We start from the raw sequence: 111,735 nt of genomic DNA on the forward strand, positions 1-111,735 counted from the left end.
CCTGCTGCCATCGAGCTTCTCTCCCCTGCAGTCAGCAGGGCTGTCCGCAGCCAGGGCAGTGTCCTCGGAGCCACAAACAGCCTGAGCTGCAGCGCCCCAGGAAGGGGGCGGCTGGGGTCTCACCACCCTTAGTGTGTAAAGCCACCGCCCTCAAACGCGGCCGTCCTGCTGCTCTCAGCAACCGAAGAGCAAACCTTCCGCTCCTGCGGGGCCGAGCCTCAGCCCCCGTCCCGTCCCGTCCCGGGCGGGGCGGCTCAGGGCGGCTCAGGACGCCCCCAGCTGAACCCCGGGCTCCAGGCCCAGGGCACGCCCCGCTCCCCCCCGCTCCCCCCCGCTCCCCTCCCGTGCGGCAGCCCAGGCTCAGGCCCCGCCCCCCCCGCTGCTGCCATGGCGACGCCGCAGCTCTCGCGAGGTTTGCCGCCGGAAGTGACGCGGGACGCGCGAGTCCCGGCTGCGGGTCACGTGGCACGGGCGCGGGGATTCCGAACGGCGGCGGCCGGGGGCCGGGGCTGGGAGCCCCCGGGGTGAGGCTCTGCCCCGGGGCGAGGAGGGGGCCGGGGGCTCAGCCGGGAGCGGGAGGCGCCGAGCAGCGGTCCCGCGAGTGAGGCCGGGGGGCGCTGGGGCTTGCGGAGCGGACGGAGAGTGCCGAGAAGGTGCAGCAGGCCGGGGCGAGGGCAGGGGCCCGGGAACGCGGGCCGCAGCGAGCCAGGGGGCTCGGGAACGCAACCCGCAGCAGGCTGGAAGTGCTGGGACCGCGTCCCAGTCTGCCCCGGAGCAGAGAGGGCTCCTGGGGCCCCGAGAGCCTTCTGCCGGGGCCGCGGTGCCGTCTGCTGCTGACGTCCTGTCCGGAACCTCGGGCGAGCCCCGAGCCTTGGGGCATTTGGTGGTGAAAGAGCTTTGCTCCTGTGCCTCTCTCCGTGTGATCCTGGCTGCCTCCTGGCAGGGCACATGACGGCTCCGTGCTTGGCTGCAGGTTCTTCAGGAGCAGCCATGCCCAGGCTGACGCTGAATGGCATCCCGGTGGACTTCCCCTTCGAGCCCTACCCCTGCCAGGAGGTCTACATGGAGAAGGTGCTGGAGTGCCTGCAGAAGGTCAGAGGGGCTCTTCCTGCACGTTATTTCATGCTAATTAAGGACTCTTAACGGGCTGCCAGCCTGGGCCCAGAGGGTGGGAGTCAAGAGTTGTCTCAGACTGGCAGCCAGTCACCAGTGGGGCTCCCCAGGGATCAATGTTGGCAGGGCTCTGGATGTTGGGATCACCCTGGTCTGTGTCAGGAATAGTGTGACCACCCAGATCAGGGAGGTGATTGTGCCCCTGAGCTCAGCACTGCTGAGGCTGCACCTTGAGTGTTTGGTTCAGCTTTGGGCCATCCACTCCCAGAAAGCCATGGAGGGGCTGGAGCAAGCCTGGGGAAGGGTCTGAAGAGCAGCTGGGGGAGTGGGGTTGTTTAGTGTGGAGAAGGGGAGGCTTGTGGGAGACCTTCTGGCTCTACAGCTCTCTGAAAGGAGGTTGGAGCCAAGTGGAGTCTTGAGGACTCTTGTCCCCAGGCTGCCCCAGGGGAGCTCAGGTTGGCCATGAGGAACAATTCTGCCCCTGGAGGGCTGCCCAGGGCAGTCCCCATCCCTGCAGGGGTTTCACAGCCCTGGAGCTGTGGTGCTGAGGCCATGGTTTGGTGGTGCCCTGGCAGGGCTGGGCTGGCTGCAATGACCTGCAGGAGTCTGTGAGCCTGCTGTGGGGTGAGGCTAACCAGAGCTGTGCAGCACTGCCCAGAGCCCTGCTGTGGAATCTCCCCAGTGCTCATTCAGTGTTCCCTTTCATCTCCTGTCCTCCCTCTGAAGAAGGTCAATGGCATCCTGGAGAGCCCCACAGGGACAGGCAAGACCCTCTGCCTGCTGTGCTCCACTCTGGCTTGGAGAGAGCACTTCAAGGACTCCATCACGGCCAGGAAGCTCGCTCAGCGCATGGCCGGGGGGGAGCTGTTCCCCGGCAGGCCCCTCTGCTCCTGGGGCACTGCTGCCTCTGAGGAGGAGGCCTCAAGTAAGCACCAAGGGGTTTGTACTCTGTGGGAGCTATACTGGGGTGTGTCACAGGCTGGGTTGGGGGGAGAGATCTTTCAGACCCACCCAGTCCAAGCCCTGCAGCCCCCAGGGACAGCCCCAACCCCAGCAGGCTGCTCCCAGCCCCAGCCAGCCTGAGCTGCAGTGGTGCCAGGCATGGGGCAGCTCCCAGCTCCCTGGGCAGCCTGGGCCAGGCTCTCCCCACCCTCAGCACCAAACATTTCTCTCTTCACTCTCAATCTCCCTCTTAGAGTTCAGACCATCTCCCCTTGCCCAGACCAAACAAGCCCTGCTCAGAACTCTGTCCCCAGCTTCCTGCTCAACCTCTTGAGCACTGCAAGGCCACCAGGAGCTCTCCCTGGAGCCTTCTCTCCTCCAGGCTGAGCAACCCCAACTCTCTCAGCCTGGCTCCCAGCAGAGGGCTCCCAGCATTGGTCCTGCTGCAGCAGGTCCCTGTCTGTGCTGCACTCCAGAGCTGCCCCAGCCCTGCAGGGAGGTCTCAGCAGGGTGGAGCAGCATCCCCTCCCTCAGTTACTACCCCTGTTTTATCCAGCTGTTGCAATATGCCTTGGGAATGCCCCAGGGCCATTTTGGGGCAGCTGAAGCAGCAGTTTCCCTTCTCTCAGTAGATTGTTAAAGTTACTTTAGTTGTTTTTGCTGGGAGCACTAAGCCCATGCAGCTCACTGAGCCTGCCAAGAACCAGGTGACAGAATGCCTTGCAGTCTCCCCAGGGCAATCTCATTTGGATGAGGAGGGAAATGACATCTCCACTTCTTTCCATGCTAATTGTGCTGTCCTGCCTCTTTTTTTCCCCCCACCCCTCCCTCCTTGGCAGCTTATTACACTGATGTGCCCAAAATAATTTATGCCTCCAGAACTCACTCCCAGCTCACCCAGGTCATCCAGGAGCTGAAGAACACAGCCTACAGGTAAGTGGGACTGAGGGGAGGGATCTGTTCAGAGAAAAGGTGCAGAAATCAGCCTGGAGGAGGCAGTGATGTGAGCAGCTACTGCCCAGTGCAGAGCTCTTCTCTTGCTGTGCTGATACTGAGCCTGGGTTTTGCTCATGCTCCACACAGGTTTATCTCCTTCAGTCATGCAGATTCTAGAATGGGTTGGGCTGGAAGGGAGCTCCAAAGGCCACCCAGTGCACCCCTGCCCTCAGCAGGGACATCCTGCCCTGCAGCAGCTTGCTCACAGCCTTCTCCAGCCTCCCCTTGCACAGCTCCAGCCATGAGGCCTCAGCTCCCTCCCTGGGCAACCTGCTGCAGGGTTCCAGCAGCCTCCTGGGGCACAACTTGCTCCTCACCTCCAATCTCAATCTGCTCTGCTCTCATTTCAAACCTCTGCCCCTGGTGCTGTCCCTGCAGGCCTTTGGGAGCAGTCCCTCTGCAGCCTGCTGGGAGCCCTTCAGCTGCTGGGAGCTGCTCTGAGCTCTGCCTGCAGCCTTCTCCTCCCCAGGCTGCACACCCCCAGCTCCTCAGCCTGTCCTTGTGGCAGAGGTGCTGCAGCCCCCTGGGGATCCTCCATGAGAGGCCTCAGCAGAGCAGAGGGCACAATCCTCTCTCATCTCTGAGTGCTTTTGATCCAGCCCAGGCTGCCATTGGCCTCCTGTGCTGCAGGCTCTCACTGCTGGCTTCTGTCCTCTCTTGCCTTGTGTTTGACATCAGCTTTGTGTGTTCTGTTTGAACAGGCCCAGAATCTGTGTTTTGGGTTCCAGAGAGCAGCTTTGCATCAACCCTGAGGTGAAGAAGCTGCAGAGCAACCACATGCAGGTGAGAAGAGAGGCTGGAGGCAGGCAGAGGTGGAATGAGGCTGGATGGCCTTTGGAGGTCCCTTCCAACCCAAACCCTCCTGTGCTGACTGCTTTGAGAAGCAGCTGTGGCAAAATGCAGTCTGACTTCTGAGCTGCATGAGAGAGAGCTGCCCTGGCCAGGGGGGCAGAGGGACTGTAGCACTGGGAGAGTGATTAGCATTCCTTCATCAGCTGGTGTGGCACAGCAGTGACACTCCAGCCCCTGGCACACCTTGCAGTGCCTGGCAGCTGTGCTGCTCTGGGCTCAGCTCTCCTCTCTGTTGCAGATCTACACCTGCAGGAGCAAGGTGCTGAATCGTGCCTGCCACTTCTACAACAATGTGGAAGGTGAGCTGGGCTGGGAGGGGCAGGCCCTGGCCCTGGCAGACAGAGCTGCCTGAGCCTGAGGGCAGGCTGTGGGGGTTGGGCTTGGTCAGCTCCAAGGGGACCTTGCAGCAGCCTTCCAGTACTTGAAGGAGGCTACAGCAGGGCTGGGGAGGAGCTTGTTGCAGAAGCATGGAATGAGAGCACAAGGGCTGGTGGCTTCAGAGCTGGCTTTAGGTGACACTGAAGGAGTTCTTCCCCCTGAGGGTGGTGAGGCACTGGGAGAGGTTGCCTGGGAAGTTGTGGAAGCTCCAAGCCTGGAAGCATTCAAAGCCAGGTTGAGTCAGGCCTTGGGCAAGCTGCTCTTGCCTGGGACAGGGGGTTGGAGCTAGATGACCTTTAAGGACCCTTCCAGCTCAAAGCTTTCTCTGAGTGTGCTCAGTGTTTGCAGCTGGGAAGAATGAGGTGTCCAGGAGTGGGCAGAGTAACCCCAAAGCCTTGTGCTGCCTCAGCCAAGGGCTGTGGTTGCAGTGTGCTTTTCTCCTCCCAGAGAAGAGTACAGACAAAGAGCTGATGAAGTCAATCATGGACATTGAGGACTTGGTTAAAAGTGGAAGCAAGCACAGGTCAGTGACCCCTGTGACCTTCCTGCCCCCTGCTTGTGAGGACAGTGCAGCCTGTTCCCCTGCTCACTTCTGATCATGTCTTGGTGTGGACTTGAGGTGCCCAAAAGCAGCAGAACAATGATGGGAGCAAAGCAGAGGAGCTAAAGATGTTGCAGAGACAGCTTCCAGCAGAGCCCTGTGTGCCCTGAAGCCTCTCCTCCTGCTCACCATACAGCAACAGCTTTCACTCCTTCCTGGTGTAAAGGCTGGATCAGGTCAGGGTCAGGCTCCCCAGTGCTGCTCTTGCTTGAGCAGAGCCTGTCAGTACCACCTGAGATGACCAAGGGCTGTTGCAGCTCTGTTGCAGCTCTGAGAGGGTGAAGTGGGTGATTTGCTGGGACAAAACAGCCTAGAGCAGCCTCCCCTTCCAGCCTGAGGGGCTGAGATGGTAACACAGCAAGCAAAGCCACTCTCTCTCCTCTGATTGCTCTGGGGGCTGCACAGCTGGCTGCTCTCTTCTGCTCTTCTCACTTCTGTTCTTGGCTTGCTGGCCAGGGGGAGGCAGGTGAGGAGAGCAGGTTAGCTTGGATGTGAGGAGCAAGTTCTGCACCATGAGGAGCAGAACACTGCAGCAGGCTGCCCAGGGAGGGAGCTGAGGTGAGATACTCAAGGTGAGGCTGTGAGCAAGCTGCTGCAGGGCAGGATGTCCCTGCTGAGGGCAGGGGTTGGGCTGGGTGGCCTCTGGAGCTCCCTCCCAACCCACTCTGATCCTCTGAGGATTAGTTAGCATCTACTGAAAGCAAAGATGCTAAGCTCAGCTCCTTGAGTTGTTGGGGAGCCCTCTGGAGGACAGCCCCAGGATGGGGATGTTGGCAGCACTCCAGGAGCCTCTGCAGCTGCCAGCTTGTAGCTTGTTCCTCCCCTTCCCACCCAGGGCCTGTCCCTACTACCTCTCTCGCAGCCTGAAGCAGCAGGCAGAAGTCATTTTCATGCCCTACAACTACCTGCTGGACTCAAAGGTAAGCTCTCTCCTGCCTGCACACACAGCTGCTCTTCTCTCTCTCCTCTGCTGGGTAAGCTGGGAGGAGCTGCTGGGGTGCAAGTGAAGGCCTTTGGGGCTGGTCTGCAGGACTGGGACCTGGAGGCAGGGGGGATCCCATTTTGTGTTTGCTTTCTGTCTTCTTGCCAGCACTAAACAAATTCTTTGTTCTTTGGTGGTTTTAACAGAGCCCTGGAATGGGTTGGGGTGGAAGGGAGCTCCAGAGGTTGCCCAGTGCAGCCCCCCTGCACTCAGCAGGGACATGCTCCACCAGAGCAGCTTGCTCAGGGCCTGGCCCCAGCTCTGCAGGATGTGCTGCTGCTCTCTGGTGACACTCAGCTGCAGAGCACCGACCTCCCCTGCCAAACTGCACTCCCCTTGCATGCACCCTGAGGCACCTTGGTTCCTGCAGCTAGCTGCCTGAGCTCTGGAGCATGGAGATGAGGCTGCTGGAGCACTGCAGCAGGCTGCCCAGAGAGGGGGTTGAGGCCTTGTCCCTGGGGCTCACAAGGCTCTGAGCAAGCTGCTCTGGTGGAGGATGTCCCTGAGTGCAGGGGGTGGGACTGGATGACCTTTGGAGGTCTCTTCCAGCTCTAACCATTCTGTGACTCTCCAGACCCAAGGCAAACCCCTCTGCTCCACCTCCATCTCCCCCCACATGCCAGAAGTCAAAGGCAGTGGCTGAAATCAGCTCTGATGTGCCTGTTGCATCCCAGTGTGGCACAGCTGCTGCTCTTCCCCCTCCCAGCACCAGCTGTAACCTCCTTCAGCCTTTCATGCTGCATTTTGGCACCTCCATGCCCAGCCAGAGGCAGCCTTGGACTGGAGACTGGGCAGCCCCAGCCATCCCCTCCAGGCCAAAGCTCTCCTGAGGCAGCTTCTCAGGCACTCAGATCTCCTTCCCTGTGGCTTTTTGTTTGTCCATCCCCTCAGTCTCCTTTCTCTCTCTCCAGAGCAGAAAATCCCACAGCTTGGACCTGAAGGGGACTGTGGTGATCCTGGATGAGGCTCACAATGTGGTGAGTTGTCCCTGCTCTGGGGCCAGCCCTCAGCCCAGGACAGGCACAGAGCCATGCCCTGCTGTGGACAGCCCTTGGGGTCTGTGCTCAGCTGCCTCAGCTCATGTCCCTCATCATGAGCAGTCCTTGCTGCTCTGTAGTTTCCTTGCCAGTGCTCTGACTCTGCTGGGATGGTTTCTGCCTGATGATTGCATCTCTGCAGTTACAGAAGCACTTTCCCTGAAGAATTGTTTGGGTTGGAAGAGTCCTTTGAGTCCAACCCTTAGCCCAGCACTGCCAGGTCACCACTGAGCTGTGGTCCTCAGCACCACATCCCCACAGCTTAAACTCCACAAACATCAGCCTGCTGTGCAGGGAGCCCTGCAGCTCCCCCAGGGCCCCCCTGCCAAAGCAGGGCCCCCCCAGAGCCTGCCCAGGGGCACAGTGCCCAGGGGGGGTTGGAAGCTCTGCACACCAGGAGACTCCACAACCTCTCTGGGCAGCCTGCTCCAGGGCTCTGCTCCCTCACACCAAACAACTTTCTCCTCATGGCACCTCCTGGCTGCCCCTCTGTGCCCATTGCTCCTTGTGCTGTCCCTGGGCACCACTGAGCAGAGCCTGGCCCCAGCCTCTTGCCCCCCACAGCTCCTTTAGCTCTTGCTGAGCATTGCTCAGCTCCCCTCTGGGGCTGCTCTGCTGCAGGCTCTCAGCCCCAGGGCTCTCAGCCTCTGCTCCCAGAGCTGCTCCAGGCCCCTCAGCAGCTTTGGAGCTTCTGTAGCCTGGGAGAGATGAAATCTTTCCCCAGTGCAGGCCCAGGGCTGCTCAGCAGTGAGGTCCAAGCCTTCAGGTGTTTCTGAAAGGCAGAGCAGAAGGTTATAGACCAGGTCTGAGCTGGAGAGCAGAAGTGACCTCAAGCTTGGTCTCTGGCCTTTGCCACCTTTCATTCCTTGGCTTAGGAGAGGCTGTGTGAGGAGTCAGCCTCTTTTGACCTGACCCCCTATGACCTGGCCTCAGCAATGGATGCTGTGAACGTGGTGCTGGAAGAGCAAGCCAAGATCCTGCAGCAGAATGAGATCAGTGCAGAGTTCAACATGGACTTGGCCACTTCAGGTGTGTTGGCAGCCACAAACCCTGCTGCTTCCCTGGCATGAGAGGCCAACAGCTGCCACCCAGCTTCTCCTTGCAGCCTCTGGAGAGTTTCCTCTCCTGAACAGATAAATTGAGTGACAATCCCTGCCAGAGATGTGGAAAGGATTTGGCCTCAGCTCTGTGTCCTGAGGGGGGAAGAGAGGGAGCAGGGAGGGGAGTGCAGAAGGCTTCCTGCTGTGTACACAGCTCCAGCCTCCACTTCTGGAGAGCCATCAAGGGAGGAGGAGTGAAACAGGCAGGAAAGCAATACCTGGAAGGGGCCTCCAAGAAGCTGGGAGAGGAGCTTCCTGCAAGGCTGCTTGTGGTAGGATGAGGGGAATGGGTCTGAGGTCAAGGAGGGGAGAGTTGGGCTGGAGATTAGGAGGAAATCCTTCAGAGTGAGGCTGGGGAGAGCCTGGCACAGGCTGCCCAGGGGGGCTGAGGCTGTCCCCTCCCTGGAGGTGCTCAGGGCCAGGCTGGATGAGGCCCTGAGCAGCCTGGGCTGGGGGGAGGGGTCCCTGCCCATGGCAGGGGGCTGGAGCTGGCTGAGCTCTGAGGTCCCTTCCAACCCAACCCACTCTGAGTGCCTGAATCATCCCTGTTGAAAGCTTTCCTTTCCTCAGCAGGGCTGAACATGGAACTGGAAGACATAGCCAAGATCAAGAGTGAGTTTCTTGTTCTGCTTCTTGGTATCCAAAGCTGTTGGTGAAACATCTTCCAAAGCTCAGCAGCTGTCAGTCACCTTCTGTAGCACTGCTGGGAGCTGAGAAGTCCAGGAGGAGCTGTGGAGTGTTTCATCTGCAGGGTTCCCCCAGGAGTGGAGAGGAGAGGAGAGGTTCCCCCTGCAATGCTGCAGTGGCAGATGAGTGCATCCCCTCCCTGCCTGGGGCTGCTCCCAGCCTCCAGTGCTGTCAGGCTGCTGGGGCTGCCCCTTGCATCACCTTGCTGCTGGAGCATGGTGCTACAGAGAGTTAATATCAAGAGCTTGAGCTGTCTGAGGGTTACAAAGCAGGTCCAGGAGCAACTGTCCTGTAGGGAAGAGCTCAACAGCTTCAGCCTTGCAAGTTGTTGCATGTGGGTGTTTGGAGATGGTGTCCAGGAAATGACAGCAAGGGCCTGGAGCTGATGGAGAGGCTCCAGAGGGGCCCAGGACAGTGCTCAGGGGGCTGGAGCAGAGCAGCTCTGCCACAGGGCCAGGCTGAGGAGCTGGGGTTCAGCCTGGAGAGGAGAAGGCTGCAGGCAGAGCTCAGAGCAGCTCCCAGCAGCTGAAGGGCTCCCAGCAGGCTGCAGAGGGACTGCTCCCAAAGGCCTGCAGGGGACAGCACCAGGGGCAGGGGTTTGAAATGAGAGCAGAGCAGATTGAGATTGGAGGTGAGGAGCAAGTTGTGCCCCAGGAGGCTGCTGGAACCCTGCAGCAGGTTGCCCAGGGAGGGAGCTGAGGCCTCATGGCTGGAGCTGTGCAAGGTGAGGCTGGAGAAGGCTGTGAGCAAGCTGCTGCAGGGCAGGATGTCCCTGCTGAGGGCAGGGGGTTGGGCTGGTGGCCTGTGGAGCTGCCTAGGTGGCCTGTGGAGCTGCCTGGGTGGCCTGTGGAGCTGCCTGGGTGGCCTGTGGAGCTGCCTGGGTGGCCTGTGCAGCTCCCTGCCAGCCTGGGTGGCCTGTGGAGCTGCCTGGGTGGCCTGTGGAGCTGCCTGGGTGGCCTGTGCAGCTCCCTGCCAGCCTGGGTGGCCTGTGGAGCTCCCTGGGTGGCCTGTGGAGCTCCCTGGGTGGCCTGTGGAGCTCCCTGGGTGGCCTGTGGAGCTCCCTGGGTGGCCTGTGGAGCTCCCTGGGTGGCCTGTGGAGCTCCCTGGGTGGCCTGTGGAGCTCCCTGCCAGCCTGGGTGGCCTGTGGAGCTGCCTGGGTGGCCTGTGCAGCTCCCTGCCAGCCTGGGTGTTCCTATGCAATGGGCTTTGATCATTTGGATCTGCTCCCAGGATGGAGCCAGCAGCAAGGTTCCTGCCTTTGCTGACAGCCTGTGTGTGAAGCTGCACCTGCAAAGGAGCCTCAGAGGTGTCCCAGGGGTGAGTTGTTGTCAGCTCCTAACTTTTTTCTTTTCCCCCTCTTGATTCTCCTGAAGAAATCCTCCTGCAGCTGGAAGGTGCCATTGATGCAGTGGAGCTGCCACCCAGTGCCACTGGGGTCACCAAGGAGGGAAGGTAAATCTCCTCTCAGACTGAGCTGGCAGCAGCACAGCCAGCTCCAGGGTGCTGGATCCTCTGAGTGGTGCCCAGGGCCAGGAGCAGTGGGCACAGAGTGGAGCTCAGGAGCTTCCACCTGGGGAATCTTTTGGTGTGAGGGAGCAGAGCCCTGGGGCAGGCTGCCAGAGAGGTTGTGGAGTCTCCTGGTGTGGAGAGCTTCCAACCCCCCCTGGGCACTGTGCCCCTGGGCAGGCTCTGTGGGTGCCCTGCTGGGGCAGGGGCTGGCCTGGGTGATCTCTTGGTCCCTTCCTGCCCCTCCAGTCTGGGAGTGGTGGCACAAAGCTGCTGCACAGCAGTGGTCTCTATTCCAGGGGTGGGGTTTCCTCAGCTCCCTTCTCTTCACTCATTTGGGTTTCTCCTGGAGCTTCCTTGGAGCCTGATGGCCAAGTGGCCACTCCTGGCTGGGGCTGTGCTCTGCAGCTGCTCTGCAGTGGAAGGAGCTGCTCCTGGGGCTGCCCTTGAGTGTGCACCACCACTTACAGAGACTCCTCAGCACTGCTCAGGTGTGGGGTGGCTCAGAGCTGTGTTCCTCAGCCAGGGCCTGGTGTGCTTGGGCAGGCAAGCCCCAGACTGCCTGCTGGCTGTGTTTCAGCTGGGCAGGTGTGGTGGTGTGGGGGAATGTGGACAAGGGAGGGCAGGCTCAGGACCCTTTGCCACCTCAGTCTTAACCTGATGCTTGAATGAACAAAACCCTTTTGATTCCTGGGGGCTTTTCTCTCCCCTGGAGCCAAGGTCTTGCTTTCTGCTAGCTGGTGAAATGGTTCCTGCAAGGGGAGGCTGCTGCCAGCTGCTTCCTCCTGGTGTCCACCCACCTCTGCCTTGCCTTGCAGTTACATCTTTGAGCTGTTTGCACAAGCCCAAATCACATTCCAGACCAAATCCTCCCTCCTGGAGTCTCTGGAGCAGATCCTGCAGTACCTCTCCAGCTGTGAGTGTCCAGGTTCAGTTGGTTGACTCCAAACTTCACTTAGAAGTTTTGTGGTGCTCAGGGGGAAGAGCAGAAAGGCTTCCTGGGGCAGGGAGACCTCAGAAAGCTCTTGGAAGATCAGAGACCCACAGAATGGGTTGGGCTGGAAGGGAGCCCCAAAGCTCACCCAGTGCACCCCCTGCCCTCAGCAGGGACATCCTGCCCTGCAGCAGCTTGCTCACAGCCTTCTCCAGCCTCACCCTGCACAGCTCCAGCCATGAGGCCTCAGCTCCTTCCCTGGGCAACCTGCTGCAGGGTTCCAGCAGCCTCCTGGGGCACAGCTTGCTCCTCACCTCCAGGCTCAGTCTCTTCTCTCATTTCAGTCCAGAGTCTCTCCTCCACTTCATTTCCTATGTTCTTAGCTCCTCCACTGCTGTGTGCCCTGCCCTGGGTGGCCCCAGGGCTGTTGGGCTGGATGATCTTCCAGGCTCCCTTCCAGCCTCTGCCATTCTGTGACTCTGTTTGTAACACAGAGGTGCCCTGGGGAGGTTGTCATTGCCTCAGGTGAGAGCTCCCCAGTGCAGCAGGGCCATGACCTGTCCTCTGGAGTGCAGGCTCTGGGGCCTCCAGGGTGATGCTGAGAAGCTTGAGAGATCTGTTGGATCTGGATCTGCTGGAGTCACTTTGAAGCTGTTGTGCTGGGAGTGCTGTGCAGCTGGGCTGCTGTTCTAATCCTCTCTTCCTCTCTCTAGGTCCTGGGATTTTTGTCAATACAGCTGGGTTGCACAAGCTCTCAGATATCATCCAGGTAAATCATTCCCACTGCTCCTACTGATGGCTTAGGGGTAGGAAAGTTGAGTTTAAAACCATGGGAGGAGACTGGATCCATTATTCCTGACTGTGTGTGCAGCTGTTGGAGCAGCTCTGCCACAGGGCCAGGCTGGGGGAGCTGGGGGTGTGCAGCCTGGGGAGGAGAAGGCTGCAGGCAGAGCTCAGAGCAGCTCCCAGCAGCTGGAGGGCTCCCAGCAGGCTGCAGAGGGACTGCTCCCAAAGGCCTGCAGGGACTGCACCAGGGGCAGAGGTTTGAAATGAGAGCAGAGCAGATTGAGATTGGAGGTGAGGAGCAAATTGTGCCCCAGGAGGCTGCTGGAACCCTGCAGCAGGTTGCCCAGGGAGGGAGCTGAGGCCCCAGGGCTGGAGCTGTGCAAGGTGAGGCTGGAGAAGGCTGTGAGCAAGCTGCTGCAGGGCAGGATGTCCCTGCTGAGGGCAGGGGGTGCACTGGGTGGCCTTTGGAGCTCCCTTCCAGCCCAACCCACTCTGTGGTTCTGTGCAGATGGAGGCATCTGGGGGGTTGAGGAGGAAGCTGTTGCCCCCTGGGCTGCTCTGCTCCCCTCTTCATCCTCAGGTGTTGGTCTGTTACAGTTCCAAGGCCCTCTTTTTGCAGAGGCTTAATTTCCACTGCTCTGTGCTCAGCCTCCACCAGGTGGAGCTGAGCTCCTGAGCTGTTCCCTCTCTGCCTAGCAGCTGTGTTTGGGGAATTTGAGATCTTCTGGGGAAGTGGAGGGAAAACAAACAGCCTAAGGAACACAAACAAACAAACCCTGGAGCCAAAGCAACCAACAAACAAGAGGCAAAGCCAAGGCCCAGCAAAGCCAAACCCAAACCAAGCCCAAAGCCAACCCAGTCAGAAACCAAAACCAAACCCCCCCCCCCCCAGTCAGAAACCCAACCCCAAGCCAGGCCAATCCCAACTCAAAACCAGGACCCCAAAGCCAACAGAACCCTCCCCCCCCCCATGGGACCCCAGAGCCCCCCACCTGGCTCCCTGCAGTGTGCTGTTGGTTGCTTTCCTTTGGTGCTGTAATTAGCTCTGAAGGCAAATGAATCTCTTCAGGGCCCCAGGAGCTGAATGTGACCCTGGGGGGGACCCAGCTGCTGCTCTCAGTCCTCTCCTTGTGCCCCCTGTGCCCTGGGAGCTGCCCCATGCCTGGCAGCGGTGCAGCTCAGGCTGTTTGGGGCTCTGGGCAGCCTGCTGTGGTTGCAGCTGGCCCTGCTGGCTGCAGGACTGGATGACCTTGGAAGGCCTCCTCCAGCCCAGAGCCTTCCATGGTGCAAAGCCCAAACCTGGGCACCAGCAAGCAAGGAGCAGCTGCAGCGAGCCAGGGGCCTGCAGTTCCACTTCCAGCTTCCCTCTGAAGCAGGCCCAAGCTCTGCTGGCCTTGAGTGATGCTCAAGGAGAATGTTTGGGCAGCTTGAAGGTTGAGACAAACCAAACAGCCTCTTGGCTGCTGTGTCACAGCTGGCCCAGGGCTGAGGCCTCTGCTCAGCTCACCTCTGCCCAGAATGTGGTCAGCACCAAGGCCTCACCAGCCTGGCTGCTTCCTGGGGCTCAGCTGCAGTCAGATCTCCTCCTGCCAGTGGAACAAGCCCTGGGGGGTTTGTTTTGGATCAAAAAGCTCTCTCCCCTCCCCCCCTGTCTGATGCTGATGGTTTGTGACCTGAGTGTGGCTGAAGGGTTGGTTAGTTTGTGTGCACAAGAAGGAGAATCCAGGCACTGGGGCAAGAAATTCCTGGGTCACAGAATCATGGACTGGGACTGGATCCATTATTCCTGACTCTGTGCAGCTGCTGGAGCAGCTCTGCCACAGGGCCAGGCTGAGGAGCTGGGGGTGTGCAGCCTGGGGAGGAGAAGGCTGCAGGCAGAGCTCAGAGCAGCTCCCAGGACCTGCAGGGGGCTACGAGCAGGCTGCAGAGGGACTGCTCCCAAAGGCCTGCAGGGACAGCACCAGGGGCAGGGGTTTGAAATGAGAGCAGAGCAGATTGAGATTGGAGGTGAGGAGCAAGTTGTGCCCCAGGAGGCTGCTGGAACCCTGCAGCAGGTTGCCCAGGGAAGGAGCTGAGGCCCCAGGGCTGGAGCTGTGCAAGGTGAGGCTGGAGAAGGCTGTGAGCAAGCTGCTGCAGGGCAGGATGTCCCTGCTGAGGGCAGGGGTTGGGCTGGGTGAGCTCTGGAGCTCCCTTCCAGCCCATTCTGGACTCTGAGTTTCAGCCCTGCCTTGCTTCTGCTCCGCTCAGGCCCCTGGAGAGCAGCAGCTGCCTGCCATGAACCTCTTTGTTGAAGTCTCTCTGTGCTTCAGTATCTCTCCTTGCTCCTCTTAGTGAGTTGATCTCAGCAGTGCCCTTAGTGCAGCTCCCTCCCAGTGCAGAGCTCCCTGAGGGCCTTTGCTGGGAGCAGTTGGTAAACCTTTCCCTTTGCTTGCATCCATTCTGCAGACAGTGTTCAGCAGTGAGCCCCCAGAAGGCACAGCTGCTCTCAGGCCTCAGCCCTTGACAGCCAAATACTACAAGGTAAGAGCTGCTGCCTCCTGCAGTCTTTGGGCTTCTTGGCTCTGGTGTTTAATCCCAGCAGGGAGGGGGTGGAAGGGACCTCTGGAGCTCCCCCAGGCCAAGCCCTGCTCCAGCAGGGCCCCCACAGCAGCCTGCCCAGGAGCACAGTGCCCAGGGGGGGTTGGAAGCTCTGCAGAGCTCTGCACAGCCTCTCTGGGCAGCCTGCCCCAGGCCTCTGGCACTCCCAAACTAAAGAAGTGTTTATTTCCCTTCCTATTTTCCTTTGTCAACCTTTTCTCATCCCTGTGGTGCCTCCTGGCTGCTCAGGAGCAGGGCAGTTCCACACAGCAGAGCCAATGAACCTGCCTGCCCCCCCGCCCAGAGTCCCTTGGTACTTAGGAGCTGTGTTGCCTCAGTGAACTTTAGGGACCAGATCTAAATGGAACCTGAAAGTTACCTTCTGTGACCTGAGGGGGAGGGAGCAGGGAGGGAGGAGGCAGGGAGGGGGAGAAGGGTGAGGGAGGAGGCAGGGAGGGAGGAGGCAGGGAGGGGGAGCAGGGAGGGAGGAGGCTGCAGAAGTGACCCTGACTCCATGGAGTAGCCCTGCCATGGGCTGCCTCTCCTGAGGGCTGAGGTGCAAGGTCATTCCTGTGGCCACCTCCAGAAGGGTTTCTTCCCCTCCAGGTCCACATTCACCTGGGCCCCAGCAGTGAGAAGAAGAGAGAGAGGACAGACCTCTGGACTTCCTCTGCCAGAAAAGAAGGTAACAGCTCTCTGTCTAGGGGAGGCTCCCACAGAGGCTGCCTGGGAAGCCACTCACCTGCTCCTTTCAGATCAGAGCAGACAGCTGCAGGCATCCCAAGGCTGTTCCACCTGTGACCAGGCAGGGCTGGGAGAGGGAACCAGCCTCTGCTATCCTAGATGGTACAGATGGCTCTGAGGAGCAGAGGGCTGACGATAACTCAGGGAGGCTCCTGCCTGTCAGCCCCCTGCCTGTCAGCCCCCTGCAGGCTCTGGCAGGCTGCTCCTGGCTCTGCCTGGGGCAGTCCCTTCACCAGGCTGACCCTACCCTGGGTCTGCTCGTGCAGACCTGCCTCAAGGCCCTCCCTGGGGCTCTCAGCCAGGGCTGCCTGGGGCTGGCGCTCGGGGCTGGCGCTCAGGGCTGCCTGGGGCTGGCGCTCAGGGCTGCCTGGGGCTGGCGCTCAGGGCTGCCTGGGGCTGGCACTCAGGGCTGCCTGGGGCTGGCACTCAGGGCTGCCTGGGGCTGGCGCTCAGGGCTGCCTGGGGCTGGCACTCAGGGCTGGCGCTCAGGGCTGCCTGGGGCTGGCGCTCAGGGCTGGCGCTCAGGGCTGCCTGGGGCTGGCGCTCAGGGCTGCCTGGGGCTGGCGCTCAGGGCTGCCTGGGGCTGGCGCTCAGGGCTGCCTGGGGCTGGCACTCAGGGCTGCCTGGGGCTGGCACTCAGGGCTGCCTGGGGCTGGCGCTCAGGGCTGCCTGGGGCTGGCACTCAGGGCTGGCGCTCAGGGCTGCCTGGGGCTGGCGCTCAGGGCTGCCTGGGGCTGGCACTCAGGGCTGGCGCTCAGGGCTGCCTGGGGCTGGCGCTCAGGGCTGGCGCTCGGGGCTGCCTGGGGCTGGCGCTCGGGGCTGGCGCTCAGGGCTGCCTGGGGCTGGCGCTCAGGGCTGCCTGGGGCTGGCGCTCAGGGCTGCCTGGGGCTGGCGCTCAGGGCTGGCGCTCAGGGCTGGCGCTCAGGGCTGCCTGGGGCTGGCGCTCAGGGCTGCCTGGGGCTGGCGCTCAGGGCTGGCGCTCAGGGCTGCCTGGGGCTGGCGCTCAGGGCTGGCGCTCAGGGCTGCCTGGGGCTGGCGCTCAGGGCTGCCTGGGGCTGGCGCTCAGGGCTGCCTGGGGCTGGCGCTCAGGGCTGGCGCTCAGGGCTGCCTGGGGCTGGCGCTCAGGGCTGCCTGGGGCTGGCGCTCAGGGCTGCCTGGGGCTGGCGCTCAGGGCTGCCTGGGGCTGGCGCTCAGGGCTGGCGCTCAGGGCTGCCTGGGGCTGGCGCTCAGGGCTGGCGCTCAGGGCTGCCTGGGGCTGGCGCTCAGGGCTGCCTGGGGCTGGCGCTCAGGGCTGCCTGGGGCTGGCGCTCGGGGCTGGCGCTCAGGGCTGCCTGGGGCTGGCGCTCAGGGCTGCCTGGGGCTGGCGCTCAGGGCTGCCTGGGGCTGGCGCTCAGGGCTGCCTGGGGCTGGCGCTCAGGGCTGCCTGGGGCTGGCGCTCAGGGCTGCCTGGGGCTGGCGCTCAGGGCTGGCGCTCAGGGCTGCCTGGGGCTGGCGCTCAGGGCTGGCGCTCAGGGCTGCCTGGGGCTGGCGCTCGGGGCTGGCGCTCAGGGCTGCCTGGGGCTGGCGCTCAGGGCTGGCGCTCAGGGCTGGCGCTCAGGGCTGCCTGGGGCTGGCGCTCAGGGCTGGCGCTCAGGGCTGGCGCTCAGGGCTGGCGCTCAGGGCTGGCGCTCAGGGCTGCCTGGGGCTGGCTCTTCTTGATAGTTTCAGCCTCAGTTGACCTCTTCAGTGCTTCTTGCTCAGCTGTGAGTTCCTCCTGCCATTCTCCCTCCTCCCACCTGCTTCTGCCTGCCTTGTGCTTTGCAGAACTTGGTGTCTGGAGCCAGCTCCATATAACCATGGCTCAGAAGGGCTTGGTGAGGTGAGAGGACACTTGCCCTGTGAATCAAAGGCCTCTAAAGCTGCTGCAAGGCAGCACCCTGCTGCTTTCCACCCTTAGGTGGAAACCAAAGCATTTGCTGACTGAGAGACAGATACAGATCTTGTTTCCTAAGCCCCCAGCACAGGAGGGACACAGACCTGTTGGAGAGGGTCCAGAGTAGGGCCACAAAGATGATCAGAGGGCTGGAGCACCTCAGCTGTGAAGGGAGGCTGAGAGAGTTGGGGCTGCTCAGCCTGGAGGAGAGAAGGCTCCAGGGAGAGCTCAGAGCTGCAGTTCAATACCTGCAGGGGAGCTGCAGGCAGCTGGGCAGGGACTGCCCAGAAGGGGCTGGGGGGGCAGGAGGAGAGGCAAGGGCTTGGAACTGGAGCAGGAGAGGTTAAGTTTGGACATCAGGAGGAAGTTCTGCACCATGAGGCTGGTGGAACATTGGAACAGGTTGCCCAGGGAGGAAGCTGGAGGCTTGCTCAGTCCTGTCTGCCCTCTGCCAGGCTTCCACGTGGTGCAAGTCCCAACAAATGCAAAGGATCACTGAACTGTTCTGCCTGGAAGAGTCCTTTGATGCCATCAAGTCCAATCACCAAGCCATGGCCCTCAGCACCACAGCTCCAAGGCTCTGAGACCCCTCCAGGCATGGGGACTGCACCACTGCCCTGGGCAGCCTGGGCCAGGCCTGGACAGCCCTCCAGGGGAAGAAATGGTTCCTCCTGGCCAGCCTAAGCCTCCCCTGGTTGGAGAGGAGTATTTCATCCTGAGCAGTGCAGGCAGCCCCTGAGTGGTTGGAGTTCTCTGCAGCTCCCTGAGAGGAGGTTGGAGGCAGGGGGAGCTTGGTCTCCTTCTGAGCAGCAAGTGACAGGGCAAGAGGAAAGGGCCTCAGTTGCCCCAGGGGAGGCTTAGGTTGGTCATGGGGAGCAATTTCTTCCTCTTGAGGGGTGTCAAGGCCTGGCCCAGGCTGCCCAGGGTCAAATCATCATCCCCAGAGGTATTTGAAGCCATGGAAAGGTGGTGCTGAGGGCCATGGCTTAGTGGTGGCCTGGCTGTGCTGGGGTAAGGCTTGGACCCAGAGGTCTTTCCCAGCCGAGCTGACTGCTGCAGGCCATCCACAGCAGCACAGGGGCTCCCATGCAGGCTCCTGCCACGAGTGACTTAGCCCTTGCCTGGAGAGCTCCCTGCTCCATCCCTGCCCAGGGCTGGGCTCTGCAGCCCCTCGGTGTGCAGGGGGCAGCTGCAGCTTCCTCACCCTGGGAGCGGCGTTCCTGCGGGCTCTGAGCATCACCTGGGTGCATTTGCCCAGGTGAGGTGGAAGGAGACAACTGCAGAGCAGCATTGCCATGCAGCTGTGAGCAGGGGGTGAGTCACTGGGCAGGGAGCTGTGGGGAGCTCCTGCAGGGAGCAGGGGCCGCAGGGGGCAGCTCCTGCAGGGAGCAGGGGCCGCAGGGGGCAGCTCCTGCAGGGGGCAGGGGCCGCAGGGGGCAGCTCCTGCAGGGGGCAGGGGCCGCAGGGAGCAGCGGCTGCAGGGGGCAGCTCCTGCAGGGGGCAGCTCCCGCAGGGGGCAGGGGCCGCAGGGGGCAGCTCCTGCAGGGGGCAGGGGCCGCAGGGGGCAGGGGCCGCAGGGGGCAGGGGCTGCAGGGAGCAGGGGCCGCAGGGGGCAGGGGCTGCAGGGAGCAGCGGCTGCAGGGGGCAGGGGCTGCAGGGGGCAGGGGCTGCAGGGGGCAGGGGCTGCAGGGGGCAGGGGCTGCAGGGGGCAGGGGCTGCAGGGGGCAGGGGCTGCAGGGAGCAGCTCCTGCAGGGAGCAGCTCCTGCAGGGGGCAGGGGCCGCAGGGGGCAGGGGCTGCAGGGGGCAGCGGCTGCAGGGGGCAGGGGCCGCAGGGGGCAGCTCCTGCAGGGGGCAGGGGCCGCAGGGAGCAGCTCCTGCAGGGGGCAGGGGCCGCAGGGAGCAGCTCCTGCAGGGGGCAGGGGCCGCAGGGAGCAGCTCCTGCAGGGGGCAGGGGCCGCAGGGGGCAGCTCCTGCAGGGGGCAGGGACCCCTCCCAGCTGCACTCAGCTGCTCAAGGCCTCAGCCTCAGCCTCCCTGTGCCTCCTGCTGAAGAGCTTCTTCGGCTCCAGCCCTGCCCTGCCTCAGGCTCCAGCCCTTCCCCTGGGCCTGGCTCTGCCACCCTCATGCAGAGTCCCTCTGCAGCCTCCCTGCAGGATGCCTTTGGGTCCTGGCAGCAGCTCGAAGGTCTGCCTGGAGCCTTTGCTTCTCCAGGCTGCACAGCCCCAGCTCCCTCAGCCTGTGCTCAGGGCAGAGCTGCTCCAGCCCTGGGAGCATCTCTGTTGGACTCTCCCCAGCAGCTCTGTGCCCTTCTCCTGCTGGGGCCAGCAGGGCTGGAGGCAGGCCTGGGGGGGCTCTCAGCAGAGTCAAGGGGCAGAGTGTTCTTTGGCAGCTGTTGTCTGACTGAGTGCCAAAGGAGCCAGAAGGAAAGCTCCTGGGGGAGCTGCCTGCTCTCCTGAAGCAGCTGACTGCTTCCCCCCTTGTTCCTTTGCCCCTGGTGGGCTCTCAGCAGGAGCAGTGGTGGCACACCTAGGAGTTGAGCAGGGGTTGCTGTGACTTATCCCTGCTCCTCCAGAGCCTTTCTGGGGCTAAGCTCTGCTTTGCCAGGGTTTCCACACACCTCAGGGAGCCACAGCCCACAGAAGCTGAAAGTTCTGGCAGCTGACTGCAGGGAAAGTGGAAAGTTTAGATGAGAGGTTTATAGCCCCTGGAAATCCCCAGGGAGCAGAGCTGCTGCTGCTTCCAAGCAGGGGCAGGGGGGGAGGTTGGGTTTCTCAGTAACTTCAGGCCTCTGTCTTTCATCTCACTGAGCTGCAGCCTGGTACCTTGCTCTTCCCTGGCCCCTGAGAGGGGCCTCCAGAGGTCACCCAGTCCAGCTGGAGGAGGGAGTTCTTCCCCATCAGAGTGGTGAAGCCCTGCAATGGGTTGTCCAGGGAGGTGGTTGGGGCCCTGGCCCTGGAGGTGTTTAAGGCCAGGCTGGATGAGGCTGTGGCCAGGCTGATCTAGTGTGGGGTGTCCCTGCCATGGCAGGGGGGTTGGAACTGGCTGAGCCTTGTGGTGCCTTCCAACCCTGACTGATACTAACCCCCTGCCCTCAGCAGGGACATCCTGCCCTGCAGCAGCTTGCTCACAGCCTTCTCCAGCCTCACCTTGCACAGCTCCAGCCATGAGGCCTCAGCTCCCTCCCTGGGCAACCTGCTGCAGGGTTCCAGCAGCCTCCTGGGGCACAACTTGCTCCTCACCTCCAATCTCAATCTGCTCTGCTCTCATTTCAAACCTCTGCCCCTGGTGCTGTCCCTGCAGGCCTTTGGGAGCAGTCCCTCTGCAGCCTGCTGGGAGCCCTTCAGCTGCTGGGAGCTGCTCTGAGCTCTGCCTGCAGCCTTCTCCTCCCCAGGCTGAACCCCAGCTCCCTCAGCCTGGCCCTGTGGCAGAGCTGCTCCAGGCCCTGAGCATTTTCCTGGCCTCCTCTGGAGCCTCTCCATCAGCTCCAGGTCCTCCCTGTGCTGGGGGCTCAGGAGCTGGGTGCAGAAGCTAAGCCTGGCGAGAACCAAAGCAGAAGCTGCCACACACCTGGGGGTTTAGCTTCAGCAGCTGGCCCGGGGGCTGGCCAGGAGGGGCTCAGGGGCTGGCCAGGGGGGGCTCAGGGGCTGGCCAGGGGGGGCTCAGGGGCTGGCCAGGGGGGGCTCAGGGGCTGGCCAGGGGGGGCTCAGGGGCTGTGTCTCAGTCCCATCCCAGTGTTGCCATCTGCAGCCTGCCTTCCTGGGGCTTTCTCTTCCTTTGCTCCAGGAAAGACCTTGAGCTATTGGTGCTTCAGCCCTGGGTACTGCATGCAGGAGCTGGTGGGCCAGGGGGTCAGGTCCATCATCCTCACCAGTGGGACTCTCTCCCCCCTCTCCTCATTCACCCTGGAGATGCAGATGTGAGTAGCCAGCTGTGTGCCCTCCCTGCCCTCTGATCTCTGGGGCCTGCCTTGGCACTTGCCTGCAGGGCTGTGGCCTGGCTGCCGGTGGAGGATGCCCTGGGGCTGCAGCTCCCTTCTCTGTTTCCTGTAGCCCTTTTCCTGTCTGCCTGGAGAATCCTCATGTCATCAGCAAGCACCAGCTCTGGGTTGGGATCATTCCTAAGGGGCCTGATGGAACTGAGCTCACTTCCAGCTATGAGAGGAGGTAGGAAACTTCCACCTGGGATTCTGCTTTGAACTCCTGGCTCTGTGTGTGGGGCTCTGCTTGCAGGAGGCTGGTGCTGACTTCAGTGGTCCCTGCACTTCTTCTCTTGGACAAAGTCTGTCCCAGTGTGGACATCCTGCTGGCTCACAGCACCCCTTGGTGCTGCTGTTGGCAGCTCTGAGCTGCAGGGCTGGAGCTACCAAATGTCACAGCACTGAGGGCACTAGGAGGGCCCTGAGCAGGCCAGATAGGATCTCCTCCCCCAGTCACCCAGGAGCTGCACTCAGGGTCTGGTAGAGGCCTTCTGGACCTGAACCTTCTGGAGTGAGTCCAGAGGAGGGCCACAGAATGCTCAGGGGCTGGAGCACCTTTGCATGAGGCCAGGCTGGGGGAGCTGGGGTTCAGCCTGGGGAGGGGAAGGCTGCAGGCAGAGCTCAGAGCAGCTCCCAGCACCTGGAGGGCTCTAAGCAGGCTGCAGAGGGACTGCTCCCAAAGGCCTGCAGGGACAGCACCAGGGGCAGAGGTTTGAAATGAGAGCAGAGCAGATTGAGATTGGAGGTGAGGAGCAAGTTGTGCCCCAGGAGGCTGCTGGAACCCTGCAGCAGGTTGCCCAGGGAGGGAGCTGAGGCCTCATGGCTGGAGCTGTGTAAGGTGAGGCTGGAGAAGGCTGTGAGCAGGCTGCTGCAGGGCAGGATGTCCCTGCAGAGGGCAGGGGTGCACTGGGTGAGCTCTGGAGCTCCCTTCCAGCCCATTCTGGGATTGCTCTCCAGCCCCACTGGGCTTTGGGGCAGTGCAGTGCTCAGAGCTAACATCTCCTCAGTGCAGTTGCTTTGGCTGCTCAGCCTGCAGCAAGCAGCTCATAAAACAGGGTTGGAAAAGGCCTCTGAGATTGAGTCCAACCTTCAGGCCAGCTCAGAGAGCACTGCCTGAAAGCAGGCAGGCAGCAGAGCAGGCAGAGGGGGAGCTGTGCCCTGCTCTGCAGCAGTGGAGTTTGACAGAGAAGCAGCCTGGAAACTCCTGAGCCTCTCTACACCTTGCAGCCCTCCCTCAGTGTGCAGGGCTGGTGGGCAGGCAGCTGTCCCATCACGGCAGAGGGCTTGGATCCACCCCTGCCTGAGGGCTGGAACATCTGGCAGGAAGGGAATTCCCAGCCTGGGCTTTGCTGTGGCAACACCCCGGGGTGTTTATAGTCCTCCCAGCAGAAATGCTTCCCCCCATTCTGTTCCTTCTCCTTAAGCTTCATATGTAAATTTCCTTGGAAAACAGAGGCCAAAGAGAGACAAAGGCCTGAGGAGAGCTGGCTTGGCAGTGAGGCTTGGTAGCAACCAGCAGAGCTTACTGTGGGCTGGGCTGCTGCCCCCAGGAAATAATAACCATGGCAACCAGCTTCATCCTCCTTGCCCCTGCAGCCTCAGCCCTCCTGCAGTCAGGAAGGGAGATGGTTGCTGGGTTAGTCAGGGCTTGGCAGCAGCTCTGCAGCCTCCTGGCACAGCTTGCAGCCTCCAGTTGTTGCATTGCTCATCAGGCTCCTGGGGCTGCCCATTTGCACTTGATCCTTTTTGGTGATAGGGAAGTTCAGGTCACCCTCAGGGCTGAAAACAAACACCAGCCCTGCTGGTGTCCTGGTGAAGGCACAGCTGGCTGCTGGGGCCAGCTCTGGGCTCCCCACTTGGAGAGACAGGGAACTGCTGGAGAGAGCCCAGGGGAGGCTGCAGAGCTGCTGAGGGGCCTGGAGCAGCTCTGGGAGCAGCAGAGGCTGAGAGCCCTGGGGCTGAGAGCCTGCAGCAGAGCAGCCCCAGAGGGGAGCTGAGCAATGCTCAGCAGGAGCTGAAGGAGCTGTGGGGGGCAAGAGGCTGGGGCCAGGCTCTGCTCAGTGGTGCCCAGGGACAGCACAAGGAGCAATGGGCACAGAGTGGCAGCCAGGAGGCTCCCTGAGGAGAAAGTTGTTTGGTGTGAGGGAGCAGAGCCCTGGAGCAGGCTGCCCAGAGAGGTTGTGGAGTCTCCTGGTGTGCAGAGCTTCCAACCCCCCCTGGGCACTGTGCTGCTGGGCAGGCTCTGTGGGGGCCCTGCTTTGGCAGGGGGTTGGGCTGGGTGAGCTCCTGAGGTCCTTTCCAGCCCTCCACGCTGGGATGCCGGGGGGCCGGGGTGCTGGGGGGCTGGGATGCTGGGGGCTGGGGGGCTGGGGTGCTGGGGGCTGGGGTGCTGGGGGGCTGGGCTGTGCACTGTCAAGTTATCAGTGACCTCTCTGCCTTGGGCTGGGTGGCTGCCCTGGCAGGGAGCAGCCAGCAGGGTGGATTGCTGCTTTCAGCTGGATGCCAGAGGAGGTCAGGGAGAGTGAAACCCAGCAGAGGGAACTCAGTGATGTTCTGGATTTGATTTCCTTGCAGGTTCTCAGAGGATTATTTATCTTCCCTGGGGAAAACAGTTGGTAAGTGAAGGGGGGAGGTCAGGACTGGGGACTGGAGGAGCACTCAGGAGGTCAGAGCAGAGGAAGCTGCAGGCTTGTTTTGCATATCTGAATGCTCTCTGCCTGCTCAAGCAGCTGCCTCCTGCTGCTGCATGCCAAAGGCACTTGGAGTCCTTGCTGTCACAGCTCCAGGCCTGGGCTTTCATTTGGGCTGCAGGTGTTTAGTTTGGGCCCAAACTGTGGCTCCCCTCAGAGGATCAGGAAGTGGCAGCAGCTGGGAGCTCAGTGCACAGGGGTGCTGCAGCCAAACACTTGCAGGGCAAGTGAGGATCTCAGGGCCTCAGTCCATCTGGTGCTGAAGGTTCTCAGGGCTCTGTGTGAAGCCTGCCAGAAGTCAGCAGCTTTAGTTCCAGTGGTGTTACACAGAATGCACAACCCTGCAGCAAGTGAGGGCAGCAGGCAGGAAGGAGATCTCTGATCTCTGTAGCTCAGGCAGGGTTGAAAGGAATCTGTTAGCTCTGGAAGCCTTTGGAGGAGAGCTCTGAGCTGGTCAGCTGGGCCTGGGAGGTGGAATCCAGAGACACAAAGGAGTGCTGTGCCCAGCTCTGGAGCCCCCAGCACAGGGAGCACCTGGAGCTGATGGAGAGGCTCCAGAGGAGGCCAGGAAAATGCTCAGGGGGCTGGAGCAGCTCTGCCACAAGGACAGCTGAGGGAGCTGGGGGAGTTCAGACCTCAGAGCAGCCTCCCAGCAGCTGAAGGGCTCCCAGCAGGCTGCAGAGGGACTGCTCCCAAAGGCCTCCAGGGACAGCACCAGGGGCAGTGGTTTGAAATGAGAGCAGAGCAGACTGAGATTGGAGGTGAGGAGCAAGTTGTGCCCCAGGAGGCTGCTGGAACCCTGCAGCAGGTTGCCCAGGGAGGGAGCTGAGGCCTCATGGCTGGAGCTGTGCAAGGTGAGGCTGGAGAAGGCTGTGAGCAAGCTGCTGCAGGGCAGGATGTCCCTGCTGAGGGCAGGGGATTGGGCTGGGTGAGCTCTGGAGCTCCCTTCCAGCCTGTTCTGTGTTTTGGGAGGGTCCCCTGCTGCTGCTCCTCTGCAGCCTGTGTGTCCCAGGCTGGGGTCTCCTCAGCCAGGCCTCTGCCTCTCTGCTTGCAGGGAACCTGGTGAGAGTTGTCCCCCATGGCATGCTGATCTTCTTCCCATCCTATCCTGTCATGGACAGGAGCCTGGAGTATTGGAGGGTAGGTGAATTGCTCTGTGGCTTTGCTCTCCAGCCATGCTCAGTAACATTTCTTTGTCAGTAAGTGAAAACCCAAGTCAGGCTTCTGCCCTCTTGGTCACAGGGCCCTGAAATCCAACGTGGTGGAGCTGAACCCCAGAGGAATCTCAGTCTCTCATCCCATCTGATCCCAGAGTTCACCAAGCTTCTCCTTATTGAACCTCCAAATTAGAGTTGGTCAAAGTGTTTCAACTCTTAGGGAGGGGAAAAAAGTCCCAGCCTGAGCACTGCTTACTTTACTCCTAGGGAGTGACTGCTGCTGGCTCACCCTGTCCCTGCTCCTCACCTGAGGCCCTGCTGAGGCTTGCCTGAGCAGTGCTGCTTCATATCCTCCTCCTTAGGAGTGAGCACTGGGGCAGAGGTGGCCCTGCAAAGGGGACTCTAGGAGGGGGTGCTGGGTGCTTGCAAGTGGAAAGGATTGGATCTCTTCTCTGTGTCATGTCTGAGTGCACCAGCTGCAAGGAGGCAGTGCTGCTGGGGCTGCAGCTCTCTGCTTCCACCTCCTCTGCTTGGGGAAGTGTGGTGACCACTCCTGAGCATATCCCTTCCTGTGGGCACTGCTGCAGGGCCTTCCCCTCAGATGACCACTTCTGATACCTTCCCTATCTGTTGGACAGGAGCATGATCTTGCCAGAAGAATAGAAGAAGTGAAGCCCATGTTTGTGGAGCCCAGGAGCAAAGGAAGCTTTGCAGAGGTTGGCTGCCTGCAGAACCTCCCTGGAGCCTTGTCAGGAGCTGCTTGGCTGTTTCAAATTCCTTTCCTGTGATGTGTTAGAGGGTGAAGCTCCACACTCAATGCTGGGGTGGAAGGGAAACACCTAAATGCCATCCCAAGATGGAAGGGAAGTTACTCACTCTCCTAGGGTGAAAGTGAAGCCCCCACACTTGATCTTATCCTAGGAGTGGAGCTCTCCTCCTCTCCCCACTCCCAGCTTGTGCTGGGCTGAGAGTGGAGCTCTCCTCCTCTCCCCACTCCCAGCTTGTGCTGGGCTGAGAGTGGAGCTCTCCTCCTCCCCACTCCCAGCTTGTGCTGGGCTGAGAGTGGAGCTCTCCTCCTCTCCCACTCCCAGCTTGTGCTGGGCTGAGAGTGGAGCTCTCCTCCTCTCCCACTCCCAGCTTGTGCTGGGCTGAGAGTGGAGCTCTCCTCCTCTCCCACTCCCAGCTTGTGCTGGGCTGAGAGTGGAGCTCTCCTCTCCCCACTCCCAGTTTGTGCTGGGCTGAGAGTGGAGCTCTCCTCTCCCACTCCCAGCTTGTGCTGGGCTGAGAGTGGAGCTCTCCTCTCCCCACTCCCAGCTTGTGCTGGGCTGAGAGTGGAGCTCCCAGTGTGAAGTCAGGGGTAGCTTTCCCTTCAGCAGGTAGCTCAGGATGATTCCCTTCCTGCTTAACCCCCTCTGCCTTGCAGGTGATGGATGCCTACTGTGATAAAGTTGCCTGTCCTAAGTCCACTGGAGCTACCTTCTTGGCAGTGTGTCGAGGGAAGGTACTGGCTGAGAGGTTTTCTTTCATCTGAGCTCTCCTTATGCAGGGGGTGGGGGTGGGGGTGGGGAATTCTACATTCCCATCCATTTCTGTTGTTTGACTGTAATTGTCTGGAGGAAGAGCAGCCCCCAGGAGGAGTGGCAGGCCCTGAAGGCTTTTCCAAGCTCTGCCAGGTTTCTCTGTGCCTCCTTCTTGGGTTTATTAGAGGCAAACATCTTGGAGCTCACAGATGGCCTCTGGTTGGAAGGGACCCTCAAAGGTCATCTTGCCCAACCCCCCCTGCAGTCAGTCCAACCCCCCCTGGATCAGGCTTCCCAGGAGCACATCAGAAAGGAGAAGAGTTTCTGTCTCCTGTTGGCTGCTGGCTGGAAACTCCACCCCCTGGCTGGGAGCAGCTGCCTGGGAGGAGAGCCACAGGCAGCCCTGGCTATGAATCTTGGTAGAACAAGCCTGCTGAAAGCCACAAATGTTCCTCAGCTTGAAAACATCTCCATTAACTTCAGACCCTCTGCACACATCTGTGGCCTTTCATTGCCTTTCCCCAGTGCTGACAGATTGATGAGCAGTGGAGTCCTTGCAGAAGCCTCAGTTACTCCTAGAGCTGCTCTTTTGTTGCTGCTGACTGCAAACCAGGAGCAAATTCAACTTCTTTGGACCTCTCAGTCCCAGTCTCCAAAGCAGCTGGAGCTGGAGGAGTGGAGCAAAGCTTTGGCAGTTTGTGGGGGGGACTCTCAGCTCCTGGAGCCCTGGCTTTCCAGGAACAGAGGGGAGAGCTCCTGCTCTGCAGGCCCCTGAGGCTGAGGGATGAGCTCTTTGCTCTGCCCTGCTCACAGGGCTGCTGACATGACTGCACAGCTGGAGGCCTTGGAGAAGAGGTTTGTTGTCCAGAGGTCTCTAACCAGCTCTCTCCCAGCAGCTTTCTCCTAGCTTTCCATTGTTCCTTTGGAGTGGTTCTGAGGCTCTTTGGTGGCAGAGGAGGTTTGCTGTGTCCTCCTTAGGCCTTACTAACATTTGAGGGTACAGAGGCATTGGTCAGAGGTATTGACTGATGCTTCAGAAGTCTTCTGAATACAGTTCTGCTTGTCCAGGAGTCAGACATCTGCATTAGCAGTGCTGGCTGGGCTGGGCTGGGCTTTACTCCAGGGCCTCCTGGGGGGGAAAAGCTGAGTTTCGAAGTCCTGGTAATAAAAGCAGAAACCCAAAGTAAAGCTGCTGCTAAGATCCTTCACAGCTGTGCTTAATGGAGAGGAAAGAGAGCAACAGCTGCTGAAGTGCTCTGAAATGGCTCTCCCAGGTCTGTGGTTAATGGAAAGCTCTCCCTCCCTGCAGGCCAGTGAGGGCTTGGACTTTGCAGACATCACAGGCCGAGCCGTCGTCGTCACCGGGCTGCCCTTTCCCCCGCGCAGGGAGCCCAGAGTTGTGCTGAAGATGCAGTTCCTGGATGAGATGAAGAGCACTGCTGCAGGGGCACAGGTAATGCTGGGCAGCTCCTCCCTCCTGGCTGGTTCCAGGCCTGTGCCATTGTTTCTGCCTCTTGGCTACCTGTGGCTGCTTTTCCTTGGCCTTTGGAGACCACAGAATCCCAGAGGGGTTGCAAGGGACCTCTGGAGCTCGCCCAGCCCAGCCCCTGCTCCAGCAGGGCACCCCCAGCAGCTTGCCCAGGAGCACAGTGCCCAGGGGGGGTTGGAAGCTCTGCAGATGAGACTCCAGCCTCTGCTGGACTCTCTGCAGTATTTCCCTGCCTCCTGAGCTGAGGAGCCCAGAGCTGGCCACAGTACTCCAGATCTGACCTCATGAGGGCGGAGGGGAAGGAGCTTCCCTTGCCCTGCTGCTCAGACTGTCATGCCTCCAGATGTCTTGGTAGATGCTGTTGGGTGTTCCCATCTGTTCAGAGGCAGCAGTGAGTGTCCAGCACCCCAGCCAGTGTCAGCAGTGCTCATTCCTCTCTCCTGCAGTACCTCTCTGGCTGGGAGTGGTACCACCAGCAGGCCTCCCGTGCTGTCAACCAGGCCATCGGCAGGGTCATCAGGCACCGCCAGGACTATGGAGCCATCTTCCTCTGTGACCAGAGGTGAGGCCTGGGCTCAGCACACACCAGCAGCTCTCCCTCCTCACCTGGGCTTTGGTGCTTTGGATGCACACAGGAAAGGAGGCTGAAGGGAGACCAGCTGGCTCGCTACAGCCTGCTGAAAGGAGGCTGGGGTGAGGTGGGGCTTGGTCTCCTCCCCCAGTGATGAGAGGAAATGGCCTCAAGTGGCACCAGGGGTGGTTTAAGTTGGACATCAGAAGCAACTTCTTCACTGAAAGGCTTCTCAACCATTGGAGCAGGCTGCCCAGGGAGGTGGCTGAATCCCCATCCCTGGGGGAGCTCCAAAGCCAGGGAGATGTGCTGAGGGCTGTGGTGTAGCACCAGACTTGGTAGAGGTAGGGAATGGTTGGACTGGGTGAGCTTAAAGCCTTCTCTGTCCACCACAAATCTGTGATTCAGGTTGGGCAAGGCCCTGGAGACACCAGGCCCAGCTGTGAGCCCTGCTCTGCCAAGCTCACCACTACAGCAGACCTCTCTCACTGCTGGGGGGAGGGCACAGCTCCCAACAGGCACCAGGCTGAAGTGGTGTCCCTCAGTGCTGAGGTTTGAGTGGGGCCAGTGAGCACCTCACAGTTCAGTTCTCCTCTCACTGTTGCAGAGGTCCAGGCTTTAGGGCTGAAGGAGGCCTGGCTGCTGGTGTGCTTCATGCTGGCCCCAGGGCCCTGTTCCCCGGGGGGGAGGTCAAACCTCCTGTTCCCTCCACCGTTTCAGCCTGTTGTTGTCTTGCTGCTCTTCCCTCATTCTTCTGGGCTCTGTGTCTGTGGAGCTGACCCAGCCCAGCTCAGGCCTCCCTGTCCACCCCTGCCCAGGTTCACAGCTGGCTCTGTGAGGGGCAGTCTGCCCTCCTGGGTCCGGCCCCACGTCAGCGTCTACGACAGCTTCGGCCGCGCCGTCAGGAGCGTCTCCTCCTTCTTCCGCCTCGCCCAGGACACAGTGAGTCAGGAGCTCAGCAGGGAGGGAGCTCTGCAGCCCCCCAGGGCCCCCCTGCCAAAGCAGGGCCCCCCAGAGCCTGCCCAGGGGCACAGTGCCCAGGGGGGGTTGGAAGCTCTCCACACCAGGAGACTCCACAACCTCTCTGGGCAGCCTGCTCCAGGGCTCTGCTCCCTCACACCAAACAACTTTCTCCTCAGGGAACCTCCTGGCTGCCACTCTGTGCCCATTGCTCCTTGTGCTGTCCCTGGGCACCACTGAGCAGAGCCTGGCCCCAGCCTCTTGCCCCCACAGCTCCTTTAGCTCTTGCTGAGAGCAATTCCTCTGGGGCTGCTCAGCCCCAGGGCCCTCAGCCCCTGCTGCTCCCAGAGCTGCCCCAGGCCCCTCAGCAGCTTTGTAACCTCTGCTGGACTCTCTCCAGTATTTTCCTGTCTCTCTTGAGCTGGAGAGCCCAGAGCTGGCCCCAGTATTCCAGCTGCAGCCTTAGGACAGAGCAGAGGGGAAGCAGAGCCTCCCTCTCCTTCTGGCCACACTTCCTCATGCATCCCAGGAGACCACTGGCCTGCTTGGCCAGGAGAGCACCCTGCTGGCTCCAGGGCTGCTTCTCTACCAGCACTCCCAGCTCCTTCACCCTAGAGCTGCTTCCCAGCAGGTCCCCCCTCACCTGTCCTCCTCCCTAGGGCAGGGCCAGGACCCTCCATTTGCCCTGGCTGAACTTCCTGAGGTTCCTCTCTGCTCAGCTTTCCAACTTCTGTTGTGTGCTTGGGGTTTTTGTTTGGGTTTCCCCATCTGTGAGGGCTGGGAAGGGAGAGTCCTTGGGCAGGTGAGAGATGTGAGCAAGTCAGTTGTCACTTCTGGACACTGGGAGCTTTCTGGGAAAGGGGCTGTGGCTCCCAGCTCTCCAGGGGTGAGCTGGGACAGGATGTGGCCTCGTGGGGGACAGCTCATCACATTAGATCACAAAAATAACTTCCAGTTTCTGCTCAGCAAACACAGCCCTGAGAGCCTGGGGTGCAAATGGCTGCAGCTGATGGCAGCATCCCCAGCCTTTGCTCTGGGGGAAGAATTCACCAGCCCCTGAATCTGGAGTGCTGTAAAGAGTGAGAGCAACCCCCAGCTCTTCCTGCAGCTCCTCACTGGCTCCTCTCTACTCACAAGGCTTTGGGCTTCTCATTCAAGGCCCCTTCCAGCTAGGATTCAGGAGCAGTCCCTTGCTGTCAAATGTCCCAGAACCACAGGATGGTAGGGGCTGGAAGGGGCCCCTGGAGCTCCCCCAGCCCCCTGCCAGAGCAGGGTCACCCAGGGCAGGTCACAGAGGAGCACATCCAGACTGTTTTAGAATGGCTCCAGAGGAGACTCCAGCCCCCAGCACCCCCAGGGGGACAAAGTTCTCCCTTCTGTTCCCATGGCTGCCCTGCTGCAGCTGCCCCCAGCCAGCCTGCAGAGCAGCCATGCTGGCAAGGCTGGTTGTGGGGTGAAGGGAGATGTCCTTGGGCTGCTGCTGGGCTGTCTGTGCACAGAGCAGCTTGTGCTTACTGCTGTCACCCCCTTGCAGATGCCCCCACCCCTGCTGCAGCGTCCTGCCAGCTCTGCTGCCTGCCTGAGTGAAAGCAGCTCAGCACCATCCACCTCAGCTGAGCACATCCTCTCCCTGCAGAAAGCCAAGAGCCTGGATGACCATGTTCCCAGCCTGAAGAGGAGAAAAGGTGAGGCCTCCCAGAGAGCACTGGGGCTGCTTTTAAGCAGAGAGGAGCAAGAGACTAGAGACAGGAGGGGGAGAGAGCAGGGAGAGCTCCAAGGCTGAGGTTAAGGGCAGATGAGAAGGGCTGCAGCTTGGCAGCAGCAGATGAATAGATGATCTCTGGAGGTCCCTTCCAGCCCCTAGCATTCTGGGGTGCTGTGAGGGGACAGCTGCAACCACAGAGCAGATGGGGCCTGAAAGTGTCCTGCAGGAGCCTGGGGGAACATCTTGAGGTGGGAGTCTGTTTCTGGCTGGCACTGACTTTCCCATGGCCTCCTTCCACCCCCTGTGCAAATAACTTCTCCAGAGGAATCTGAGGAGGAAAGCAGCAGGAGGGCAGTGAGCTTGGGCCACAGCAGTGCTTCCAGGCCTGTGGTTAGCTGGCCTGGAGTTGTGTTTCTCACCTCAGAGAGGCTGGCAGCAGGCTCTGCTCTGGCTGGCTTGCTGCTTTGGAGCAGAGCAGTGAAGCTGTGCTGAAGACTCTGATCCCCCAGCAGTTAGGGCTGAGTGTGAGTGATGCCACATCACACTGAGCCAGCCCTGGGGCCTCAGCCACCTCCCTGGGCAGCCTGGGGCAGTGCTCCAGCAGCCTCCTGGGGCACAACTTGCTCCTCACCTCCAATCTCAATCTGCTCTGCTCTCATTTCAAACCTCTGCCCCTGGTGCTGTCCCTGCAGGCCTTTGGGAGCAGTCCCTCTGCAGCCTGCTGGGAGCCCTTCAGCTGCTGGGAGCTGCTCTGAGCTCTGCCTGCAGCCTTCCCCAGGCTGCACAGCCCCAGCTCCCTCAGCCCTGTTACAGCAGAGCCCCTCCAGCCCCCTGGGCATTCTCCTGGCCTCCTCCCCATCAGCTCCAGGTCCTTCCTGTGCTGAGGGCTCCAGAGCTGGATGCAGCTCCTGGGTGAGGCCACAGGTTGTGTCTGGTTGTTGAAGAGGTCAGAGATCACCCAGCCCAACCTTGCTCTCCTGCAGGCAGGATCTTTGAGGCAGTCCAAGCCTCCCACCAGAAGCTCTTAAACAGAGGAGCTCAGTCTGGGGGGAATTCCATAAAGCTGAAGCAGTCAAGCAGCCAACTGCTGCAGGACTTTGTCTGTGGACCCAAAGCCATTCTGAGGCTGTTACTTAAGGGAAAGTGTGGGAAGTCCACCACCAATTCTTGAGCAATGTGGGCAGTGATGAACCAAAGTCAGCTTCTTACTCAGTCCAGGCAGTGCAGTTTGGGCACATGGGGCAGCTTGAGCAGCCCAGCAGAGCTCTGTGGGTTGGGAGGCTCTGAGGCCATGGCAGTGCAGGAGAGGAGCTGTGGAGTGCCTGAGTTGTTCTCTGTCTGTGTGCTTGGCAGGAAAGGGAGAGGAAGCATCCAGCCTGTGCTTGGAGTATGAGGAAGAGCTCCTCTCACCCAGAAGGAAGTGTGCTGGGCTCTTGGATGCCTTGGAGCACAATGAGAAGAGCTCTGAAGGTGCAGAGGAAGGAGATGACTTCCCAGGAGAGGAGGAGGTAGTGGTGCAGGGAAGCTGCTGCTGCCTCTGAGTGAGAACTGCAGGCCCTGAAGTGAGCTGAGGCTGGGGGTTCACAGAGTGGGTTGGCTTGGAAGGGACCTCCAAGCTCATCCAGTTCCCACCCCCTGCCCTGGGCAGGGACACCTCCTCCAGCCCAGGCTGCTCAGGGCCTCATCCAGCCTGGTCCTGAACAGCTCCAGGGAGGAGGCAGCCACAGCCTCCTGGGCAGCCTGTGCCAGGCTCTCCCCACAAAGAATTCCTTCCTCATCTCCAGTCTCCATCTCCTCTCTGCCAGCTCCAAGCCATTGCCTCCCACCCTAGCACTGCAGGTCCCTGTGAAGCTCTTGGTTGGGCTCAGAGCAGCAGTCCAAGGGCAGCTCCTGGGAGCTGCTGTGCCCCTGATGGAGCTTCCTCAGAGGGTTTCCTTGCCCCAGTCCCAGCTGCCCAAGAGGCCCAGAGCTGCTGACCACCCAGGCTCCTGGCAGCTGAGCCAGCTCTGCAGAGCCAAGGGCTGCCAAAGGGGAGGCTGATAGGCAAGGCAGTTGCTCCTGGGGTGAAATCTGTCATCAGCTGTGGGTGGAGGGAGGGTTTTATCTGCTAGGAGTGACACTGGGAGATGAAAATCTTTTTGCCTCAGAGGCTGTGTTGCAGATCTTTGGAATCTCCTTACCTGAAGCAGGAACTCCCCTGTTGCAGGAGCTGCCCAGAGCTGCTGCTGTGCTGCTTGCTCTTCCCTCTTGGGCTGGCATCTTCAGCTCCAGCAGGGCTGAGGCTGGGTTCCTGCTTTCCCCAAGCCCCCACTTGCTGCTGGGCTGGCTCCTGCACCTGGCTGCCCCCAGCAGGGCTCCTGCTTGCAGGCTCAGTCTGGCTCAGGAGCGCTGTGTGGGCTCCAGGAACGCCCACTGCAGTGTGCCTGAGCCAGGCAGAGGGCCTGAGGGCAGTGTGGAGGTGGCAGAGAGCAGCTGGGGGAATATCTGGGGCCTGAGGGAGGTAGCTGGAGGAGCAGGGAATGTACAAGCCTGGAGAAAGCAAGGAGGAATGTTCCCTTCTGTGCTGCTGCTGGAGTTTAACTCCCTCACCCTTGGCACAGGCACCACAGCTCCTTTGGGAGGCCTGGGGAGGTGCTGCACTGCTCCTGGGGAGCTCAGCCCAGGGAGCTTGTGGCTGCCCCTTCCCCACCCGGGCTGGGTGAGGCCTTGAGCAGCCTGGGCTGGGGGGAGCTGTCCCTGCCCATGGAGCTCATCCCTGGAGGAGCTGCAAGGTCCCTTCCAACCCACCCCATGCTGTGACTCTAGGACTTGCTGCTCCTGTTGCAGCTCATTCTGTTCTGTGAGGTGTAAATGTGACCTGCAGTCATGGCCAGGCTTGTCTGGGATTTGCTGCCCTGCAGGGCTCTCAGTGCCCTGGAGGTTGTGTTTCTGAGGCTCAGCAGCTGACTCCACAGCCTGGCAAACCTCAGGCTTCTGTTTGCTTCTGCTGCTGTGGATGTGGTTGTGGTTCATTTGCTGCTGGAGCCTCACCCCCAGGGGCAGATGTTGTGGAAGGCAGGAGGGAGCTGTTGGGCTGCTCTGGTGGTGCTCCCAGAGGAGCTGCCCTCTTCCTGTCCTGGGCAGGCACTGCTGGTCACATCCTTGCTGCAGGACTCTTCCCCACAGCCTGGGGAAGCTTCCTGCAGGAGAGCAGCACTTCAGGCAGGAAGGCCAAGGGGCAGGTGGGGCACCAGCCACTCATTTGTCTCTTCAGGGGTGGCCCAAAGTGGGTGAGCAGATGTGGCCAGGGGCAGTGGCTGCCTGAGGTGGGCCCTGCCCCTGGGGAGCAGGAAGAGGTTTCCTGAACCTTTCTTCTTCTTCTACTCTTCCCAGGCACAGCTTCCCCCAAGAGAGGAGCAGAAAGGAGGCAGGAAGAGAATCAAGCTGCTCAGCAATGCAGTATGTGCTGTCCCCTGGCTCTGCCTTTGCCCTCTGGGCTGCTTCCATTGGAGTTGCACACTCCCAGCCCAGCAGAGTGCTGCCAGGGCCATGGTGCTGCTGGGGGTGGCTTTCCCCTCCAAGTGGGGAGCAGTCAGCAGTGCATGTCTGAAGTCTGTTTCCTGGCCTGCTCTTCCTCAAAGCCAGGCACTGCACACCCCAGCAGGCACAGGTCCAGCTAGGAGCAGGAGGTGAAGTGTCCTGGCAGTGACCACCTTGTGCTCATGCTCCCCTTGGCCAGCTGGGGGGTGGCTTCTCAGAGGATCCCAGCGTGCTGGGGCTGGAAGGGGCCTCTGGAGCTCCCCAGCCCAGCCCCCATGCCAGAGCAGGGGCAGCCAGGGCAGCTCACACAGGCACACATCCAGGTGGGTCTTAAAGTCTGCAGGGAAGGAGGCTCCACAGCCCCCCTGGGCAGCCTGCTCCAGGGCTCCAGCAGCCTCACAGTGAAGGATTTTCTGCTCCTGCTGAGCTGGAGCCTCCTGGGTTCCAGTCTGTGTCCACTGCCCTTGGCCTGTCCCAGGGCACCACTGGAGAGAGCCTGGCTCCTTCCCCTGGCCCCTGGCTCCTTCCCCTGGCCCCTGGCCCCTTGCCCTGGCCCCCAGCTCTTCAGCCATCAATAAGATCTCCTCTGGGGCTGCCCTTCCCCAGGCTCAGCAGCCCCAGGGCTTCCCCAGGGCTCAGCCTTTCCTCCTCACAGATGTTTCAGGCCCTTCAGCATCCTCTCTTGGGCACTCTCCACTGTCCCTGCTGACCTGGGGAGGCCAGGACTGGACAGAAGGCTGTGGCCTCAGCAGGGAAGAGCAGAGGGGGAGGGGACCCTGCCTTGCCCTGCTCCCCACACTTCATGCACCTCAGGAGAGCACTGGCTGCCTTCTGGACTAGAACAGAGCAGTTCAGCTGGGTGGGACCTCCTGCCCCCACCTAGAGCAGCTGCTGCTGGAGCCTGCAGCACCCTGGGTGAGCAGTGAGCCCCCTGACCCCCTGGGCTGTGTCACTGCTGCCTCTTCTGTTAGCATTGCTGCATCCCTGCTGTGCCTTGGGGGGCAGGTAGCTGCTGAGGGCAGCCAGGCTGAGTCTCCTGTAGGTGAGGCTGTGTGGCAGCAGTTGTCCAAGGTGCTGTCTGAGGCTCCCCAGAGCACCCAGGGAGTGAAGCTGGTGGAAGCCAGCCCAGAGGGGGCAGTGGCTGAGGTGGGAGGGGGAGGGCAGGCTCCACTGCAGCAGGCTGTGTGGGCAGCTGTGGCTCCCTGCTCTCAGGGTGAGTCAGCCTGGCCCTCTCCTGAGGAGAGAGCTCTGCAGCAGGCCTTGGCTCTCCTCTGAGCAGAGGCTGCTGTCAGCAGGGAAGGTGAAAGGCCTCACCCCTCTGTGAGGGGGTGGAGGTCCCCAGAGGGAGTGGAGGCATCCCAAGAAGCAGCTGGGGCTGAGGAGGCTGAGGGAAGACCTCTTGGCCCCCTCCAGCTGCCTGCTGCTGGCCTCCTCTCCCAGGTAGTTGGTGAGAGAGGAAGAGGGAATGGCCTCAGGCCACAGCTGGGTAGGTTTAGACGGGACATGGGGAAGAAGCCTTCCCAGCAAGAGTGGTCAGGGGTTGGAATGTGCTGCCCTGGGAGGTGGGTGAGTCACAGGCCCTGGAGGTGGGGAAGAGGCAGTTGGATGTGGTTTAGCAGTGAGCCCTGTGGAGCAGGGCCCTGGGTTGGACTTGGTGGTCCTGAGCCTCTCTTCCTACCTGGCTGTTGCTCTGCTTCTGTGTGGGAATAGATGCAGCCATCAGCTGGGGGGTGAAGAGCAGCAGAGTGCCTCAGGGCCTGCCCTGTCCCTGGGGGGTTGGCATGAAGACAGCTGGCAGCAGCTTGAGTGCTCTGAGAGTGCTGCAGAGATGCTGAGGAGGGACTGAAACATCCCTGAGAGCCCTGGGGCTGAGAGCCTGCAGCAGAGCAGCCCCAGAGGGGAGCTGAAGGAGCTGTGGGGGGCAAGAGGCTGGGGCCAGGCTCTGCTCAGTGGTGCCCAGGGACAGCACAAGGAGCAATGGGCACAGAGTGGCAGCCAGGAGGTGCCAGGAGGAGAAAGTTGTTTGGTGTGAGGGAGCAGAGCCCTGGGGCAGGCTGCCCAGAGAGGTTGTGGAGTCTCCTGGTGTGGGAGAGCTTCCAACCCACCCTGGGCACTGTGCTGCTGCCTCAGGGCTGGGCTGCTGCTGCTGCCTGCCTCAGGGCTGGGCTGCTGCTGCTGCTGCTGCCTCAGGGCTGTGCTGCTGCTGCTGCCTGCCTCAGGGCTGGGCTGCTGCTGCTCCCTGCCTCAGGGCTGGGCTGCTGCTGCCTGCCTCAGGGCTGTGCTGCTGCTGCCTGCCTCAGGGCTGTGCTGCTGCTGCTGCCTGCCTCAGGGCTGTGCTGCTGCTGCTGCTGCCTGCCTCAGGGCTGTGCTGCTGCTGCTGCTGCCTGCCTCAGGGCTGTGCTGCTGCTGCTGCTGCCTGCCTCAGGGCTGGGCTGCTGCTGCTGCTGCCTGCCTCAGGGCTGGGCTGCTGCTGCTGCTGCCTGCCTCAGGGCTGGGCTGCTGCTGCTGCCTGCCTCAGGGCTGGGCTGCTGCTGCTGCCTGCCTCAGGGCTGGGCTGCTGCTGCTGCCTGCCTCAGGGCTGTGCTGCTGCTGCCTGCCTCAGGGCTGTGCTGCTGCTGCCTGCCTCAGGGCTGTGCTGCTGCTGCTGCCTGCCTCAGGGCTGGGCTGCTGCTGCTGCCTGCCTCAGGGCTGTGCTGCTGCTGCTGCCTGCCTCAGGGCTGTGCTGCTGCTGCTGCCTGCCTCAGGGCTGTGCTGCTGCTGCTGCCTGCCTCAGGGCTGTGCTGCTGCTGCTGCCTGCCTCAGGGCTGTGCTGCTGCCTGCCTCAGGGCTGTGCTGCTGCTGCCTGCCTCAGGGCTGTGCTGCTGCCTGCCTCAGGGCTGTGCTGCTGCTGCCTGCCTCAGGGCTGTGCTGCTGCTGCTGCCTGCCTCAGGGCTGTGCTGCTGCTGCTGCCTGCCTCAGGGCTGTGCTGCTGCTGCTGCCTGCCTCAGGGCTGTGCTGCTGCCTGCCTCAGGGCTGGGCTGCTGCTGCTGCCTGCCTCAGGGCTGGGCTGCTGCTGCTGCCTGCCTCAGGGCTGTGCTGCTGCTGCTCCCTGCCTCAGGGCTGTGCTGCTGCTGCCTGCCTCAGGGCTGTGCTGCTGCCTGCCTCAGGGCTGTGCTGCTGCTGCCTGCCTCAGGGCTGTGCTGCTGCTGCTGCCTGCCTCAGGGCTGGGCTGCTGCTGCTGCCTGCCTCAGGGCTGTGCTGCTGCTGCTCCCTGCCTCAGGGCTGTGCTGCTGCTGCCTGCCTCAGGGCTGTGCTGCTCCCTGCCTCAGGGCTGTGCTGCTGCTGCTGCTCCCTGCCTCAGGGCTGTGCTGCTGCTGCTGCTCCCTGCCTCAGGGCTGTGCTGCTGCTGCTCCCTGCCTCAGGGCTGTGCTGCTGCTTCCCCCTGCCTCAGGGCTGCTGCTGCCTGCTCTGGGCACTGCCAGGGCCCAGGCCACTGCTTTGTCTTCATCCTGCTGCACTCCTGGGCCAGGTGGCCCTGGGGCAGCCAGCAGAGCTGCAGGAGACAGACAGCAGCTTGTTGGCTGCTGTGTGCTGGGGGCATTGCTCCCAGCTGGGCTCAGCTGGGGCTGGCTCAGGGCCTGCTGCTCACTGAGGTCTCCTCTGCCCCCAGGCAGGCCGGGAGCCCCCCGGGGAGCCCCGGGCCCGAGCTGCCCTCTACATGGCTGCAGTGAAGGAGAGCCTCAGCCAGCACAGCTTCCAGGCCTTCTCCAGGGCCCTGCAGGCCTACAAGGAGACAAATGACTTCGACTCCCTGCTGGCTCAGCTGATCTCCCTCTTTGCAGAGGATGCAGGCATGCACTCCCTGCTGCGAGGTAGGTGCAGGGCAGGGGGAGCTGCAGGGGTCCTGGGGCCTGGGCAGGGCAGGGGGAGCTGCAGGGGGGCCTGGGGCCTGGGCAGGGCAGGGGGAGCTGCAGGGGGGCCTGGGGCCTGGGCAGGGCAGAGGGAGCTGCAGGGGGTCCTGGGGCCTGGGCAGGGCAGGGGGAGCTGCAGGGGGGCCTGGGGCCTGGGCAGGGCAGGGGGAGCTGCAGGGGTCCTGGGGCCTGGGCAGGGCAGGGGGAGCTGCAGGGGGGCCTGGGGCCTGGGCAGGGCAGGGGGAGCTGCAGGGGGGCCTGGGGCCTGGGCAGGGCAGGGGGAGCTGCAGGGGGTCCTGGGGCCTGGGCAGGGCAGAGGGAGCTGCAGGGGGGCCTGGGGCCTGGGCAGGGCAGAGAGTCTGGAGGTCAGGAAGAAGCTCTTTCCAGTGGGGCTGGGGAGAGCCTGGCACAGGCTGCCCAGGGAGGCTGTGGCTGCCCTCTCCCTGGAGGTGTTCCAGGCCAGGCTGGATGAGGCCCTGAGCAGCCTGGGCTGGGGGAGGGGTCCCTGCCCAGGGCAGGGGGCTGGGGCTGGCTGAGCTTCAAGGTCCCTTCCACCCCACCCCCATCCTGTGAATCTGAAGATTTGGGTGGAGGTCAGCCAGGATGCTCAGTGTGAGTTCCTCACTTCCTGTGCCCACAGAAGCTCCTCTCAGGCTCTGCCACAGCTGCAGACTGCCTTGGGTTGGAAGGGGCCCTCAGAGGCCCCCAGGGACACGTCCAATCCCCATCTGGATCAGGCTGCTCAGGGCCCCTCCAAGCTTGTCTCCAGGCATGGGGCCTCCCCCACCTCCCTGGGCAACCTCTTCAGTCTTTCACCACCCTGATAGCAAAGAAATCCTCCTGCTGTCCACCCTGAACCTCCCCTGCTCCAGCTACAGACCACTGCCCCTCACCCTGTGCCCTCAGGCCCCTCTGCACAGCCCCTCCCCAGCCTGCTTCCTGCCAGGCCTGAGCCCAGCTCATGCCCTGGCCCTTTGACATAACCAAACTCTGGCTAAGCCAAGCTCCCTCCCTGTGCTCCAGGGGCTGAGACCCAGAGTGTGGCTGTGGAGAGATCCCTTCAGCAGGGCTCAGCCTCTGAGCAGGAGCAGAGCCTCCTGAGCCTCCAGGGCAGCTGGAGGCTTCCTCAGCCTGCTGCTTGCAGCAGCTCCCAGCTGCCCTTCTCCCTGTCCCCTGGCACTGCAGGCCTGCATTTGCAGGTTGCTCTGCCACTTGTCTGCTCTGGACTGACTGACTTCCTTTCCCCCTGTTCCCCTCCTCTGCCTCTCTCCCCTGCAAGGCTTTTACCAGTTCCTTCGCCCCCTGCACAAGCAGCAGTTTGATGAAGCCTGCTGCAGCCTGACTGGGCTGGGCTGTGGCTACAAACCTGAGCACAGCCTCCTGCAGGAAGAGAGGGAGGTGATAGCCAAGGAGAGAGGTGAGGAGCTGCTTGTGGTGCTGGGTGTGGACAGTTTGACATCCCAGAATGGGCTGGGCTGGAAGGGAGCTCCAAAGGTGACCCAGGGCAGCCCCTGCCCTCAGCAGGGACATCCTCCCCTGCAGCAGCTTGCTCACAGCCTCACCTTGCACAGCTCCAGCCATGGGGCCTCAGCTCTCTGGTGCCCCCAGAGTGCTGCCAGGGTTGTGAGGAGGGCAATGCTGTGGAGCCCTGGGGCAGTGAAGTCCCAAAAACCCCAAAGCACCTTAGGGGAATCCTCTACACCTTCAGGGGACTTCAGCCTGCAGTGACACCCTGTGGGGTACAGCTTGCTGCCCACTCTTCCCTGGGCTCCCTGGGGACAGCCTGGCTTGGTTCCACAGGAGGAGAGGAGCAGCTGCATTCTCAGAGGACTCTTGTGCTGAGCTGAATCCTGGGCTCCCCAGGAACCAAGGACAGTTCCACCTGGCAGCAGGGCTGCAGGGTGCAGGTACACTCCGTGGCAAAGCCAGCTGCAGTCCCAGGGTTCAGTTCTTCACTGGCCCTGGGCTCTGCTGGGAGCAGCTCTGGCTGTGTGCCCCTAGCACAGTGCCTGGCTGGCTGGGGGGGGGATGCTGACTGCACAGGCTTGGAAGGCTCCCTCCAAGGGCATCCTGTCCAACCCCCTGCAGGGACAGCTCCAACTGGAGCAGGCTGCCCAGGGCCACAGCCAGGCTGAGCTTGCATGGCTCCAGGGATGGGGTCTCCACCACCTCCCTGGGCAGCCTGTTCCAGTGCTCCAGCAGCCTCACTGTGCAGATTCCTCCTGATGTCCAGCCTCAGTCTGCCCTGCTCCAGCTTCAAACCACTGCCCCTTGTCCCTGTCGCCACAGCCCCTCCTGAGCAGTCCCTGCCTGCCTGCAGCTCCCCTGCAGCTGCTGGGGTGCAGCTTTGAGGGCTCCCTGGAGCCTTCTCTTCAGGCTCATCAGCCCCAACTCTCCCAGCCTGTCTCCAGAGGAGAGGTTCTCCAGCCCTCTGATCATCCTTGTGGCCTCCTCTGGACCCTCTCCAGCAGCTCCATGTCCCTCAGTTTCAGCAGGGGTTGTACAGGATAGGACCCAAAGGCCATAAGCTAAAGCCAGGTGGATGTGAAAGCAAGCTGAAGGCAGCAGCTTGCCCTGGGGCCAGGTCAGCAGGGGCAGAGACTGAGCTCAGCACAAACCTTCCTGTTTATCTGAGGCTCAGGAAGGAGCCACTGGAGGAGTGCAGCTCTCCATTAGGTCAAGATGGGTGCAGGTGTGAAGAAGAGAGCAGTTCCTGTCGTGGTGCTGCTGCTGTGCACAGCCTGCTGCAGGAGCAGGAGCCTGGCAAGCAGCTTCCCCCCTGCTGCACGTAGCCCTGGGCCTGTCCCTCTGGTCTCTGGCCACTATTTACCTTATGAAGTCAGAGGCTGAGCTGTGATTTCGTTGCAGGCCTTCCTGGGAACAGCTGGGGAATTTTCTTTGTTCCTCACAAGGAAGTGAGTAGGAGACTTGAGCAGCTCAGGAGCCCCTTTGAGGGTGAAGCAGCAGCAGGAGCTAATCCTTTCTTTCAAAGCACAACCAGCAGCCCCGTGGCAGAGGCAAGGCTGATGCCTCCAGGGAGGCTGGAACAACTCCCCAGGCTGTTGTTCCTTTTGGTTTCCTTTGCTGTTGTCTTTCCCTCCTGAGGGCCACCAGACAAAGCCCCCTGCCTCTTCTCTCCACTGAAAGGGGCCTGAGGCCCAGGAGCCTCCTGAAGGGAAAGAGAAGCTGCCAGGAAGCTGCTCTGCTGATCTCTGTGCTTTGCCCCTCAGGGCAGGATGCTGCTGGAGCTCCAAAAGACCCTGAGAAAGCTTCCAGCTCCAGGAGAGATCACCAGGAGGGGCTCAGGTCTGCATACCTCAGGGATGTGAAAAGGGCTTTGAGCCCAAGCAGCTACAGCCAGTTCACTGCAGCCCTGCTGGCTTACAAGAGGACAGACAACTATGCTGCCATGATCCCAGTGATTGCAGCCCTCACCACGGAGAGGCCAGAGGACCTCCAGCTCCTGCACAGTAAGGGAGGGCTTTCAAAGGGCTTTGCTTCAGCCTGAAAGCAGATGAAGGTGCTGGGACCTTGTAGAACCCTGAGGCCCAGCCCAGCCCCCTGCCCTCAGCAGGGACATCCTGCCCTGCAGCAGCTTGCTCACAGCCTGCTCCAGCCTCACCTTGCACAGCTCCAGCCATGAGGCCTCAGCTCCCTCCCTGGGCAACCTGCTGCAGTGCTCCAGCAGCCTCCTGGGGCACAACTTGCTCCTCACCTCCAATCTCAATCTGCTCTGCTCTCATTTCAAACCTCTGCCCCTGGTGCTGTCCCTGCAGGCCTTTGGGAGCAGTCCCTCTGCAGCCTGCTGGGAGCCCTTCAGCTGCTGGGAGCTGCTCTGAGCTCTGCCTGCAGCCTTCTCTCCAGGCTGAACCCCAGCTCCCTCAGCCTGGCCTCACAGCAGAGCTGCTCCAACCCCCTGAGCATCTTTGTGGCCTCCTCTGGAGCCTCTCCATCAGCTCCAGGTCCTTCCTGTGCTGAGGGCTCCAGGGCTGGATGCAGTGCTCCAGGTGAGGTCTCCCCAGGGGGAGGTGTGAGGTCACTGCTCCCTAGTTTGCAGGTTCCCCACTTCCAGGATAGACTTTGACCTCTGGCAGAGTTCCTCTCCCAGCTTCTGAGAGAGGAATGGAGCAGCAGGGAGAGTTTGGTGAGTGTCTGTCATTGGAAGCAGCACCACAGAGTGCCAGGGTTAGAAACTGTCCTCTCTGCCCAGCTGGGAGCTGCCTGATGGCTCTGGGGAGGAGCCCTCAGCAGTTCCACTCCTACCCTTCAGCCAGATGCTTTCAGCACCTTTTTTGCCTCCTCAGTTTCTCCAAGTGATTGCTTTGGAGGAAAGCCACTGCTGAGCTTGGCTCCACTGACTGCTCCCTGGGTGCTGAGCCCTTGGGTCCCATCCAGCTTTGGGGTTGGGGAGAGGGAGCCCTTGGGTCCCATCCAGCTTTGGGGTTGGGGAGAGAGAGCCCTTGGGTCCCATCCAGCTTTGGGGTTGGGGAGAGAGAGCCCTTGGGTCCCATCCAGCTTTGGGGTTGGGGAGAGAGAGCCCTTGGGTCCCATCTAGATTTGGGGTTGGGGAGAGGGCTCTTGGGTCCCATCCAAATTTGGGGTTGGGGAGAGGGAGCCCTTGGGTCCCATCCAGATTTGGGGTTGGGGAGAGGGAGCCCTTGGGTCCCATCCAGCCTGGGGGCTGAGCCAACCAGCTCTGTGATCCCTGTTGTTCTGCAGAGCTTCACCTGGGCCTGGCTGTGGAGCTGAGGCCTGACTTGGTGTCCTTGCCACCCATCTCCTCCTAGGGAGCTCAGCCTGGTCTCCCTGTCTCAGAAGTGCCTCAAGGGCTTTCTCCTCCCAGGGCAGGAAGGTGCCCAGGGGGAAGAAGTTAGGCAGCTGCAAACCTTCCAAGTCTGTCCCCAAAGATGCTGAGGGGAGGATCCCCCCTGGTGAGGGCTGCCTGGATGGAGACCTCTTGTGCTGTGTGGCTGCAGCAGGAAATGATGCAGAGTGGGGCCTGGGAAGTGCTGCTGCAGTGCTCTGTTGTCTTTAGGAGATGACAGAGACCTGACTGCAGTGACCTGCAGTGGATCTCAGCCTCCACAAGGGTGGAAATGAATCCTTTCCTCTTCCCCTGGCAGCTCAGCCTTCGAGAGTGCAGAGTGGGAGGGAAGTGAACTGTGTGGCACTGTGAGTCATCTTCCCCCCAGCACTGCTTGCAGACAGAGTCAGGATCTTTCCTGAGTGAATGTGGTGACCTCAGAGGACTCTGGGGCAGGGCTGCTTGGGCTTTTGTCAGGGTTTCTGCTCTTGTGTTGTGAGCCCTTGCCAACCAAACAGAAACAAAGCTGTTTCCTCTCTGAGTGCCTGGTCAGGTGCTCTGCCTGCCTGCTTCCACTTGCTCCCTTGGCAGGGCTGGAGCAGGCTTTAGGCTTAGCTGTGGAGGAGGGAAGGGCTTGGGGGCTGAGGATTGCAGAGAAGATTCTGACCCGTGCCCTGGCAAGGAGAAGCCCATGGTCAGTGAGGCCATCCAGTGGTGCCCCAGGCTGGCTCCTCCCTGCTCAGGGCAGTGCTGTGCTCTGACTGCCTCTGACTGCCTCTCTCTCTCGGGCAGGGTTCTGCATGTTCGTGAGGCCTCAGCACAGAGACAGCTTCAGGCAGCTCTGCAGAGACCTGGCTGGGGCTGAGGAGCAGCAGGGCCAGCAGCCCCTGCGAGGTGGAGGCAGTGCCCAGGGCTCAGGGAGCTGGGGCCTGAAGAAAGAAGAGCAGAGCCACGTGCAAGGCTGGGAGTGAAGCTCGGCCTGGGGAGCAGAACCTTCCTTACTGTCCTGCTGGCTGGGGTGCAGCAGCCTCAGCTGGCAGCCAGGGCCTGCCTGCACTGGAGCAGAGCAGCTGCCCAGGGCCAGACCCTGCTCACAGCCAGGGGCAAGGGGAAAGGGAATGGGAGATGAGAAGTGGAAGAGAACAGGAACCAAGTCAAAGCTGTATCTGTGCCGTGGGGAAGGGCAGAGCTCTTGCCTCTGAGAGGGAGGGGAGCAAGGGTGGCTCAAGATCCACTTTGCCTGGGAAGAGCTCCCTCAGAGCTTTTAAGGAGTCCCTGTCAGTGTCTGAAAGAGAAACCTCTGCTGCCAAGCAGTGGGGCAGGGACAGCAGCTCCTAAGCTGGGTTTTACTTCTTGTACAATAAACACTTCCTGACCTTGCTGTGAGCTTGTGGAGCCTGAGCTGTGCTTTGGGTCACCCTGGGGCTTGGTGCTTAGCTCACCAGCTGCAGCCACTGCCAAGGCTGAGGTACCAGAGGAAGCTCAGGGGAAGCTTTCCTCCTCCTCCTCCTGCTGCTTTACTGAAATCAAACTTGCATTACCCAAGCCAGAAGAAGTCCCTGAAGTGAGAGGCCTCACAGCCTCTGGGCCTGTGCCTCTCTCCCCTCCAAAGCTGGAGCCAGTGAGTACTGGGTGAGGTCCTGGGGGCAATGAATGCTCTAACAGCCAGGGTTAGCACAGTCCTCATCTTGGTGACTTCTCTTTGGTGCTCTGTTAAATGCTGCCTGACTTTGCTCAGGTGAGGCCAAGGTTGAGGCTGAGGTGCCAGAGGAGTTCTCCTCCTGCTCTGCCCACAAAACAAACTTGAATTCCCAGAGCCTGAGGCACCAGAGAGCAGCAAGTGGAGAGCCCCCCCAGGCCCTGGACTTGAGCCTATCCTCACTCCAAAGCTGGAGCCAGACCATGCAGAGCATCAGGTGGGGCTCTGGGGGCAAGTCCTGCTCTGTATCAGCCAGGAGGAAAGGTCAGTTCTGGACATGGGGCTTGCAGTGCTGCCTGTGTCTGCTCAGGTGAGGCCAAGGTTGAGGCTGGGGTGCCAGGGCAAGCTCAGCTTTCCTCCTGCTCTACCTGGAAGGTCAAACTTGAATTCCCAGAGCCTGAAGGACCAGGAGCAGGAGGGCCCCACAGGCTCTGGCTGTGTCTGGCTTCTCCAGGGTCAGCCAATGGTGAGTACCAAGTGGGGCTCTGGGGTAGTTAGTCCTGACCCTCAGGCCTAAAGGTAAATTGCCAGGGGGAGGACTGTGCTGCCAGCCTGTGGCAGGCTGCCTGTTTGCTCAGGGTGCTCTGCTGAGCAGAATTTGTGCTTCCTGCCTCTTGCAGAGGGGCTCAAAGCCCTTCAGGGTCTTTCATCACAGTGCTGTGATGGTTTCCTGAGAGCTTCTGGCTGCCTCTTCTTCCCCTCCTCAGCCACTTCCTTGCAAAGCAAAGCTCTGACTTTGCAAGCAGGGGCTTGGAAGTGGCTGAGCCTTGAGGTCCCTTCCAGCCCTGGCAGTCCTGTGGTCCTGCCTAACCTCTGGTTTAGCAGCCAGGTGCTCCCAGTGGGGGCCCCTGCCTGTGGAAGTCCAACAGGAGCTGAGTGAGGAGGGAGGCTGCCAGTGCTTGGAGCTCAGGGACCCAACAGCAGGCCAGGTGGAAGAGCAAAGCCTTCAGCCCAGGAGTCTCCAAGGAAGTACAAGCACTCACCCCAAGTTCCAGGGAAATGCCTTTTTCTCAGGAAGGAGAAGCTGGATGGTGTCAGCCCAGTCAGGAAACACTGCTGCCAGCCAGGGAAGGTCTGACCAGCAGGGCAGGCCTGCTCCATGGGGCACACAGCCATGGCCAGACCCTGGTGCTTGAGCATGGAGCTCCTGGCGGGAATTGAGGGGAGCCCTTCAGCTGGGTGCCATCCTCAGGCTGCTCTGCTGTACTGCTGTTGAAGGCCAGACCCAGAAGTGTTGGAGGAGCAGCACAGAACAGCCAGAGGAAGGCATTTTGCTCTGCACAGCTCCCTGAGGAGGCTGGAGTGAGGTGGGGTTGGGCTCCTCTGCTACTCTCAGGTGATGGAAGGAGAGGAACTGGCCTGGGGCTGTGCCAGGGGAGGCTGAGGTTGGAGATCAGGAACAATCTCTTTGCTGCCAGAGTGGTCAGGGGCTGGCCCAGGCTGCCCAGGGAGGTGGTGGAGTCCCCAGCCCTGGAGGGGTGCAGGAACCCTGTGGCCATGGCAGCTGGGGCCAGGGTTTGGTGGCTGTGGTGGTGCTGGGCTGAGGGCTGGGCTGGGTGAGCTAGGGAGGGGCTGGGAAGAATGTGCTGTGAGCAGGGGCTGAGGATGTGGCCTTTATCTCCTGTGGAGGAAGGAGGCTGAGGGTGACCTCAGCTTGCCAGGGAAGGGATGTGGAGAAGGGAGGTGCTGAGCTCTCCTCTGTGGGAGGCAGTGGCAGAATGCTTGGGAGCGGTTCAGAGCTGTGCTGGGGGAGGCTCAGAGTGGGTATCAGGAAGCTGCTGTCTGGGGGTTGGTCACCCACTGGCACAGGCTCCCTGGGGAGGTGCTTGATGCCCCAGTGCTTAGGAATGTGCTTTGGCTCCTGTCCTGCCCGGAGGAGGTCAGGCAGATGGAGGAGGGAGGGGATCCTGGTGGGTCCCCTCCAGCTGGAAGCATTCCTCTGTTCTGCCTGAGAGTTGTTTCTGTGGCACAGACCTCCAAGCTCACCCAGCCCTAGCCCAGCACCACCACAGCCACCAAACTGTCCCCAGGTGCCATGGCCACAGGTTTCTTGAGCAGCTCCAGGGATGGGGACTGCAGCACCTCCCTGGGCAGCCTGGGCCAGCCCCTGGCCACCCTTGCAGGACAGGAGGTGGTTGCTGATCTCCAGCCTGACCCTCCCCTGGCACAGTTTCAGGCCACTTTGTGGAGGTACCCAACAGAAACCTCTGTGGGGAAGTGAGTCACTGCCCAGGGGTCATTTGGAACTCATTCCTTCCATATTTGCCACTCACCTGAATAATCTTAGTTACGCTGAAACCTCATCCCACAGCCCCCCAGGTGACGGCAGGGGAAAGCAAGTCTCTGTCTTTCTCAGCAAGGTGAATCAGAGCCTTGCTTTGAGGGAGCTGGAGGCATGACTTCATGAGGAGCAGGAAAAGCAGCTGGGGCTGAAGCAAAGCCTCAGAGCCCAGCATCAACCTGAGTCAGAGCTCAGCCCTGTCCCACTCAGCTTGCTGGCTGACAGTGGCCAAGAGGAGATGAGGTGGGAGGAAGAGCAGGGCAAGCACGAGTGGTGATTCTTCATCCCTTGGCCACAAAGCTCTCTGCTAGGACTCCCTGAGCCCAAGGCTGCTTCTGTAGCCTGGGGAACCTCTCCACAGGTTGTGTGGTTGGAGAGCACCCTCAGGAGTCAGCTTGCCCACCCCCCCGCAGGCATCAGGGACCACTGCAGCTGGAGCAGGCTGCCCAGGGCTGCACCAGGGATGGGATCATCACCACCCCCCTGGGCAGCCTGTGCCAGACTCTCCCCAGCCTCCCTGTGCAGAACTTCCTCCTGGTGTCCAACCTCAATCCCTGCTCCAGTTTCAAACCCTTGCCCCTCACCCTATCCCCACAGCCCTTCTGAACAGTCCCTGCCCAGGCTGCCTGCAGGTCCCCTGCAGATCTTGAGCTGCAGCCCTGAGGTCTCCCTGGAGCCTTCTCTTCTCCAGCCTGGCCAACCCCAACTCTTCAGCCTCTTCTCAGCAGAGGTTCTCAGCTCTCCAATCATCTGTGTGGTCTCTGGAGCCTCTCTAGCAGCTCCAGGTCCCGCTTGTGTTGGGAGCCCCAGAGCTGGACACAGCACTGCAGGTCTCCCCAGGGCATTTCCATCAGCATCGCTTGGCAGCCCCGGCAGCCCCTTCCCTCCGGCAGCCCAGGCAGCCCCTTCCCCCCAGCAGCCCAGGCAGCCCCGGCCCCCGGCAGCCCAGCCCCTTCCCCCCCGGCAGCGCAGCCCCGGCCCCCGGCAGCCCAGCCCCCCGGCAGCCCAGCCCCTTCCCCCCGGCAGCCCAGGCAGCCCCTGCCCCCCGGCAGCCCAGCCCCTTCCCCCCGGCAGCCCAGCCCCCCGGCAGCCCCTTCCCCCCGGCAGCCCAGCCCCTTCCCCCCGGCAGCCCAGCCCCCCGGCAGCCCCTTCCCCCCGGCAGCGCAGCCCCGGCCCCCCGGCAGCCCAGCCCCCTGGCAGCCCCTGCCCCCCGGCAGCCCCAGCCCCTTCCCCCCGGCAGCCCAGCCCCCTGGCAGCCCCTGCCCCCCGGCAGCCCAGCCCCGGCCCCCGGCAGCTGCTTCCACAGCTGAGCCGCCCCTCCTGGAAGCAGCTCCTCTTCCTGCTGGTGCACTTTACCACTTTGCTTCTTTAAAGGGCAACCAAAATACTTTTCCAGGCTGTGCCTTGGGCTTGCTCTGTCCTCTGCAGTGCACCCTTGGAGGTCTTTCTGTGTGCACCACCAGCATCCTCCACCTGCCTCCTCCACAGGCAGCACCTGAGTCCTTCCCCAAGGGGAGATGAGGGCAGGTTAGAGGCCAAGGGGCTTTTTTCCTTGCTCTCAACACACTGATGGCTGTGGGGAGTCTGTGAAGCACCTTCCCACCAGCTGAGATCTTCCACTTCACTCTTCAAGCACCCCTCAAGGCTCAGCATGGCTGAACACAACCTGGAAGCCAGGAGGCTTCAGCTCAGCAGGAGGAGAATCTCCTTTGCTGTGAGGGAGCAGAGGCCTGGAGCAGGCTGCCCAGAGAGGCTGTGGAGCCTCCTGCTCTGGAGAGCTTCCACCCCCCCTGGACACCTTCCTGTGTGACCTTCCCTAGGTGACTCTGCTCTGGCAGGGGGGTTGGACTCCATCTCTGGGCCATCCTGTAGCCTGTGTTCTGCAGAGCATGAAGCTGGGTGCTCTGGCCACCTTCTCTTACCATACTTGGACCTCCCTGGGGCTGAGTGTTCTCAGCACACTCCCTCACTTGGCTCTGCTGTGGCTCAGGGATGGTTTGGTTGATGGAAAGTCAAATCTCTTGTAGCTGAGGCTGTTGGTTGGGCTGATGGAGAGAGACTCTTCTCCAGGCAGGGATGAGGCAGAGCTGTTCTCTGTCAGCCCTGCAGGTGGGCAGGGAGAAGAGCCTGGCTCAGAGCACAGCAAGAAGGTTCTTCCATGTTTCTCCCCAGCCAGCCCCTCAGGAGCCAGCTCCCTCCAGCCATGAGCCAGTTGCTTGCACAAGCAGTTGGCTCCATCTGGGGCTGAGATGGCAGTACCCTTCCTGAGCAGGATGTGAGCAACCCCCTTGGTGCTGTGTGAGCTCCTCACTCCCAGCAGATGGCCTTGGGCTTTGCAGCCACTGGCTGGGCTGCCTCTGGGGGCCATTGGTTTGCTAACAAGTTACTCACTGAGTTTCTCCAGCTTGGGAGCAGCTTGCTGCTTGTTGTCCTGCAAGGAGATGACTAAGAGCCAGTGGCTGGGGCCTGGGAACTGCATTCTGTTTGCCCAAGCTTTGGTTTTGCTCCAGCAGGGCACCCACAGCAGCTGCCCAGGAGCACAGTGCCCAGGAGGGGTTGGAAGCTCTGCACACCAGGAGACTCCACAACCTCTCTGGGCAGCCTGCCCCAGGGCTCTGCTCCCTCACACCAAACAACTTTCTCCTCATGGAACCTCCTGGCTGCCACTCTGTGCCCATTGCTCCTTGTGCTGTCCCTGGGCACCACTGAGCAGAGCCTGGCCCCAGCCTCTTGCCCCCCACAGCTCCTTTAGCTCTTGCTGAGCATTGCTCAGCTCCCCTCTGGGGCTGCTCAGCCCCAGGGCTCTCAGCCTCTGCTCCCAGAGCTGCTCCAGGCCCCTCAGCAGCTCTGCAGCCTCCCCTGGGCTCTCTCCAGCAGTTCTCTGTCTCTCCTGAGCTGGGGAGCCCAGAGCTGGACCCAGCACCGTGGATCAAGACCAGACTTTAAGGCTAGTGAAGCAGCCACCTGGAAGCTCTGAGGACCAGTCCCCTCCTGGGTGCACTCTGCTGCTGCTGACTGAGAGGTGTGAGGGGGATGAAGAAACCAATGTCCTTGGTTGCTCTGTGGAGCTCTTGCTCGTGACCATGTGATTCACCCCTGTCCTGCTGTGCCCAGGAGGTGATTTCCTCCTCAGCTGTGCAGCAGGAAGCTGCAGTGCAGGGAACCCAGCAGGTCCCTTACGGGATCTCCCTGAGCACCTCTCCACCTCAGCTCCTGCAGCCTCTGCGTTTCCTCCTTCCTGGAGGGCTGGTTTCCAGCTGTGTCATAGCTGAGCTGAGAACTGAGCTCTGCTGCTGCTCCCCAGGGAGGCTTTCTTCTCCCTCCCTCTATCAGCAGCAGTTAGCAACTGGCTGTTAGGAGCAGGTGAATGACTCTGCAGCTGGGAAGGGTCCATAGGAGATCTGGGCACTGTCCCTGACCTGTGTGGCTTGGAGTTTGTATTGGGCAGCTGCAAACTCTGCCCTGAGCTGCAGCAGAAGTGACCAGCAGCAGAAGGGAGGTGATTCTGCCCCTCTGCTCTGGTGAGACCCCCCCAGCCTGGAGCACTCTGTTCAGCTCTGGAGCCCTCACCGCAGGAAGGACAAGGAGCTGATGGAGGGGGGCAGAGGAGGCCACAAAGATGCTCAGAGGGGTGGGGAACCTCCCCTGTGGAGACAGGCTGAGGGAGCTGGGGCTGTTCAGAGCAGGACAGAGCAGCCCTCCAGGACCTGAAGGGGCTCCAGCAGAGCTGGGGAGGGACTTTTGGCAATGCTTTTGAGCTGGGAGAGAGGAGATTGGAGAGGAGGAAGAAATTCATTCCATGGAGAGTGAGGAGACTCTGGCACAGGCTGCCCAGGGAGGCTGTGGATGTCCCCTGCCAGGCCAGGCTAGGTGAGACCTTGAGCAGCCTGGGCTGGTGGGAGGTGTCCCTGCCCATGGCAGAGCGTTGGAGCTGGATGAGCTCTAAGATCACTCTGTGGCTCTCTGAGCTTGGCAGAGAAGTGCAAAGCATTAGCTGTGTGCTTTGTGCTGTCCTTGGCCTGAGGTGGACAAGAAGTGGCCCTGGGGCCGCAGTCACCTGAGCAGGAGGAGACTCTTGGTGGATGGCCTCATGGTCTAGCCTCAGCCAGGGCCCAGTGCTTGCTGCCAGCAGGAGCAGGGTGTGCTGGAGCTGGGCAGGGTGCAGCCTCACTTCAGTGTCTCTGCCCCTGGGCTCTGGCTGCCATCCTGCACAGCAGCACCTCTCATTGTCTGCCTGCAGCAGAGACCCAGTCTGAAAGGTCCCCAGCAGGAGCCAGCAGACCACTGTCCTCTGGTGGGATTCAGGAGGCTTACTTCTGTTAGCCTTTAAGTGCTCCTGTGGCCACTGTTAGGCTGCAAGTTGGTAGCCTGGAGGTGGTTGTGATTCTCTGAGCCCTGCAGGACACACCAGAGCCTGGGAGAAGCCTGGGCAGGGGAGCTGAGCTGGCAGATCTGGGAGCCCACCCTGCCCCTCCCTCCCTGGTGGTGCTCCTGCAGGAAGGGATCCACAGCTGCTGGTGGAGCCTGGCAGCAGCTGCTGTCTGCAGTGGAAGATCCTGAGAAGAGGATCTCCTGAAGCCACACTCCCATGGGTGGGCAGGGAGTGTGAGCACTGCTTGGCATCTGCTGGGCACCCCCAAGCCTGATCCCTTCCCTCCTGCTGGCATCCTTTGAAAGGTGCTCCTCAGGAGCTGCTCAGGGTTGGTCTTCCTCTTGTGTTTGCTTCCCAAGAAGGCAAAGCAAAAGGAACTTAGTTGGTATCAAAGCTCCTGAGTCCCTGCACCCCGGGAGCAGTTTGGCTTTCAGGGGCCAGCCTGGAGAGCTGCCTCTGGTTTGCATCTCCAGTAGCTGCTGTGAAGCAAGCTCAGCTCCAAATGGAAGTGTTCTTCTCTTAGCTGGATGTTGTCAGGCAGGAAACTGTTGGGCATGAAATCCCTGGGGAGGTTCATCCTCTGGGATTTTGGGACATGGGAATTGCTTTGTTTGGCAGAGTTGAGCACAGGATTGCACACCCAGAAGGGCTCAGGCTGGGAGTGAGCTCAGAGCTCATTGACTGCAACCTTCCTCCCGTGGGCAGGGAGCCCTCCCACCAGCCCAGGCTGCTCAAGGCCTCCTCCAGCCTGGCCTTGAACAGCCTCCACAGCCTCCAGAGTCTCACCACCCTCTTGCTGAAGCACTTCTTCCCCAGCTCCAGTCTAACCCTGCTCTGCCTCAGCTTCAGGCCATTCCCCCCTCTCCTGTCTCCAGCCGCTCCTCAGAAGCCTTCCTGGAGCATCCTTTCAGGTACTGGAGGGCAGATCCCTTCCAACCTCAGCCCCTTCCCTGCATCCTTCATGGGGCACAAGGCTTGCAGCAGCTTCCAAGCAGCTCCCTGCACCTTCTCGTGGATGCTGGGTTTGACTTCTTGGTGCATTCCCTGGGCCGGCTGAGGGTGCAAGGGGAAGGCTGGGAGCAGTGGAGAGTTATTTAGTGCTAAGATACTTCAGTGCCTCGTTGGCCTCTGCCTGGGCAGGGCTGCAGCTTGCTGCTTGTGCCACTGGAGGGAAACCACAGCACAGGGGATGAGCTCCGAGCATCTCCAGAGGCAGCCCAGCGCCGGCTGTGCTCAGGCTCAGCTGTCTGGAGTGTCTCCTGCGGGCTGCAGCGATGCTGTTGGGTCTGTGAGCAGCTGGGCTGTGCTGGGACCGAGAGCAGCACACTCATTCATTTCCCCCCTCAAATATTTCCCTTGCTGTGCTTTTTCCTTGCTGCTGAAGTTGTTTCAGCTCTGGAGTCTCCTCCTGCCTGGGAATGCTCTGGTGGTGGTGAGACAGTGCAGAGGAGCCAAGCTGAAAAGCTCTTGGTGCCTTCAAGAGGTTCACACCTTCCTCCTCCTGCTCCTTCCTCCTCCTGCTCCTTCCTCCTCCTGCTCCTTCCTCCTCTTGCTCCTCAGCACTTGGATCATCTTGCTGAAGAGATGTCACTGTTGGGAGCCCACCCTGAGAAGCTCTGGACCCCTCCAGTGTCCCCAGCAGTGAGTCTGCCCTGTGCAGCTGGGAGCAGTTTGGAGTGGCTCTGGGTGTGGGGCTGCTGGCTGGTGTGCTGGGGATGGCACTGGGGCAGGTCTGGAGGGCTGCTTCCTTGCTGGCAGCACCTCCCATGCAGGGCAGATGGATGTTAGCCTCTCCTGGTGCTTGGCCTTGCCTGCAGCTTACCTGCTCATCACTTAGCTGTGATGACAAAGGGAATGGAAGCATCCCCTCAGCCCTGCCTGCCTTGGAGAGGGTTTCTGAGGAGCTGTGGCCATCCACTGCAGAAGCCAACCAGGCAGAGGAGCTCTCTGTGCTCGTGTCCTGCAGCAGCCTTCACTGCAGCCAGAGCAGCTCCTCCCGTGGGGGAAGGCAGCTCTGAACTCGAGGGGAGGTCTCTCCCCTTGCAGCTGAGTTGGCATCCCTTGAGCAGCCACCCCACTGCCTGTCAGGAGGGGCTTCCAGTGCAGCCAGCCCTGCTTCCTGCAGACACCCAGCAGAGGTTTTATCTGACCTGGGAGCAGACCTCTGGCCCTTCCCATTCCCAGCCCTCCAGCTGAGCACAGCGATGCCCACAGGTTGCTCCAGCACCGCTGCTGGCACAGCTCCACAGCCTCTCTTCCACAGAAGCAGTTGGAGGCTCATGTGTCACCAGCCCCTTCATGACCTCAGTGCTGGTCCTCCTGGCTGTGTTTAGAGTGCTGCTTCCTCCACGTCTGCCCCAGCACTGAGGCTGCTTCCAACGAAATCCTGCAGAGCATCTCCAGGAGCCAGCTGCTGGGCTCTGAGCTCCTGTCCCTGGGGGGCTGGCTGCAGGGACAGGGGTAGGGCATTATAATGAGAGCAGAAAGAAGGAAGAGGATTTGTTTCAGGAAGCTCTTGCAGTGGTTAGGGGAAGTGCTCCAAGCTCCAGGAGAGGCACAGGCAGCGTGGACACTCCTTGCTGATTTGGGAAGCAAATGACACAGGAGTTACAAACCATGAGGGAAGTTGGGGCTGCTGCCTCCTGGTGTCCCCTGGCCCAGTGCTGTGCTGGGCTTTGGCTTCCTCTTGCTGCCCCCTGGCCCCCAGTGCTGTGACTGTGCTGTGCTGTGACTGTGCTGTGCTGTGTCATGGAGCAAACCCTTTTCCTGCTGCATTCCCCAGGCAAAGCTCAGAGGAGCTGGGAAGGAGACCAAAGCCAACAGAGTGACTCCTGAGTCAGGAGGGGGCTGAGCTGTGGCTGCTGGGGCAGTGGCTCCTGACACACAGGGAGGAATTTCTGTGCTTGTGGGCTTTCCCCCTCACCAATCTGGGGTTTGCCAGAGGAGTTTGGAGAAGCCAAGCTGCAGGACACCCTCCTGATGCTCTCACAAGCGTGGAAGGATGCCCTGTGCAGAGAGGGGAAGCCAGAGCCAGGAGGAGATGAGGCTGAACTCCTCATCTAAGCTACCTCTGTAGGTCAGGAGGTCAGCAGTGGTCAGGGTGGTGACCCCAGGGAGGTTGAGTGGGCAAGGAAAAGAACAGGCAGAAAAAGCTTCATGGCAGTGGAACAGCTCCCTGTGAGCACAGGCTGAGGGAGCTGGGAGCTCCTGAGCCTGCAGCAGAGCAGTCTGAGGGCTGCCCTCATGGCTGGGGATAAGATGTGCAGGGCTGGAGCCAGGCTGTGCTCAGGGCTGGAGCCAGGCTGTGCTCAGGGCTGGAGCCAGGCTCTGCTCAGGGATGGCCAAGCACAGCACAAGGGGCACTGGGGGCAAGCTGGAGCAGAGCAGCTGCCAGGGGAACAGGAGGGAAAACTTTGTCCCTGTGAGGGAGCAGAGCCCTGGAGCAGGCTGCCCAGGGGGGCTGTGGAGTCTCCTGCTCTGGAGAGCTTCCAGCCCCCCCTGGATGTGTTCTGGGTGCCCTGCCCTGGGTGCTCCTGCCCTGGGTGCTCCTGCCCTGGCAGGGGGCTTGGACTGGGTGAGCTCCAGAGGTCCCTTCCCACCTCCACTGTTGTGTCATTCTGTGCAGAGGTTGTCATACAGCTGCTTGTCCCCACGAGAGGTCCAAGGCTGCCCAGGGAAGCTCTCCTGTGCCCCTGGCCTGGGCCTTGCCTCTCTCCATCTGAATCTGCCACACTATCTGGTGGCAGCACACCTTGGTGTGGAGAGCAGCTCCTTACCAGGAGTTCCCTGGCACTGCATCCATCCCAGGGCTTACCAGGAGCAGGACCTGGGTGCCATCCAGGATGTGCCACCTGCATCTGCTCTGTGTGTGGTGTGCTGGCTGTAAGCTGAGCTCTGAGCCCTGAGCTGCTCACCTTGCTCACACATTCTGCTGCTTTGACCAGGCAGAGCTGAGCTTTCCTGCTTCATTAGGCATCTCTGGGGGGTGACAGCTGAGAGCTCAGATCCTCCTCTGCTGCCAGGGCTTTCATAAACCAGAGATCCTCACTTTGCTGTGAGTGCAGAGCCCTGCAGCAGGCTTCCCAGAGAGCTTGGGGAGTCTCCTGCTCTGGAGAGCTTCCACCTGGAGCTGTGCCTGTGTGACCTGCCCTGGGTGACCCTGCTTTAGCAGGAGGGTTGGTGATCTCCAGAGGCCCCTTCTAACCTCCACCATCCTCTGATCCTTTGGTGCTTGTCATCCCCACTGAGGGAGCTGGGGGAGACCTGAGGCCCTGCAGCTCAACTCCTCTGAGCAAGCCTTTGCTGGTGTGACTCTGCATCACTGCAGCCAGCTCATGAGTTTGCAGGAGGCTGAGTGACCTGCAGCTTCTTGGAAAACTCCAGATGTGTCAGCAGGAAGACTGCTAGCAGCAGCAGCAGCCATAGGAAAATTCAGATCAGCTTTCTGCTTACCGGGAAGGGAACCACACTGCTGTGGGGCAAAGGCTGCTCTGAAATGCCAGGGGTGAGGAGCCTCGGGGAAGAGCTCTCACTGCAGCTCCCCGGCCTGGCAGGGGGCAGAGCAGGGCTGTGTGCCTGGGTCAGGCTACAGAGGAATCTCCCCCAGCAGCAATCTCCCCAGGGCGTGCCTCGGCCCCGGGCAGCTGTGCAGGCTGCTGATGCATGCTGAGGAAGCAGCAGTGCCTGCCCCAGGGATCACAGCCAGGGCTGCTGTGCATCCTTACCAGCAGAGACCAGCAGCATGCCGGGAATCCACCCTGGAGGGAGCTGTGAGAGGCAGCCCAGCCCTGCTGGCTGCAGGATGCAGGGGGGCACAGCCCAGGCTGTGCTGTGGCCCAAAGCACTCCCAGAGCCCCAGCTTCACAGAATGCTTTGGCTTGGGAGGGACCTCGAAGATCATCCAGTTCCACCCCCCTGGCCCTGGCAGAGACAGCCTCCACTTTTCAGGCACACTGACTGCAGCTCCAAGAGCTCTCTTCAAGCATGATGAGGAGAAACTGGGCTGAGGGGAGGAAGGCTGCTGCCCACTGGGGTTTCCTTCTCCTTCTGGGCAGCAGCAGACTGGGCTGGCTTTGCTTTCCCTGTAAGCTGTGTTTAGCTCTTCTGAGGTTTGATCTTTAGCAGCCTGGAGAAGAAAGTCCCAGAGGTTCCCCCTGCACAGCCCCAGGGAGTGAGGGCTGGAGGTGAGGGCTCTGTGTGTGGGCTGTGGCATGAGGATCATGTGGGAGATGTGACCATGAACAGAGGGAACAAGAGTGAAAAGACCTTCTGGGAACTCTGAGCCTTCAAGGGGTCCAACAGGAAGCTGAGGACAGACTTCTGAGCAGGGCCTGTTGGGACAGGCCAAGGGGAGATGGTTTGAACTCCAAGAGGGAGATTCAGGCTGAAGAGAAGAGAGAAATGTTTGGTGCTGAGGGTGGGGAGAGCCTGGCCCAGGCTGCCCAGGGAGCTGGGAGCTGCCCCATCCAGGCACCATCCCAGACCAGGTTGTCTGGGGCTGTGAGCAGCCTGCTGTGGTTGGGGCTGTCCCTGGGGACTGCAGGGGTTGGTCTGGATGACTTTGAAAGGTCCTTTCCCACCCAAGCCACGCTGGGGACACAAGGAGCCCAGCTCTTGGCAAGGAGAGAAGTCCTCCTCTGTAGGGCTGTGGCTCAGACCCACAGCTTGACCATGTGTGCAGCAACTCTAAACACTGTCAGGAGCACCTCTTGGTGTTGGGGCTCCCAGCACAGAGGGAGCCACAGGGACTCAGTGTCCCTGTGATGCTCTGTTTGGTGTTTGGCAATCACAGCTGCTTGCTGGCCTGAGCTACCCAGCAGAGCAGAGCAGATCCATAGCAATGGGAGATGCTTGAGGGCAGACAGATGGGGGCATAAAGGCAGTCTGTCTTCCTTGGGGCAGGTGGAATTCCTCTCTTGGAGCTCAAGCAGGGAGGAGATCTTTGTTCCCAGGCCAGTGAGGGCACCAAGGGCAGCTGCTGTCTGAAGCTGGTGTCCTAATTGTTGGAGGTCTTCAGAGCAGACACCAGAAGCTGCCCTGGGAGCAGCAAGGCTGCCAACAGCAGTTCCAGGGAACATGGCTCATGTGGGAGGATGCTTTAGAGCCTTTGGTGTCTCCATGTAGCACTGCTGGAGGAATCACAGAGTCAACCAGGTTGGAAAAGACCTCAGAGATCATCAAGTCCAACCTAACACCTCCTGACAACTGAGCTGTGGCTGCAGGTGCCACATCCAAGCCTGTTTTGAACAGCTCCAGAGGCCAGGTGAGTCCCTGGCCTGGCTGCTGTCCCTCAGATGCTTTTCCTCTGAGCAAGCAAAGCCTTTGCTGCTGCTGGCTGTTGCTTTATCTTGCACAGAAGGTGGCAATGAGCTGTGACACCAAGGAGAGAACAAAGCCTGCTGGTGCTCCAGCTGAGTGCTGTCCAGGTGAGGCTTCATTTCTTCCCTTCCCTTGGCTGGGAGCCTCAGGAAAGAAGCTGAACTGTTTTTTCTCAGCTGCTCATTTGGCATTGAGTTTCAGCTGCCTCCTTCTGCTCTGCCCTGTGGCCCCACTCCTGAGACATGCTGCCTGCAAAGGTGAGTTTTCAGGTCCAGGGCAGGCTGTGCCCTCCATGGGCTGGGTGAGGATCTTCTGCACCTAGGAGAGAGGCGATGCTGCGCTGTTCTCCTTCCTCCTGTGCCTGGGGGGGACCAGAGCAGCCCCAGCTGGAGCAGCGGGGAGGTGAGCTCACCAGTGAGAGCTTCTGAGCTCTATGCAGAGCGGCCCCGGGGGGTTGCCTTCAGAGGGAAGCTGGAGGACAAAGTCCAGGAGCGAGCTGGGTTTCAGCAGGGGCAGTGCGGAGCGGGCAGCCGCTGCCCAGCGCCCTCCCCCGGGGCTCTGCTGCGCCCTCGACCTGTGAGCCTGAGCCCCAAACCCTTGGGGTCTGAGGTTTTGGGGCAGGGTCTCACCCGTAAGGCACTGGGGTGCCCCCTCCTCAGCTGCTGGCTGTCGTGACCCCACAGAAGGCAACTCCGAGGGGCTCAGCGCCAGAGCTGGGCTTGAGAGGTGTCCTTGGTGCTCACCGAAGAGCGAGTGAAGCTCCGAGAGAGCGCCGGGCCCCTGCCAGACCCCCGGGGCCGGAGCTGCTTCACAGGGGCAGCGCCGTCCTGCCGCGGGGGGAGGCAGCATGGGCGCTCCCCCCAGAGCCCCCGGGCAGCGCAGCCGGGACAGCGCTCGCAGCCAGCACTGGCACAGCTGGGCAGCGTTCGGGGGCAAACTGCGCCCCAGCAAGCCGCTGGAGGCTGTTACTGGGAAGTTGCTTGGCAGTTCCAGGCTTGGCGGGGGGGGGATTTCCCTGCCTCGCCCCGGCCAAAACAGAAAAATAACAGAAATAGTGAGAACCCTCAACAGAGGCCCCGGAAAGTAACTGCGAGCGAGAGAGCCCCCCCGCGGGTCGGGACCCCCGGCAGGGAAGCGGCGGCGGGAGAGCAGCCGGGGGCTGGGCAGGGGGGAGCACAGCGGGGGCGGGGCGGGGGCCGGGATGCTGCGTAAGGAGAAACCTTTCCGTGCCGCTGCGGAGGGCTATAAAGGTGCTGGCGGAGAGGGGAGCGGCGGGGAGCAGGGAGGTGAGCGGCGGGGAGGGGATGGGAGGGGAGGGAGGGAGGGAGGGATGGAGAGCAGCTGGTCCCAGGGATGGCATGGGATGGGCAAGGCAGTCTGTCCCGGGGAATGGGATGGGGAGGGAGGGCAGCTGGACCCGGGAAATGCGATTGGCAAAGGAGGAATGAGGAGGAAGGGGAAAGGGAAAGGGAAAGGGGACCCCAGGGGTGGGATGGGATAGGCAAGGCAGCCTAACCTAGGGAGCGGGATGAGGAGGGGGGCAGCCGGTGCTGGGGGCTTAGGATGGGAGGAAGGGCAGGCAGCCTGCCCCAGGAAATGAAATGTAAGGGGATGCTTCCCCCCCGCCGCCCCCAGCCCCCCGCGTGTGGGCGTCTGGAGCATGGTCCCCGGCTCTATAAGGCTGCAGGGGAGGCTGGGCTAGGCACAGCCGGCAGCTGGCGGGGGCAGGGCGGCTGCAAAGCACGGGAGGCACCTCAGCCTTCCCCAGCGCTCCTCACCCCTCGCTTGCTCCTCATCTCTTTCTCTTTCTCTTCCTGCTCTCAAGCTGGACGGCTGGGTCGCGCTGCTGCCGCTCCAGAGAGAAGCTCCAGCCCAGCTCTCCTCAGCACCAGCCTCTGAGGGACCCTCTCTGTCTCCCCAGGTGTCTGATCGTGGTGCTGGGAAGCCCTCGGTGCTATGCTTCCCTGCCCCATGCTGAGGCACCCGTCTGAGGTAAGCTGCCGCCTGGGCACACGTGCTTGGGACAGCGTCAAGAGGGCTCCGGGCTCCTCTGGCGATGCGCAGAGCTCTGATCTGGGCTGCCGAGGGAGTTGGAAGCTTCCCTGGAGCGTGCGAGGTGTTTGCCAGCTTGGAGAACTCCTCTGCTGCTGCAAGGGTCTCACCCCAGCGGGTGGGGAACGGACTGGGATGAAAGGAGGAGGAGGAGGAGGAGCTGCTCCTAGTGCTGAAAGCGGGAGCGGGGCTGGGCAGGGCACCACGAGGTGGTGGCGAGAAGCTGTTTTGGGAAGGATGCTTTGTGTCCCGGGCTGGCAAGAGGAGGGCGATGGGGAAGTGCCTGGTACCCGGTGCCACCGCTGCGTTACCCCTGGGGCTGAGGACAGCCTGGGGCGGCAGAACAGATCCTTGCCTCCGCCGCCGGGGATGCTGTGAGGCAGGCAGAGCTGAAGCGGCTCCAGCTGCGGCAGGAGGGCACCGCGGGCTGCCACCCTGCCTCTGCGGCCACGTCTGCAGCTCCTGCCTCCCCCAGAGGCCAAGCTGAGCTCTCTCTGCGATGTCTCTGCTGCAGTGGATGTTTGTCCCTCTGCTCCTTGTCCTGGGTGAGCTCAGCTGCAGCGCTCAGCCCACCTACCAGTGGAAGGATGCTGTGACCCGGGAGAAGCTGACCTGCCAGCAGTGCCCGCCGGGCACCTTCGTGGCACAGCACTGCAGCAGGGAGAGGCAGACCCTGTGCCAGCCCTGCCCGGATCTGCACTACACTCAGTACTGGAACTACCTGGAGAAGTGCAGGTACTGCAACGTCATCTGCGAGGAGAAGCAGCTGGAGGTGCTGCAGTGCAACTCCACCCACAACAGAGTCTGCCAGTGCCAGGAGGGCTACTACTCAGAGATGGAGTTCTGCATCAGGCACTCCGAGTGCCCACCGGGCTCGGGGGTACAGAAGCTGGGTAAGGACTGAGGGCTGAAGCAGGGCAAGGAAGCTGGGGAAGGCTCTGCAGAGCAGGGCTGGGGAGGAGCAGCTGAGGGAGCTCTGGGGGTGTTCAGCCTGGAGAAAAGGAGGCTGGGAGGAGACCTTCTGGCTCTGTGCAGCTCCCTGAGAGGAGGCTGGAGCCAGGTGGGGCTTGGGCTCTTCTCTCCAGTACTAAGTGACAGAAGGAGAGGAAATGGCCTGGAATTGTGCCAGGGGAGGCTTGGGCTGGAGGTCAGAAAAGTTTCCTTGCTGCAAGAGTGGTCAGGGCCTGGCCCAGGCTGCCCAGGGCAGTGCTGCAGTCCCCATCCCTGGGGGTGTGCAAGGAACCTGTGGCCATGGCACCTGGGGCCAGGGTTTGGTGGCCATGGTGGCGTGGGGCTGATGGTTGGACTGGGTGACCTTGGAGAGCTTTTCCAACCCAAACAGTTCTATGACAAGCACCTCACTGGGTGGCTGTGGCAATGCTCATAAGCCTCCTGCCACATCCCATAATCTCCAGTGGAGCTAAAAGGCAAGGAGAGAAACAGGGCAGGTGATGACTGCCCACAGCCTGACCTGCTGCCTCTTTGCCCCCCAGCACCCTTGCTGGGCTGTGGAACTGCTCTTGGCTTCTTTCCTCAGAGTGATTTCTTTGGGGTTTTCCTCCCTTTTCTGCTTTGGAATCCCCCAGCAGCAGGCCTGGGTGGGACACAGTGATCTGCTTCCCTGCTTCACTTGCTGTGACAGGCAGAGCCATCCCCACCCCCTGGAGCAGCAGCTCTCCCTGCCCTGGCTGCAGGCAGGTGGAGAGGTTCAAGCAGCTCCTGCTCCTCTGCCAGCTTCCTTTTCCTCGAGGCAGGGAGCTGGGAGCTTTGCTCACCTGGGCTGAAAAGGGCTGCTGAGGATGCAGGGGCAGAGCTGGGGGCTGTGTGCAGCTGTGGCCTGGGGTTTCTGGGCTCTCCTGAGTGCTTTGGGGAGGCTGCATCCAAACCACAGCACTTAGGGATGGACAGGTCCCAAAGCAGCAGTCAGCCTTCTTCCATCCATGTCTGGGGGAGACTCCTGGCTCCAGGACTCCCTCCCCTGCTGGGATGTCACAGAACCATGGAATTGCTTCTGCTGGGAAAGATCTCTGAGGTCACTGAGTCCAACCAGGGGCCAAACCCCGCTGAGGCCATCAAAGCGAGTCCCAGGGTGCCAGGGCAGTCACAGGCATGTGAAGGGTTTCTGTTCCTGCTGTTTTCCAGCTTGCTCAGCACCCACCCCCCCTGTGTGTGTGCAGTGTCCAGCAGGGCAGGCTGCCCAGGAGGGGGCTTGCCTCCTGCCCTGCTCTCAGCCACCAAGGCTGAGGCTCTCTCTGGCAATTCCAACTGGAAAACTGTGGAACCTCCTTCTCCTCCCCTGGCCACTGTGCTCCTGGGCAGGCTGCTGGGGGTGCCCTGCTTCAGCAAGGGGCTGGACTGGGTGACCTCCAGAGCTCCCTTCCAGCCCCCAGCATGCTGGGCTGCTGTGGGCACCACAGCTGGGTAGGACACAGCAGTGTGGGCAGCAGCAAACCCAGCAGTGTCTTGCTTCATGCTCTGAAGTGTGGAGGCTTTTGAAGTCCTTCCATGCACAGCAGTTCCAAGTTCCCAGTTCCCAGGCCAGATGAAAATCTGCTCTCTTCAGCTGCTGTCTGGAGCCTGGGTGGGAAACTGCAGAGAAGCTTTCACCTTCTCAGCAGCTTTCACTTTCACTTGGCAGGGAGCCTCCAGGTTCTGCTGAGAATCAAAGGGCTGCTCTGGCACCCAGCTCACCTACCCCCAGCTGGCATCTCCTGCTCAGGAGCAGCTGGGATGTCCCTTTGAGCCTGGCAGCTGGTGACAGTCGATGCCTTTGTGTCAGTTGCTCTGGTGGGGAGCTGCTGGGGCAGGAGCTGCTGTTTGCCCTGCAAGAGGCTGGCTGCTTTCCAGGGCAGTCACAGCCCACAGGCACCTCCAAAGTGTTACCCTCGGGCTTGGCCTCTCCATCCTTTTCTGGGATCTTCTCAGTGCTCAGCAGGAGCTAAAGGAGCTGTGGGGGGCAAGAGGCTGAGGCCAGACTCTGCTCAGTGGTGCCCAGGGACAGCACAAGGAGCAATGGGCACAGAGTGGCAGCCAGGAGGTTCCATGAGGAGAAAGTTGTTTGGTGTGAGGGAGCAGAGCCCTGGAGCAGGCTGCCCAGAGAGGTTGTGGAGTCTCCTGGTGTGCAGAGCTTCCAACCCCCCCTGGGCACTGTGCTCCTGGGCAGGCTCTGGGGGTGCTGGGCTGGAGCAGGGCTTGGCCTGGGTGAGCTCCAGAGCTCCCTTCCAGCCTCTCCTTGGTGGGACTGGGGGAATTCTGTGACTGGTGTCTGTCACTCCTTGTTCTGCCAGCAGCTTCTGCTCCCCTGCCAGTCTGTGCCCCTGCTCTGACAGCCTCCTCCTCTCCCCATGCACAGGTACCCCCTTCGAGAACACCCAGTGCCAGGCCTGCCCCCCTGGCTTCTTCTCCTCCTCCTCCTCCCGCACCCAGCCCTGCCAGCCCCACCAGGACTGTGAGCAGCAGGGGATGGTGACCAACGTGCAGGGCAACCAGTACCACGACACCCTCTGCACCTCCTGCAGGCTGGAGGGAAGGAACAGCACACAGGCAGCAGGTGAGCTGGGTCCAGGTGAGCTGGGTGCTGGTGAGCTGGGTAGAGGTGAGCTGGGTGCAGGTGAGCTGGGTGCTGGTGAGCTGGGTGCTGGTGAGCTGGGTGCAGGTGAGCTGGGTGCTGGTGAGCTGGGTGCAGGTGAACTGGGTGCAGGTGAGCTGGGTGCAGGTGAGCTGGTGCAGGTGAGCTGGGTGCTGGTGAGCTGGGTGCAGGTGAGCTGGGTGCAGGTGAGCTGGGTGCAGGTGAGCTGGGTACAGGTGAGCTGGGTGCTGGTGAGCTGGTGCAGGTGAGCTGGGTGCTGGTGAGCTGGGTGCAGGTGAGCTGGGTGCTGGTGAGCTGGGTGCAGGTGAGCTGGGTACAGGTGAGCTGGGTGCAGGTGAGCTGGGTGCAGGTGAGCTGGGTACAGGTGAGCTGGGTGCAGGTGGGCTGGGTGCAGGTGGGCTGGGTGCAGGTGAGCTGGGTGCAGGTGAGCTGGGTACAGGTGAGCTGGGTGCAGGTGAGCTGGGTGCAGGTGGGCTGGGTGCAGGTGAGCTGGGTGCAGGTGGGCTGGGTACAGGTGAGCTGGGTACAGGTGAGCTGGGTGCAGGTGAGCTGGTGCAGGTGAGCTGGGTGCTGGTGAGCTGGTGCAGGTGAGCTGGGTACAGGTGAGCTGGGTACAGGTGAGCTGGGTACAGGTGAGCTGGATACAGGTGAGCTGGTGCAGGTGAGCTGGGTGCAGGTGAGCTGGGTGCAGGTGGGCTGGGTGCAGGTGAGCTGGGTACAGGTGAGCTGGATACAGGTGAGCTGGTGCAGGTGAGCTGGGTGCAGGTGAGCTGGGTGCAGGTGGGCTGGGTGCAGGTGAGCTGGGTGCAGGTGAACTGGTGCAGGTGAGCTGGGTGCTGGTGAGCTGGGTGCAGGTGGGCTGGGTGCAGGTGAGCTGGGTGCAGGTGGGCTGGGTGCTGGTGAGCTGGATGCAGGTGAGCTGGGTGCAGGTGAGCTGGGTGCAGGTGAGCTGGGTGCAGGTGGGCTGGGTGCAGGTGAGCTGGGTGCAGGTGGGCTGGGTGCTGGTGAGCTGGATGCAGGTGAGCTGGGTGCAGGTGAGCTGGGTGCAGGTGAGCTGGGTGCAGGTGGGCTGGGTGCAGGTGAGCTGGATGCAGGTGAGCTGGGTGCAGGTGAGCTGGGTACAGGTGAGCTGGATACAGGTGAGCTGGTGCAGGTGAGCTGGGTGCAGGTGAGCTGGGTGCAGGTGGGCTGGGTGCAGGTGAGCTGGGTGCAGGTGAACTGGTGCAGGTGAGCTGGGTGCTGGTGAGCTGGGTGCAGGTGGGCTGGGTGCAGGTGAGCTGGGTGCAGGTGGGCTGGGTGCTGGTGAGCTGGATGCAGGTGAGCTGGGTGCAGGTGAGCTGGGTGCAGGTGAGCTGGGTGCAGGTGGGCTGGGTGCAGGTGAGCTGGGTGCAGGTGGGCTGGGTGCTGGTGAGCTGGATGCAGGTGAGCTGGGTGCAGGTGAGCTGGGTGCAGGTGAGCTGGGTGCAGGTGGGCTGGGTGCAGGTGAGCTGGATGCAGGTGAGCTGGGTGCAGGTGAGCTGGGTGCAGGTGAGCTGGGTGCAGGTGGGCTGGGTGCAGGTGAGCTGGGTGCAGGTGGGCTGGGTCCAGCAGCACTTCAGCCAACTGGGACTGGATCTGTCCCCAGCTGGGCTGTGCCTGGGGCTTGTCCTGCCCTGGGGTATCCAAATCTGCCCAGGGAAATAGAAACTCTCAGGAGAAAGCAATGCTCTGTGCAAACACTTCCTGCAGCTGCTGGAGTGTCCCTGTGCCCCATGCAGGAGGGATCTCCTCCTCCTTCCACAGCACAGGAATTTTCAGGTGGTGTTTTCTACCTCCCCACTGCAGGATGAGCGATTCTGGGCAGTCCAGGCCCAGCAAGGGCTGGATCCAGCACCCCAGGGCAGACCTGGCCTTTGGCCACTTAGTGATGTCCTTATGGTGCTTTTCTTCTTCTTCTTCTTCCTCCCACCTGGCTTTTTCCACTGGCAAAAGGCTCCTCCTGCCCCACCTGTCCCACTCCACACCTGCTGGCACAGAATCACAGAGTGGTCAGGCTGGAAGGGACCCCCCAAGGGCATCCTGTCCAACGCCCCTGTGCTCGGCAGGGACACCTCCAGCTGGAGCAGGCTGCCCAGGGACGCAGCAAGTCTGATCTTGAATGGCTCCAGGGTGGCTCTACCACCTCCCAGGGCAACCTGTTCCGGTCTTGCACCACCCTCCCTGTGCAGAACTTCCTCCTGATGGCCAACCTGGCTCTGCCCTGCTCCAGTTTCAAACCACTGCCCCTGGTCCTGTCCCCACAGCCCCTTCTGAGCAGTCCCTCCCCAGCCCTGCAGATAGGGAAGTGCAGCTCCAGGGCAGGTTTCTCAGCTGGCCTCCCTGGGCTGAGCTGTGGCTGGAGAACAGTATCCAGGTGAGGACAATGCCACAGGCTCACAGCCTGGGTCGGGCTGGAAAGGACCTTTCAGGGTCACGCAGTCCAAGCCCCTGCAGCCAGCAGCGACTCCTGCAGCCAGAGCAGCATAGCCTGGCCTGCAGTGCTGCCAGAGAAGGGGCAGCTCCCAGCTCTCTGGGCCGATGTCCCACAGCCCCCCTGCCTCTGACCCCTGGCTGCTCTTGCCCCAGCAGTGCTGGGAGACGAGGACTGCAAGCAAGCCGTGATAGACTTCGTGGCCTACCAGAACATCTCCGTCAGGAAGCTGAGGCGGCTGCAGCAGATCCTGGAGGGCTCCCCGAGGAAGCAGGCACCGGGCAGCAAGGCAGCCATGCAGGAGAAGTTCAGGACTTTCCTCACCCGCCTCAGGGAAGACCACTACGAGGTGATCCGGCAGCTGCTGGAGGCGCTGCGGGCGGCCAGGCTGCACTCGGTGGAGGAGAAGCTGCGCCAGCGCTTCCTGCTGTACTGAGCACAGCCGCTGCCCCCGGGGCGGCTCTGCTGGATGCTGCTCTGCTTGGCTTGGGCTGGGGCTTTGGTGTGATCTCCTGCGGCTCCATTAACTTATTCATCTTTCCCAACCCCACCCGAGGTGCAGCCTCAGAGGGGAGCCGTGGGATGAGCTGAGCCAGGCCGGCGCAGGTCCAGCTCTGCCTGGGGAGGTTGCTGCTGCAGGATGGGGTCCTGGGAGCCCCCACATCCCGCTGCCAGCGGCCACTGCAGCTCCTGGCAGCTCTTCCTGTGCCAGCAGCTGCTTACCAGCACTCAGCAAAGGTCAAGGTTTCAGCAGAGGAGAAAGATGAGGCCAGGAGCATGTTTGCCTTGGGGAAGATCCAAGCTCCTCCTTTACAGCCAAGAGCTTTGTTTGAAGCTGCCTGGAGCCTGGGTTGGTTCCTGGAGGGGTTTGGGTTTCTGGAGGGTTTGGGGTTGGGTAGCTTCCTGGAGGGGGTTGGGGTGGGCTCCTGGAAGGGGTTTGGTGACTTCCTCGAGGGGACTTGGTGGGTTCCTGGAGGGGATTTGGTGACTTCCTGGAGGGTTTTGGGTCTGGTTCCTGGAGGGGGTTTGGGGTTTGGTTCCTGGAGGGGGGTTGGTGGGTTGCTGGAGGGGGGTTGGTGGGTTGCTGGAGGGGGTTGGTGGGTTGCTGGAGGGGGTTGGTGGGTTGCTGGAGGATGTGTGGGTTGCTGGAGGGGGGTTGGTGGGTTGCTGGAGGATGTGTGGGTTGCTGGAGGGGGGTTGGTGGGTTGCTGGAGGATGTTTGGGTTGCTGGAGGGGGGTTGGTGGGTTGCTGGAGGATGTGTGGGTTGCTGGAGGGGGTTTGGGGTTTGGTTCCTGGAGGGGGGTTGGTGGGTTGCTGGAGGATGTTTGGGTTGCTGGAGGGGGGTTGGTGGGTTGCTGGAGGGGGGTTGGTGGGTTGCTGGAGGATGTTTGGGTTGCTGGAGGGGGGTTGGTGGGTTGCTGGAGGATGTTTGGGTTGCTGGAGGGGGTTGGTGGGTTGCTGGAGGATGTGTGGGTTGCTGGAGGATGTGTGGGTTGCTGGAGGATGTGTGGGTTGCTGGAGGGGGGTGGTGGGTTGCTGGAGGATGTGTGGGTTGCTGGAGGATGTGTGGGTTGCTGGAGGATGTTTGGGTTGCTGGAGGGGGGTTGGTGGGTTGCTGGAGGATGTTTGGGTTGCTGGAGGGGGGTTGGTGGGTTGCTGGAGGATGTGTGGGTTGCTGGAGGATGTTTGGGTTGCTGGAGAGTTTTTGGTTTCTGGGGAGGGTTTGGGGCTCCTGGGGGGCTTTGGGCTCCTGAAGGGCCTTTGGTTGCTGGAGGGCCCAAGGCTTGTGTGCAGTATTTCCCACAGAGGGTTGATCTGTGTGTGGTTTGTCCTGCTCTGTGCTGAGAGAGGAGTTCCCTGCTGAGGCACAGGCTGGTGCAGGATGACTCCAGTCACTGGTGCAGATGGTTTCACATTTCTTCCTGAGCTACCTGGTTTCATACCCTGAGTGGAACATGTTTTCTAAAGAAAGCTAAGAACTATTTTATGATACAACTCTGTCACCAGAGCCCTTTCCTAGCCTCATGTGGAGGAGCAGCAGCAGTGTGGTGAGCCCCAGACCATCACCTCCCAGCTCTGCTTACCCTTGACCACCTCTCACCTGTGCTTCGCCCCACCAGCCCCCACCACCCACCAGCCCCAGCTGCTGTGAGCCACAAAGGCTGCCCAGGAGAGGGCTGCAGCCTGGCTGCCTCAGCATCTGCCAGGGGCATGGCCAGGGTGAGGCTCACATCTCCTGGGTCAACCCAGCTGTGTCAGCCTGACCTCCAGGTCAGCCCCCAGCTCCCCCCAGATGCTGTGGCAAGCAGAGAGATCCTGACTCACCCCAGAGCTGTGCCTTGGCCACTTGTGCTGAGTGCAGGAAGGGGTTTTGTAAGCCTTGCAGCTGTCCCTCGGGGAAGTGACTCCCTCAGGCACGTTCCCCCAGTCACCATGACACACAGCTGACATCTTCTGCTCTGGGGGGCTGAGACAGAAAGCCTCAGTGCTTGCCAGCAACAGTTTGTGCTTGAAAGAGGAAAATCTTCCCCCAGCCAGGAGCTGCTGGAGGTGCCCTGGGCCATGAGCAGGGTGGAGGGGTCCCCACTCCCCCCCGTGAGGAGAGCAAGCAAGGAGAGCAGGGACTGGCACAGCCCAGGGCAGTGGGGCAGTCCCCAGCCCTGGAGGGGTTGCAGAGCTGTGGTGCTGAGGGCCATGGCTTGGTGGTGCCCTGGCAGTGCTGGGCATGAGTTGGACTCCAGGACCTTCAAGCTCCCTTCCAACCAAACCTTTGCTGTGACTGTGACCCAGCCTGCCCCACGCCAGGCCTGCCCTGCACAGCTGCTCCTGGCATGCCCTCCCAGGCAGAGTGCCAGCAGGGGACCTTCCTGGCAAGCACTGACCTTTAGGAGAGCATCCAAGCACCTGAGCCTGCTGGGCTTCCAGGAACCAGGCTGTGCTGGAAGAGGCTGCAGTGAGCATCCTGTGCTGCTGCCCCTGCTCCGTCCCCAGCACCCAGACCGCAGCAGGCAGCCACAGAGCAGCCTCAGGCCACACTGGGGCAGCTGAGAAGGGAACTGAAGAGCACAAAAGCCCTTTCTGCTTCTCACTGAAGCTCCCAAAGCCTGGAGAGAGAGGCAGAGCAGTTGGCACCTCAGCTGCTGGCTGAAATGCTTTAAACAAGGCCTCTCCTGAAGCACTGAGGGCATGGTAACACTGAGATGTGGAAGAGCTCACAGTGGGCTTCCAGCACCTGGAGGTGGCTACAGGAGAGCTGGGGAGGGAGACTGCAGGAGCCTGTAGTGCTAGGATGAGGAGCAGTGGATTTGAGCTGGGAGAGGGCAGATTGAGACATTCTGCACAGGGAGGGTGGTGAGACACTGGCACAGGCTGCCCAGGGAGGCTGTGGATGCCCTCCCTGGAGGTGTTCAGGACCAGGTTGGGTGAGCCTTGAGCAAGCTGGGCTGGTGGCAGGTCCCATGGCATGGGGTTGGAACTGGATGATCTTCAAGGTCCCTTCCAAGCCACCCCATGCCATGGTTCTGCCTCCTGGGCACAGCTCAGACCTTCAGTCCCCAGCAGATCGTTTTCCCAGATGCTGAGCATGCCATGATGTGCCCAAGCCAGGCTGTCCTCTGAGGCTGGCATCCTCAGCACCCCCTGCTACTTCAAGCAGAGCAGAAAATGAACCCCAAAAGAAGAGAGAGCAGCAGAACCTCAGTGCAGCCCTGAGGCACAGCAGAGCCTCCAAGGCTTCCCCCACAGCCAGCTGTGGGATGACTCAGGCTGCAGGGGATGGCTCCTCAGGGCCACCAAAGCCCCTCAGCAGGAGCTGACTTGCTGCCCTCAGCAGTGGTTGGGACAGGCTGTGCCTCAGCACAGTGAGGGCACCTCCTGTGCCAGGGGGGAGCAGATGATGAATGCTGAGCTTGAGGAGTCACTGGGAGCTCTCCTGCTGAGCTCACACTGAGCTGGCACCACGCTCAGCACGGCAGAGCAGGAGCTGGCAGCCTCGGAGGGGAGCAGGGAGCTGCTGACATGTGTCCAGCCAGGACAGGAGGAGGCTGAGGGGAGACCTTCTGGAGACCTTCTGGAGACCTAAATCCATGAGGAATTAGTTGGGGACCTGCTGAGCCACTTGGACACTCACAAGTCCATGGGACTGGATGGGATCCATCCTAGGGTGCTGAGAGAGCTGGCAGATGAGCTGCCAGGCCACTCTCCATCATTTTCCTCCAGTCCTGGCTCACAGGTGAGGTCCCAGGTGACTGGAAACGGCCAATGTGGTCCCCATGCACAAGAAGGGTCGGATGGAGGAACCTGGGAGCTCCAGGCCTGGCAGCCTGACCTCAGTGCCAGGGAAAGTGATGGAGCAGATTATCCTGGCAGCAATAACTGCACCTGAAGGATGGCCAAGGGCTCAGGTCCAGCCAGCATGGATTCAGGAAGGGCAGATCCTGCCTCTCCAACCTGATCTCTTTCTATGATCAGGTGACTGCCTGGTGGCTGTGGACAGGCTGTGGATGTGGTCTGCCTGGACTGCAGCAAGGCCTTTGACACCGTCCCCCACAGCAAACTGCTGGCCAAGTTGTCAGCCCCTGGCTTGGACCATTACACTCTGTGCTGGGTTAGGAACTGGCTGGAGGCTGAGCCCAGAGAGTGGTCGTGAACGGTGCCACATCCAGCTGGAGGCCAGTCACCAGTGGTGTCCCCCAGGGATCAGTGCTGGGCCCTGTCCTCTTCAACATCTTCATTGATGATCTGGATGAAGGGGTAGAGTCAGTCATCAGCAAGTTTGCAGATGACACCAAGTTAGGGGCAGATGTTAGTCAGTTAGAGGGCAGAAAGGCTCTGCAGAGGGACCTCGACCGACTGGACAGATGGGCAGAGTCCAATGGGATGGCATTCAACAAGTCCAAGTGCCGAGTGCTGCACTTTGGCTACGGCAATCCCAGGCAGAGCTACAGGCTGGGGTCAGAGTGGCTGAGAGCTCCCAGACAGAGAGGGACCTGGGGGTGCTGATCGACAGCCACCTGAACATGAGCCAGCAGTGTGCCCAGGTGGCCAAGAGGGCCAATGGCATCCTGGCCTGCATTAGGAATAGTGTGGCCAGCAGGAGCAGGGAGGTCATTGTGCCCCTGTACTCTGCTTTGGTTAGGCTGCACCTTGAGTCCTGTGTCCAGCTCTGGGCTCCTCAGTTTCAGAAGGACATTGAGAGACTTGAAGGTGTCCAGAGAAGGGCAACAAGGCTGGGGAGAGGCCTTGAGCACAGCCCTGGGAGGAGAGGCTGAGGGAGCTGGGGTTGCTTAGCCTGGAGAAGAGGAGGCTCAGGGGTGACCTCATTGCCCTCTACAACTACCTGAAGGGAGGTTGTAGCCAGGAAGGGGTTGGCCTCTTCTCCCAGGCAACCAGCACCAGAACAAGAGGACACAGTCTCAGGCTGTGCCAGGGGAGGTTCAGACTCGAGGTGAGGAGGAAGTTCTTCATGAGCGAGTCATTCGTCATTGGGATGTGCTGCCCAGGGAGGTGGTTGAGTCATCGACCCTGGAGGCGTTCAAGGGGAGATTGGATGTGGCACTTGGTGCCATGGTCTGGTCATGGGGTCTGTGGTGATAGGTTGGACTCGATGATCCTCGAGGTCCTTTCCAACCTGGGTGATACTGTGATAGCTTCTGGAGACCTTCTGGCTCTCTGCTGCTCCCTGGAAGGAGGCTGGAGCCAGCTGGGGGCTGGGCTCTTCTCCCAAGGACCAAGAGACAGGGTGAGAGGAAAGAGCCTCCAGTGGCCCCAGGGGAGGCTCAGGTTGGGTGTTAGAAGAAACTTCTTCTCTGAAGGAGTTGCCAAGCCCCAGAGCAGGCTGCACAAGCAGGTGGCAGAACCCCCCCTCCCTGGAGGGGCTTCCCAGGCATTTCAGTGGAGATGTGGTGCTGAGGGCCATGGTTCAGCACCAGGCTTGGTAGAGTTAGAGAATGGTTGACAAACTCCCCAGGAGCCAGCACTGGTCCCTGGCAGCTCAGAGCCAGCTGAGTGCTGAGCTGCAGCCAGAGCAGGGAGAGCAGCAGCACAGGGAGGGGACTCTGCCCCTCAGACCCCACCTGCAGTGTCCAGTTCTGGTGCCCCCCACATGAGGGACATGGAGCTGCTGGAGAGGCTCCAGAGGAGGCCACCAAGATGAGCAGAGGCTGCAGAACCTCCCCTGTGGGGCCAGGCTGGGAGAGCTGGGGCTGTGCAGCCTGGAGGAGAGAAGGCTCCAGGCAGAGCTCAGAGCAGCTTCCAGTAGCTGCAGGGCTCCAGGAGAGCTGGGGAGGGACTTGGGACAAGGGCTGGGAGGGACAGGCTGAGGGACAATGGCTGTGAGCTGGGAGAGAGGAGACTGAGAGTGGAGAGGAGAAAGAGATTGTTGAGAGTGAGGCTGGGGAGAGCCTGGCAGAGGCTGCCCAGGGAGGCTGGGGAGGGCCTGGCACAGGCTGCCCAGGGAGGCTGTGGCTGCCCTCTGCCTGGAGGTGCTCAGGGCCAGGCTGGATGAGGCCCTGAGCAGCCTGGGCTGGGGGGAGGGGTCCCTGCCCAGGGCAGGGGGTTGGAGCTGGATGATCTCTGGGGTCCCCTCCACCCCACTCCAGGGCTCTCTGCTCTTGAAGGTCTTTTCCAACCAGAACAATTCTCTGGTTCTAGGAAACCAGAGGGGGAATTCTGGAGGTGTGCAGAGGGCTGCCCAGGGGAGGTGCCCAGTGCAGAGGCATGATCCTGCCTGTCCAAACAGACTCTGTCCCCCCTCGGCCCCGGGGTTCCAACCCAGCTCCCAGCCAAGCCAGGTCACTCCTCTGCCTCTGGATTTCCCCCTGGTGTGGTTCTGCTGGAGGTGCTGCTTTGCCCCCTGCCCTCCTGTGCCAGAGCTGCTTGCTGCTGGGCTGAGCCCTCCAGACACCGTGGGAGAGGACCCAGGCAGTGCCAAGCACTGAACTTGCCTGGGTCTGCCCATCACTGGCACTGCTTTGATCTCCTTTTGAAGCATCCCCTCTGATGGCAGGGCTTGGTTTTCCTGCTTCCAGTTGCAGTCCCCTGAGCTGATTTGCCCTGCTGGGAGTTGTCCCTGCTGGGAGTTGTCCCTGCTGGCAGCTGCCATGCCTGCAGTGAGCAAACCATGGCATGGGCTGGGCTGGAAGGGACCTCAAAGCTCAGCCAGCTCCAACCCCCTGCCATGGGCAGGGTCACCTCCCCCCAGCCCAGGCTGCTCCAGGCCTCACCCAAAGGGTAGGAGCAGGCTCCTCCAGTGCAGGGGGCAGGTGCTGTCCTGTCACTGGGCACCGCTGAGCAGAGTCTGGCCCCATCCTGGTGGCACCTGGCCCCTCTCTCTGGTGTGGAAAGCTCAGGCTGCCTTCAGGGGCAGGCTCCACTGTGCATGCTGAGCCTCAGCCAGCTGGGGCTGAGCCCCTGGTGCTGGTTTCTCTTTCCCCTGCTGCTTCCTGCTGGGCCACTGGTGATTTATTGCACTTCTCTTGGGCTTCCCAGAAGCTAGGACAAAGACTCCTTCTGTAGGAGACTTTGAAGGTAAGGAGCTGACATTCCCCACCTCATGACTGTGAACCTGAGACAGCCAAGACTCTGCCAGGACAGCCCCAAGTTCTTCTTTCTCCTGGTTTCGTGAGCTGCACCCAGGGCGTCCCGCGGGGCAGCTCGGCTGTGACTCAGCCCTGCTGCTTCCAGCCCCACTGCACAGCCCCTGCTGGGGCTCCCCCAGCCTGGCCTCCCAGCCTGCCTCTCCCCACGCTGTGGGGATGAGCTGGCAGTCTCCACCACGCCGAGGCTGTGGGCAGAGGCTGGGAGCTGCCCTCGCCCCCTGCTGCCTTCTGCAGCGGAAAGGTCCCGGCCCGGGCGTGGTGCCCAGGGGATGTGGGCACCCTGTGTGCTCCCACAGGCTGAGAGAAGCTTTGGTTGTGGCAGAGGAGGGAGGATCTCTCTGCTCAGCTGCTGCCCTGCTGGGAAAGCAGTGGGCAGTGTCACAAGGCCCAGCAAAAGCTCAGGGTGCAGTCCAGGGGAGAGCTCTGGGTGCATCCCAGGGACCCTCCCCAGGCTCCCTGCAGCTGCAGCAGCAGCTTCTGGCGACAGCAAACTCCTTGCTCCTCTTTGTGCCCTTCTCACAGAAGAGCCCTCCCTTTCTTGGGCTCCAAAATGACACAGGAGAGAAGGTTGGGGCTGGAAGGGACCTCTGGAGTTCCTTGAGTCCACCCCCACCCTGCCCAGGCAGGGGCACCCTGAGCAGGGTGCACAGGATGGGGTCCAGCTGGGGGTTGAATGATTTGGGAGCTGGAGGCTCCACCAGGTCTCTGGGCAGGCTGTTGAGAGGCTGCTGGATGGAGGAAGGATCAGCAGTGCCTTTGTGGCTGGTAGGAAGCCAGTACCACCTCTGGGCAGGCACAGGGAGAAGGGATTGCTCCTGAGGTAGAGCTGGTAGTGAAGATCAGATGTTCCTCCAGCAGGGATTGGGGCTCAAGGAGAGGAGGCTTCACCCCATGCCTGCCTCAGCAAGTACAGAGAGCCCCAGAAGGGGTTGGGCTGGAAGGGACCTCCAAAGGTCACATCCTCCCCTGCAGCAGCTTGCTCACAGCCTTCTCCAGCCTCACCTTGCACAGCTCCAGCCATGAGGCCTCAGCTCCCTCCCTGGGCAACCTGCTGCAGGGTTCCAGCAGCCTCCTGGGGCACAACTTGCTCCTCACCTCCAATCTCAATCTGCTCTGCTCTCATTTCAAACCTCTGCCCCTGGTGCTGTCCCTGCAGGCCTTTGGGAGCAGTCCCTCTGCAGCCTGCTGGGAGCCCTTCAGCTGCTGGGAGCTGCTCTGAGCTCTGCCCAGAGCCTTCTCATTTTCCTGGGCTCCTCTGGAGCCTCTCCCTCAGCTCCAGGTCCTCGCTGTGCTGGTGGCTCCAGAGCTGGGCACAATGCTCCAGCTGAGGTCACACCAGAGCATCTCCTGCCTCATCCTCACGAGGGCTTTTGACAGCACATGGCACCCTGCCCATGGCAAAGGTGAGGCTGTGGGAAGGGTGAGACTGTGGCAAAGCCATCCTCAGAAAGCAGCCTGGGGAGCGTGGGAGGAGGATGCTGACATCACCACCTGGGAGGGGAGGCTTCGAGGCAGGCCAATGGGAAGGTGAAGGCAGGAGGAGACTCCTGCCTGCGGAAAGTCATGCTGTGTCCCGGACTGCCAGGCAGAATTCCACAGCTGCCTAAGACACTGCAACCCTTCCTGCCCTGCCTGTCCCCACTTGACAAGCACTTAGCCGCTGGAAGGAGCTGAGGTCATTTGTTCCCCGGTGACGCTGAGTGCTGTGCTCTCCACCGCGTTCTCCCTGCTCGTCCCTGATCTTATCTCCCTCGGCAAAGAAACCAGGTGGGAAAGAGACCAACTCGCTGCTCCCTTGCGTCGGGAAGCTCAAGCAGCGCTCCCCCCTGACTGCTGAGTGCCATCCAGCTGGGCAGCTGACGCTGCAGGAGAGCAGCAGCTCCTGGCAGCTGGGGCCAGAGCCTCCTTGGAGCGGCTTGGGATGCAAAAAGCTTTAGAACGTGCGTTGGGAAAGCGCTGGAAAGTCCCCAGCAGGGGCTGGGTTTACCAGAAGGGCAGCAAAACAACTCTTGAAAGGCTTTCAGGAGGACGAGAAGCAAAAGGCCAAGAGCAGTGCTGGAGGAAGGGCAGCAAACCAAAGAGCCTTGTGCCAGGCAGCAGGAATGTGGCAGGTGGGATTGCCAAGCACCTGCTCCAGGCCCTCCAGCAGCCTTTGTCCTGCCGAGCGCCTGGCAGCGCTCAGAGGCTCCTCCCGCGCCTCTCCACTGCCTCTCACCTCCCTAGAGCTGAGCCCAGCGCTGAGAGCCTGTGCCAGAAGGGGCTCTGGAGGGGGCAGCCAGCCTGCAGCCTGCCTCCTGGCAGGGCCACTCCAGCCTGCCTTTTGCTCAAGTGGCTTTTGAGAAGCCTACAAGCACCTGGAGCAAACTTCTCAGCTCCTGAAGGTGGTCCCAGGGCCGGTGGCAAGCTGGAGCCGTGGTGCTCCTGCTGGGAAAGGCTGGAGGAGCACAGGCAGAGCTGCAGGAGCTTCTCTTTCCCTGGGGCTGCTGCTGCCTGGGGCTGCCTGCCAGCTGCCAGCTCCACTCCTCAGATCCTTCTGAAAGGGACATTGGTCAAGATCTGGCACCAGCATCCCTGAGCTGCAGCCATGCAGCTGCTGGGCTTGGAGGTCATGGAGCCCAGCTCCTAACAAGGTGTTGGGTGAGAGCTTGGACTTGATGATCTCTGAGGTCTTTTCCAACCTTATTGATTCTATGATTTGCCCCAGCACTGCCAGGGCACCACCAGGGCACCACCAAGGCACAGCCCTCAGCACCACAGCCCCAGGGCTTTGAAACCCCTCCAGGGCTGGGGACTGCAGCACTGCCCTGGGCAGCCTGGGCCAGGCCTGGACAGCCCTCAAGGGGAAGAAGTTGTTCCTCATGGCCAACCTAAACCTCTCCTGGGGCAGTTTGAGGCTGTTTCCTCTTGTCATCTCTCCTGTTCCTTGAAAGAAGAGCCCAAGCCCCACCTGGCTCCAGCCTCCTCTCAGGGAGCTGCAGAGAGCCACAAGCTCTCCCTCAGCCTCCTTTGCTCCAGGCTGAGCACCCCCAGCTCCCTCAGCTGCTCCTCCCCAGCCCTGCTCTCCAGACCCTTCCCCAGCTTCATTGCTCCTCTCTGGAGCTGCTCAGCCCCTCAGGCAGGATCAGGCAGCCCCAGCAGGCTGTGCTGTAACTCAGTTATTCTCTTCCCATAGGTCCACAAGAAGTTGCCACCGGATGGCTACCACTGCAGGTCACACAGCACGCAGGAGCACCACAGGCTGGGCTGTTCTTCGGGAATGCTCTTGCCTCCTGCTGCCAGGAAGTGTTTGTGGGAGCAAGAACATTCCAGAGGGGTGAGAGAAGGCTGACCTGCTGCCAGCATGCTCATCAGCCCATGAGAGTGAGTGCCATGGCTGTTAGGCACTCAGCCCTACCTCAGTGCTGGAGGGAAAGGTGAATTGGTTTCACCTTGGGCAAACTGAGGACCTCTTGAGAGGCTGTAAAGAGGCCTGGGCAAACCAGGCCCAGCCACAACCCAGGGAGGCTGAACTCCTCTGAACTGCCCTCACTCTGGCTGGGGATGTGGCAGGGGAAGCTCATCTGCAATGCAAAAGGGTTTGGGGCAGAAGTCTGTGCTTCCTGTAAGGGCTGAAGCAAAGCAGGAGTCTGATCACTTATTGATTGACTTGATGGTCACAACACAATTATCAGCCACCAGCAGGTTGACTTAGACCCTCCCAGTGGGGACAGCTCCAGTAGGAGGTGTCCCTGCCCAGGGCAGGGGCTGGAACTGGATGACCTCTGAGGTCCCTCCCAACCCAACTCCCTCTGTGAGTCTCTGATCCCCCAGTGGAGCTTCTGCACTGCCTGCCCTCCCTTCCCAGAGTGCCTGGCCAGGTCACTTTGCTCCTGTTCCACTGCTCAGAGCAGGGCCTGAAGCTGCCCCAGCAGCAGCAGGAGGAGGAAGCCAGCAGTGCCCCTGGGCAGCCACTGACGACCACCCAGAGCAGACCAGACCCAAGCCCCCAGCTGCCTCAGCAGCACTCCACTGGCTCTGTGCCTCACCTGAAGGCGCTGCTCCTGCTCCAGGAGCCAGGGGAGGTCCAGGTCGTGCTGGCACAGCAAGATCTTCCCCTGGACCTGCCAGCTGCTGAAGCTGAGTGCCCTCATGCTGCAGCATGGGGGATGCAGCAGAGCAAGCCAGCAGCTGACATAGCTCCCTGCCAGGCTCCCCCAGCACCCAGGGAACCTTGCAGCAGCTTCAGGTGGGAAAATCTGAGTGTGAAACTCTGTCCTAACCTTTGGGAGCCAAGCAGCTGCACCCCTGTGCCCCACCACGCAGCTGCTGCTCACCCTGAGCTCAGCCTCTCCCTGCCAGTCTCTGTGGGCATCAGTGTGCTCTGCCTCCTGCCTGGCAGCTGATTCCCCTGGACTCTCCCAGCCCTGAGAACCTGCAACTGGGAAGTCAGAACTTCTGCTGCAGCTGAGGCCTCCTGCTGCTCTGTGCCACAGAGCCTTTGTGTCTAGGAACTTGTGACAAGACTGAGGCCAGCCAGGGACTCTTCACTGACCGTGGCACCTCGCAAGCTCCAAGCTCAGGGACTGCTGGTACCCCACTTCTGGCAGCAGCAGAGGGGCCTGGCCTCTCCCCTGACACTTTGCCTCCCTTTCTCCTGTCCCAGTGCTGCTGACAAGGAAGATTCTGCTTTCCCCTGGGCAATTGTTTCCACTGGCTCCATCTGCTCAGTGAGACAGCCCAGCTGCCCTCACACTCTGACCCACATGTGAGGGAGTGAGTTATCATCTCTCATCAGAAAGAAACCAAATCTGCCAGGAGCTGCATGCAGACAAGGCAGCAGGAAGTGTTTCAGCTGATGCCAAAGGACTCCTTGCTAAACAAAGCCTTCTGCTGACTGCTCAGAGCTGGAACAGAACTTGCAGCACAAGGACAGGGAGCTGTTGGAGCAGGGCCAGAGGAGGCCATGGCAGGGCTGGGAGCCCTCTGCTGTGAGCCAGGCTGAGGAGCTGGGGTTGTGCAGCCTGGAGAGGAGAAGGCTCCAGGGAGAGCTCCTGGTGGCCTTGCAGTGCTCAGAGGCTGAGCAGGAAGCTGGGGACAGACTTCTGAGCAGGGCCTGTTGGGACAGGCCAAGGGGAGATGGTTTGAACTCCAAGAGGGAGATTGAGGCTGGAGAGAAGAGAGAAATGTTTGGTGCTGAGGGTGGGGAGAGCCTGGCCCAGGCTGCCCAGGGAGCTGGGAGCTGCCCCATGCCTGGCACCACTGCAGCTCAGGCTGGCTGGGGCTGGGAGCAACAACCTGCTGTGGCTGGGGATGTCCCTGCTGGCTGCAGGGGTTGGGCTGGGTGACCTTTAAGGGTCCCTTCCAACTCAAAGCACTCTGTGGTTCCATGAATAATGTCCTCTCAGCTCTGTAAGCAAACAGCAGACATTGCTCAAGGCTGCCAGGACAAACTGAAACATGCAAAGGCCAACAGCCACTGCCAGAGCTCTGCACACTCCATGGGGAAGCAAGAGCTCTTGCTGGAAAGGGTGGGGGGAGCCCAGCAGAAGCAGCAGGCTGCAGGAGTGGCACTGCCTGGGACTTGCAGAGCTGCCTTCTGCTCTGCCCTGCACTGCCAGGCACCAGAGGGCTCAGCACTGTCTCCAAACATCACTTCTTTCAGCAGCAGAGGTCCAAAGAAGTAAGAAGCTTTATTGCAAAGTGATTTCTCCCTGCCTAGAGGTTCAGCTTTGGGCCTAGGAAGATCACAGAGGGCCTCACTTCACTCCACTTACAGAAGACACCAAGTACTGTTCTGACTGGAGAGCATTTACAAGGGAGAGGCTGGCAGCTGAGGCATGGACATGGAACCCACACCCTGCTGCTGCCCACCTAGAGTGAAGCACAGTGCAGATGTTGGCTTCCACATCTGCATTTACCACAGGTAAGAGCTGCAAGTCACCAGGTTGGCTGGAAATGGAGTGACAACCAACCTTCTCTCCCCCCTGGCACAACCAGCAGCACAACAGGGCCAGGCACAGCACCTGCAGCAGGCACAGGGCTGGAGCAGCCCCAGGTCTCCTCTGGGGGAGGAGGGACAGCCACTGCCCAGGCTCTCCCCTGCTCTCTCCCCCACACTGCTCCTGCAGGAGGCCCTTCCTGGCACTGACCTCCAGCCTCTTAGATTAACAACCCAAGGACCACAAAGCAACCCAGCAGAAGAGGAAGTCCTGAGCCCCTGCCAGCCTGGGGCTTGGCACTGGCTGCGTGCCCTCAGGCCAAGGAGCTTCCCACCCCCGGCCCTGCTGCCCCGGGCTCCTGGGGGCTTCCTTCAGGGGGAGAGAAAGGAAGGTTTGTCTCCAAGCTCAGGGAAGAGTCAGGTGTAAGAGGAGTCCAGCAGGCCCCTTCTTCAAAGGGAGCACAAAGGTGTGTGGGAGGAGACTGTGCAGGGCTGGGGCAGTCCTTAGGTGATGTCCTTCTGGCGCGGGGGGCGGCGGATGTTGCGCACCACGCACTTCACCATCCACTCGATGCCCTCCTGCACGCCCTTGCTGGGGAGACAGGCACCCGGGGGTCAGCACCCAGCCAGACAGCTGCCAGCACCCAGCACCCACCCAGACAGCAGCCAGCACCCACCCAGGCAGCTGCCAGCATCCACCCAGACAGCTGCCAGCACCCACCCAGACAGCTGCCAGCAGCCAGCACCCACCCAGACAGCAGCCAGCACCCACCCAGGCAGCTGCCAGCAGCCAGCACCCACCCAGAGAGCTGACAGCACCCAGCACCCACCCAGAGAGCTGACAGCACCCACCCAGACAGCTGCCAGCACCCAGCACCCACCCAGACAGCAGCCAGCACCCACCCAGGCAGCTGCCAGCATCCACCCAGACAGCTGCCAGCACCCACCCAGACAGCTGCCAGCAGCCAGCACCCACCCAGAGAGCTGACAGCACCCAGCCAGACAGCTGCCAGCACCCACCCAGACAGCTGCCAGCAGCCAGCACCCACCCAGAGAGCTGACAGCACCCAGCACCCACCCAGACAGCTGACAGCACCCAGACAGACAGCTGCCAGCACCCAGCACCCACCCAGCCAGCACCCAGCCCCCAGCCGCCCGCACCCGCCCCGCCAGGAGCACTCAGCACTGGGCAGGGACACATCCTGAGTCCTGTGTCCAGCTCTGGGCTCCTCAGGTTAGGAAGGAGGTTGAGCTGCTGGGAGGTGTCCAGAGAAGGGCAACAAAGCTGGGGAGGGGTCTGGGGCACAGCCCTGGGAGGAGAGGCTGAGGGAGCTGGGGTTGCTTAGCCTGGAGAGGAGGAGGCTCAGGGGAGACCTCATTGCTCTCTACAACTCCCTGCAGGGAGGTTGGAGCCAGGTGGGGGTTGGGCTCTTCTCCCAGGCAGCCAGCAGCAGAACAAGAGGACACAGTCTGAAGCTGTGCCAGGGGAGGTTCAGGCTGGAGGTGAGGAAGAAATTCTTCCCAGCAAGAGAGACTGGCCCTGGGGATGTGCTGCCCAGGGAGGTGGTGGAGTCCCCAGCCCTGGAGGTGTTTAAGAGCCTGGCTGAGGCCCTTGGAGCCATGGCTGAGCTGATCAGATGGTGCTGGGGGAGAGGCTGGACTGGATGATCTCAAAGGTCTTTTCCAACCTGGTTAATTCTGCTCTATTCTATCCAGCAGCCAGGCAGGAGCAGCCCCAGCACCAGCCAGGAGCACCTCAGCAGCCAGGCTCCTGCAGCCCCTCAGGAGGCTCTGCCCTGCAGCCTTTCACTGCCATCCCTGCTGGTGCCTCACACACACAGACCATGAGGAGCTGCTCTCCTCCTCCCCTTGGAAACTCCATCCTCTGTTTTCCTGCTGGCTGTGCACAGCTCCATCACATCTAGCCAGCAGCTCTGTGGAAAGCCTGGGAGGAACAAGCCTCAAGCCACTTGTCAGCTGCTCTGAGGTCAGCTTAGCTGCAAGCCTCAGGCTGGATCAAGTCTTCCACTCCTGGCTCCAGCTGTGTGCAGCCACCAGTGCTGGGGCTGCCAAGCCACCCTCTCACTGAGGTCTCCACAGCTGCCCAGCCACCACTTCCACCATCTCAGCTTCCTGAGCAACCTCCAGCTGAAATTCTGGAGGAAATTCCACAGAGATCAAAAATAGAAGTGGTTGGGAAATGCACTGCAGGAGGTCATCAGCTAAGCCTCCTCTCCAGACAGTGCTTAGCCATTGTTGTGGTCATTCCTCTGCTGATTGGCATCTCTGCCTCTCAGCAAGGCAGAAGGATTTTTCCCATGGTCTAAGAAGCTTTTTCTCATCCTTTGCTCAGCCTGGACAAAAGCAGAGGCTGTTTGTGAGAGTGAGAATAGAATCATGGAGTTGGTTTGGTTGGAGGGGAGCTTGAAGCTCCTGGAGCCCAAGCCTGACCCCAGCACTGCCAGGGCACCACCAAAGCACAGCCCTCAGCACCACAGCTCTGAAGCCCCTCCAGGGATGGGGACTGCACCACTGCCTGGGCAGCCTGGACAAGCTTGGGCAAACCTCCAGGAGAAGAAATTGTTCCTCATGGCCAACCTGAACCTGCCCTGGGCAGCTTAAGGTGATTTCCTCTTGTGCTCCTCTTCTCCAGGCTGAACACCCCCAGCTCCCTCAGCTGCTCCTCCCCAGGGCTGGTCTAGGTCACAGTGGGTGGCTGTGTAGCCCTGAGCCTCCCAAGCTGCATCCCAGACCACAGGTGTGCTGAGAACACTCAGGGAGTGCTGAGAACACTCAGGGAGTGCTGAGAACACTCAGGGAGTGCTGAGAACACTCAGGGAGTGCTGTGTGGTCTGCATAGCAAAGCTCTCCTGCAGGCCAGAGCAGCAGAGTGGCTCTGTGTGAGAAGGGATGAGAGAGGAGAAGCAGCAGCATCTCCACACCTCTCAGTCCTGCTGCTCTCAGCCAGGAGTAGAGAAGGGAAGGCTCTGGGCAGAGCTCAGAGCAGCTCCCAGCAGCTGAAGGGCTCCCAGCAGGCTGCAGAGGGACTGCTCCCAAAGGCCTGCAGGGACAGCACCAGGGGCAGTGGTCTGAAATGAGAGCAGAGCAGATTGAGATTGGAGGTGAGGAGCAAGTTGTGCCCCAGGAGGCTGCTGGAACCCTGCAGCAGGTTGCCCAGGGAGGGAGCTGAGGCCTCATGGCTGGAGCTGTGCAAGGTGAGGCTGGAGAAGGCTGTGAGCAAGCTGCTGCAGGGCAGGATGTCCCTGCTGAGGGCTGGGCTGGGTGAGCTCTGGAGAGCCCTTCTGACCCAAAGCATTTCAGGGCTCCCTGGTGTTTCACTCTGCTTCTTTCACAGGAAGGTTTTAGAGATGAAGTTACTGATCTGGTGCTAGTCCAGGATCCAGCAGGAAGCAGCTGCCAGTGCTGGGAAGGCAGCACAGCTCCTTCTCAGGGTGCTTAGATCTCACTGTGCTGCTCTGCCTGGGTGCCAGCTGCAGCTGTCCTGCTAACAGCCCCCCATGCCCACACTCACCCAGTCAGAGCAGAGCAGGCCTGGGTCAGGCAGTCTCTCTTCCCAATTTTGATGATGCAGTCACTGAAGGCTGTCTTGATGTCAGGGATTGAGAGGCAGGTCTGCAAGGGGAAGCAGAGGAGAGCTTCTTGTCTGTGCCAAAGGAGGTGGGGACCTCCTGCCACCCCCAGAGCTCAGACTCCCTCAGGGTGGCACCACCCTGCCTGGCCAGAGCCACCTGCACCACCTGCAGGCCTCTGTCACCACCCCACAGCACTCCAGGCTCTGGAGAACAGCTTCTGGGAGCAGCAGCTGAGGGAACTGGAGTGGTTCAAGCTGGAGGAGGCTCAGAGGAGGCTCAGAGGAGACCTTCTGACTCTCTACAAGACCCTGAAAGGAGGCTGGAGTGAGGTGGGGCTGGGCTCTTCTCCCAGGGAACAGGACAAGAGGTAAAGGCCTCAAGTTGCCCCAGGGGAGGTCTAGGCTGGATGTGAGAACCAACTTCTGAGGGTCCCAACACGGTTTGGGGTGGAAGGGACTTTAAAGATCCTTCAGTTCCAAGCTCCCTGCCATGGGCAGGGACACTTGGCACTACACCAGGCTGCTCAAGGCCTCATCCAGCCTTCCCTTCACTGGAAGGGCTCCCAAGCAGTGGTGCAGGCTCCCAGGGAGACTGCTGGATCCCCATCCCTGGAGGTGCTCCAAAGAGGCAGAGAAGTGGTGCTGAGGAGCATGGCTGACATCCAGACTTGGTGGAGTTAAGGAAGGGTTGGAGTGGATGAGCTTCAAAGGCTCTGCCAGCCCAGCTGCCTCTGAGATGCTGGCTGGAATCTCCTCACTTCCCCCCTGGGCTGCAGCAGTGACAGAGGAGAGGGGGGAACACCACTGAGCCATCAGCTCAGAGGAGCTCTGCTGGAGTGCTCAAGAGGAAGCCACAAGCAGGGCTCTGGTCTGACAGCAGGGGTGAGGCAGATCAGCCACCAAGGAGGAGCAGCTCAGCTTCTCATGCTTGGGAGCATGGCAGCCTCAGCTCCCAGGTTCCCCTTCTTCTCCACCTCCCTGTCTGCATCACTGAATGCTTCCTTACAGCTGTTTAGTCTCCCAGCTGAAGCCACAGCAACCACAAGCCCAGCAGGGAAGCTGTGATCCCACCAGCAAGGGAGCCTCACAGCAGCAGAGGCCCAGCTGACCTCCCTGAGGGGATGGTCTGCAGCAGAGAGCTGAGGGGAGCTCAGCCAGCAGCAGCCCAGCAGCCCCAGGGGACTGCCTGCAGAGAGCTGCCCAGAGGCAGGAGAGTTCCTGCTCTGATTCCCCAACCCCCCACCCCAGCTCAGGCAGGAGCCCTGCCTCAGGCTCACACTGCTGAGTGCCTGCAGAGTCTTGTGCCCACCCAGAGAGCTCTGGGGTGCTGCACAGGGAAGTGCAGCCAAGGCCTCTGCAAAGCCAAAGGGACCCCTGGGGAATCCTCCACTGCTTCCTCCAAGGGCCTGGCTGAGGCAGGTGCAAAGGTCAGGGGAAGGAGCTGGGAAGGATTTGCCTGCTTCAGAACTGCTCCTTGCTGGTCACAGCTGCCAGGGCTGAGCCTCCAGGCTCCACTGCAGGGCTCTGGCTCCATCTAGAGAGCCAAACTCCAACTGCAGGAGTGGGGCTGCAGGCTCAGGGCATGTGGGAAGCACCAGGGGCTGTGGAATGGTTTAGGTTGGAAAGGACCTCAGAGATCCTCTGCTCCAACCTCCCCCACCGTGGGCAGGAGGAATCTCAGCCTGGCTTGGCTGCTCAAGGCCTCATCCAGCCCCAGGGAGGAGGCCTGCACACCCTCCCTGGGCAGCCTCTCCAGGTCCCAGCCACCTGAGCATTCTCTTGCCCTTTCTCCCATGCCAGGCCCGAGGAGGGCAGCCCTGGCTGTGCCACCTCAGCTGTCCCCTGCAGCAGCCACTGCCTTGGCAAAGGGAGAGCTGTGCAGCTCTGGCTGTGCCAGGGGGAGTCCAAGCTCAGCTCTCAGGAAGCAGCACCCCTGCAGCCAGGGCTGGAATGCTGGAGGACAAACACTGCTGCACTCAGCAGATCTTATCTGGTTCAGGGGAAAGGATGCTGCTCTTGCATCATCTGTTAGGGGAGCAGCTGTGAGTGGTGCAGCAGCATAAACAAAGGGCACCAAACCTCTGGGGGGCTCTGACTAAACAGGAAAAACCAGCACCAAGGGTCAGGGAATACCTGGGGGGAAGGGCCTCTCAAGCTCACCCAGTCCAAGCCCCTGCAGCCCCCAGGGACAGCCCCAGCCAGAGCAGGCTGCTCCCAGCCCCAGCCAGCCTCAGCTGCAGTGGTGCCAGGGAGGGGGCAGCTCCCAGCTCCCTGGGCAGCCTGGGCCAGGCTCTCCCCACCCTCAGGGCTGAATATTTCTTCCTTCTCTCCAGGATAAAGCTTTGAGTTCAAACCATCTCCCCTTGGCCTGTCCCAACAGGCCCTGCTCAGCAGTCTGTCCCCAGCTTCCTGCTCAGCCTCTTTGAGCCCTGCAAGGCCACCAGGAGCTCTCCCTGGAGCCTTCCCCAGGCTGAACAACCCCAGACACCAAGTCACAGGACAGGAAAAACCTGCCCCAGCTACAGAGTCTGCTCTGTTTGCATCCCAGGTTCAAAGCACCCAGCTGGGTGCAGCTGCAGTTGATGCCACTGGAAAAGGGCTGGAGGAGACAAACCAAGCCTAGGAGCAGAGCTCAGGCCAGAGAAACAAGGCTGAGGTGAGGGCAGAGCTCACCTCTCCAAGGCTCACTTGCTGGCCTGGGAAGGACACCTGCACAAGCTCACCTCCACATCCTGCTTGTTGGCTAACACCAGAATGGGAACTCCCTCCAGGGCTTCACTGGTGATCATCTTCTCTGCAAGAACAAGAAGGAAACCAGAGGCTTAGCCAGCTCTGGGAGGTGAAGCTGTGCAGATGCCTGAGACAGGAGAGCTGGACCCAGGGGTGAGGCAAGGAGGTCTCCCCCCAGGGTTTCCTTTGACAGAACCCTTTGGGGCTGTTTTCTTCACAGAGTTTGTTTCTGAGCCACATGCAGGCCACAAAGGATCACTGAGGAGCCAAATACAGAATGAGGAACTAAAGGATCCAAAGCCATGAGCAGAGCACAGCCTCCAGACCACTACAGGCAAAGACAAACCCCAGGGCAGACAGACTGCAGCAAAGGAAGTGCAAAAGCCTCCAGGTGTCCTCACACAGCTCACTCCCAGGGCACAGGAAGAGATCTGGCAGTGGGGAGAGAAGAGGGCCACAATCCACCCCAAACCTCCCAGCAGGGGTGAGGGAAGGTGCTCACCAAAAGCTCTTTTAGACTCTGAGAGCCTCTCCTCATCAGTGGAGTCAATGACATAGATCACTCCATGAGACTCAGCATAGTACTGAGAGGGAAGCACAGAGAAGAGTCAGCAAATCCACCCAGAGCCAAATCCACCCAGAGCCAAATCCATCCCCACAGCAAATCCACCCAGAGCCAAATCCACCCAGAGCCAAATCCATCCCCAGAACCAAACCCACCCAGAGGCAAATCCACCCCCAGCAAATCCACCCCCCCAGGACTCTTTGCTCCTCTCCCTGGTTGCTGTTCCATGTGGAAATCAAGCAGCCAGCAGCAGTTGCTCCCTGGAGCTGTGCAGGGTGAGGCTGGCCAAGGCTGTGGGCAGGCTGCTGCAGGGCAGGGTGTCCCTGCTGAGGGCAGGGGTGCCCTGGGTGACCTTTGGAGCTCCCTCCCAACCCCAACCACCTTAGGAATCTATCCCAAGAGGCAAAGAGAGGTCTGAAAGGAAGTGAAACCCATCTCCAACCTTGTCCCAGAGGGCCTGGAGCTCCTCCTGGCCACCCAGGTCCCAGAACATGAGGCGAGTTTTGCCAACATCAATAGTTCCAACTGGGGAGAGAGGCAGAGGAGAGGAAGTGTTCCCCAGGGCTCTGGAAGCAGAGCCACAGCAGGGCAAGGGGCAGAGCCAGGGCCAGCCAGCTCAGGCTCTGAGTGCAGCACTCCAGGGGGACACTGGGCTTGACAGCCTCGGGGGCTGTTAATTCCCAGCCTAGGAGACCCTGGTTTAGTCTCTTGCAAAGGAGGTGAGGAGCTGGGAGGCAAAACCTCTGCTTCCAGAACTGGGGACAGGCTGGGAGCACTGGGGCTGCTCTGCCTGGAGAGGGGAAGGCTCCAGGGAGACCAGGGAGCAGCCCCCAGGAGCTGAAGGGAGCTAGAGGAGAGCTAGGGAGGGACTTTGGCCAAGGGCTGGGAGGGACAGAGTGAGAGGGAATGAGCTGGGAGAGAGCAGACTGGGACTGGAGAGGAGGAAGGAATGCTGCCCAGGGAGGCTGGGGAGAGCCTGGCACAGGCTGCCCAGGGAGGCTGGGGAGAGCCTGGCACAGGCTGCCCAGGGAGGCTGGGGAGAGCCTGGCACAGGCTGCCCAGGGAGGCTGGGGAGAGCCTGGCACAGGCTGCCCAGGGAGGCTGGGGAGAGCCTGGCACAGGCTGCCCAGGGAGGCTGGGGAGAGCCTGGCACAGGCTGCCCAGGGAGGCTGTGGCTGCCCCCTGCCTGGAGGTGCTCAGGGCCAGGCTGGATGAGGCCCTGAGCAGCCTGGGCTGGGGGAGGGGTCCCTGCCCAGGGCAGGGGGCTGGGGCTGGAGGAGCTTTAAGATCCCTCCCAGCCCAAAGCCATCCTAGCAGTCTGGGACTTTATTTGTGCCCTTGGCAGCTCTGAGAGGGGTCAGAGAGGCAGCAGCTGCTGTGGAGCTGTGCAGGGAGGCTGCCAGCCCTGCCCCAGCTGGACTCACTGTTCAGGCCAACAGTGGTGGTGATCTTGGCCAGGCTCATCCCCTTGTAGCTCTTGTTGAACCGAGTTTTGGTCTGCTCCAGGAAGGTCTGGGAGAGGGACAGCAGAGCAGTGGTCACTCCAACAGGTCCCCAGCTGCAGCCCCCCCAGCCAGAGCTGCAGCCCCCCCAGCCAGAGCTGCAGCCCCCTCACCCAGATCTGCAGCCCCCCTCACCCAGAGCTGCAGCCCCCCCAGCCAGAGCTGCAGCCCCCCCACCCAGAGCTGCAGCCCCCCCAGCCAGAGCTGCAGCCCCCCCAGCCAGATCTGCAGCCCCCCTCACCCAGAGCTGCAGCCCCCCAGCCAGAGCTGCAGCCCCCCCACCCAGAGCTGCAGCCCCCCCCCACCCAGATCTGCAGCCCCCCCCCACCCAGAGCTGCAGCCCCCCCAGCCAGAGCTGCAGCCCCCCTCACCCAGAGCTGCAGCCCCCCACCCAGAGCTGCAGCCCCCCCCACCCAGATCTGCAGCCCCCCCCACCCAGAGCTGCAGCCCCCCTCACCCAGAGCTGCAGCCCCCCTCACCCAGAGCTGCAGCCCCCCCCTCACCCAGAGCTGCAGCCCCCCAGCCAGAGCTGCAGCCCCCCTCACCCAGAGCTGCAGCCCCCCCACCCAGAGCTGCAGCCCCCCCAGCCAGAGCTGCAGCCCCCTCACCCAGAGCTGCAGCCCCCCCAGCCAGAGCTGCAGCCCCCCTCACCCAGAGCTGCAGCCCCCTCACCCAGAGCTGCAGCCCCCCACCCAGAGCTGCAGCCCCCCCAGCCAGAGCTGCAGCCCCCCTCACCCAGAGCTGCAGCCCCCCACCCAGAGCTGCAGCCCCCCCTCACCCAGAGCTGCAGCCCCCCCAGCCAGAGCTGCAGCCCCCTCACCCAGATCTGCAGCCCCCCTCACCCAGAGCTGCAGCCCCCCCAGCCAGAGCTGCAGCCCCCCCAGCCAGATCTGCAGCCCCCCTCACCCAGAGCTGCAGCCCCCCCAGCCAGAGCTGCAGCCCCCCCAGCCAGAGCTGCAGCCCCCTCACCCAGAGCTGCAGCCCCCCCAGCCAGAGCTGCAGCCCCCCCCAGCCAGAGCTGCAGCCCCCCTCACCCAGAGCTGCAGCCCCCCCTCACCCAGAGCTGCAGCCCCCCCAGCCAGAGCTGCAGCCCCCCCAGCCAGATCTGCAGCCCCCCTCACCCAGAGCTGCAGCCCCCCTCACCCAGAGCTGCAGCCCCCCTCACCCAGAGCTGCAGCCCCCCCACCCAGAGCTGCAGCCCCCCCTCACCCAGAGCTGCAGCCCCCCCAGCCAGATCTGCAGCCCCCCTCACCCAGAGCTGCAGCCCCCCCCCTCACCCAGAGCTGCAGCCCCCCCCCTCACCCAGAGCTGCAGCCCCCCCAGCCAGAGCTGCAGCCCCCCAGCCAGAGCTGCAGCCCCCCTCACCCAGAGCTGCAGCCCCCTCACCCAGAGCTGCCTTCCCCCTGCTGCAGCCCCCTCCTCCCAGCAGGCCCCAGCCTTGGCACAAAGGCCTCTGCTGCTTCAGCAAGGCAAGGAGGGGTCAGAGGTGGCTGCCCAAGCCCTCAGCACAGCTCTGAGAGCTGCTGCCCAGCTCAGGCACGAGGCCAGAGCTGCCCCCCCGGTGTGGCATCACTGCAGCCCCACAGCACTGAGCTGCCTGCTGGCTGTGCTGCCTGGGGAGGATGCCTGCAGTCCCCTGTGGCCTCCCCACAGCACTCACAGTTTTGCCAGCATTGTCCAAGCCGAGGATCAGGATGCAGTACTCATCCCTCTGGAACATGTACTTGTAGAGGCCAGACAGCAGGGTGTACATCCTGCTCCTGCAAGGGCACCAGGCAGCCTGCAGCAGACAGCTCACCCCCACAGGGCCCCAGCCCAGGCTCTCCCCAGCCCCAGGTGGAGAAGTCACCGAATCCAAGGGCTGGGAGAGATCCACCCAGAGTGTGGAGTCCAGGCCAGCACTGCCAGGCCACCACCAAACCCTCAGCACCACAGCTCCATGGCTCTGGAGACTACCCAAGGGTGGAGGCTGCACCACTGGGCAGAAGTTGTTCCTCCCCTGGGGCAACCTGAGCCTCCCCTGGGGCAACCTGAGGCCACTTCCTCTCCCCCTGTTGCTTCTTCCCTGGGAGAAGCCAACCCCCACCTGGCTCCAGCCTCCTTGCAGGGAGCTGCAGGGAGCCAGACAGGGGCAGGAGGGCAGAGGGCTCCTGGCCAGGGGTCAGGGTGGTGGCAGCCTCGGTGCTCAGCTGAGTGCAGCTCCTCCTCAGGGCAGGCAAAGCCCTCAGCCTGAGCCGACCCTTGCCCAGTGGCAATCTCCTGGTGTGACTCCCACCGGAGGGGTTCTGCCTCCTGAAGTGCCAGGAAGGGGAGGGAGGGCAGCTGCCAAGGCAGGGGCAGCAGAGCCACACTCAGGACAAAGCAACAGCTCCCGAGGGGCCCTGGGGGTCTGCCGGGGGGGTTGCACAGCCCCAGCAGGGATCCACTGCGGGTCAGGGAGTGCTGGCACCGAGGGCCAGAGCTGGCTCCCAGAGCACTGCAACAGCTCTGCCCTTTGAGCGGGCGAGAAGCCAAGCTCCAGGCAAAGGCTCCGCGGGGCAGCAGCCTGTGAGCAGCCTGCGGAGAAGCAATGGCTCTGGAGTCAAACAGCGGCGCCGAGAGCGGCGGAGAGGCCACAGCAGGCAGTGCCCAGCCCGGGGCACCGCGGGCGCGGAGAGGGCACCCCGGGGCACAGACAGGGCACCTCGGGGCGCGGACAGGGCACCTCGGGGCACGGACAGGGCACCTCGGGGCACGCACAGGGCACCTCGGGGCACGCACAGGGCACCGCGGGGCACGGACAGGGCACCTCGGGTGAGGACAGGGCACCGCGGGGCGCGGACAGGGCACCTCGGGGCGCGGACAGGGCACCGCGGGGCGCGGACAGGGCACCTCGGGGCGCGGACAGGGCACCTCGGGGCACGCACAGGGCACCTCGGGGCACGCACAGGGCACCGCGGGGCACGGACAGGGCACCTCGGGGCGCGGACAGGGCACCGCGGGGCGCGGACAGGGCACCTCGGGGCGCGGACAGGGCACCTCGGGGCACGCACAGGGCACCTCGGGGCACGGACAGGGCACCTCGGGGCACGCACAGGGCACCTCGGGGCGCGGGGCTCTGCCGCAGAGCCAGGGGCTCCCTCCACCTCCAGGCCGCCCCCGGGAAGGCCTCAGGCTAGGGACACCCCCCCAGGCCTGCTGCCCTTGCAAGGGATCCCAGGCGTGCTCAAGCAGCAGCCGCAGGAGATCCCTCCCGTGCCACAGGCTGGCAGGGCGCAGGGGCACAGCAGCGCTCGCCGCCGCCGCCGCCTCCCCCTCACAGCCGGAGCAGAGTCCGAGGCCGGGCCGGGCCGGACCGGACGGGCAGCACCTCGCAGGCCCGTCCCGAGCCCAGCCGTTCTTCACGGCCCCGCTCCACGGCTTCTGCTCGTCCCCGAGCACAGACGGCGGAAGGCAGAGCCCGACACCCGCGGCCTCTCACCGGATCCCGTAGCGGCGTCCCGCCGCAGCCCCTCAGCGCTGCCCGCCGGCCCCGGCCGCCGGCGCCATCGCGCGCGGCGCGCTCTGGGAAAGGTAGTTCTGGTGCCGCCGCGGCCCGGGCCGGGGCCGGCGGGAGGACTGCAACTCCCAGAGTGCTTCGCGCCACGGCGCGCCGTGAGAGCCCCTGGCCCCGGCGCATCACCGGGGGCGGTGTCGCTGCTGAATGGCGCAATGCGGTTGGCCAGACAAACCGGAAGTCCCCCAGCTGGGGGCCGGAAGTCCCCCGGCTGGGGGCCGGAAGTCGGCGGGGCGTCATGGCGGCGGCATAGGAGGGGAAGGGGGAGCGGGAGCTGGGCGGTGAGCGCGGCGGCTGGGGCGACGTCGGGGATTTTTGTTAGCCCCCGTGGTGCAGAGGTCGGGCGGCAGGACCTCAGGCTGCGAAGGGAGCGGTGGTGAGGTCGGGCAGTGTGACCGAGCGGGCGCCGTGGCAGGGAAGGGCAGGCCCCGGCCTCTCCCCAGAGACTCTTTCGCCGTCTGTTTGCTGCGGGAGCATCAACCTGGTCAGTTCCGAGGGAGAAAGCGGGACGGCGAGGTACACGGTAGCTTCTGTGATCACGGGGTTGCTATCCAAGAGGCTGCTCATCTTAAGTAAGGTCTGGCTATGTTCTGAGCTCCCGGGAAGGACACGGTTCGGGTGTGTTTGCACCTTTGTTCTGCTGATAATGGACGAAGAGAACCTGGAAGCCGCCATTCAGACCTACAATGCCCAGCTGCAGCAAGTGGAGCTGGCTTTAGGGGCAGGCCAGGACCCCTCACAGCAGTCAGACTTGATTCAGTTGCAGGAAGACTTGAAGCAGCTGATAGAGCTGACTGAGTCCAGCCTGGTGTCTGTGAAAAAGAGCAAGCTTCTGGCTACTTTAGATCCCACTGCTGCCTCTTCCTCCTCCCCAGGGGGTCTGGAGCAGAGCACCAACCCAGACAGCTCTGCCCAAGATGAGGAGTATGCAGCTTTTAAGGAAGCCATTGCTGAGCTTGGAGGTGATGAGAAGCCTTCAGCTAACAAGGATGAGATAGCACCAGAGGGAGACACTGCCAGCAAAAATGAATCCAGGTGCAGTGAAGAAGAGAAAGAGTCAGACAGAGAGGAGGAAGAGGAGGAAGAACTGAGTGGGATGAAGGTTAAAGCTCCCTACTACAGTTCCTGGGGGACTCTGGAGTACCACAATGCCATGATTGTGGGGACAGAGGAGCTGGAAGATGGCAGTGCAGGAGTCAGAGTGCTGTACCTCTACCCAACTCACAAGGCTCTGAAGCCTTGCCCCTTCTTCCTGGATGCCAAGTGCAGATTTAAAGAGAACTGTCGGTAAGGGAGGCAGCAGGGCTGGGGGGGCTGGGTCCTTCCTGCAGGGGGCCTTGACCCTGAGGGATGAACCTGCTCTGCAGGTACCATGCTTGGCTTTTGTGCCCAGTGAGGCCTTGCCTGTCTGCTGCTGTGTCACAGGGAGCAGTGCTTCCCTCTGGCTGAAGCAGGGAGGAGAACCCCTGGGAGTGGAAGTTTCGTGGGCCAGCTGCAGGGTTTGCCTCAGCAAGCAGCTGAACTAACAACTGGTTAGTAACTGGAGCCACCAAGGCTTGGCTGCCAAGGGCTCCTCCTCTCCACAGCAGAGAGGTTGGGCAGCCTCCATCTGTGGAGACCTTTGGAACACAGCTGGAAAAGGCTTTGGGTACCCTGATGAGCCTTGGAGGTTGCCTTTGCTCTGAGCTGGGGGCTGGGCTGGAGGCCTTTGTGTCTCTGATCCTCTCTGTGAGGATGGGTGGCTTTGCTCTGTGAATGTGGAACTAGGGAGGGGAGTTTGGTGCCCTGGGCTGTGCTCTGGCCCTTGGTGCATGGCCTCAGTGATGAGCTGAAGCCCAAAGCTGAAGCCCTGCTGTCACTGAGAGAACCCCCAGCAAAGGCTTTGAGTTGGAAGGGGCCTGCCAGGGTCATGCAGTGCCAGCCCCTTGCAGCCAGCAGGGACCTCTCCAGGCAGAGCAGGCTGTGCAGAGCCCAGGCAGCCTGAGCTGGGCTGTTCCCAGGGTGGGGAGCGATGAGCATTCCCCACTGGCACTGTCAGCACTGCCTCCAAGGGCAGGAGGGATTTGTGTTCCAAGCCTGCTGCCATCAGGCAGAGATCATTCTCCTCCCCCCTCTCCTGGCAGGTTCTCTCATGGGCAGGTGGTCTCTGTGGAGGAGCTGCAGCCCTTTCAGGAGCCCAACCTCAGCACACTGGAGGTAGGCTCAGCCTGCCTGGCCAAGCACAGTGATGGCATCTGGTACACTGCAAAAATCACTGGTGAGTCCTTGGGGCCTGCTCTGCCTGCAGGCTGCCTGCAAGGTGCAGGCTGCTCAGCAGGAGCTGAAGGAGCTGTGGGGGGCAAGAGGCTGGGGCCAGGCTCTGCTCAGTGGTGCCCAGGGACAGCACAAGGAGCAATGGGCACAGAGTGGCAGCCAGGAGGTTCCCTGAGGAGAAAGTTGTTTGGTGTGAGGGAGCAGAGCCCTGGAGCAGGCTGCCCAGAGAGGTTGTGGAGTCTCCTGGTGTGCAGAGCTTCCAACCCCCCCTGGGCACCATGCCCCTGGGCAGGCTCTGTGGGTGCCCTGCTGGAGCAGGGGCTTGGCCTGGGTGAGCTCCAGAGGTCCCTTCCAGCCCCCTGTGAAAAAGGAGTGGGAAGAGCAGGAAGGTTGGAAGGAAATGACTGCAAGGTGATGCTGCAGTGAAGGAGGGGCAGGCCTGGCAGGGACTGGCATGTGTGGGGCTTGAGCTGCAGTCACCTGCCCTTGTTTCAGCCAGGCCAGGGCAGCTGAGCCCTGCCCATCAGCTCCTGCAGCCCTGGCAGCAGGGAAGGTTTCTCCTCTCCACCTCAGGCTGGTACCAGCTCAGAGGCAGCAGGGAAGGTTTCTCCTCTCCACCTCAGGCTGGTACCAGCTCAGAGGCAGCAGGGAAGGTTTCTCCTCTCCACCTCAGGCTGGTACCAGCTCAGAGGGGGCAGGGAAGGTTCATCCCCTCTCCACCTCAGGCTGGTACCAGCTCAGAGGGGGCAGGGAAGGTTTCCCCTCTCCACCTCAGGCTGGTACCAGCTCAGAGGGGGCAGGGAAGGTTTCTCCTCTCCACCTCAGGCTGGTACCAGCTCAGAGGGGGCAGGGAAGGTTCATCCCCTCTCCACCTCAGGCTGGTACCAGCTCAGAGGGGGCAGGGAAGGTTTCCCCTCTCCACCTCAGGCTGGTACCAGCTCAGAGGGGGCAGGGAAGGTTCATCCCCTCTCCACCTCAGGCTGGTACCAGCTCAGGGGCAGCAGGGAAGGTTTCTCCTCTCCACCTCAGGCTGGTACCAGCTCAGGGGCAGCAGGGAAGGTTTCTCCTCTCCACCTCAGGCTGGTACCAGCTCAGAGGCAGCAGGGAAGGTTTCTCCTCTCTCCACCTCAGGCTGGTACCAGCTCAGAGGCAGCAGGGAAGGTTTCTCCTCTCCACCTCAGGCTGGTACCAGCTCACTTCATTTCCATTTCTCAGCAGCTCATCTCTCTTCCTGTGTTAGAGGCAGACCTTTAGGTGTCCTCCCAGGCCCTGTGGAGATGACCTGTCATTGTCTCCCTGAGAGAGATGCCCCCCAGGGGCACTCAGATGTTTGCAGTGCCTCTCCCTTGGCCCTTCCTCCCCTCCAGCTGACTGCCGGGGACAGGCCTCTGCCAGCTGCGTGCTGGAGACTCCTGGGCCTGCAGGAGCCTGGGGAGCTCCTGTCCTTGTTTCCCCTCCTGCAGATGTGGACAGTGGTTACTACACTGTGCAGTTTGACTCCCTGCTGCTGAAGGAGGCTGTGGTGGAGGCAGACAGCATCCTGCCCCCGCTGCGGGGCGAGGCCGAAGCCGCCCAGGATGGCTCTGCTGAGGATGGCTCTGCTGAGGATGGCTCTGCTGAGGATGGCTCTGCTGAGGATGGCTCTGCTGAGGATGACTCTGCCTATGCCAAGGGTAGGGCAGGGGGGGCAGAAGCAGCTCCTGGCCCAGCTCAGCCTTGCCTGAATTGCTTCCCTGGAGCTCTCACTGCAAGTGCTTCACCTCTGGGGAAATTGCTGCTGCTGCCCAACACAAGAAGGGAGCTGTGGGAGAGGGTCCAGAGGAGGCCACAAAGGGGCTCTGAGGGCTGGAGACCCTCCCCTGTGGGGCAGGCTGAGGGACTTGGGGCTGTTCAGCCTGGAGAAGAGAAGGCTGTGGGCAGACCTTAGGGCAGCTGCCAGTAGCTGGAAGGGGCTCCAGGAATGCTGGGGAGGGACCTTTGGCAAGGGCTGGGAGGGCCAGGAGGAGGCAGAGTGGGTTGAAGCTTGGGGAGGGCAGACTGGGACTGGAGGGGAGGAAGAAATTCTTTCCAGGGAGGGTGGGGGGACCCTGGCCCAGGCTGCCCAGGGAGGCTGTGGCTGCCTCCTGCCTGGAGTCTTCCAGGACCAGGCTGGATGAGGCCCTGAGCAGCCAGGCCAGGGGCTTGGGACTAGAGGAGCTTTTAGGTCCCTTCCAAGCCACCCTGTGGGTCTCTGCAGTCAGGGGGGCTGCAGAAGCAGCTGCTCCATTCTGGGGTGGGAGAAGTCACTTGTAGTGCCCCCTGGGAGGGGTCTGTGTGGTGGGGGCAGCCCAGGGGAAGGCTCTGTGGGGCAGCTCTGTGTCTGTGTCTCACTGATCTCTCCTGTGCCACAGTGATAGACTCAGCAGCTCCAGAGGCTGGGGAGTGGACTCCTGCCTGCAGCTCCTCCTTTGCTGGCTGGGAAGCTCACACTCGTGGCATTGGCTCCAAGCTGCTGGCTCAGATGGGCTATGAGTTTGGCAAAGGTAAGGGCAGGGGGCTGGGCCTGCTGCTGCCAGAGTTTGGTGAGCCCTACAGCTGCTGTAGGTTTGGCAGGGAGCTCAAGCTTGCTGTGCTGGAGGAGGCTGTGAGATGAGGCTCAGGCTGTGTGGTGAGCTTGAGAGGATTCCTCTGCTGGAAGCTGAGCTGTGTGTGCACCAAGGCCTCCCTGGCAGTAGGGGAAGGCAGTGGGAGCCATGGCCAGGCTCATGATGAGCTGAGAGCTGTTGTGTGAGGTGTTCAAAGGGAGCAGGCAGCTGATCCCTGGAGCTTCTGATGTCTGCTGAAGCATCTCCTGGCTCTAGACATGGACTTCAAAGCCTGCTGAGTGAGCCTCTGGCTACACAAATGAGCCTTGGGGGCCTTAGGAGGGCAACCTGCTGCTGCTTGGCTCTGGCTCTGCTCCTCCCAGAGGAACCAAACCAGTTTGAAGGAGAAGCTGGCTTGAGTGAGCAGCTGGGCATGCCAGGTTGAACCCAGCTCCCCAGGAGCCAGCCTGGTGGGTGGCCTCAGGCCTTGTCCTGTAGCAGCCCCAGCCCTGGGAGCCTTCCAGGCCAGGCTGGATGGGGCTCTGAGCAACCTGCCTGAGTCTGCAGCAGGCCTGAGCTAGGGGACCTTGAAAGGTCCCTTCCAAGCCAGCCCAGCCTGGCTCAGGCTGCTCAAAGCCACCTTCAGCCTGGGGTCTGCTGCAGAAGGCTCCTGGGGTAGCCTCTGCATCCCCTCTGCTGTGGCCTTTGCTGCTCCCCTTGCCTCCAGCTTCTACCTCCACAGCCTCTGCTTGGGCTAAGCCTGTGGCTGCCAGCAGGAGCTTGTGGGGAAGTCCTCTGCTGCTGGACTCCCCTGGGGTGACCCCAAAGGGCTGTCCTCTGCTGCTGGACTCCCCTCAGGGGCTGTCCTCTGCTGCTGGACTCCCCTGGGGTGACCCCAAAGGGCTGTCCTCTGCTGGGCTCCCCTCAGGGGCTGTCCTCTGCTGCTGGACTCCCCTGGGGTGACCCCAAAGGGCTGTCCTCTGCTGCTGGACTCCCCTGGGGTGACCCCAGAGGGCTGTCCTCTGCTGGGCTCCCCTCCGGGGCTGCCCTCCCTCCCCTCCGGGGCTGCCCTCCCCCCCCTCCGGGGCTGCCCTCCCCCCCCTCCGGGGCTGCCCTCCCTGCTGTCTCTCCCCAGGGCTAGGGAAGAACTGCGATGGCCGAGTGGAGCCGGTGCAGGCCGTGGTGCTGCCCCGGGGCCGCTCCCTGGACCAGTGTGCTGCGGTGCTGCAGAGGAGGAGGGAGGGGAAGGCTGCCCCGGGCCGGGGCAGGGGGCGGGGGGGCGGCACGGCGCCCCCTGGCGGCCGCAGGCCTCCTCGCAGCGTCTTCGACTTCCTGAACGACAAACTGCGAGGGCAGAGCTGCGGGGCCGAGGCCGGGGGCCTGCAGGCGCTGCCCAAGAGGAGCAGCAAAGAGATCTACCGCGGCAGCAAGAGCAGCAGGAAGGCTCTGAGCGTCCACCTGCTGCAGACGGCAGAGAGCATCGAGCGCACCCAGAGAGACATCCTGGGCATCCAGCAGGCCCTGCAGCGCAACCTGGGCAGGTAGGGGAGCAGCAGCAGGGAGCCTGGAGTGGGCCCTGGGAGCAGCACTCACTGAGTGGCTTGGGTTGGAGGGGACTTCAAAGATCAGCTCGTTCCAGCTCCCCTGCCCTGAGCAGGGACAGCCTAAGAGAGTCCTGTGAGCAGGGCCAGCTGGGACAGGCCAAGGGGGGATGGTTTGAACTCCAAGAGGGAGATTGGGACTGGAGAGAGAAATGTTTGACACTTAGGGTGGGGAGAGCCTGGCCCAGGCTGCCCAGAGAGCTGGGGGCTGCCCCATGCCTGGCACCATCCCACACCAGGTTGGTTGGGGCTGGGAGCAGCCTGCTCTGCTTGGGGCTGTCCCTGGGGGCTGCAGAGGCTTGGACTGGGTGACCTTTAAAGGTCCCTCCCCACCCAAACCAGTCTCTGATCCTCAACTAGGTCAGGCTGCTCCAAGCCCCAGCCAGCCTGCTCTGAGAAGTGCAGCACCTCTGGATGAGAGCTCAGGGGAGGTGGAGAAGAGGCTTCAGCCTGTGCCAGCCTGGGCACTGGCAGATGGCTCTGGGGTCCCTGGCTGGAGCTCAGGCTGTGGCAGTGGGGGAAGCTCTCAGAGGAGAGGTGCTGGAGCCCTGCTCATGCCCAGTGCTGCTGCTGAGCAGGACAGGAGGACCTCCTCTCACCTGGATGGTGCTGAGCACCAGGCTCTGCCTCGTGCTTGCCCACAGGAAGGGGCACAGCCTGCTGGGCTGGGGACAGGGCTTTGGGCTCAGCAGGCAGGCTGCCACTGCCATAATGCTCTCTGCTTGCAGGCACAGTGTGGCCACAGCCCAGCTGAAGGAGAAGCTGGCCAATGCCCACAGGCAGCTGGGGCAGCTGCAGGCCCAGGAAGCCAGGCTGCAGAGGGAGCAGAAGACAGCAGACACACACAAGAAGATGACTGAGTTCTAGTCTCTGGGGGAGCTTGGACTGCACTCAGTGTCCTGCCAGCCAGCCCCAGTGCTCCTGGCTTCAGAGCCTGGCTGAGCCATTCCTGTTCCTCTGGGCCTTGAGCTGCCCAGCCTGGAGAGTGGGCTGAAAAGCAGCAGTGTCTGCAAGGAGGTGGTGCTGAGCCCTGGGGGAGGCAGCAGAACACATCTGTCCAGTGAGCCTGAGCCTGGTGCCAGGGCTGGCTGCAGGGACACTCACTCTCTGCTCTCCTGCACACTGCTGGTGCCTGTGGGGCTGTGGCAGCACCTCAGCCAGAGCCTGCAGCTCCTCCAGGTGCCACTGCTGCTGGGGAGGGCTCTGAGCCCCACATCCTGCCAGCAGCTGTGCTTGTGTTGGCAGCCAACTGACAGGCAGGAGTGGAGGCAGGGTCCTGAGCACACCCCTGAGGAGGAGGCTTCTGCTGGCTGCCAGCCACCAAGGCCAACTGCTTCAGCTGCCCTCCACCTGCTGAGCTGTGCCCTGGCATCCAGCTGGGAGCTGAGGTGTTGAGGGAGCAGTGCCCTGGAGCCCTGCTGTCCTGACAGGCAGAAGTGGCAGCTTGGAGGAGAGCTCTGGAGGCCTCACACAGCCAGTGTCAGCAGTCAGAGGATCTGCTGTGCCCAGCTCCTGGACTTGGGGTGGCAAGCTGCATGGTTCCACAGGCAGAGTGCCCAGGCTGGGGGAGGAAGGCAGCAGAGGAATGGGCTCCAGACCCTCCCAGCTAGGAGCAGCTCCCAGGGGGTGGTTTTTGCCCCAGCTCTTCTCTCCTGGAGCTCCTCTGCCCTGGGTGGCTCCTTGGGGCCTGTCACTGAAAACTCCTCAGGACCTGGGTCCAGGTGGGGCTGGGCCCTGGAGGGGCAGAGGGAGGAGGTCTGTGTGTGCCCAGCACAGCCCTGGCTGGGCAGAGCTTCATGGCCTGCTGGGAGCAGGCAGGCAGCAGAGTGCCCAGCCCTGCAGCATGGAGGCCATGCCAGGGAGGATGTCCTCTGCCCTTGGCCCTGCTCTGTGAGTCAGGGCCCCAGAGCAGGTGGTGGTTTCATCAGAGCCAGCCCCTGCTGGGGCCTGGGCACTCTCCCTGTTTGGCTTAACCACTCCTGGTGGCAGCTCCCTGCCAGCACAGGACACAGTTTGGTCTCCACCTCAAGGGTTTTTGTCCCAGGAGCCATTTCCCTCGTGGGAATCTTTCCTCCCCTGGCTCTCACCTTTGTTATCTCTCCCCAAGAACCTTCTGAAGCTGTCAGCCTGGGCAGGGCCACACCAGCCTGCAGGCCCAGGCTGCCAAACCAACCAGAAACTCTGACAGCAGATAGGATCAGAGCTGCTCAGGTGCTGTGGGCTCCAGCAGAGCTGCAGACACACCTCAGCAGAGACAAAGTGACAGCAGAAATGAACTTGGGGCTGAGGAAGGGGCAGGAAGCCTGGGGGAGTGCTCCCAAGAGGTGAGGTGGAAGCAGCAGGACTCTCTTGGGAAGCTCCTGGGTCCTGTGCTGGCACTGTGGGCAAGGGGGTGAAGGGCTGTAGGCTGTTCCTTGCTCTGGGCTGGTGTTCCCCACACTCTGGGCTCAGCCCAAGGCCTTGTCAGTGGCTGCCTAGGGCCCTGCCCTCCCAATCAGCTGCTTGTTTCCCTCCCTGGGGGCAGGGATGGATGGATGGAAGCACCCAGCCTGGCAGGAGGGGGCTGTGAGCTGAGCTGCACAGAGCCTTGGCCTTGTTTGGCCTCCTGCCACTTGCACTTCAGCATCTCTTGGAGACTTGGGGATATTGCTTGGCTCAGTCCTGTGCTCCTTGGGCTTTCCACAGCACCCCTGGCAGGCTCCTCCTCAACCTGCCTCCCACCCAGGCCCCTCCACGCTCCCTGCTGAGTAAACTTGGGCTTTGTTTCTCTCTCCTCTCTCCTTGTATGGTGCTGTTCATTTGCAAGCTAATGATGATGCCTGGCAGCTTGTCCTTCCCCCGTGGGGAGAGAGCTGGCTCCCGAACCAGCCTGGTGGGAAGCAGAGCCCGGCAGAGGTGCCCTGATGCGCTGGGAGGCGGGGAGCAGCCCGGCCTGCCCCCGGGGGAAGCAGCCGCCTCGGCGGGGCAGGAAGCGAGCTGGGGCTCTGCCGCATGGGGGATGCTGGCAGCTGCCTGCTCTGGGAGGGGAGCGAGAGGCTGAGGTGCCTGAGGTGTTCGGGAGCCCCTGGTATGGGATAAGAGAGCTCTGCAGCCTGGCTGGAGGAGAGAGGATGGTTGGATCCCTGCTCGTCGTGCTCGGCAGCAGCTGAGGTGTGCACAGTAAGTGCGGTTGGCTCTCTGGCCAGCTGCAGCCAGAGCAGGGCTCGGGAGATGCTTTGGAGCTCCTTGCTCCGTGCAGGGGTTGGGAGGTGCTGCTGCAGGGGGCTGGGGGGGGTGGGGGGGTGGGGTTCCTCACCCTGCTTGGTTGAGCTTTGTGCCACTCAGTCCCCTGTGCTCTGGAAGCATCTCGGCTTAAACCCCAGAGGTAAAAGGGTGCTGGAGCTGGGCAGTGCTGCTGGGTGCCAGGGCTTGGACCTGGAGGCTGAGTGGGAGCTGTTTGCTGCCGTGGTGAAGGGGCTGAGCTCGGGGGGGGACACACACAGTGATTTGAGCAACAGAAAACTCTCCACCTGGGAGGGGAACAAGAGTTAGAGACTGGGTGTGGAACGGCTCCTGGGGTGGGTGCTGGGCTCCTGGGGTGGGTGCTGGGCTCCTGGGGTGGGTGCTGAGCTCCTGGGGTGGGTGCTGGGCTCCTGGGGTGGGTGCTGAGCTCCTGGCTGCTGGGGAGGAGGCTTGAGAGGCCACAGGCACTGAAGAGCTGTCCCCTCCCAACCTGCAGCGGGCTCAAGCTGCTGCATTTGTGGCAAGAAAACCTCTGCAGTAGGCAGAGGGGGAGAAAGGATCCAAATCCTTGCAACAGCCACCCTGTGCCTTCCCAGAGCTGCAGCACTGAGCTCTCTGCTGCTGGCCTGCTGTGGTTCAGCTCAGCAGAAGAGATCTCAAGCAGGTTCTTGGTTTCTGCTGAGAAGAAGATTTCTGTGCCCAGGTGAGTGCAGAGGGCAGGGGAAGAGGAAATGCTGAAATGTCAACCTTGAGAGAGCTGCACAGTGAGAGCTGAGAGAGCTCAGCAGGGAGGGGTTGGAAGGGGCCTCTGGAGCTCACCCAGGCCAAGCCCCTGCTCCACAACCACTGAGCAGAGCCTGGCCCCAGCCTCTTGCCCCCCACAGCTCCTTTAGCTCCCCTCTGGGGCTGCTCTGCTGCAGGCTCTCAGCCCCAGGGCTCTCAGCCTCTGCTGCTCCCAGAGCTGCTCCAGGCCCCTCAGCATAGCTGTAGCCTCCCCTGGACTCTCCCCAGCTGTTCTCTGTCTCTCTTGAGCTGGGGAGCCCAGAGCTGTGCTGCTGCCCCCCCAGCACAGAAGGAGTGGTCAGGGCTGGCCCTAGAGCTGTGCAGCTGCTGGCAGCTGGGGGCTGGTGCTGAGGAATGGAGTTGATCCTTTCTAAAGGAAACAACTCCAGAGGGGTTTGGCCACCACAGAGTTCGACCATCAGCTCCTGTGGCCGTGGAGAGTCTCCATCCCCCTGCACAAAGAGAAGGGAGAGGCAGAGAGCTCTCCCCTCTGCTCCGCCCTCCAAACAGAAACCTCACTGCCTGCCGACCTGGCTCCCTGCACCCCAGCAGCCTCCAGCTTGCTGATTTGACTGCTGCAGGGCTCTCACTTTTCAGAAGGGGAGAGCAACCCCCGAGAGCTACTTCTGCTTCTGAGGCCTTTCCTTTCAGTGCAAGTCCCCAGGGCAGCTGAGCTGTGCTCAGTCACCGCTGCAGATCAGCTCCAGAGGTTTGCTCTGGTTTCTTGCATCAACCCTTCTGGTGCCTTCAAACTTTCCTCTCCTCACCCTGCGTGGTTTGAGCTGGGTGGCTGCACCAGAAGCCAGGCAAAGGCAGCAGAGCAGCACTGGGTTCTGCAGCAGCAGCACTGAATTCTGCAGCAGCAGCAACAGCAGCAGCAGCACTGGATTCTGCAGCAGCAGCACTGGGTTCTGCAGCAGCACTGGGTTCTGCAGCAGCAGAGCAGCAGCACTGGATTCTGCAGCAGCACCACCACCACCACTGGATTCTACAGCAGCAGCCCTGGGTTCTGCAGCAGCAGATTTTACCTCATTTGCATGAAAGGCAGCTGCAAACTTTGGCTGCAGCAGCCTCCAGCACGCTGGGGAGCAAGCCCCTTGCGCTCCCCGGGCAGGGGTCCAGGCAAGGGTCCGGGCAGGGGTCCGGGCAGGGCCTTGCTCCCTGCTGGCTGGGCTGTGGGGGTGTCACAGGGAGGCAGAGCTCTGCCTGCTCCCAGCTTCAAAGCCGTTGGGGCTGGTGGGGGCAGGGCCCATGGCACATGGCTTCTCCAAGAGCAGGAGCTGGGTAGGTTTGCAGGTCAGAAATCAGGGAGCAAGCAGCAGCCAACCTCCTGAGAACAGAAGGAGTTTCTCTGTATTCATTCCAGCTTCCTAGAGCCACAGACTGGGCTGGCTTGGAAGGGACCTTCGAGATCACCCAGCCCCAACCCCCTGCCTTGGGCAGGGACACCTCCCCCCAGCCCAGGCTGCTCAGGGCCTCATCCAGCCTGGCCCTGAACACCTCCAGGGAGGGGACAAGTTGAGAAGCCTCTCCCTTCACTCTTCAACCTTAAAAGCCCTGGATGGAGAATGCTGTGCTCTGGGGGAGCTGTCCTGTGGGTGCCTGCTGAAAGCTGGCTCCCCAGTGCCCCCACGGGGCCAGCTCCCAGCCACCCCCCTCCTTATCATCTTGTCTGCTAAACCTTGGAGCCTGCTCAGCTCCTCCTGAGCTCCTGAGGCTCTGCTGAGCCAAACGAGTTCAGCAAGGACTGGCTGCAGCCACTGCCCCTGCTGCAGGTAATCCCTGTAATTAATTCTGCTCAGACAGAGCAACGATGCTGCCTAATTAAAGCATGGCTGGAGAGGGAAGAGCCTTCCCTTCCCAGCTCTGATCTGAGCCAGTCTGGCCAGTCCCCCAAACCCCTCTGCCTCACTCCAGGGGTTAAGGCTTTGCTCAGGGACGTTTCCAAAGGCCTGGGAAGCTCTCAGCTACAAGGGTGCTGCCAAAGGGCAGGGACTTGCTGGCTGCTGGGGTAAAGATGCACCAAAGATGCTGCCTGGTGACAGGGGAGGGCTCAGTGGCTCGGTGGGCACAGCCCTCCCTGCTCGCTGCAGGGCTGCTGCAGCACCCAAGATCCACATAGGGTGAGGAGACCTCTGCCTGGAGCTTGGCTGGGGATTTGTTGTCTGGGTTAGGAGATGTCAGAGGTGCTGAGGGTGTCCCATGGGATCTGTGTCCCCAGCCACACCGTGGAAGACGTCCTGCTCGGCTGGGCCAGTTCTGTCCTGCCAGTTCTTTGCTGCAGGAGTGGTCAGGGGCTGGCACAGGCTGCCCAGGGAGGTGGTGGAGTCCCCATCCCTGGAGGGGTTCAAGAACCCTGTGGCCATGGCACCTGGGGCCAGGGTTTGGTGGCCACGGTGGTGGCAGGTCAATGGTTGGGCTCTCAGAGATCTTTTCCAACCAAATCCATTCAGGACTCCGTGATCTGAGTGGCAGCCTGGGAGCCTGGACCCTGCTGGGCTGCTTGGCTTTGGATTGTTGTTGAAGGCACTGAAATCTGGAGTGTTTCCTGGGGTGACAGAGCCCCCACTGCTGGGCACCTGCCCCGGGCTAGGCAGTGATGGAAGCATCGAGGCAGCCCCAGGGAGTGCAGCCCCCTGGTGCATGTGCCCCTGGTGCATGTCCCCCTGCAAAGCACCTGAGGAGACCCCCCCCCTTCCCCAGGGGTCTGTAGGTCCCTGGCAAGCCCTGGGGGCCATGAGGCACCACCCCATGCCCTGGTGAGCCCAGCTGCACCCAGCTGCACCCCAACTCATCCTTTCTCTCCCCAGATCTTGGCCCCACAGCGGTGTCAGAAGAGGGTCCCCCATGGCTGTGGCCGATGGCAAGGGGACCCTGCTGGTGCCAGCCAGCGGTGCCCTGGCCCTGCTGGGTGTCTTGGTTTACCTGGGGGCGCTGTGTGCTGCCTGCAGACGGTGAGTGCTGCCCACGGGCCCTCTGCCTTCCCCCCTGCTGCTGGGGACAGGGCTAGGGATGCCTTGGTGGCATTTAGTGGTGGCACGTGGAGACTCTGCTGTGCCTGTCCTGGTCTGGGATCTGCTGCTCTGCTCACCCCTAACTCCCAGCTGCAGCCCCACTGCACCCTGCCCGGCCTGATCCTGCACCCTTGTGCCTTGCTGCCTCCCCCACTGCACCCCCTGCACCCAAAGGCTCTGCAGGATCAGCCTGGGCTGGGCTGGACAGGATGGGTGATGCCAGCAGCGCCTGGCACAGCTCAGCGGGGTGCAAGGTGCAGTCAAGGTCTCCCCAGCCAGTATGGAGCCAGCTTGGGGCTGGTGAAGGAGCAGGTTGTGGGTCTGGCAGCAAGGGGAGGCACGGAATGATGCCCACCCACCACGGCCAGGCTGGGGGCCACTCCTTGCCCCTGTCCTGACCACCTGCCTGAAGCTCAGCCACGCTTCTCCTCGCAGCAAGGGCAGGAAGAAGAAGGTCCCTCCAGATGGGGTGAAGCTGGTGGATGAGGTAAGCGGCTGCTGGGGAGGGCAGGGTCGGCTGGGGGGCAGCTCTGTGTCCCCCAGGTGCCAGCCATGCCCCTGACTCGTGCCCCCCTGCAGGCCCTGCTGGGGCAGACGCAGCTGCGCTCGCTCAGCAAGTCGGACACCAAGCTGCATGAGCTGTACCGGGTGAAGGCCAGGGATGCCCGTGAGTGCCCAGCCAGCAGGGGCAGCCAGCAGGGGCTGCCAGCCCTGGGGGGTCCCCTCAGCCCCCACGCTGCCCACGAGCCCGTGGTGGCACAGACACAGCACCACGCTGCCGCTGCAGGGCTTGGTGCCTGCTGTGTTCCTGAGCCCTCCACCCCCTCTCCTCTCCCCGCAGCCCAGCGCCCGGCCAGCCTGGATCTCCCGTGCCCCCCGTGCCCCCCAGCCAGCGGTGACCCTGTCAGCGTCCTCCTGCACCGGGAGCTGCCCCAGATCCCTGTCCCCCAGCCCCCAGCAGCCTCCTCAGCCCCTGAGCAGACCTACTCCAACCTGCTCTTCACCCCGGCACGGAAGGCGGTGCAGGACACTGTCTATGAGTGCGTGGCAGGGGGGGCAGAGGGTGCCCCGGTGCCCCCCGGCCCCACCAGCAGCCAAGCGCCCCCCAGGCGTGCGGGGCTCGGCGCTGCCGACTACGCCTGCGTCCGCAAGGTGAAGAAGGCAGCGCCCACGGAGGTGCAGGATGGAGCTGTGGCGGCACCTCCTGCTGCTCCACGGTGCTGGGATGGTGCCAGCAGTGCCCCCCTGGCAAAGGTACGGCCCTGGGGCGGTGGGGATGGGCATGGGGCCGTGCTGTGCTTGCTGGATGGGGCACCCAGTGCCCTGCCTCCCTGTGACACTCCTGTTTGGAGCAGGGTGTGGAGCAGGGCTCTCCAGGGGAGCTTTTAGGGGGACAGGAGGAAGCTGAGACCCCCAAGGGTGGGCGATGCCCATGGTGCTGCTCTCTGTGCCCTGCAGAAGGCTCCCTGTGCACAAACTGGGATCCACAGCGGGGGATCCACTGCCGGGATCCTCCGAGGGCTGCACGGGCGTGGGGGTACCCCCGGGGGGCTTGCCCCTAACTGCCCCCTTCCTCTTGCAGCTGGAGGACATGTACTCAACGGTGTGCAAAGCCACCAAGAAGACCCAGGCCCCCACACCGGCCTCAGGGGAGAGGGGTGCTGGGTGGCCGCCCCTGCGCCGGGACGAGGGTGCCCTGGCTGGGTGCTGGCCCCCCCCGGCTGCCCAAGGCACCCTGGACCCCTGCTATGAGTCTGTCAGCGACAGAGCCTGGGCTGCTCGGGGCCGTGGCCCGGACCCAGACTACGAGGCCGTGGACCTGAGCTGGAGGAAGGTGGTGAGGGGGGAGCCAGGCAAGGCCTCGGCCCCCGAGAGCCTCTACGAGAGCGTGGGGGACATCTGGGCAGGGGAGCCCCGGAGAGCCTCGGCCAGGACAGCAGCCAACGGCCTGGAGGTCTACATCACCAACCTCTAGCACCCCCTGCTCCTCCCCACAGCCTGGGCACACCCAGCATGGATGCTGCTGGGGTGGGGGCTGCCCTAGGACTGGCTCTGCAGGGGCCTGAGCCCCCCAAGGACAGCTGCAGGGGGTGGGGGGCTGCATCCCTGCCAGCCCTCTGTGCATCCTTTGTGTTACTTCTCTTGGAGCAGCCTTGCCCCATCCCCCCCAGCCCCTGCCAGCAGGCTGACCTGGGCAGAGGCAGGCTGCAGGTGCTGGGTGCCACAGGGGGAGCCCAGGGGGCTGGCACTGCTGCCAAGATGGGAACCACAATGGGGACTTCTTGTCCTTTGGGGCAGGTGGTGGCAGGGCTGTGGGCCCTGATCCTCCCCCCAGGACCATTGGGGTCATAGAATCCCATCCTGGTTTGGGTGGGAAGAGACCTTTCCAGTGCGACCCCCTGCAGTCCCCAGGGACATCTGCAACCAGAGCAGGTTGCTCACAGCCCCTAACCACCTGCCCTGCAGTGGTGCCAGGGCTGGGGCAGCTCCCAGCTCCCTGGTGCTGGTGGCTGCCTGTCCTCCCTCACCCAGTCCCACCTCTCAGACACAGCTGCTGGCGCCTCTGTGAGCAGACAGCTTCCATCCTCCATTAAAAGGCTGGGAGGGAGTTACCCTTCTCAGGAGAAAACTCTTAAGCTGGATCTAAAGCCTGGTCCTGGGGGCTGGGAGAGGAGCTGCTGGCTGGGGCACCCCTCCTGCACGGAGGGGTTTGCATCTCTGAGGGTGGATGTGCAGCCTCCAGGAGCTGCTTCGGGGGGCTGGGCCAGCCTGCAGCTGGGACCTGCCACGGCTGTGCCTAAACCCGGGGCTGGATGCTGTGCCTAAACCCGGGGCTAGATGCTGTGCCTAAACCCGGGGCTGGATGCTGTGCCTAAACCCGGGGCTGGATGCTGTGCCTAAACCCAGGGCTGGATGCTGTGCCTAAACCCAGGGCTGGATGCTGTCCCTAAACCCGGGGCTGGATGCTGTGCCTAAACCCAGGGCTGGATGCTGTCCCTAAACCCAGGGCTGGATGCTGTCCCTAAACCCAAGGTGGATGCTGTGCCTACACCCGGGGCTGGATGCTGTGCCTAAACCCAGGGCTGGATGCTGTCCCTAAACCCAGGGCTGGATGCTGTCCCTAAACCCAAGGTGGATGCTGTGCCTACACCCGGGGCTGGATGCTGTGCCTAAACCCGGGGCTGGATGCTGTCCCTAAACCCGGGCTGGATGCTGTGCCTAAACCCGGGGCTGGATGCTGTGCCTACACCCGGGGCTGGATGCTGTGCCTACACCCGGGGCTGGATGCTGTGCCTAAACCCAGGGCTGGGTGCTGTGCCTAAACCCAAGGTGGATGCTGTGCCTACACCCGGGGCTGGATGCTGTGCCTAAACCCAGGGCTGGATGCTGTCCCTAAACCCAAGGTGGATGCTGTGCCTACACCCGGGGCTGGATGCTGTGCCTAAACCCGGGGCTGGATGCTGTGCCTAAACCCAGGGCTGGATGCTGTCCCTAAACCCGGGGCTGGATGCTGTCCCTGCAGTCAGGCTCAGCGCCCCCGGGCCATGCCCTGGGGCAGGCAGGAAGCCATGTGCCCGCCGTGGGCAGCTTTGCCCCTGCGTGGCAGCAGGGGAGGAGATGCAAACCGAAAACACAGAGCTCAGCAGAACCTGCCGAGGAGCTTTGCAGCCGGGAAGCAGCTCGGTGCCAAACCACAGAGCCCCAGAGAGGAGCCAGCCCCGGCAGCTGCTCCCCGCCCCCTGACAGATAAGGGCCCTGAGAGAAGATGCTGTGGGGCCGTGGGTGCTGGTGCTGCCACGCTCTTCCTGCTGCCAGCTGTGCCACCCTGGTGTGTGGGCTCCCCCCCAGCTGCAGCCTTCCCCTCCTCTCTTTTTCCATCATCCCATCCTGCAGCTCCCCAGGGCTGCATCCCTCCTGCACCACCCAAATCTCCTGGGAGCTGTGAGGAGAACTCCCTGGGTCGTTTGGGTTGGAAGAGAGCTTGAAGGTCATCAGGTCCAGCACCTAACCCAGCACTGCCAGGGCACCACCAAACCATGGCCCTCAGCACCACAGCTCCACAGCTTCAAAACCCCTCCAGGGATGGGGGCTCCACCCCTGCCCTGGGCAGCCTGGGCCAGGCCTTGACACCCCTCAAGGGGAAGAAATTGTTCCTCATGGCCAACCTAAACCTCCCGTGGAGCAACCCCGAGCAGGAGCATCATGTCCATGCAGGAGCTCCTTCACTTCAGGGCAGGGCAGGGCAGGGCTGGGCCAGTGCTGGCACTGCCCACAAGGTTGGGTACCACTGTGCTGCTTCCCCAGTGCAAGGCACACTCAGCAGGGCACTGGGCTGCACCCTCCAGGGAAATCTGCTCCTGCAGAGCTGGAGGGTGGCCAAAGCATCTCCCAGACATGACCCAACCGCAGCAGGAAAGGCCTGGTGTGCAGGGCTGCTGCTTGCTCCTAATGCCTGCGGGGCCTGTGGGACTCAGGGGAGCCAGGTCTGAGGTCTGAGAGCAAGAGCCCAGTCCTTGGGGTGGTGGAAAATGTGCCCAGAGCCCTGGCTGGAGGCTCAGAAACTGACTGGTGAATGAAGGATCCATCCCAAAACATCACTTGGAGGGCTGTGGTCTGGCTGGGAAGGTTGGGGTCAGTATCCAAGCAGGTAAGGCTGGGAAGACCCCTAGGGATGGCTGGGTGTGGGGACCCCCCCAGGCTCCCTGCTCCTGCTAGAGGCCAGTTTTGGGATGAGCTCCCTGTCACACTTCCAGGGGACAGTGCCACATGGTGCCATTCCCACAAGGCAGAGTGAGCAGGAGCCCAGCACACACTGCAGGCTGCTGCCCTGCACCTCGTGTTCTTCCAGCCCCCTGTATGGCTCTGTGGCTGCATGCAGCAGGTGGCTCTGCACCCAAACCAGCCCCATGCCCCAACAGCTTCACCCCCCCATATGGCCCCGTGCCCCACAGCCGGTGGGCAGTGTGGGCAAGGCCCTGACTCCCTCTGCAACACCCACCTGGGAGAGGGGCACCACAGCTCGTTCCCAGTGAGGGTATCCGGGCACCACGGGGGCATCTCCCAGGGATGCTGCCCTGCCCGTGGAGGGGGTCGGGCTGCTGGCACTGCAGCCCTCGTTCAACAGGCGGCCGATGCTCGGCGAGTTGCACAAGAGTGAAGCTGCTGGAGCTGCCAGCTCAGCGTTTCGCCGGCGTTAACCATTAAACCGTAGTGGGGGGCAGCCGGCGGGGCCAGCAGCGCGGCCCGGCTGCGGCACAGCTCCGTCCCCTTCTCCCAACACCGCGGGAAGGAGAAGGGTGGTGCCAAGCCCCGGGGCTGGGGGCTCGGACATCAGTGCCTCTGGGGACAGGGCCGCGGGATGGGGTGCAAGGACCTCCTGTGCTCCCCACCGTGGCACCGCCAGCTGCCGTGGATGCTGCCGGTCCCCAGTCCCCGGCAGCTCTGGCACAGCTAGGGCAGGTTTGGGGCCCCACGGGTACCCCAGTTCCGAGGGGCACACTGCCCTTCAGCTGGCTGCTCCCCTCCTGCTCCGTGGCACGCAAGGGGACCCCGCGGATGGCCGTGCCGCGGTGGCACCCCCTCTCTTGGCCGCGCACATGGGGGCTTTCCCCTTTCCTCGGGACTTCTAACGCTTACGAAAGCTTCTGGCCTTGGGCACGGCACAGGCTGAAGGTGGCAGCTCCGGCCCCCTCGAGGGACAATGGGTGGCCAAGCACCCCAGGACTCCTGCCCCTCTGCCACGGTGGGGACGTTACCCCTCCAGGCAGGGGATACCGACCCCCATCGCCCCGCGTTAGCCAGCCCTGGGCTGCCGGGGCACGGCCGGAGGCGGACAGGCTGGGGAGGGACCGTCGGCGGCCACCGTCTGGGAGAGCCCCACGGCCTCTGTCCTGGCCTTCAGGCTGCGGGGTGGGCACTCAAACACCGGCCCCACACCGGCACCTGCTGCGCTGAAGGTCTGCAGTAGGCGAGGGGCAGAGCATGGATGGGCACCAGCCTGGGCACCAGCCTGGGCACCCTGGGCACGCCGGTACCCCCAAATGCTCCATGCACTCGGGGCGCCCTATGCACCCCGGTACCCGATGCAGCCCTTACCCCATGTGCCCAGCGCACTCCATGCACCCCAGATCGCCCATGCACGAAGGGCACCCCCCTAACCCATGCCCCCCACCTGCCCCACGGCACCTCAGGCAGCTGGGCACCCCCCGTCCCTCATGCACCCGTGCATCCCCTGCACCCAGCTCTCCCCTGCTCCCCAGTACCCCACGCACTCCACCTGCCCCACGGACCCCACACCCAGCACTCCCCTTCTGGGTGGCTTTGGGCAGCATTCTCTCATGCCAGGCAGGACTGGCCCAACCCACCCGGGTCTGGGGCCTCATCTCCTGCTGGGAACTGCTCTCTAGCCCCCACATTCCAGGCGCCCCCCAGCAGACAGACAGCGTAGCTTCGGGGGTCGTAGAGCCGATGGGGGAACCTCTATTAGGTTTTGGGGAGCCCTGTGACGTCCAGCAAGTCTCAAACTTCGGGGGGACCCCGACAAGTTTGGGGGGCGCCACTCTGGAGGCGCCCCAAAAGTTTTGGAGAATCCCTGGAACTTCTCGGAATCCTGAAAATTCGGGAAGCACAACTTTCGGGGGGACCCTCCCGCGGCAGGCCGGGACCCTTT

At 62.0% G+C, this 111,735-nt stretch overlaps 5 protein-coding genes across 13 annotated transcripts; 4 read left to right on the plus strand and 1 right to left on the minus strand.

The window, feature by feature from the left end:
* The first annotated feature begins 445 nt into the window (after positions 1-445).
* On the plus strand, positions 446-57,982 carry RTEL1 (regulator of telomere elongation helicase 1). 4 transcript variants are annotated; one of them, XM_068150247.1, is made up of 32 exons: positions 446-524; positions 974-1,092; positions 1,840-2,038; positions 2,895-2,988; positions 3,753-3,834; positions 4,142-4,202; positions 4,729-4,804; positions 5,718-5,802; positions 6,776-6,841; positions 7,777-7,930; positions 8,572-8,613; positions 10,062-10,140; positions 11,013-11,110; positions 11,842-11,897; positions 14,360-14,434; positions 15,098-15,176; positions 20,931-21,063; positions 21,197-21,310; positions 23,698-23,738; positions 24,868-24,953; positions 25,609-25,686; positions 26,394-26,471; positions 27,800-27,943; positions 28,426-28,541; positions 29,369-29,492; positions 31,045-31,195; positions 32,569-32,726; positions 34,588-34,653; positions 38,384-38,585; positions 39,904-40,041; positions 41,855-42,094; positions 44,221-44,814. In XM_068150247.1, the coding sequence occupies exons 2-32, from the start codon at positions 991-993 to the stop codon at positions 44,397-44,399; spliced, it is 3,396 nt and encodes a 1,131-aa protein (XP_068006348.1). In that variant the 5' UTR covers positions 446-524; positions 974-990; the 3' UTR covers positions 44,400-44,814. The 4 variants fall into 4 exon arrangements, with proteins under 4 accessions (XP_068006348.1, XP_068006350.1, XP_068006349.1 ...); XM_068150249.1 differs by having other exon boundaries at positions 32,569-32,723; XM_068150248.1 differs by having other exon boundaries at positions 8,575-8,613.
* A 1,368-nt stretch (positions 57,983-59,350) lies between these two features.
* Positions 59,351-67,276, plus strand: TNFRSF6B (TNF receptor superfamily member 6b). 3 transcript variants are annotated; one of them, XM_068150292.1, is made up of 5 exons: positions 59,351-59,384; positions 59,924-60,090; positions 60,665-61,043; positions 63,503-63,700; positions 66,344-67,276. In XM_068150292.1, exons 2-5 carry the CDS (start codon positions 60,055-60,057, stop codon positions 66,622-66,624), a joined length of 894 nt encoding a protein of 297 aa, XP_068006393.1. In that variant the 5' UTR covers positions 59,351-59,384; positions 59,924-60,054; the 3' UTR covers positions 66,625-67,276. The 3 variants fall into 3 exon arrangements, with proteins under 3 accessions (XP_068006393.1, XP_068006392.1, XP_068006394.1); XM_068150291.1 differs by lacking the exon at positions 59,351-59,384 and having other exon boundaries at positions 59,634-60,090; XM_068150293.1 differs by lacking the exon at positions 59,351-59,384 and having other exon boundaries at positions 59,635-60,090; positions 66,347-67,276.
* Positions 67,277-79,437: 12,161 nt separating this feature from the next.
* ARFRP1 (ADP ribosylation factor related protein 1) lies at positions 79,438-91,645 on the minus strand. Of its 2 annotated transcripts, none has more exons than XM_068150304.1 (8): positions 91,554-91,645; positions 89,754-89,853; positions 88,016-88,103; positions 87,034-87,116; positions 86,529-86,610; positions 86,020-86,090; positions 83,237-83,337; positions 79,438-80,296 (listed from the first exon to the last, which is right to left on the minus strand). In XM_068150304.1, the coding sequence occupies exons 2-8, from the start codon at positions 89,844-89,846 to the stop codon at positions 80,209-80,211; spliced, it is 606 nt and encodes a 201-aa protein (XP_068006405.1). In that variant the 5' UTR covers positions 89,847-89,853; positions 91,554-91,645; the 3' UTR covers positions 79,438-80,208. The 2 variants fall into 2 exon arrangements, with proteins under 2 accessions (XP_068006405.1, XP_068006406.1); XM_068150305.1 differs by having other exon boundaries at positions 89,754-89,847; positions 91,554-91,603.
* A 206-nt stretch (positions 91,646-91,851) lies between these two features.
* On the plus strand, positions 91,852-100,820 carry ZGPAT (zinc finger CCCH-type and G-patch domain containing). The gene is made up of 6 exons (XM_068150259.1): positions 91,852-92,915; positions 93,752-93,885; positions 95,345-95,554; positions 96,272-96,403; positions 97,581-97,986; positions 98,775-100,820. Exons 1-6 carry the CDS (start codon positions 92,275-92,277, stop codon positions 98,911-98,913), a joined length of 1,662 nt encoding a protein of 553 aa, XP_068006360.1. The 5' UTR covers positions 91,852-92,274; the 3' UTR covers positions 98,914-100,820.
* Positions 100,821-100,908: 88 nt separating this feature from the next.
* LIME1 (Lck interacting transmembrane adaptor 1) lies at positions 100,909-107,787 on the plus strand. Of its 3 annotated transcripts, none has more exons than XM_068150283.1 (6): positions 100,909-101,205; positions 104,862-105,005; positions 105,501-105,552; positions 105,645-105,732; positions 105,907-106,319; positions 106,648-107,787. In XM_068150283.1, the coding sequence occupies exons 2-6, from the start codon at positions 104,899-104,901 to the stop codon at positions 107,038-107,040; spliced, it is 1,053 nt and encodes a 350-aa protein (XP_068006384.1). In that variant the 5' UTR covers positions 100,909-101,205; positions 104,862-104,898; the 3' UTR covers positions 107,041-107,787. The 3 variants fall into 3 exon arrangements, with proteins under 3 accessions (XP_068006384.1, XP_068006385.1, XP_068006386.1); XM_068150284.1 differs by having other exon boundaries at positions 100,909-101,196; XM_068150285.1 differs by lacking the exon at positions 100,909-101,205 and adding an exon at positions 101,714-101,971.
* The last annotated feature ends 3,948 nt before the right edge of the window (positions 107,788-111,735 follow it).

The sequence above is a fragment of the Melanerpes formicivorus genome, unplaced genomic scaffold, assembly GCF_026170545.1.
Source record: "Melanerpes formicivorus ecotype bairdi unplaced genomic scaffold, bMelFor1.0.p_v2 SCAF_19, whole genome shotgun sequence".
NCBI lineage: Eukaryota > Metazoa > Chordata > Aves > Piciformes > Picidae > Melanerpes > Melanerpes formicivorus.

Excerpts from the sequence above, each read along its gene's own strand:
- TNFRSF6B (XM_068150292.1), top strand. The coding sequence starts at position 60,055 with ATGCTTCCCTGCCCCATGCTGAGGCACCCGTCTGAG. Across the intron at positions 60,091-60,664 it reads TGCTGAGGCACCCGTCTGAG|TGGATGTTTGTCCCTCTGCT; the intron begins GTAAGCTGCCGC and ends TCTCTGCTGCAG. Across the intron at positions 63,701-66,343 it reads GAACAGCACACAGGCAGCAG|CAGTGCTGGGAGACGAGGAC; the intron begins GTGAGCTGGGTC and ends CTCTTGCCCCAG.
- RTEL1 (XM_068150247.1), top strand. The coding sequence starts at position 991 with ATGCCCAGGCTGACGCTGAATGGCATCCCGGTGGACTTCCCCTTCGAG. Across the intron at positions 21,311-23,697 it reads ACTTCCAGCTATGAGAGGAG|GTTCTCAGAGGATTATTTAT; the intron begins GTAGGAAACTTC and ends ATTTCCTTGCAG. Across the intron at positions 42,095-44,220 it reads GGACCTCCAGCTCCTGCACA|GGTTCTGCATGTTCGTGAGG; the intron begins GTAAGGGAGGGC and ends TCTCTCGGGCAG.
- LIME1 (XM_068150283.1), top strand. The coding sequence starts at position 104,899 with ATGGCTGTGGCCGATGGCAAGGGGACCCTGCTGGTGCCAGCCAGCGGT. Across the intron at positions 105,553-105,644 it reads GGGTGAAGCTGGTGGATGAG|GCCCTGCTGGGGCAGACGCA; the intron begins GTAAGCGGCTGC and ends GCCCCCCTGCAG. Across the intron at positions 105,733-105,906 it reads GGTGAAGGCCAGGGATGCCC|CCCAGCGCCCGGCCAGCCTG; the intron begins GTGAGTGCCCAG and ends CTCTCCCCGCAG.
- ARFRP1 (XM_068150304.1), bottom strand. The coding sequence starts at position 89,846 with ATGTACACCCTGCTGTCTGGCCTCTACAAGTACATGTTCCAGAGGGAT. Across the intron at positions 88,104-89,753 it reads TGGACAATGCTGGCAAAACT|ACCTTCCTGGAGCAGACCAA; the intron begins GTGAGTGCTGTG and ends TCCCTCTCCCAG. Across the intron at positions 80,297-83,236 it reads GCCTGCTCTGCTCTGACTGG|CAAGGGCGTGCAGGAGGGCA; the intron begins GTGAGTGTGGGC and ends CTGTCTCCCCAG.
- ZGPAT (XM_068150259.1), top strand. The coding sequence starts at position 92,275 with ATGGACGAAGAGAACCTGGAAGCCGCCATTCAGACCTACAATGCCCAG. Across the intron at positions 93,886-95,344 it reads GTACACTGCAAAAATCACTG|ATGTGGACAGTGGTTACTAC; the intron begins GTGAGTCCTTGG and ends CCCCTCCTGCAG. Across the intron at positions 96,404-97,580 it reads GGGCTATGAGTTTGGCAAAG|GGCTAGGGAAGAACTGCGAT; the intron begins GTAAGGGCAGGG and ends GTCTCTCCCCAG.